Source organism: Prionailurus bengalensis, chromosome C1 (genome assembly GCF_016509475.1).
Source record: "Prionailurus bengalensis isolate Pbe53 chromosome C1, Fcat_Pben_1.1_paternal_pri, whole genome shotgun sequence".
NCBI lineage: Eukaryota > Metazoa > Chordata > Mammalia > Carnivora > Felidae > Prionailurus > Prionailurus bengalensis.
This window is the reverse complement of record NC_057345.1, coordinates 112188985-112332872: the sequence shown is the minus strand read 5'-3', so window position 1 is coordinate 112332872 and position 143888 is coordinate 112188985. Positions and strand designations below refer to the sequence as shown.

Below are 143888 nucleotides of genomic sequence, written 5' to 3'. Positions count from 1 at the left end.
ATAAACTTGTCACATCACTATGTTGTATGCCTGAAACTAATATAACATTGTATGTCAACTATACTTCAGTTAAAAAAAAAAAGAACAAAGTGAAGAGACTACCAAATTTCAAGATGTATATAAAACCACAGTAAAGACTGTGTAGCAGTGGCATGGGGTGAGGATATAAACCAATAGAACAGAATTTTTTTAATCCCAGAAAAAGACCCACACTTACATAGTCACTTTATTTATGGCACAGGCAGCTACCATTCAGTGGGGGAAAGAATGGTCTTTTCAATATATGATACTGGAACAATTTGATACTCATATGGGAAAAAATAAACTTCAACTCTTTTCCCTACAAAAAGGAATTTGTGAAAGATAATAGACCTAAATGTGAAAGGTAAAACACTAAGGATTCTAAAGAAAAATATAGGAGAATATCTTCACAAACTTAGGGTAGGCAAAGATTTCTTAAACAGAGCACGTTAAAAAATGAAAGTTAAAATTGATTAAAATTAAGAGCTTCTGTTCACTAGAAGACATCGTTAAAACAGTAGGAATATGAACCACAGATGAGAAGATATTTGTATTACATAAATTCAGCATAAGACTTGTATCCAGAATATGGAAAGAACTCTTACAAATGAACAGGGTTTTTTTAAGTTTATTTTTTTATTTTGAGAGAAAGTGAGGAAGAATGTGCACACTTACACGCGTGAGCAAGGGAGGAGCAGAGAGCAAGAATCCCAAGCAGGCTCTGCACTGACGGGGGCTCAGACTCCAGAACAGTGAGATCATGACCTGACCTGAAATCAAGCATCGGACGCTTAACCACTAAGCCACCCAGGTGCCCCAAATGCATTATTTTTTAAGACAGTCAGCCTCATAGAAACATAAGCGAAAGACTTGTACTTTCTAAAAAAATATATCTGAATGACCAATAGGTATATGAAAAGGTGTCAACATCTTTACTCCTCAGAAGAACTATCACAAGATACCACTATATTCCTAGAAAAGCTAAAATTCAATATACTGGCAAGGAGATGTGTTACTGAAACTCCCATACATTGCTGGTGGCAATACAATTAGACAACCACATATATGCTATCACTTGGCAATTCCACTCTTGAGTGTGTTCACTAATAAGAATATAATAGAATTTGTAATGGCATTTTATTTTTGTTGTTAATGAATAACTTTTGAGTCTACTAGAAGAGTGTAATAGTTATAGCAGATAAAAAACTGTACATTATAGGATAAAAATATTAGGTTATACAAAGTTAACCTGTACAGTTGTCATTCTGTACAGAAGTTTGTATATATGATAGCTCTTAGAAGTTAAGTTTTAATTTTTTGGTCCTTCCATTTATTGTAGTAGGCACTTACAAATGATTCTCAACATATGTTCTTAATTTTTAACTGCTGGAAGTGTAGAAAAACACAAATTAAGTTTATTGATTGTGTTTTTCTAAGCTCCAAAGTCCTGAAAATGTTAATGGACAATGATTTTAAAAGATAGTAATAGAATCTTCTTTGTGGCTTTACGAACAAATGGAAGCCACCTCAATTATCCACCAGCAGTAGACTGGACATATAATTTATAGTGTGTTCATACAATGAAATACTTCTTGGCAATGAACAAAAATAAACTACAGCCACACACAAGTGAATTATTCACATATAATGATTAGTGAAAGCAAACACAAAAGAGTATATAAAGTATAATCCCATTTATATGAAATTCAAGAAGAGGCAAAGTAATCCTTTTACATATATCAAAGGCATTTGGGGGATAATTAGGAAAATATAAATAAGTACTGGATATCTGGCAGCATTAGATATTTATTTTTTCTCAAGAATGACGAAGGTATTGTTGCCTTTCATCTGAAATAATTTCAAGTGTCATGATATTTGCAACCTGCTCTTAAATAGCTCTTGTGAGTGTGTGTGTGAGTGTGCGCAAAGCGAATACTCGGGTCGTCTATTATTTTCACTATCAGAAAAAAATAAAGCTATTTCATTTTGCAAAAAAAAAATGGGAAAGAACTACAATTTTCTCATAAAAATACAATATAAACACTTCATTTTAGAATAAATTTTTAATCAGGGCATAAAGGGAAAGATTGATATATTTGACTGTATTAGAGTTAAGAACTTCTTTCATCAAAAGACATTGCAAAGAAAGAGAAAGGATGAAAGAAAGCCACAAAATGGGAGAAGATATCCAAGAGTGCTTGTTTTGTAATAACTCATTTGCCTGCATATTTATATTTTTATGTACTTCTACTTATGGTTTTTGTATTCCACAAAAGCAAATAAGGTAAGAAAAGAAATTGGGCTGTAGAGGACCAGGTGGGTTTGACTCGTCAGTAGTGTCCCTAAGGGGGTTTTTATCATGATTGTTAAATGGGTCATTTAGCTGCAAGGAGGGGTAGCATTGTGGTCTGTGGAGGCATTGAAAATAAATAAATAATAAAACAAACAAGCAATCTTCTCCAAAGTGCTGGGGAAGAAAGAGCCCGAGGCTCCAGGCTCAGAAGAGGTGGGAGCCAAGCCTGGGGAGCCCCACCTGGAAAATTTGACACATCATGAAGCCAATTAATTTTCCCTGATTGGCATGAAAATTAATTTGCCTAGAATTATTCACGCTAGAGGGTTCTAATTATTCATCTCCATCAAGATGCAAATTGAGTTTTGTGCAAAAAGAGAACAAGAGGGAGGCCAGAGGGAAATGGTGGGGTGTGGTGGGCAGGCCTCCTTTGAGGGAAAAGCTGGGACCTGGTGGTGCTGGAGCCATAGGACTTCTGAGCTACAGCTTTGGTAGGGGAGACTCAGGGCCAACTATCTTGCCTTCTACCAGAAATCTTCTCCCCTGGGAGGAGAAACAGACCCAAACTGCACATTGTGCGCCAGCCCTATTACATCATGCTCCTTATGCTGGGAACAGAGAGATGCCCGGTGCTGGGGAGACCCTAGAGATGCTCTCTCAGCTGGTGCTGGTGCTGGAGACAGTTACATAACAAAACAAAAGGGATGTGCTTTCTATGCACCGTGGCCTGATATGGTGTCCAATAAGTGTTTGATTACTCACTGCTACATTATTAATCTTTTGGCAGACCGCTAAAAAAAGTCACCCTTTGTGTGAATAATAAAATGTATTAAATTATGCAAGAAATATTTGTTACACAGCTACTCCAGGCCAGCCTGTGTTAGGTGCCAGGGATGCAGAGGGGGGAAGTCAGCATCTACACCCTCAGGGAACCCACTGTCTGGTACTGAGACCTCAAAGGACACGTCAAGTGCCTGGGGATGCCCTTAGGGAGGAAAGGTGTGCAAGACCTCTTACTTCTGGTGAAAAACAAAGCACTGTTGAGGAAAAATGAAGAAGGCCTACATTTATGGAAATTCAAAGGACCCAGATTAACCAGGGCATCCTTTAAAAGAAAATAATAAATAAAAGTTTACAACCGAACATGACTCAGACAAAGAAATGAGATGTTGCCATTTGTAGCAACATGGATGGGTCTAGAGGGTATTATGCTAAGTGAAATAAGTCAGAGGAAGACAAACACCATGTAATTTCACTTACGTGTGGAATTTAAAAAACAAATGAACAAAGCAAAAAGAGACAAACAAAAAACAGACTCTTAAATACAGAGAACAAACTGGTGGTTGCCAGAGGACAGGTGGGTGGGGGGATGGATAAATAGGTAAAGGGGATTAAAGGGATTAAGAGTACACTTATTTTGGTGAGCTCTGAGAAATGTGTAGAACTGTGGATTCATTAAATTTTACACCTGAAACTAATATAACACCATATGTTAATTACACGTCAATTTAAAAAAAAAAAGAATTTAAAAAGTGGGTCAACTTCCTCTACTGGTTATCAAAACATTATATGATGGTGTATTAGTCAGATTTCTTAAGACAGAATCAACAGGATGTGTACTTGTACAGACTTGTTTTAAGGAATTGCCCCACATGATTATGAATTTGGTAAGTCCTCAATCTACAGGGTAAACTGGCAGACTGGAGACCCAGAGAAGAGTTGTAGTTTGAATCCAAAGATGGTTTGTTGTCATGATGTATGAAAGTGTTGAATCACTATATTGTACACCTGAAACTAATATAACACTGTATTTTAATTATACTGGAGCTAAAGTTTTTTTTAAAAAGTCTGACGGCAGAATTCCTTCTTGCTTAGAGAAGGCCAGTCTTTGCTCTATTAAAACCTTAACTTATTGGATAAGATTCACCCACATTATGGAGGGCAATCTGCTTTATTCAAAGTCCCTCAATTTAAATGTCAATCTCATCCCAAAAGCATCTTCATAGAAACACCCAGAATAATGTTTGAGCAAATATTTGGGCACCATGACTCAGCCAAGTTAAATCAGCCATCACATGGGAATTAAGAAAGCATAGTATGGCACAAGGACAGACTAATAGGCCAATGGAAAATATTAGAAATTCCAAGAAAAAATCCATAAATATATAAACACTTGATTTATCACAAATGTGATACTGCAGAGCATTAAAGACAGGTTGGCTTTGCATCAAATGGTGCTAGGACAATTGGAAATCCATATGAAAAAAATAAACTTGGATCTTTACATAGCCCATTCCCAAAAATCAGGTAGATCATAGATATAAAGTGAAAAGTGAAACAATATATATTTGAGAAGAAAATCCAGGACAATATCTTCCATGACTTCAAGGCAGAGAAAGACATCTTAAATAGGACACAGTAAGCCTTAGACAGTAGAAAGATTCATAAGTTTACATTAAAATTAAAAACATTCTTGGGGCTCCTGGGTGGCGCAGTCGGTTAAGCGTCCGACTTCAGCCAGGTCACGATCTCGCGTTCCGTGAGTTCGAGCCCCGCGTCAGGCTCTGGGCTGATGGCTCGGAGCCTGGAGCCTGTTTCCGATTCTGTGTCTCCCTCTCTCTCTGCCCCTCTCCAGTTCATGCTCTGTCTCTCTCTGTCCCAAAAATAAATAAAAAACGTTGAAAAAAAAATTTTAAATTAAAAACATTCTTTTATAAAAAGACAGTATAATAGTGTCAAAAGCAAGCCACTCAGTGAAAGTGATGAATGACAAAAAGCCTGTTACTTAGCAAATGTAAAGAATTACCCCAAACCATATGGTATTGGTCTTTCTCTAACTGGCTTATTTCATTTAGCATTACGCTCCCTAGATCTACCCATGTCTTTGCAAAAACCAAGAAAGAGACCCTTAACCATAGAGAACAAATTGATGGTTACCACAGGGGAGGGGAGAGGGAAATGGGTGAGGGATATTGTGGCTGCTGACTGCCAGAGCCTGGCAAAGCTTTATTTTCTCCCTTGGTGCAATTACACAGGTGTTTGCCACAGTTAACTAAGCTGTTATGTTTGTGTTTTACAGACTTTTCTGTGTTTATTATTATTAAACAATATAAAATGTAAACACATTTAAACTTTTATATTGTGCCATAAAAAACAAAACACTCACTGGATGGGTTCAACAGCATATCATACACAACTGGAAAATTGATACACTAGAAGAAAGATTTGAAAAATAAATAAATAAATAAATAAATTAGAACACAATTCTGAAAGCCCAAGTCAAGGTCAATCAGAGAACAGAGGTTAAGATTGAGATTAGTGTGGAAGGGACTGGCTTACACATAATCCCGTTTCCAGAGTGAGACAATAGAGAAAAAGTTTAAGAAAGGATATTCAAAAAGATAATAGCATAGAGTTTTTTTCCAGAATTGATGAAAGGCACACATCCTCAGATTCAGCAGTCAAATAAATCCCAAACAAAATAAATGTAACAAAATCCAAACCCAGGCATTTCATAGTAAAAGTGCAGGTAGCTGGAGACAAAGAAGACCTTAAAACGAATGAAGAAGAAAAGAGAGATTGGTTACAAAGGAACAACAGATCAACAGTGAACTTCAAACAAAGGCAATCAGAAAGACTAGAATAACATTCTTCTTAGGTTCAGAACAAAATAGCTGTTGACATGGACTTGTATACTCAGCGCACTCATTTCCTAGGGCTGCTAGACAAATTAGTACAAACTGGGTTGTTGAATATAACAGAAACCCATTCTTCTCACAGTTCTGGAGGTCGAAAGTCAAGGTGTCAACAGGGCCATGTTCCCTCTAAGGCTCTAGGGAGGAATCCTTCTTTGCCTTGTCCTAGCTTCTAGCAGTTGCCAGCAGCCCTTGGCATTCCTTAGCGGAGCCTACTTGAGATTCTCTCTCTCTCCCTCTCCCTCTGGCCCTCCCTGACTCATGTTCTCTCTCTAAAATAAATAAACTTTAAAAAAAAAAAGGAATGAAGTACTGACACATGCTACAACATGGATAAACTTTGTAAACATTATGTTAAGTGAAACAAACCAGTCACAAAGATCGCACATGTGATTCCATTTACATGAAATGTCCCTAATAGGCAGTGAATGATTGCCAGGAACTAGGAGAACGGAAAACAAGGAGTGACAGCTAATGGGTATGGGGTTTCTTTGGGAGTTGATAGAAACATTGTAAAATTCGATTGCATTGATGGTTGCACAACTATAAATACATAAAGGCCGAGGAAATAGACATTTTAAATGAGCGAACTTTACAGAATGCAAATTTCATCCCGATACAGCTGTTTTTTAAAGGGCAAGAGAGATCAAGATACTGCCAAGCAACCGCAGCTAGCAGCTAGAGCTTCAGCCATCACATATGTGTTCCCAAAAGCAAGACAGAGCAAAGGGAAGAAAACAAGCATGGCCACACTTTTAGAGATTTCCTGAGAGGACCGCAAAACGTCCCTGTACGTCTCATCATCCAGAACTTTCCCCACACTTATAGAGAGATTTCTTGAAAGGACAACAAAATGTCCTTGTATGTCTCATCATCCAGAACTTTCCCAAGATGTCACACAGTGAGCAAGGAAAATTGAGAAATTTAGTTTATAACTGGGCACCTCCTGGTGCCTAAAATTTAGTTTATAACTGGGCAAACTCCTCTGTTACAAAAGAGAAAGGGTAGAATGGATGTCAGGGAAGATGAACAGCAGCGCGTTCACATCCTCTTACCTTTGAAGCCACCCAACAGACAGCTCTCAGAGGGAGCTGCCTCTAATCTGCTTTGACTGAGTGCTCAGAATCTGAGCTGTGGGAGAAAGTCTGGGGCCCACGGTCCACGGTCTGCTAAGGCTGCCACTCACAGCCATGTCTGTTTGAAGCTTTCAACCTTGCAACGCTCCAACTCACAGGACACTTAGCCAATTTACCCTTCAGGCTGCAAGCAGAGAACGTTCTCTCAGTACAACACAGTCCCTCACATCTGCTTGCAGCCTGGCTCCCTCCAGTCTGTTTATCCTTTTTCCAGTCATTACTGAAAGCCTCATACACCAACATTTCATAGGCGGTGCATGCAGCCTGCACGTGAAGGCTGTAACAGACAGTCTGCTCCCGTGCTCCCACTGCTGCGGAAAGGGCAGTCCGCTCTCCCGCCCGCCACGTCTGTGCACCCAGTGACAGAAGACAGACCTCCTCCACTCTTTGATTCTGTTTCTTACAGCCTTCACAGTCAGTGAAGAATAGATTTGGAAGGTCATTTCAAAATATTTCGCCCTAGGAGATAACAACTTTACTTAACAACATAGCTAAATCATACAAAGCAAAAGTTGGCAGAATTACGATAACAAAATGAAGAGTCACAGTCCTAATGGGAGGCTACCTACCTTGGGTAAGTCAAGCTAATGCGGGGAGAGAAAGGAAGGATATGAAATCATTAACAATATAATAACGATTTTAACTTAGTGAATATAGTCATATAAATCCTGTTACTCAGAAATTACAGAATACATATTCTTTTCAAAACCTGATCATTGAAGAGACTGAAAAAAAAAAAAATAGAAAAATCCCTGACAAGAACGACTAAGGGAGAAAAAGAGCAAGTGCAGAATAAACAATACTGGGTTGGAAAGGGGGAAGGGACCTAATTACAAGTATGATAAAAACAATCTTTAAATCCTAAGAGATTACATGCAATTTTATATCAAAAATTTGAAATTTAGGTGTAGGGGGCAGTTCTCCAGAAATAATATAAATCACCAAACGTGGCTCAAGAAGAAAATTAAAACCTTGAACGTGTTCTAGCAATCCTACTTCTGGGTATATACCCAAAGGACACGAAAATAGGATATCAAAGAGATAAGTGCACACCCACATTCACTGCAGCATTAATCACCATAGCCAAGATATGGAAACAACCTAAGTGGCTGTGAATGAATAGATAAGGAAGATATGGTACACACACACACTGGAATATTATTCCACCACAAGGAAAAAGGAAGTCCCACCATTTGCAACATGGATGGACCTTGAGGACAGTCTACTAAGTGAGCTAAGTCTGAGAGAGATCTAATACATAGTATAGTGAACATAGACAACAATATTGTATTATAATCATCAAACTTGTTAAGAAAATAGATCTTCATTATTCCCACCACAAAAAAGAAACAATAGTTATGTGCCATGACAGAGGGGTCTGTCATCACTATAATGGCTATCATATTATACCAATATATTAATTCAACATGTTGTACACCTTAGATTTACACACTATTATGTGTCAAATACATTTCAATTAAAAAAAATGAATGAGTTTCTCATTGTTAAAGACATTGAATTTGTGGGGTGCCTGGGTGGCTCAGTCAGTTGAGCGTCCAACTTCATCTCAGCTCTTGATATCATGAGTTTGAGTTTGATTACAGCATCAGGAGTTTGAGTTCGTGAGTTTGAGCCCAGCATCTGGCTCACTGCTGTCACCCTGTCAGCGCAGAGCCTGCTTCGGATCCCCTGTCCCCCTCTCTCTCTCTGCCCTTCACGTACTCATGCTCTCTCTCTCAAAAAATAAATAAAACATTTTTTAAATAGATGTTGAATTTGTGTTTAAAATTTAATTCACAAACTAAACTAAGTTCAGAAAGTTTTTACTAGTGAGTTCTGTCCAATTCATTTTACAGACTAGTAAAATCTTCAATACAAGATAGGAAAATAACAGTATAAGGAAGGAAAATTATAGCCAATCTTACCTTTGAATATACAGAGAAAAATACAAAAAAAAACGGATCCAGGAATAAATATTATATATATTCAAATTCAGACACACACGTGTGTGCACATACATGATAAAGGAGAAAAGCAGCAAAATAATATCAGTAAGTACAGAAGAATCATTTTATAAAATTTGACACTCTTGTGATTTAAGAAAAAAATGTATAGGAAACTAGAAATAAAAACAAACTTCTTTGACATGAAAAAGTGCGTTTCAAAAACCTACTGCAGCGAATGTTGTCAATAGTGCAGCAGGGGGGTCATCCCTTTGGAAACCTAGAACAAGACCAGGGTGGCTGGCTATCCTATCTGTGGGCTCAAGGCCACCATCGCTTCCATTTACCCTCGTCCTGGAGTTCCTGACTATCGAAATAACATAAGGATAAATGTAAGGATTACAAAAGAAGTTTTTAAAAAATCACCATTGCCAATGATGATTTGCAAACGTCTCAGGGATCGACAGAAAGAATATATAACAAATGACAGCACTCAGCAGGTTGCCAGAGCAACCCTCCCCAACAGCATCGATGCATTACAACACCAAATCCTTAAAAGGACAGATTTCACCTTAGCAACACAACAGTCAGGTACCTGGGAGTTCATCTAACAAAACATGTGCAAGGCCTTTACCGGTAAGAATTTCAAAAACTTTATTAAAAGGGAAAGATTTAAATGAATGGAGAGAGAAAGGACATTCGTGTATGGCAAGACTCAAAATCAAAAAGATGGTAAATCTCTAAATTAGTCTATCACTTCCCTGCAGTCCCAGCTAAAATTCCAAATGATTATAGATGTGCGGTGTAATGTCATTTATTTAATTATCCTGTCCTTTCACATTTCTTTTCCATTTTGCAAGTTGCGGGCCCCTGTCCTCTCTTTCCCTCCTCTGTGCTAAACAAAGAGTTCCAGTACTTAGCCTTAGAATGATGGCATCTTATAAAATGCTGGTAAAAAAAATCTCAATGAGATAAGAAGCAAATTTTGCCTCTTTCCCAACAGGTGCAGAAAAGTGTCATTAAATACCCTTACTTTTTCTTCTTTTTAGCATAGTATAACTGGACTTCAGAAATTATCACTATGGTCTATGAAACTAACTTTGCCTCCCAAATATGTGATTATGATCCCTTGTCTTTTTTAATAATTTATTTTCCCTTGTAATAATATTTAAATATTCAAAATTTTTATTTCTAAAAGATAAATATTTGGGTTTTTTTTAATTAAGGCAGAAAATGACCATTTTTCTACTTTCTCCTTCCTTTGCTTACATAATTTTTTTAAATAAAATCTTTAAGTCCACAGAATTTCTTATCTATACATAAAAAATGTGAAAGTTTTGCCTCGTTTAAACTAGTGGAGCGAGTCATGGAATCTGACACAAAAAGCCCTAAAATTCACACGGAAAAGTAAGGGAACAACATAGCCAAAACAAGTGTAAATAAGAAGAAAGGCGTGGTCTCTGCCTATCACCCATGAAGGCTTCCTAAGCCACACAAATTATGACGACGGGGTATTTGGATGGTACGACAGGCTAGAAACAGAGCAGGCTGTATCTGCCCAGATGCTTCCATACCTGAGAACACCCTGAATTGATGCCTTCCTTTCCCTACCTCTCCATCTCCCTATTCTGCTTCAAGGTACAATCTCACCTCACTTATTAAATACTTACATGTTTATATAGGGTTATTTTTATATCTTTCCGTTGGGTATAAGAATTACCAGAAATAAAGATTATTCATAATAATAAAAGAGACAACTTATCAAGAAAGCATAATAATCATAAACTTGTCTACACTTAGTAACAGAGCATCAAAATACAGGACGCAAAAATGGACAGAATAAATGGAGAAATAGACGAATCTACAATGGTAGTTGTAGATCTTAACACTTCTCACAATTGATAAAACTATTATTAGACAAAATAGCAAAAAAAAGCATGTAGAGATTTAAACAGTACTTCAACAATGTAACCCAGAGATTCTCAACCTCAGCACTATTAACATTGTGGACCAGGTAATTCTTTGTTGTGGGGACTGTCCTGTACATGGTAGGACGTTTAGTAACATTCCTGGCTTCTACCCACTAAATACCAGCAGGACTCTTTCTCAGGTATGACACCAAAAATGTCTCCTGACATCACCAAATGTCCCCTGCTGAGAATGACTTTCTTACCTAGTTGACATTTATTGAACACTACAACCAACACACTACATTGTCAAGTATACTTGGAACTTCTGCCAGAATAGACCATATGTCCCAAGAGATTTCAAAAAGATCGAAATCATACAAAGTATGTATGCTGACAGAAATTTTGTTCCTCTTTTCCAAGATTGTTTTGGCTATTCATGGTACCTTGAGGTTCCATTTGAATTTTATTTTTTTTTATTTTTTATATTTTCTGGAAAATCTCTAATTAAATAAGCCAATTAATAATAAAAATATGAAATATCAATATTTATGGAACACAGCTTATGACCTTATCCTAGAAAAGAAAAAATACTTAAAATCAAGGAGCTAAGATTCCACTCTTAAAACTAAAAAGGAAGTATAAATTAAACTCAGAATAAGTGGACACAACAAAATAACAAATGTAAACATAAAACCAATAGGAACAGAAAAATGAACAACCAAAAGAGAAAATAAATACAACTATAAGTTGATTCTTTGAAAAGATTAAGAAAATCAGTAAGCCCTTGGCTAGGCTAATCAAGATGAAGAAAGGAAAGAAAACACAATATATGGACATCAGTAATAGAAGAGTAGATACCACTACTGATGCTACAGACACAGAAAGGATAGTAAAGAAATACTATAGTGGCACCTGGATGACTCAGGTTAAGTGTCCAACTATTGGTTTCAGCTCAGGTCACGATCTCACAGTTTGTGAGTCCAAGCTCTGCGTCAGGCCCTGCACTGACATCGTGGAGTCTGCTTGGGATTCTCTGTCTCCCCCTCTCTCTCTGCCCCTCCCACGCTCACTCTCTATCTCTCTCAAAAAATAAATAAATAAGCTTTAACAAAATATTTAAAAAAAAGAAATACTAAAAAAACCTCCATGACAATAAATTTGACAACTTAGATTAAGTGTCGAATTCCTAGAAAGATACAAACCATCATAACCAACTAAGAAAGAAAAAAAAAAGAAAATCTGAATAGATTTATTTCTGTTTTTAACAATGTTTTGTCATTAAAAACCTTTCCAAAAAGAAATCTCCAGACCTAGATGGCTTCCCTGGTGAATTCTATCAAATCTTACAAAAGAAAGCTATTTCAGAAAAGAGAAGAAATACTTTCCAACCCATTTCACAAAGTCAGCATAATTCACAGACATATTTTAACAACCACAAACAAGTACAGTTTAGCACAGGAATACAAATTTGGGGTAACATTAAAAAATAAATCACCATAGGGGTTCCTGGGCGGCTCAGTCGGTTAAGTTTCCAACTTCGGCTCAGGTCATGATCTCATGGTTTATGAGTTTGAGCCCCGCGTTGGGCTCTGTGCTGGCAGCTTGGAGACTGGAGCCTGCTTCAGATTCTATGTCTCCCTCTCTCTCTGCCCCTCCCACGCTCATGCTCTGTCTCTCTCTCTCAATAATAAATAAACGTTAAGAATTTTTTTAAAAATAAATCACCATATTAACACAACAAAGGAGGAAAAAACTGTCAAAAATCATTTGATCATATGCAAGGATTTATTTCTGGGCTCTCTATTCTATTCCATTGGTCTGTATATATCTGTCTTTTATGTCAGTACTGCACAGTTTTGATTATTGTAGCTTTGTAATAGGTTTTGAAATCAAAAAGTGTGAGTATTCCAAATTTGTTCCTCTTTTTCAAGATTGTTTTCACTATTCATGGTACCCTGAGATGCCACTGGAATTTTTTTAAAATTTTTTAGAAAGAGAGCCCATGAGCTGGGGAGAGGGGCAGAGGGAAAGAGAGAGAGAGAGGGAGAGAGAGAGAAAAGAGAGAGAGAGAGAGAGAGAGAGAGAGAGAGAATCTTAAGTGGACGCCATGCTCAGCATGGAACCAATGTAGGGCTTGACCCCACAACCCTGGGATCATGACCTGAGCCAAAATCAAAGAGTCAGATGCTCACATGACTGAACCACCCAGATGCCCCCCATTTGAATTCTAAGATGCATTTTTTTATTTCCGCCAAAAACATCATTGAGAATTTGATAGAGATTACATTGAGTCTATATATCACTTTGGAAAGTATTGACACCTTAGCAATATTAAGTCTTCCAATCCATGAACATATGATGTTTTTCCATTTATTCAAGCCTTCTTTAATTTCTGTCAGCAATATTTTCTGATGCATATTGTACAAGTTTTTCACTTCCTTGAGTATTTTATTATTTTTGATGCTATTGTAAATGGAACTGACTTAATTTTCTTTTAAAATTGTTCATGTCAGTGTATAACAATGCCACTGATTTTTGCATGTTCATTTTGTACCTCTTACTTTGTTGGATTTGTATGTTTGTTCTAATAGTTTTTTGTAAGGTCTTTGGAGTTTTCCACTACCTAATTACATACTCTGGAGACAGAAATAATTTTATTTCTTCCTTTCCATGTGGATGTCCTTTAGTTCTTCTTCTTGCCTAATTTCTCTGGCTAGAACTTTCAGTACTATGTTGAATAAAAGTGGTAATAGTGGACTTCCTTGTCTTGACTCCTGATCTTAGAGGAAAAGCTTTCTGTCTTTCGCCATTGAATATGATGTTAGCGAAGGGGTTTTCATATATGGATTTTATTATGTTCAGATAGTTTCTTTCTATTCCTGGTTTTTTGAGTGTTTTATCATGAAAGAATGTTGGATTTCGTCAAGTGCTTTTTCTGATTCAGTTGAGGTGGTCATGTGTTTCTCTTTGCTTCATTCTGTTAATGTAGCATATTATATTGATCAAGCTAATCCGCTAAAGCATCCTTGCATAAATCCCATTTAATCATGGTGTGTATTCCTTTCAATATGCAACTAAATTCAATTTGCTAGTATTTTGTTGAGGATTTTTGCATCAGTGCTCATAGGGATATTGGTCTGTAGTTTTCTTTCTCGTGGTGTCTTTGTCAACTTTGTCATCAGCAAAATTCTGGCCTAGAATAAGTTAGGAAGTGTTTTCTCCTTTACAATTTGTTGAGAAATTGGAGAAGTGTTGCTACTATTTATTCTTTAAATGTTTGGTAGAATTTGCCAATAAAGCCATCAGATCCAAGACTTTTCTTTGCTAGGAAGCTTTTGATTACTAATATAATGTTCTTATGAGTTATAGGTTTATTCAGATATTCTGTTTCTTCATGATTCCATCTAGGTAGGTTCTGTGTTTCTAGGAATCTGTCTATTTCATCTAGGTGATCCAATATTTTGGCTTACCATTGTTCATAACACACTCTCACAATCCTTTTTATATCTATAGAATTGGCAATAGTAGTCCCATTTTCATTTCTGAGTTTAGTAATTTGAGTCCTCTATCTTTTTTCTTATTTAATAAGCTTATTTAATAAGCTTATAAGCTTATTTTCAAAGTGTCAGTTTGCTTAAATTCAGCTCCAACAGTAGGTGAGCGAATGTATCACATAATTCCCCTCTTAATGTCCCAGTGCCCCCCACCCACCATGTATGGACATTGAAAAAAAGGAATGAGGCTCAGAAAAGAATAAGGTTCTGAATAAGGTTCTGAAAGCCAGTTTTTCTTAGAGACTCATTCAGAAAATCCACACCAAGCTCTGGACCTAGACTGTTCTCGGCCTTATCATCTTCTTTCTAGCTCTTTGAAAAGTTGCTCACAATTCTGAGCCAGTTTCCCATGGGTAGTGGAAAAGCAAGCACCTCCAATTCAGCACAGACTGGACGCTGACTTGAGAAGAAAGTAACTTGCCTCCACACCCCTGGGGCTCATTCTTGCCTCAGCATGGCCAGGGTCCTTTTCTACCTGGTGCAGCCTCACACTGTAGTCTTCCCTTCTCTCTTCCAAGCATAAGTTTCTGTGTCCCAGGCTGGGGTACTGCTTCAGGGACTGACTAATCCAATGAAGTTATCCAGGCTAAGACTCTAATGAGCCATAACAGCTTAATGGACTCTGTCTTCCATAAAACACTTGAATTTTAATTCAGTCTGAGTGCATTAAACCAAAGGAGGAAATAATCGAGTTTCATTTGCCATGGCAGGTCAGAGGAAGGAGAGGCTTGGGATGTAGGAAACACCTTCTGAGTAATGGCCATGATATTGAGCAACAGCTAAGAAACTGGGAGCATTGGAAAATCTAAGGGACATCAGTGGCCAGCAAGGGGCAGGGCTGGAAAGTGGGAAGGCAGAGGGATGATGAAAGCAAACTTTGGGAGCAATCCAGACAAATCACAAAATATTTCCAAAACTGCCTCATCTATCTTTTCAGAAGAGCATCTCCAAAGATTTCAGAAGAGGGTCTCAACACATATCATGCTGGGTACATTGCCCCCACCTGAGAGTCACTGAAATCAGTTCTGACTTATAGGATGACCAACCTTCCTGGTCTGCTTAGGACCTTTGTAATTTTAGCACTGAAAGTCTCATTTCCCAGAAAACCACTCAGTTCCAGGCAAATGGGGATTGGTGGTCACCCTAGATTTGAGAGAAACCTTTAGAATGCCCATCAAGACACTCCTGTTTTCCAGAGGTCCACCTGTCTTCCTTGCCCCTTCCCATCCTCATAGGTGGCACCCCAGCACAGGCTTTTGCACAGCCGATTGGACCAATTATACCAAATATACAGGCCAACATAAGTTGGACCAGTCAAAGTCTGGTTCCCAGAAACTCTCACTGGAATTCAGAGAGAGCAACAATGGCAAGAGGTGGAAGAAGATTCATTAACACTACTCAAATACTTGCCATGTGCCAGGTTCTAAGTGTTCTGAATGGAGTAACTTGTTTACTCCTCACACTGACCCTGTGAGTGAATGCTACCATCTTCATCATTTTGTCAGAGAAGTGACATAACATGCTCAAGTGGTACAGCTAGTAAATGGTAGCCCTGAGTTTGAAATCCAAGTAAAGTGGTTCCAGAATTCTCTAACTCAAATATTTTATTTAGTACACAGCTTAACCTCTCTACTCGGTTTCCACGAGGAGCATTCCTAGGAGAAGAGTCAAATTTGGGCTCAGCAGCCATGTTTTTCTGTGTCTGGAGGAGTAGAGAAGGCCAAGGGGCGGGGGGGCACGAGGTGGGGGTAGAGGGAGGAAAGCCATGTGCTGCTCCAGGGTTGGCAGGTGGGACCCTGGTGCCTGACTACATCCAGACTCAGTTCCAGGTGTACTGAGGCTTGGGTACACTTCCTGCCCCATAGCTCTGTGGAGCATCCCTGAACCCTTACATTTGTGGGGAAGTTGGTTGAACTTGGTTTCTGGTTCGAAAAAACAACAGCCCCAATCCAATGAGACTAGGAGTTGGTGAGGCATGGTAATTGAGAGCAGGCTGAAAAAAAACACTGTCTGTGCTCACATCCCAGCTTCCCACTGCCTAGCTGAATGTCCCTGGACAAGTATTGTGACTGCTTGAAACTTCACTTTACCCCTCTGTAAAGAGAAGCCCAATTCCACCCTCACACTGGTCCTTAAGAAGACTGAATGAGATAAAGTCTGCAGAAGAGATATTTGCCTCTTTATGAGCCCACTCCTTTCTCCCCTCAGGAGTGGGGAGTTGTCCCTCTCTATCCTGCATGGGGGACAGCGGGGAGAGCCCAAGCTTTTCCATGCAGCACTCTCTGAATAAGGGATTCACGTGGGGTTGGTCATCATCTCTGCCAGACATCTCTTAGGAAAGCAGTTGCCCAGGGGCAGCACAGGACCAGAGTTCTCTAATTTGAAGCCTGCAGGACTGTAAAAGATGAATTCTTTGTCTCAGGTGGAAATGGAGAAAGGCTTATTCACACGAGACAAAGGAGAAAGGCTTATTCGCAGGAGACAAAGCTGGGGCAAAGACCATCCTGTGCGCTGCCCCTTGGTGCACCCCCAATGAGCATTTCCAGCCAGATCACAGGAACTTTCACTGCAAAGTTGTCTCTGGGATGCAGCAGTGGAGTACAGGACACACACACACACACACACACACACACACAAAACCTAGAGACCACGACGAAGGTACAAGCCTTTAAAGTTAGATCCAACTTGGTTCTCAAAGTATGTCCCTGGACCATCAGCATCAGCAGCTCTAAGAAATTCTCATGTTCCTACTCCAGACCTACTGGATCTGAAACCTGTGTTCTAATAAACCCTCCAGACAACTGTGATACAGGCTCAAGTCTAAAAAGCTCTGGTCCAAGGACAATGGCTTGTCATGAGGAGGCAGAAACTGCCAGACTCAAAGATTATAACCAGACAAGATCTCTGACTGTGAGAACAGCCCAAAGCAAATAGATGAGAGACTGCACCTGGCTGACCACAACCTGTGACCACTTATGCCCCATGTAATCTCCAAGCCAGCAGGAAGTGGGCAGCATTGCAGCCTGCTGATGGAGTCCCACAGAGCCTGGACCCCAGACTTCACAGAAGTTAGTGGCCACAGAGACCCTCAGGGGGCACTGAACAGGAGCCTTACCATCCCTCTCCAGTCCTGTGTGCACTGTGGACCCGTGACAGCTGTGAGCACATTCCTATGCTCCCCTTCACCAACAGGTGGTTTTTGTTCTTAACAGACATCCTGTCCTTACTCTGCCATTGCACACCGGGTGTTCCAGGGCTGGAAGACATAGTGGCTGCACCAGAAGGCATTCCATTTAAACCCAGTGGATGAGTGTCCAGATACTGAAGTTCTGGCACAGGGTGCCGGAGGTGACATCTCAGCCTTGACTCCCTTTGGGGAGTCTCCCCTGGGTATGAATGTATTTGAAGGCATAGGTGTGAGGGGTGTTGGTAGCAGGGAAACAGATCCCGGTGGACACTAACAGCTCCCTCCTCTGTATCCATCTTACCCTTCTTGACTGACTTTCATTCAGATAGCCAGCATCCAACCCCCATGATTCAAGGGAAGCTGACCTGCTCCCTGGTTCCAGGAGTGGAGCCTCAGGTGGTGTAAAGGTACCCCAACCACCCTCTTCAATAACTGGCTCAGGAATATGGTCCTAACCAAATATAGCCTCCACACCACAAGGCATAGACATATGGCCCAACTGTGAGAGAGGGGCTACTAGAGCTTTCTGGGCTAGTTTTCTTATTCTTAAGAAAGAGCCACCATAATTCTTTCTCTCTTACACCAAAAATTTCCCTCTTCTGGATTAATCCCATCAGCTAAGAATCTCTCATCCCAGCTCTCTCTTTTCCCCTCCCTCTTACACCCATTCATTAGGGTTTCTGAGCCCACCACCCCACTCACGCTGCCTTTGTCAATGTCACAACACCTGATGTGCTAAATCTGACCTCCATCCTCCTCCTCCCTGTCTGCTGGGCAGCACCAGACACGTCAGCTAATTCCTCCTTTGAATTTTCTCTTCACTGGCTTCCAGAACATCCCTCTTCCTTCTGAAAACTTCTCAATGAAGCCTAATTACCCTGCAGAGTCCCACACCCTGTCATCCCTTTCTCTTGTCTTCTTCTTATCACTTTCTGACACCCACATAATAGATTGACTTACCCCAGTTACTGCCATCTGCCCCACCCCTGCCAGCTAGAATAAGAGCTTCATGGGCAAGCTTTCCTTACCTGTTTTGTTCACTGATTTAACTCCAATACCTAGAATAGTATAGTTCATGCAGTAGGTACCCAATAAATATCTGTTGGAGGAAGGAAGGAAGGAAGGAAGGAAGGAAGGAAGGAAGGAAGGAAAATGGTCTTTCTTCCTCTAGACACTGTGAGCACAGACACAAAGGCTGAAATGTGCTCCCAGCCTGAGGGCGGTCCCCACACGAAGAAGTCAGAGCTGAGAGAATAGCACAGGATGGATGTGGGGCTGAGGATCTGAGCCTATGCCTGAGCCAATCAGCCCCCCATGCTAGGTAAGCTTCTTGACCAGACATTTTTGCTACTAGCAGCAAAACACCTTCCTCCACAGAGGGTTTAAGCAGTTGTTCATGAAGACCTCAAGAAGTCACTCCACCCTGGTAGAATATTAAAGCTGGGATGGACAGCTTCTCCAGGGTTGGGGGGCGGGCTCAGGGTTGTTGGGGCTCGGATTTGCCCACCACATCAACCTGTGGACCCCCAAACTTTGTTATCCTTTCAGCTGATTCCTCCTCTGGGCCACACTGCAAGCCCCGTGTGGGATTTATTCTAATATCATCCCATGTAAACAGTGGCCTGTCTAGCATTCATCGCAGTTAACAACTAGGCAGGCAGCTGAAAGTAAACCCATGCTTGCAGTTCAGAAGTACCGGCTGTCAGAGGACTCAGCTCCCTCATGAGAAAGGGCACAGGCGGGCAGGCACTTGGGGACTAACTGGCATGTTTGCGGGACGCTATGAAAACATTAGGGTCTTTGTGAAAGCCCTCATTAGAGCCTCTCTCCTCTTCGTCCCATGTTCTGAGCAGTGCTTTCAGCATGCCTGTCCACCTTCAGCCTCTACAGTGCCTCTGCTCTGCCCTGATAGGCCTCCTGGGCTTCCTCCGGTTCTCTGGCTCTCTCCTGACCGTGCACCCTGCCACAAGGCGGGTCTTCCCACACTCACACAGGGACTTGGGAGGCAGCTCACATAGCAGTTAAGGCACAGCTCTGTGCCCAGAGATCTGACCCCCAGTTTGGGCTCCTTCATCTCCTCCTGGATGACCTGAGGTGAACCCAAGCATTTCTCTGAGCTTCAGTTTCTCCCCTGGGAAATGGGCATAAACCAAGACTTTTGTCTGCAATCTATAAGCCCCTTATCTGAGCAGAGCAGCCCCCAGGAATGGTTGGACTGTTCCACTGTCCTGCTCTGCAGCTTTCTGTGGCCTTCTACAGCTCATGCTTCTGGTCTAAGCCCCTCCACCACCTTCAGGCCACCACTGACCTGGTCCTCCCTGGCACCCATGTGATTCTTTACTTACCCCAGGCTGGCCCTCTTCCAGAATGCTCATCCCATACTCTCTTCCTATCCAAACACCAACCACCTTTCCCCTTCCAGGGTTCTCCTCATGTTCTGCTTCCTCCAGGAAGCCCTCTCTGATAACCAGCTCAGCCTGAGCTCTTCTTTCTCTTGGCCCCTGTAAGGCTTGGGTCTATCTCCTCATATTTAGAACACTGTGTATGACAGAGTAACCCTCCACTTATGCTCCTTAGACTGTTGACCAGTCTCATGCCTGTAGCTTGCAGAAGTTTGCCAGTAAGACCAATCAGTGATGTGACCAGAATATAGACTGCATAACCATGTGGCCTTAGGGAAGCTACTCAATGTCTCTCTGAGTCTCAGATTGGTTGTCAAGCAAAACGGAAATAAAAAAAAAAAAAAACAGTGCTTATGTACAATGGAATATTACTATCCCATGAAAAAGAATGAAATTGTGCCACTTGCAACAATGTGGATGGACCTACAGGTTATTATGCTAAGTGAAATAAGTCAGACAAAGACAAATACCATATGATTCCACTTTTATGTGGAATCTAAAAAACAAAACAAACAAAAGGCAGAAATAGACCCATAAATAGAACAAACTGATGGTTGCCAGAGGGGAAAGAGGTAGGGAGATGGACAAAATGGGTGAGGGGGAGTGGAAGGCACAGGCTTCCAGTTATGGAATGAATGTCACAGGAATAAAAGGCACAGCATTGGGAATACAGTCAATGTATTGTAATAGTGTTGTATGGTGACAGGTGATAGCTATACTTGTAGGGAGCACAGCATGACATATAGACTTGTCCAATCACTATATTGCACACCTGAAATGGATAAACATTGTGTGCCAACTATAATTTAATTTTTAAAAAAAGATGTTTACAGGGACACTATGAGGATTAAATGAGAGAACACATATAAGGCACCTATCCGTTTCTGGAACCTAAAAGGCACTTAAAAGATGGAAATCAACATTGTTGTCACCATTGAAAAGGGCTTCTCTCCTCTCTGTTGCAAAACTCTACATCCAAGTGTTTCCTCCAGTCTGTATTAACCAACTATTTAGACAAATTATAAAGTATTCCAGTGTCTACAAAACTGCCTCTCTTTCTGAAAACGCTAACTATGCAGGGATGTCAAAGAGAGGATATAAGTGCTCCCACTGTCTTCATCCACCGTGACACTCTCCTCTACTGAACCTGAATCTAACCTCAGGATCTTTCTTAACACAATTCTCAGAGCAGTCACCACCAACAAATCAGAATTGGCATATGTTGAATAATAAAGAATTTGACTGGTCTTTGTCTTTGGTTCTTGGGAGGTAACCTCTAAATCCTTGGGATTTCCTGAGCACTAGTTGTATCTTGACTATTCGTGGTAGGCCCTGAGAGTTTATGCTGACAAGTTAACTCCTGGTGGCCACAAGATAGTTTTGGGATGGGGGCTAGCCACCCCGAAAGACCAATCATGATCAGAGAGATGGATGCTTTGAGCCACATGATATCATGTCTTTGAAGGTATGGTACTAAGTGAAATAAGTCAGAAAGAAAGACAAAAACTATGATTTCACTCATATGTGGACTCTAATGACACAAATGAACAAACTAAACAATATGAAAACAAACTCATAGATACAGAGAACAGATGGACAGTTACCAGAAGGGAAAAGGATTGGAGATGAGCAGAATGAGTGAAGGGGGTGATGAAAATGAGTGAAGTATGGTGACAGACGGTAACTGGACTTTTGGTGGCAATCACTTAGTAATGTATACAGATGGATGTCAAATTATGTCGTATACTTGAAACATATAATTTTTATACCAGTTTTACTTCAATTAAAAGAGAAAAGAAAAAGTGAGCAGGAGCCACTCTGTGTCTGTCCACCTTTGCAAAAATCCATTATTAATGCCCCTGGGGACCCCAACCAGTGGGGGACAGAAGTAGCAAATGTCCTTTCCAGCTCCTGATCTTCCAGTGGATAATCCTTAGAAGGGACCCAATTACATCCAATGGCAACCTCCAGATCCTACCTGATATTAGTTTTGTCTCTTTCCCTGTCTCAATCTGCCCTATCCCCTCTCTCCTGCTTCCCTTTGGGACCTATTCCCAAATAAACGTCCTGTACCTGCGTACCTCCTCAGAGTCTGTTTCCAGTGGAACAGGAGCTACAGCTGAAGGCTGGGCTCTGCAGTGCTGTGCTCTGTAGTATGGCTGGGGAGGTCCAGAGTTCTCTGCTGGCCTCCAGGTATGAGAGTCTGGAGGGAAAGACAATGGTGGGGTGGCCTTCCCAGGGACAACAAAGGAACTCTGAGGACCTGTGGGGACAGAGTCTTTGAGTGGGTCACAAGCACAGGGGAAGCTGCCTCAGTCCCTCCCAGCACAAAGCCAGGGCCAGACAAGAGGACCCCATAGGAGCAGACCCCACTTAGACTCAGGGCAGGCTGCTCTGTCCTGAGCCCATTGGACACCACTCCCGACTGTACCGACCTACTGACCTGGGGACCTTTGTCAACCCATCTGCAGGCAGTCTCCAACCCATGTCAGGGCCGTTTTCCTGTGTGTGCAGATCACACTCTGTCCAAAAGTGGTTTCCAAGGTGTGAGGGGTGGGTACCCGCCCTGCTTAACATCAGCCACAGTGATAGGGGGCTCTCCCGAGCCCTCCACCTGAGGACTTCCTGTCGTAATTCACAGACCCACCCTGCACATGCCAGCAAAGGCTCTATTTATCCGAGAGGGCTCCAGAGGGAAAGACCCCCAGAAGAGGCCTCCGGGAGCAAGCACGCCACCATCGACTTCATTCTCTGTGCCCTCTCCAGGGTTCGCTGCCAGTCTCAGACAGGAAGAAAATCCCAGCAGAGATTTTAGTGGTTGAGGGAGAGTGTGGGAGAGGACAGCTCTCTAGCCTCCCAAAAGAGGGCTGTGGAGTGGATGCTTCCCCAGACCCTACCTCCCCAGCTACCTTGTGGGCTCCTGATAGACCAGAGGGTCCTGTCCTCTGGCTGCAGGGCCCCCAGGGGGCTTGGCACAGAGCAGGTGCTCCCAAAACGATGACAGCCGAACACCTCGAGACATTCACTCTCCACTGTCACGAAGTGAAAGCCAAGTTTGTCCACACATGGTCTGCACCTCTCAGCCCTGAGCAAGTGCCGAGCACCACCCACCCCCAACACACACACGGGGAGGATGCCCACCTTCAGCTCCCCTTCTCACCTCCCATCTTTAAAGGCCAGGCTTCTCTTGCCTCCACCACCCCAGCAGCCCTTGTGTCTTGACCTTGTTCTCCCTCTGCCCTTGTAGTGTGAAATGCATGGTTTATTCTGGGATCCAGCTCTTTTACCGAAACACATCCAATAGTAATGGGATGGAAGTCCTCATGGAATTTCAGCTCTAGCTCCTCCCTGTGGCAGATTTAATGCAAAAAAGAAAAAAACACAAAAATCATGATAGACAAAATACCAAAATTTTCATTAGAAACAACAGATCAATAATACTGATTTTTTTTTTTTTTTTTTTGCCTTAGAGGCCAATATGATTCGGCCCCAATCCTGTCTTTATTTAAAATTTATTATTTAAAATTATTTAAAATGATATTTTGCTCATGATGGATTTTGCCCCTGTTTTCTTTTTTTAAATATTGCATTAAAATATTCTGTATCTTGATTCCTCAGGGTTTTTTGGCCTTCTAAATTTTGCAGCCAAGGCAATGCCCTCACTCCCCTCACCCTAGTGCCAGATAAGCATTTCCTGCTGAGTTGTATTGTGCAAATCAACCGGAACCCAAAGAAATTAAGTCAGCCTTGGGAGAGCAGATAGGAAGGGAGAGAAAGGGAGAAAAGAGACAATGACTTAAAAGCTGAGAGAGAGAAGTAGAAAACACAAAGGATTAAAGATAAGAGAAAGGACCAGTCCAAGCCAGTGACTGTGGGATTTATGCAAATGACCCCACCCACTGGTCCAGGCTTCCTCCCAGCTCGAAGCTTTTCCCTTCAAAGAGCTAGTATTTGTAATCGGCCAGACACAGTAGCAGGACTAACGTGTGTAATTTAGTGGCTTCCTAAAACAAATCTACTTTCATTTTGAACTCTCTAAGGAGTGGATATAATTTCTACAGGGACCTAATACACGTATTAATTTACAAACCCACGTCTCCCTCCAGCCCCCACATGGCACAGCCCTGCCCACCTTGGCTCTTCCCTGCTGGGTTATCTGTAAGAGCAAAAGCCACAGTGTAGAGGAAGATGTCCCCCTACACGCAGAGGGGCCAGGCATCCCAGCTTGCTCCTGTTGTCCCTCTGTAATTATGAATGGCACACAAAAGGAGGCAACTTCGCAGCTAAAATGAGCCAGTTTGGTTTCTCAAAACCCACTGTTCCCACTAATGGCAGATGCCCTGTTTCCAAGCTGTAGATTTGAGATAATCAACAGGACAGACTCTCTTTTGAGGTCTATGCTCCACAAGGCTGGTACCAAACAACCCATTCTTGGCCAAGCCCATTTTCCTCAGTGGAACTAGAGTCAGAGCAGAGAGTGGGACAAGAGAAGGCAGGAGAGGTGGGTAAAGGTTAGACGTGATTGGTCCTGAAGGCCCTATTACTGAATATGGTTTTTAATCCCAAGGGCAACGGACAGTTACTGCAGAATTGTAAGTGGAGGCATGCTATCAGGACATCCGTGTCTTTGAAAGATTTCAGGGGACTGAAATTGTCACCTGCTAGACCCCAAGTCCCAAAATTTATGGCCCACCTGCTTGTACTCACCGATCTTTGTCTCACATTTTCCTTTTCCACCTTATCTCTTAACTCAGGCCACTGGAAAGTAAAACCAGCCTTCCAGTGATAGCAACTGCCCTGACAAGAACTCCCTCCAGCCCAGACCACCCAAATCAGTTCTAGTATAACCCCCCCGATTCACACCTGCGCAGATGGACTATAGAGTGACCTCTAGAATGACCCACAACTGCTTTACCACAACACCTGCTTTCTTTATCTCTGCCCAAGGAGGACATGAACCCCATTTACATAACATGCAATGTATATATAGGCGTGTTTCCTTAAGGGGCATGCATGACCTTGTGCCCCTCTTTACATACCATGACAAGGATCTCCTTTTCAAATATTCATCCTGATGGTACATAAAAGGAACCTATCCACCCTTGCCCAGGGAGTCGTGGCTTCGGAAATTATTCCCTGTGATCTTATTTGCTGCAAATAAAATTTCCTTTGTGTGCCCACTCACCTGGTATAGTTTCTATGACTCACCAAGGAGTGAGCTCATGTTAGCTCCCGTTACAAAATTGGGCGAGTGTATGCCATCTGGCAATAGAGGTGAAACTGATCAGGCTTGGTTAGGATCAGCTCTGAGAGGGAAAAAGAGGAGGAGGAAGGAGGTCCAAACAACTCCCAGCTTCTGGGTGGAAAAGGATGCTTCTCGTTGAAGGAGAAGCAGGTTTGGGGGGCGGAGGGGGGCCTCAAGCCAGGCATTTTGTCTTATGTGGTGGGTCAGATCCAGGGTGCCTTTGAGGAATCTGATAACAGCCAGGTAAGCAACTGGGTATTCCTAGTCAAAGCTGAGGAGCGGGTCAAGTTAGAGATTGAAAGAAATGTGAAATCTGCATATATACACGGTAACTACACCAAATAGCTCCCGAGCAGTGGGTTGACTGGAGCCTCCAGTGGAGGCTGGAGTAAGGCGACAATTGGTTCGTTCCTTTGCCCAAAATACAGCTGGCCCAAGGCCTTGCAGCCAATAAATTGCTTGGAAGTTAAACTATTCACTCACCAAAACAGCCTCTTCAAACTCACATGCCATCCTCTTTGCTCAGACCATTTAGTCATTCTGGGCTATGCTGACCACCGCTTTGGCCGCTCCCGGAGCCATCCAGAATCCTCCAGCCCCTTAATCTCCTCTTGTGCATTCCTTCAGTGGGCTTCGTTTCCAAAGCGCTCCCAGCGAATTGGGGGGATGCAGGAAGCTTTGGAGACACCGCAGGCACACCCAGTATTTCTCCTGCTCCAGGGCCTCTCAAATACAGCCTCGCCTGCTTTGGGGTCCACAACTTCAGCTGCCTTACTCCTGACCACCTCCTGGGAGACCTGGGAGCCCCGTATGACAGACAGGAAGTCCCGGAACCCCGCGCACTGCACAGCGGTAGGGAGATCAGCCTGGAACCCGGCATCTCCAGAAGAGAGGGCACGTGTGAGGCCTGGAGGAAATGGCCTGGATCGGCCAGCTGGCAGTGACTAAGAAATGCCCAAATTTAGACCTTCAGCTCTGGCTTTGATTTCAAATGAATTCTTCCACTTTCATTTTCAAAGGGACATTTTTTTTTTTTTTAGAATTCTTATAAAGGTTGTGAGCAACTTCATCCAGGTTACCAAAGATACTGGCAGGAAAAAAAAAAAAAAAAAAAAGTCCACTGAAGGTAAATCTGCTTAAAGCAGAAACTAAAATTCATAGGAAATAATAGGGAGAAAAGCTTATATTTAGAAGTTATTTTAAAAAAATAAACTAAAAATTATCAAAACAATACTATTTCACCATATCTTTAAAAAAAAAACAAAACTGGTTTATAAGTATAATGGCCCCTTACTTCTGTGGATTATTTTTACTTTATATTATAAAAAATTTCAAGCAAAGCAGGAAAGAGAATGGTGTAACAAAACTCGATATATCCATTGCCTAGATTTAATAATTAACTCTCTCTCTCTATGTGTGTGTGTGTGTGTGTGTGTGTGTGTGTGTGTTGGCTAAAGTATTTTAACAGGTATTGTGACATTTCAACGTGAATCTTTTTTAAATGACATTAACCTATATAGACACAATGTTATTATCACACCTAAGAAAATCAACAAAAATTTCCTTATGTTATAAGAGACTCTTAAATACTGAGAACAAACTGAGGGTTGACAGGGGGTGGGGGAGAGGGGAAAGTGGGTGATGGTCATTGAGCAGGGCACCTGTTGGGATGAGCACTGGGTGTTGTATGGAAACCAATTTGACAATAAATTATATTTAATATAAAAATAAATAAACATTAAAAAATTTTCCTAATGTTATCTAATACCCAGAACACATTTAAATTTCCCCTCAAATATCCCCCCAAAACTGTTTTATGGTTGGTTTGTTCAAATAAATATCCAATCATATATCCAATCATATATACAATTAGTCATAGAAAAAGAATGAGATTTTGTTATTTGTGACAATATGGATGGACCTGGAAGGCATTAGCTAAGTGAAATAAGTCAGTCAGAGAAAAACAAATATCATGTAATTTCACTTACATGTGGAACCAAATCAAACAAAAACAAAAACAGAATCATAAATACAAAGAACAAAATGGCAGTTGCCAGGCCGGGGGCAGAGGGGACTGTGATGGGCAAAAGAGGTGAAAAGGATTAAGAGGCATAAACTTTCAGTTATAAAATAAATAAGTCACGGGGCGCCTGGGTGGCTCAGTCTTTTAAGGGCTCAGTCATGATCTCACAGTTCTTGAGGTTGAGCCCCAAATCAGGCTCTGCGGTCAGTGCAGAGTTTGCTTCGAATTTTCTACCCATCCCCTCTCTCTGCCCCTCCCCTGCTTGCATGTGCTCTCTCTCTCTCTCTCAAAAATAAATAAACATTAAAAAAAAAAATAAGCCACAGAGATGAAAACTACAGCACAGGAAATATAGTCAATAATATTGTAATAACATTGGATGGTGACAGATGGTGACTACACTTATGGTGGTGAGCATTGCATGGTGCACAGAATTGTCAAGTCACTATGTTGTACACCTGAAACTAATATAACATTTATGTCAACTACACTTTAATAATAAAAAAGAAAAGATCCAGGGTGCCTGGGTGGCTGGGTTGGTTAGGCGTCCAACTTTGGCTCAGGTCATGATCTCACAGTTCATGGGTTCCAGCCTCATGTTGGGCTCTGTGCTGAGAGCTCAGAGCCTGGAGCCTGCTTCACCCCTGCTTGAGCTCTGTATCTCTCTCTCTCTCTCACTCACTCTCTCTCTCTCTCAAAAATTAATAAATGTTAAAAAAATTTAAAAAAAATAAAAGATCCAATCAAGAAGCACTCCTTGCATGCAGCTGCTATGACTTCAAGGTATCTTTTACTCTGGATATTGCACTGTCCAAAATAGTGGACACTGGCCACGTGAAGCTATCTAGAATATCAAAAATAAATAAGTAATAAAGATGAGGTAATATGAAAAACGCAGCTCCTCAGTCTCAGCAGCCAAACTTGTGGTGCCCAATGATCACACCTATGTGATAGAACATGTTCATCATCACAGAAAATTCTACTTCACAGGGCTAATTGAGAACATTCCCCTTGCTCTTGGTACCCTGTGTCTTCTTTTGATCTACAATATTGACCTGTTGAGGATATCCAGCCGGTTGTTATGTAGACCGTCCCACCTTCTGGACTTATCTGATTGTTTCTTTGTGCTATCATTTCATTTGTTTCTTTATCCCTTATATTGCCTATAAACTCCAACTTAGAGCTAAAGACTTGATTAATTTTAATCATCAGAGCAGAGAAAGTAGCAAGTATTGTTTGGGGTGGAGGGGTGGTTTTTCCTTAAAAAAAAAAAAAATGTGTCCTGGCAGTATTGTGGGATGGTCAGGAGCTCTGCCTTCACACTGAACTTGTCCAGTACAATCACACCCCATCCTGGCCTTATGGTTTTAACATTCAAGTTGCTTACTCTGTTGCACATAGCATTTTGCCAGTCAAGTTTGACTGCTTCATAAAACTTTGTGCCTTCTACAAGTCCCTAATTTGGCTCAGCAGTATGTTTTCACTGTATCCATCCAGCAGTGGAAGGCAGGATAGTAAAAGACTCCACCACCAGGAGACAGGCTCCCCATAGCAGTGAGAGATGCTTGCATGAGGGCTAGGGTCACACGTGACAACCCCAGCAGGGGCATTCTCCTGTGATGGCAATAGGAAATGCCTCGTGCACCCTCAGAGTCTTTTAAATATTGCATTTAAGGAACTCTGACAAATGAAAATCGAAAATTTTAAGATACTCATTTGTTTTGTCTCTTAAACTCCACATAACAGTGAAGTCATATGGTGTTTGTCTTTCTCGGACTGACTTATTTCACTTAGCATAATACCCTCTAGCTCCATCCATGTTGTTGCAAATGGCAAGATTTCATTCTTTTTATGGCTGAATAATATTCCATTGTATGTGTGATATAATATACTATATATTATATGTGTTATATAATATATATTATATACATACACACCACATCTTCTTTATCCTTTCATTAGTCAACGGACACTTGGGCTATTTCCATAATTTGGTGCTGTAAACATCAGGGTACATGTATCCCTTTGAATTAGTATTTTTGTATTCTTTGGGTCAATACCTAGTAGCATAATTGCTGGATCGTAGAATAGTAAACAAACAAAACAAACGAATGTAGGGGGGAAAAAAGAGAGAGAGACAAACCAAGAAACAGACTCTTGACTGTAGAGAATAAACCCATGGTTATCAGAGGGGAGGTGGGTGGGGCATGGGTGAAATAGGTGATTCAGATTAAGGAACTCACTTGTGATGAGCACTGGGTGTTGTATGGAAATGTTGAATCACTATACTGTACACCGGAAACTAATATTACACTATATGTGAACTAACTGGAATTTAAATAAAATTTTTAAAAAAAAAGACTTTAAGGTAAACCATGGGGGAGTGTTTTTTATTTGAATTCTTCACTTCAAAAAAATTATTAAAACAGCTTGAAAGGTAGAAATTATAAGGGAAAAATCACTGTTAAGTCTTAAACCAGTGCAGGGATCTGGCTGAATAAACTGTTTCAGCCACACAATGGAGGACTGAGCCCCTAGAATTAGCAATGAGAAATCTATGTGCCAATATGGAGAAGAAATAAGGTGAAGGTAGTAAGCGAGAGGGTAACGGTTATAATACAATACCTTTTATGTAACAAAAGGGGGAAACTGGATAGAGAGACACATAGATAGATCATTTATTTATAGTACCATAAGACACAATGGAAGGATAAACCAAAAACCAATATTTTTAAATGGTTATTGAAAGAAAAAAGAAAGAGTGATCGCTATAAAAACCAGACTTCTGTGGATGTAACTTGTTAAATGCTTTTTATTTTGGACTGTAAATGTCTTACATAAACTTTTAAAGTTTAGTCACAAAAGAAAAACAAACAATCCCTTAAAATGTGAAAGCACACCTAAATGAAGGAGCCTTAACTGCGTATAAAGCATGTGGCATAACCACATAAAGAAAACAATTACTTGAAGTGGCTTTAAAACACAGTGCTTTGACTCTACTTCCCAAGGAGGAGATATTCTATGGACAATAAAAAAGGAAAGAAATCATAAACTGCATTCAGTAGTTATGTTATTAGTATTGATATTTTTATTAAATGACTGTGTTGCCATCATTAGGTACCATAATTTTCAGCACAAAAATGATAACAGTATAAAATCAAGGAAGTTAAGTAAAAATCCTGCAATCTTGAAAATGAATCAGAAATAGCAGTTTGAACTCATGTGGTATTTTTCTCTTTAAAAATACATGGATCCTGGCTCTGTCCACTGAAAGGCCTAGAAGCAATGACCATCAAGTAACGAGTAACACTAAAAGTCAGGCTGTGCTCTCTAGATACCCTTTACTAGGGAAATGGGCTAATTCCAGGTCTAGGGCTAAAAATGTACAAAATGAGACTGGGTCGTCTTGCACCGGAAAGCAAGGGAGCCATCAAAGACTGATGAGACCACATTAAGGTGATATAGGACAACACAGGGCACACACTCAGCAGCTGCTGCTCAGTGATGAGGGGGTCCGTTACTCCATGGTTGCAAGACTCATCAGAGAGAGGGGTGAGGACTGCAGGGCAGAGATGAGAGGAGAGTCCCAGCACCAGCAGGGATGGGGGGTTTAAACCCAGCCCTAATGGGCAGCTCCTCTGAGGGAGGAACAGAACAAGAATGAAGATACAAGAACCTGAGTATCTCAGGGGCCCCCATCAACCCCAGGTCCTGGGCAAGGAAAAGCAGCAGGCACTGGAGACATTTTGAAAAAGAGAGCTCCCTTAGCCCAGGAGGAGCTGGGGTGGGGGTGGAGGGATCCTGGGCACCAGATCAACCAGCAGGAACACCAAGAGCAGGTTTCGCAGGACCAAATGCTCTTAAAAGCAGAGGCCGTCAGGACAGCCAGGCCAGTAGCCTGGAACCCAGGGGTGCACACACATTGTCTGAGTGCCTGCCTCTGCAGACCCCTATTCCCCAGGGTCCTACGTGTCTGCAGGACCCCCCACCACCACCACCTCGTCCCCTTCCTTTCCACTTCAGGGCCAGCCCTTCGGGAATCTTCCCAGCAGCAGACCCCACTGCCTCCAGGCCCACCTTGGACTCAGAACCCCTCTTCCTGTACCCATGCCAGACTCACTGTCATTCCTTGACCTGGTGGGCTCCTCCAACCCAAGACCCCTTGGGCGCGGTGGGGGGGGCTCCTTGTCCCCAGGTTATCTGGATACTTTGGGGAAGCTGGCTTGGTGGATGGAAGGATTCCCCCGCAGGAGGGTTACTAAATTTCTGGGGGAGTCTCCTTGCACCGCCCTGCAGCTGCCCAGGGGACCCGGGGCGCGCCCCCTGCGAGCTGTGCAGGGAGGGGTGGGGGGGTGGTTGAAGCTGTAGCTGCTGGTCGTCCCCGTTCTCACTCTTGTACAGGTGAAAGCACCTCCCTTTATCCGTTGGACCTGCGGGAGGGGAGCTTTGCTTGTGTGCACTAGGCAGCCTAAATGGGCGCTGCCGGACGCATCCCACCTAGTCACGTGGGGTTATGTGGGTCTCGCAGGAGCGTTCGCGTGGGCGCCCAGGACTACCGTTCTGGGGCGATCGATGGGAGCGTGCGGACATTTAGATGCCCGGAGTGGGGGGGTGCTCTCCCCGCCGCGGGGTTTTCGGAGGGTGCCTGCCACCACCCCCACCCGAGCTCCTCTAGGGTTGTGGGACTTTTCAGCGTTTGCTGATCTGCTGACGGGGCCCTCCTGGTGATTTTAGCGTTCATGTCCCTGAAGACCGAGAGGCTGACCGGTTCTCACGTGTCGATGTGGCATGAGAAATCCTCACGTAAAGTGTTCACGGTTTTCTGCCCACCTTTGTTGATTTATATGAATTGATTCCTATAGCCTCTTCGCACCTGATGTGTTGTAACCATTTTTTCCATCTACAAGTCCTTTCCCGTTAGTGAAATTTCTTGATTTCTTGATTTTCGTGTTACATATTTCAGTGCTTTCAAATGGTCTGTGGTGATAGATCAGTTGCTGTTTCTTGTTTTTATTTTCAACAGCGGCAGACCAATAAAAAATAAAATAATACAGTTAATACAAATTTTAAAATGACATCCAGTCCAAGATAGAGAGGGAGGTCTAGCTACGAAGTCAATAAAATGAGACAAAATAGAATCACCTAAAATATGAAAATATTTTAAGAGAAAATAGAAATAAATTTTTAATTATAGATTATGCAGATATAAAATACACTGTGAAAATAACATAAATGTTTCTAAAAGCAGACTTGCAATGTGTCAACTTACCCAGTCACAAACTAGAACCAGAATTTACAGATGCCAGCAGTATGAAGCTTTCCACCTACTACGTTGAAAATAGCACAGTTTATCTTATTTTTCCCCTCTAGCATTAATGCTTCTTTCTTATTTAAGAAATCTTTCACAATCTCAAGGTCATGAAGATATTCTACTTGAGTTTCTAAAATTTTTATAGTTTTACCCTCCATCTAGAAGAGACTGTGTATTGTACAAGATAGAGACTCCATTTTATTTTATTTTTTCCTCATGGATTTCCATTTGTCACTGTATTAAAAAGCTTGTAATTTATATTATCATAAATCAAAGGTCTATTAGTGTATAGGTCTGTACCTAAAGCCTATATTTTAGATCAACGGCCTATATGTCTCTCTTTGCACCAATAACATGCTGCCTCAATTACTATAGCTAATTACTATTATATTACTAATTAGATTAGGTCTTGGTATTGGATAGCTGAAGTCCTTCTACCCTGTTCTTTTTAAATAGTGTCTTTGGCCATTGTATTTCCATATATATTTTTTAATTAATTTGACCAATTCTCCAAAGAAGCTTATTGGAATTTTAATTAAAATTGCATTAAATCTGTAAATGTACTTGAAGAAAATGACACATTTAACACTACTGAGTCTTCCAATCCATGAACATGGTTTATCTCTTCATTCATTTAGGTCTTTTGAATGTTTTGACACAAGATGTTATATTCTGAAAAAAAGCAGGGTGGCGGAGGGGGGAAGATACAGGATTCAATCTGAAAAGTCTACACTGGCTGAAGATGGGACCATTTGAGCCAGAAAAATGGAATGATTGAAATGAAATGAAACATGACAAATATATAAAAGTTCATGAATTCATTAAACAGTTTTTTTTAAATCTTCAGTCATAATGGGAATTTGTTAGGACATCAACTCATTACTCTGAGAATTGATAAATTGATAAAGGGACAAAATCAAGCATTCATTCCACCTTTCCCTTATAAACTATATTTCAGAGGAACCAAAGAATCTATTAGGTGAAATTTTGCTGGAGAGCTTTATAACAGAGGAAACAGGTTGACCCAACTTGAACCTATGATCAATCTTATCTTCATTAAAAGTCCGAAAGATATGATGAGTCTCCCCCCAACACCACCACAGTGGGCTGCAATAGGAAGCCACTGCACCATCTATGAAGGGTTTTTGCCTTAAAAAGGAAACCTGAATTTAATCAAATCGCTGGGATCCAACCACCACTTTATAAGAAATATAGGAGACAGAAGAAGAAGTTAAAGAGGCCCTCTGTGCAACAATCAGCCAAATTTAGGGTACAGGACATTCTAGAAATCCGATGAGCTAGCTTCTGTGAGCAACCAATGGCATTTTCCATAGTAATAGTAATAATAATGATAAAATAATAATAATAAGTGAAAAGAACAAAGGATATTTAAGATATATCCCAAAAGGATGTGCCAGTCTTCTTTGCATCCTGATCCAGACAAATAAACTTTAAGAGACAATTTTGGGGAATTTGACCATGAACTATGTACTGCATGATATTAAGGAACTATGGTTTATTTAATTTGGTGGGTGAGATAATACGCGGTGTTTGTGTTTTTTAAATGTTCCTGTTAGTCCCAGATGCATAGTGTAGTATTTATAGGTAAAATTACATGCTGTCTGGGATTTGCTTTAAAGGACTCCAGCTTTGAAAAATAATGTGAGAGAAGTTGTAGCTCAAATAGAGATGGTAAAATACTGACAATTATTGAAATTGAGGAATGGATACATAAGAACACTTCATTACATCCTCTTTAACTTTTGTATATGTTTAAAATTTCCAAGTAAGCATCTATGGTTTGTGTAAGTTAAAGACGGTCAATAAATTCAAAAGGCGGATAAGAAACCAGGGCAAATATTTGCAATTTATATGATAGTCAAAAGCTTAATATACATTCTAGGTAAACAGTTCTTATAACATGTTAAAATAAAAGTGAGCACTCTAACAAAAGGATAGGTTGAGGACAATGAAAAGGTAACTTACTTAATTACAAATGGCTAGTAAACTTACAAAAATTAAAGAAAGTCACTAATTACCAAAGGAATCAAATTAAAAGTTATTAAAATTATTTTTAAATATTTTTTAAAAATTTTAATGTTTATTTTTGAGAGAGAGAGAGAAAGACAGAATGTGAGCTGCGGGGGTGGGGGGCAGAGAGAGAGAGGGAGACACAAAATCTGAAGCAGGGTCTAGGCTCTGAGCTGTCAGCACAGAGACCAATGCAGGGATGGAACTCATGAGCTGTGAGATCACGACCTGAACCAAAGTCAGCCACCCAACCGACTGAGTCACCTAGACACCCCTGTTTTTAAGTATTTTTTTTTTAATCATTGCAGTGTGATGAGAAATAGACACACATATACTGATGGCTAGATTATAAATTGTGTAAACTTTCTGGCAGGTAATTTAGCAACTTGTATTACAGACCCTTAAAAACGAGTTCCCTGGGCATCTTGGAAAAATGGCTGCTTCTTGGACTGGGAAGGGAAAAATTCAAGATGAGCCTGGAGCATCTTGTAGTGCCAGAAAGTAATGAAGGAAAAAACAAAAGAACACACAATAATGGGGTTATGTCAAAGGGACCCAGGAGTCAATTGAAAGAGCTCCAAATGACCAAAACTGGAACCATTTGAGCAGACAAAATAAAGTAGCATTGGATAATAACCCAAGGTATAAAATCAATAGCCATGAGTCCATTCTGATATAAATGAACAATTGAATGAATAAGTAATTCAATAAATGAGGAGAATAGGCAAATCACCCATGCATTCCAAATAATTTGTGTAACACTCCTCCCTCAAGGAAGTAGAGCATAATTTCTCATCTCTTAAGTGTAGGTAGATTGTGCATAATGACTTCCTTCCAGGGACATGAAAAGAAGGGGGAAAAGAGAGCAACTTTACAGTGGAGAAACCTAACAAACACCACCTTACCTCGGCCAAGTGATCAAGGTCAATCCCTACAGTGAAGGTATATCAATAATATGTGCCCCTGATACAGCATAATTAAAATGGCACCTTACCTCTGTGGTCTTCAACCCCAAAACACATAACCCCAATCTAATCATGAGGAAAGCATCAGACATACCCCAACTGAGGGACATTCTACAAAACACTTGAACACTTCAACACTGTCATGGTCCTCAAAACCAAGGAAAACCTGACTACCTGTCACAGCCAAGAGGAGGCTAAGGAGACATGACAAATATAACGTGGGATCCTACATGGGATTCTGGAACAGAAAAGGGACATTAGGGAAAAATTGAGGAAATGTGAATAAAGTATGAATATCAGTTAATAATAATGGGCTCATGCATCATAACAAATGCATCACACTCAAGTAAGATGTTAATAAGGGGAAACTGGGTGCAGGTTAGATAGGAAATCTATACTATCTTTACAACTTCTCTGTAAATCTATAACTGCTAAAATAAAGAGTGGTTTTTTTTTTAATGCATGACCTTTGACCCAGAAATTCCATTTAGGGAAATGTATCCTGAGGAAATAAATAAGGATGTAAACAGAGAACAAGTTATGGATGTGAAGTCTGTAATACTAACATTAGAAATAGCATAAGAATTCAGCAGAAGACATTGGTCAACAGTATATCCACATGGCCTACAGACAGTTATCAGACTTACAAAGGGTGTTTCAGATATAGCCAATTTTCTCCATATTTCATTTTAATTGCAAAATAGCAGATAGTGTTAATCCATATTTGAAAGTAGAGATGTAGTGAAACACAGATAAATAGAAAACCTCAAAATATAAGCACAAAATATTAATTGAGGCTGTATTCCTTTAGAGCATTTTCCAATTTTTCTGGGATGAGCAAGCTGAAATTTCCAGGAAGGAACAGATGACCAAAATGAACTAGTGTGTCTGCAGCCCACATCCATTCTCATTGGTCAGTGTGGGGACTTTATTGTCACTGTCTGTACCATTTTGGTTGTTAAAAACTTTTTAAGTCACTTCTGTAATAAGAAAAATGTTGTATTTATTTTTTAACTATTATACTGTTCACTTCTGTGTAAATTCCAGTGCATTCAAAATAAATGTTTGTTTGTGAAGAATGTGCAACTTTCCAGAGAAACTGGGGGAATAGGGAAACAACTTTATGTTCCCACAGGAAGCCAGCAAACCCACGTCCTTAGCAGGTGTCTCCCTATTTGACCCTACCCTCAGGAGTTCTCTTTCTCTCCCCTATTTGACCCTACCCTCAGGAGTTCTTCTCTTTCCCAGGAAAACAGAAGTCAACTCAGAGAAGTCAGGGCATGAGCCAGGTCTGGACAATGCCCTGGAGCTATGGTTCCTTCCTGCCTGAAAAAATTGTTGACCACCTGATGACTGCTAGTCACTGGACTCGACCAAGCGGTTGCCATTTGCCTGGGCTATCCTCTGTGATAGGTGAACTTGGGTAAAAAGATTACAGGGTATCCTTTCAGCAGAATTCTGGCCAGCAGACCTTCCAGGAACTATCTGATTTTATGAGGACGTGGGTCTTTGGTTGTTTTTAGTTGGGTTATTTGGCAAGCCTGGAGAGAGAGAAGTTTTCAGAAGGCTGGTGGTGATAAAGATTTTTTTTTGTCCTTAGCAATGCAAATGGATTGTATCCAGTGGAGAATACAATCTCAGTAAGCCCAATTGTCATCTGAACTGGCCCCCTTGTTCACTAGTAGTTAAATACACTCTTCAAAGTATTTACATTTGTATGAGAGTCATAATTAAAATTAAACCTCTTTGAAAATGATTCTTTAGTAGTTTCCAAGGTCCCATGAGATACCCAGTAGACTCACTGGCCAGACCCGGGTAAATGAGCTGCCGGAGAGGGCACTTCCTGGGTTGCTGAGCTCAGACCTAGCCCTTCTAGGCCCCCAGAGTGAGTCCTAACCAGCAACAGAACTTTGCTTTTGCTCACCCTCTGTTTCTCTGGTTCTGTTTTTCTAACCTTTACTGAATTTGTGTTTGTGTTTTTCTTCTGGTTCTTGCATGACAGCTAATGTAATCTCCATTCTTGCCAATAGTGGTTGGAAATTTGGTTTTCAGTCTGACCATTTGATGATCACTGTAGACAGATGATAGTGATCTAGCCACTTTTGGGTGAGAAACAACAGAAAATCCAGCTTGTTAGTCTTTGTTTGTCTGTTTGGGGCTCAAGTCCATTAAGAATTTCATGCCCCCTGAGAAGAATATCTCTTTGAGATCTAGGATTGGTCAAATTTTGTGTTCATTTTTGGCCTGTGGCTGAAACTATGGAACAAAAGCCAAAATCTCTTGATGAGTCTGTCCATCCACGTGTCTAGGAGCCTACTGTGAAAAAGGCCTTGACCTCGTGGTGTACAAGTGTAAAATACATTAGGTTCTTATGTTTCTTAAGTCAAAGGAGCCCTATTCTGATTCATTTATAGGAAAAAAGTAAGCGCTTATTAAATCTTAATATTCCTGACTTAACAATACTTTTGAGTGTTAATCTTTGAAAAATATCCTTCATAAAGAAATTGCTAACTTAGAAATGTTTTGTAAATCCATATTCACATAAAGTAAATCACATTAGCTTAACAACTTTGGTTTTAAAGGAAAAGGCATGTCTTTTCTTCGATTTATTATTGTTAAGTATAATGCAAGTACCTGTTTGCTTTCCATTGCTTTATCATGAAGAGAATAGTTCATCTGAACTTCCTAAATATTTACTGGTGAATGATCAAAAAGTTGGCCTTCTTTTACACGATACAATGATGAAAACCGTAAATTGATGATCCTCTAAATGGAATCATTCTTTACACAAATTTATCATATATTTTCTGGTATATCCGATTAAGTAAATTTCCAATATCTTCAGATAACTTAAAACCCTAAACTGATATTCAGTGGAGCTAATTAATGGATGATCATTAGCTACCTAGGTAATTTCTAAGATACGATACTAAAACATAATTATTAAACATAATTTTGTTTATATTACTTTGCTTCTTATTTTAATATGCTACACAAAGACTATATATTTAGTTACATTGATAAATGTATTCATGTTTCCCACTTTAAGAAGTAAGATGGGGGCACCTGAGTGGCTCGGTCAGTTAAGCATCTGACTTCGGCTCAGGTCATGATCTCGCAATTTGTGAGTTCGAGCCCCACATCGGGCTCTGAGCTGACAGCTCAGAGCCTGGAGCCTCCTTCGAATTCTCTGTCTCCCTTTCTCTGCCCCTCCCCGGCTCAAACTGTCTCTCTGTCTCTCAAAAAGAATAGACGTTAAAAAATTAAAAAAAAAAAAAAGAAGTAAAATGGATGCACGCGGCTGCAGAAATATGTGCATGTGTGTTCACGCACACTGCACATCTGCTCACAGACTGACCAGAGGTAGTTCTCAATTTTCCCCCACCTCCAGGGTTTTTTCCGTAAAACTGAAGTTGGTTACTTTGGATAAAAGTCATCATTAGTGTGGATGGTTGATGCTATACACAAGCAATACCAACAAAGAAGTACAATTGTGTATGAGCTTTTGTTTTGTGAGGCCATAGAGAGCGATTTCATTCAGGAATAGGGAAGAGAGCAGTGAAGGACAAAAGTGAAAAAGTACATTGTGTTTGCCTGTGTTTATAGCACATGAGTCTGAAATAAAACAATGAAGTACGTTTAAAAATTTGGCAAAACTCAGCCACTGTTGATGGGTTTGCTGCCTTGGTTTATTGGTAAGTGCCTTTGTCTACAATGCAGAAGGTGATTTTTTACCTGTGTGTAATCTGCCCAAATAGCAGAGAGCTTGAGTGCTACCATAAAAACAGATGTCCTTTATGTTGACTTTATTATGTCCCTGGTTATTAAAAAACGAAATACATACAAAACCTCACTTGTGAAATAGATGTAGGTCTTCAAAATGACATCACCTAGTTGTATGTTCACTTTACAATACAATCCTTTCTTTCTTTCTTTCTTTCTTTCTTTCTTTCTTTCTTTCTGTTTTTATTTAAATTTCAGTTAGTTGACATACAGTGTAATATTAGTTGCAGGTGTATAATATAGTGATTCATCACTACCATACATCACTCTGTGCTCATCACAGCAAGTGCACTCCTAAATCCCCATCACCTATTTCACCCATCCCCCCCCCACTCACCTCCCCTCTGATAACCATCAGTTTGTTCACTGTAGTTAAGAGTCTGTTTCTGGGGTGCCTGGGTGGCTCGGTCAGTTAAGTGCTTGACTTCATCTCAGGTTATGATCTCACAGCTTGTGGGTTCAAGCCCCACATCCTGCTCTGTGCTGACAGCTCAGAGCCGAGAGCCTACTTCAGATTCTGTGTCTCCCTCTCTCTCTACCTGTGCCCCCACTCACACTCTCTCTCTCTCTCTCTCTCTCTCAAAAATAAAAGTAAACATTAAAAAGAGTCTGTTTCTTGGTTTCCCTCTCTCTTTTTTTCCCCTTTGTTCATTTGTTTTCTTAAACTCTGCATATAAGTGAAATCATATGGTATTTGTCCTTTCCTGACTGACTTATTTCACTTAGTATTATTCTCTCTAGCTCCATCCATCCATTTTGTTGCAAATGACAAGACTTCATTCTTTTTTATGCCTGAATAATATTCCATTGTGTGTGTGTGTGTGTGTGTGTGTGTGTGTGTGTATGTATATACCATATATACATGTATACCACATCTTCTTTATCCATTCATCAGTCAGTGTACACTTGGGCTGTTTCCATAATTTTGCTATTGTCAGTAATGCTGGTATAACCTTGGGGAATGTGTATCCCTTTGAATTAGTGCTCTTGTATTCTTTGGGTAAATATCCAGTAGTACAATTGCTAGATTGTAGAGTAGTTCTATTTTTAACTTTTTGAGGAGCCTTTATACTTACTTCCAGAGCGGCTGCACCAGTTTGCTTTCCCATCAACAGTGCACAAGGGTTCCTTTTTCTCCACATCCTTGCCAACACTCATTTCTTGTGTTGTTGATTTTGGCCATTCTGACAGGTGTGAGGTGGTATCTCATTGTTTTGATTTGCATTTCCCTGATGATGAGTGATGTTGAGCATCTTCTCATGTGTCTGTTGGCCATCTGCATACCTTTTTTGGATAAATGTCTGTTCATGTCTTCTGCCCATTTTTAACTGGATTATTTGGGTTTTGGGTGTTGAGTTTTATAAGTTCTTTATATATTTTGAATACTAACCCTTTATCAGATATGTCATTTGTAAATATCTCCTCCCATTCCATAGGTTGCCTTTTAGTTTTGTTGATTGTTTCCTTCACTGTGCAGAAGCTTTCTATTTTGATGCAATCCCAATAGTTAATTTTTGGCTTTATTTCTCTTGTCTCAGGAACATACCTAGAAAAGAAGTTGTTGTGGCTGATGTTAAAGAGGTTACTGCCTATGTCCTCCTCTAGAACTTTTATGGTTTCAGGTCTGACATTTAAGTCTTTCATCCATTTTGAGTTTACTTTTGTGGCTGGTGTAAGAAAATGGTCCAGTTTTATTCTTTTGCATGTTGCTGTCCAGTTTTCCCAACACGCTTTTTGAAAAGACTGTCTTTTTCCCATTGGATATTCTTTACTGCTTTGTCAAAGATTAATTGGCCATATAAATGTGGGTTTGTTTCTGGGTGTTCTATTCTGTTTTATGGATCTATGTGTCTATTCTTGTGCCAGTACCATACTGTTTTGATGACTACAGCTTTGTAACATAACTTGAAGTCCAGAATTTTGATGCCTCTGGCTTTGCTTTGCTTTTTCTTTTTGCCTACCACTTTGCCTTGGCAGGGCACCTGGGTGGCTCAGTCAGTTAAGCATCTAACTCTTGATCTCAGCTCAGATATTGATCTCAGGTTGTGACTTCAAGTCCCTCATTGGATTCTGTGCTGAGTGTGGAGTCTTCCTAAAAAAAAATATATATATATATATGTATATATATATATATATATATATATATATATATATATTGCTTTGTCTTTGGTGGTTGCATACAAATTTTAGGATTGTTTTATCTAGCTCTGTGAAAAATGCTGTTTGTGTTTTGATAGGGATTGCATTGAATGTGTAGATTGCTTTGGGTAGTGTTGACATTTTAACAATCTTTGTTCTTCTAGTCCACTAGAATGGAATGTCTTTCCATTTGTTTGTGTCATCTTCAGTTTCTTTCATCAGTGTTTTATAGTTTTCAGAGTATAAGTCTTTTACTCTTTGATTAGGTTTATTCCTAGGTATCTTATTATTTTTGGTGAATTTGTAAATGGGATTGTTTTCTTAGTTTCTCTTTCTGTTACTTTATTATTACTGTATAGAAATGCAACAGATTTCTCTACATTGATTTTGTATCCTGCAACTTTACTGAATTTATCAGTTCAGGCAGTTTTTCGGTGGATTCTTTCAGGTTTCCTACAGACAGTAACGTGTAATCTGCAAATAGTGAAAGTTTCACTTCTACCTTACCAGTTTGGATGCCTTTTTTTTCTTTTTGTTGTCTGATTACTGTGGCTAAGCCTTCCAATACTATGTTAAATATAAGTGGTAAGAATGAACATCCTCGTCTTGTTCCTGACCTTCAGGGAAAAGCTCTCAGTTTTTCCCCATTGAGAATGATGTTTTCTGTGTGTTTGTCATATATGGGTTTCATTATGTGGAGGTATGTTCCCTCTTGACCTACCCTGTTGAGGGCTTTTATCATGAATGGATGTTGTACTCGGTCAAATGATTTTTCTGCATCTACTGAGAGAATCATACGGTTCTTATCCTTTCTTTTATTAATGTAATGTATCACATTGATTGATTTGTAAATATTGAACGACCCTGGCACCCCACAGTTTTCTATTAATACTAAATAGATGAGCAAGGATTCTTTCTGGGTGCCCATGGTACTCTTTTAATCAAGCACCCAAATATTCCCTGACAACTCTTTTGGTTCCTCCTTCTTAAGACCAAATCCTAAATACAGAAACAGTAAAACAAAACTTTCAGATATCTTCAGTGAAAACGTTCTTTGAAACGTCCCAGAAATCCCCTGGAAACTCACAAAGATTTGTTCCTTCATCTTATGAGATGAGGACAAGAGATGCTAAGTAATTATGTTTGTTTAATGGGTTCCATATTCCCGTATCAGAGCTGCATTGGAAGGGTTATCACATCAGAAGAGACCCTCAGCCTTCTCTAGGTTAAGTTTGTCTCCGTAAATGTCATCAGTATGAATATTCCAGATGTCGCCTGCTTTACAGGCAGGCCCTGAAGCCTTGCCAGTGCCCTTGCTGTCCATCATTCTTTTATTCTCAGGGAAACACTCATCAGAACTCTTGTGAGATAGTTACTTCCAATATAGTATTTTACTCTCTTCTGTCTTTGTGTTACTAGCTACTGTACAAAATTAACCACAGTTTTCCCGCCAGTCGCTCTTAGTTTACTCTGCTGTTTGTCTGGGAGCTCTGCTATCCTCCGCTGGCTATGTCCAGCACAGAAGGCAGCCTGAGGTCTTCATGAAGGGACTGTACCAGTGGCTCCGACTGCCGACACCTGATGAGTCACCTCTGGGGACAGGCTGCTCAGCTGACCTTGCCTGCACAAACTTCAGCCCACACCAACAGATGGATCAGGAGTTCTAGGACTCGGTTCAGAGCAGAAGCTTTCAGCAGGGCGCCTGGGTGGCTCAGCTGGTTAAGCATCCAACTTCAGCTCAGGTCATGATCTTGCCTCAAGTCGTGATCTCACAGTTGGTGAGTTCGAGCCCCCACACTGGGCTCTCTGCTGTCGGCTTAGAGCCCCAGCTTTGGGTCCTCTATATCCACTCTCTCTCAGCCCCTCCCACTCTCTCTCTCTCTCAAAAGTAAAAAATAAACATTTGAAAAAAAAAGAAGCTTTCTGAAAGCCAATAGCAAACAAGAATTATTTTTTATTGAATGAGGCTATTTTACTGTGATTATTTTTTGGAGCATTGTTGATGTTGCTTTAGTTATCTTCATTTACAGATCTGTCAGGAAGCCCTTTCTCTTCCTTCTTAACCTACAATTTAATAGACTTTGCTTTTGTAAATTGAAAAGAAACATTTTTTTTCCCCTAGAAATGGCCAAAGTCCCTGGGTGCCTTTTCTCCCATGTACCTCCCTCCTCAGAAGCTGCTATTCATCTGAATTGAATATATATTCTCCCCATGTATTTTTAAACACTTTGTTATGTATAGATATCCATCAGTGATATATAGCACAGTTTTCAAGCTTTTAATCTTCATAAAATCGGGAGCAGATTGTACCTGTCCATCTGCAGCTTTCTCTTTTGGGGAAAAGGTGATGAACACTGACTTTTGAGATGTGTCCACGTTGATATATACACTTCCTGCTCATTCATTTCCCCCTCGCATGACCATACTTTATCCATTCCCTGTTGGTGGACATTTAGGCCCCTGCCATTGTTGGTCAGTGCCAGTGGTGCTCACTAGACATTTTGTACAGGTCTCATGACCTGCTTACTGAGTAGAAGCACCTCCCATGGAAAACGGACACTGTGTTTAGCTGTTAAAACAGCTCACAGCTGAGCATGAAAAGAAACATTTTCCTCTGATTCTCACTGACACCCCCCTTCCCCCCAGAATTCAGAAGCTCTTACTTCATTCTTTCAACTTTTCATGGAAGTGTAGTTAATGTCATACGTTCAATGAGAAACTGTCCTCCTTTTTACCAAAGTATAATTGGATTGTGCATTTGGGATGCCATACCTGGGGATAACTCTCATTTATCCAGGTACAATGAGCCATTTTACGTACAGAATCAATGCCACAAGGCCCTCCCAGGAGAGCGTGGCAGGGCCAGCCTCACAGGTGGGAAATAAGGTGGTTTCCTGCAGGCCAGGAGCATTCCCCAGTCTCAGGAACTTTGAACAGAGAGGAAATCATCCAATTATGTGATGTCGACGGTTCCTTGGGCTCCATTTCCTGGGAAATAATAGAAGCTTCTAGATATCAAGGCTGAGAATGAAAACTTCTAGACACACAGGAATTCCAGGGCCTTTGCCGTCGCACGATGTACGGCTCCCTGGATTTGAAAGCCCAGTCAAGGAGGCCTGTAACTTAATGAACATTTTTACTGCACCTGTGTAAATAATCAGGCCAAGCCTGATGAGACCCATTGTTTTAGGATCAAGAATAATTTTCTGAGATTATTATGACCCTGGGGAAGAAGGAGGAAGACTTTTTTAAAAATATGAAACACTTTAAATAGGCAAAAGAATTACTGTGTGTCTCTTCCCTGGAAATCTGGGCATGACCTAGTAGGCCTTGGGGTTGTCTGACTCTATGGGGCGCACAGCGTTGAGTGTCTGGGGCTGGGCTGTTTTGCAGCTCTGTAGAGATAGAGTTTGTTAATGCAGGCTGACTGAGATGCACATAAGTGCATTTATGCGGGAGAAACTATAAATCTCTGTAAATCCAGTTCTCATGTAAACTGCCTATAGCAGGTCACTGGCTCCTCATTAGTTAAATAAAATGTGTTGCATTTCTATTTGCTTAAGACATGTACATATAAATGCATGGTTTTACTTTTTAAAATTATTCTGTAATGCTTCTTTATTCTAAGTTTATTTATTTATTTTGAGAAAGAGAGAGAGAACATGAGCAAGGGAGGGGCAGAGAGAGAGAAAGAATTCCAAGCAGGCTCCATGCCACCAGCAGAGTCCAATGCAGGGCTAGAACTCATGAACTGCGAGATCATGTCCTGAGTCGAAATCAAGAGTCAGACACTCAACTGACTGAGCCACCCAGGCACCCCTGCAAAGCTTCTTAATTCCCACTACCTCTATGTGAATTAAGTGTTGACACCACTATTTGATAGGAAACAGAGATCCAAGGTGGGGTCACACCATCAAGCCTACATGCCTCCAGTGCCAGAACCCAGTTCTCAAGCACCCTTACACCTGCTTGCAGGGGCCTGGATATAACCCACACATCAGCCTTTTTAGTGCCTTGAGCCCTGTTCCCTCTGGAATCACCCTTCCCTGTGTTCCTGAGTCAAACAGCTCACTGTCCTTTCCCTTTGTATTTTGAAAATTTCAGTTCCTGCCCCACCATCTCCTAGGGCTTCCTCCTCAAGGCAGAGGGCTGGGGGGATGTGGCTTTTTTCCCAAGCACTGCTCTGTCCCCCCTCTGCTCCCACACAACCTCCGTCCCCGGCAGCTCCCCTCTCTGCCATGGGTCAGCTTCTGCACGCAACTGGGTCCTGCTCCTTGGTTTCCTCAAAGCAACATTGACACACTAAAGGTGTAGGATCAAAAGGTGGGGTTTTCAACCCAGCACAGAATTAGAAGCAAGTTAAATTGAATGTTAGTCTCCACTGTCTCACGAACACCAGGTGTTTGCCACCAAAGATATTTCTTGCCCTTGGTCCTTCCTCAGGCCTGGCTCACTGCCACTTCCTCAGGCTCCTGTCTTCTTCCAGACTCTTCCTTTCCCTCCACCCTTCCCCTTGTGGGGTCCTCACCTCCCTCATCCCCCACGGGCACAAGTAAAATCACTTTATCATGAAGAACAACTCACCTTTTGGCTTCTGCTACTCAGGCCATGTGGGAGAGTGTAGAGGAATCATGTTTCAGAACTAAATACGATCTTAAGCTTCCCCCCCACCCCCCCGCCCAACAAATGACCTTTTGACTCTGTTAGAGGAATTTTTTTGTTTCTTGCTAGCCCAATCCATTTCAACTTCAAACTCTAGGCAACTTTTCTAATAGAAATTGTTTTCTTCCTATGACACAAAAAAAAACGAATTCCCCGGCAGAAGGTGATAATCTGTCAGCATGGAATGCATCCAAACAGCGTTGCCGCTAGCCTGAAGACGCTTCCCAGAGAGGAAATTCTAGAATGTGCTGAACAACTGCAGTCTTTTGTTCAAAAAAGGACACATACACACAGCATACTATTTTGGAAGATCATGTTCATTTGCATGAATTGATGGCTCAAGAAATTACCGACACTCATCTTGCCTGTGGTCTCTCGGAAAATTTTTTGAGCAAAAAAGAGAAAGATTCACGGCTCACAGGACAGTGGGGCAGGAGGGCGGGTGTCAAACTGGGGAAACCAACATTTCAAAAGAGAATCTGAGCAAGTGTGAGTCTGTAGTGGTGTGCCTCAGGGCTCTGCAGGGGGTGACTCTGTGGAGTTCAGCGATTTTGTTACACCTGATCTTGTCATCAACCTCCTTACATACGGAGAAGCTGGGTTCAAGGCCTCTAACCAGACTGCTGCAGGTCCCGCAGAGGGCTCTGAGCAGAGCCAGGACTGGTTTTCTTGTCCATCCTGGGTGCCGGGCTTCACCCACATTAGGACACAGGCTGAGCCAGAAGTCAGCTGTGGCAGACTCAGAGCCCACAGAGGGCTAAGACTATCATTGGGTCAAATGAACCAGGTGAAAGGCAGCCAGGAGAAGCACCAGTCTGCCCTCGAGTATTTAAAAACCCCACTCCAGGGCACCTGGGTGGCTCAGGCAGTTAAACGTCAGACTTCAGCCCAAGTCATGATCTCATGGTTCCATGGTTCGTGAGTTTGAGTCCCACGTCAGGCTATCAGCACAGAGTCTGCTTCAGATCCTCTGTCCCCCTCTCTCTGGGCCCCTTCTTTGCTTGTTCTCTCTCTAAATAAATAAATAAATAAACTTTAAAAAAAAACTAACGATTAAAAATTTTTTAAATAAAAACTACACTCCAAAACAGGCAAAAATGAAATAGGTCACTGGATTGCGGTGATGGGATTGGCACTCACCTCTTCTCGTTTTTAGTAGATGATGCCCTGTGGCTTCTGCAATACTCTGGTGGCCATGGGGCAGGGTCTGAGCAGAGAGCATGGTGGAGCACCACACTCTGAGCACCTGGAGCCAAGGGCCACAGAGGGCTCCTGCAGGTAGGGGGAGGGAGTAGCAGCTAAGCTCAGCCCACTACATGCAGCATGACAAATGCCGGGACAGACAGACAGACTCATGAGGGTGACTCCGGAGGAAATGGCTGACCCCGGGGCTGGACACCCAGGTCTAAAGGGGAGTGGGTTTCAGAAGGAGAGGAGAAGGCCTGTCTCTGAGGGCACTGGGCCACAGCATGGCAGCCAAAAGTGGGACGGTGGGAAGAGGCCATGTGGTTCAGCCATGTCAAGGCAGGGAATAGAGGAAGACAGAGTCGAGAGATGGTCAGGGGCCAGATCCTGAAGGGTCTTGGTGAGGGACCTGGACTTGTGTGGGAAAACACAGAGCCATGTGGTCAGGAATGAGTCTCTGAAAAATTGTCCCGGCAGCCATGGTGTGCTCCTGGGATGGGCCAGAGGGAGAGGCTGAGGTGGCAGTGAGACCACCAGAACAGTGTCACATTAGTGCAGGAGGAGGTGACAAGCCTCAACCAGGAGGAAAGGGAGATGGACAGAGAGAAACTGGTTTCAAAACTCTTTAAGAGACCAGTCAGAGGACCCGGTGACAGACACAGGAGCATGGCACTGTCAGGAACACTTCAAGTAACAAAAACCCCCACAAATGTGAGGGGCTTGTTTGTTTCACACTCAAAGTCAGAAGATGGAAGGCGGGTTGGAATGAGCACAGCCCTGGGATGCCATCCCTCCACCTGGAAATCCTCACTGAGTGGGTCTTTGTCCTCAGGCGTGTGGCCTCTGGGTCACAAGATGGCTGCTGTACCTCCAGCCTTCATTCTAGGCAGGGAAGGAAGCAAGGACCTTTGTCTTGAGGAAGCTTTGGCTTTTTATTTGGGAAGGGATGTCCTCCTTTATCTTATTGGCCAGGACTGTATCATAAGGCCCCCACATAGCTGCAAGGAAGGCCCAGTGACCTTAGTGGAGTTCTTCAGTAACCTGAAAACAAATCTGTTTGGTTAGAGAAGAGAAACAGTTGAGTATTGGCTGAGTACCCAGCAGTGTCTTCCCCTGGGGGATGTGGGACACAGGAGATGTCTAGGGGATACCCCAGATTTGACAAGCCCGGCTTAGAGGCACATACACAGGTGCCCATGCACATCCAGAGAACATGGGCAATAGATGCACCCACCCAAAGCTTGAGTGAGCACACTCATCTGAAGCCATAGATTTGGAGTCGCCGGCTCCTAATGAGGATAACCATACAGAAGTTCCAGGCCATTCGTGATTCCACCCTACAGAAGCTACCCACCCTCCAGAACTGCCAAAGTAAGAATGGCAGTGTTGCACGAGGCTTCCAGAGGAAAGAATCCCTTTTTCCTAAGTTCTGGGTGGTTCTGTGTATGAGCCCTGGCCTACCCTCAGCTTCTCATCTCCCTGGGAAGGGAGCTGTGCCTCCTTCCTGGTGGCCACCTGCAGTTCACACAGAGCAAGCTAGCTCGGAGACGTGAGATGAACACTGGGGGTTGACAGGCTGCGGGGCTAGGGATGGGCTGCCCTGGGACTCCAACAAAGCCTTTCCTTTAGCAAGACTCAATGTCCCTCTTTGCCACTGTGCGTTAACCTTGGCTGAGTGGGAGAGAGGATCGTCTCCCCATCTCCCGCCTCAGCCAGGGTCCTCATCTGTAATCAGGGGCTGTCAGGAAGGCATTCCTTGCTTGTTAATTATCCTTTTTAATTACGCTGAGAAACACTTTTCCTCAGCGATTTGCTCTTCCGCAGCCAGAGCGGGGCCTGGGATGCCACTGGTGGTAGTTTGCCGTGTCCACCAGGCCCACAGCAACCCCTCCTGGGAGCCCCAGCCAGGCAGGTTGTCTTGACTGCCTTCCCCTGCCCAGCCTCACAGACCGTAAGTGGCTGCTGAAAAAGGAGCTTCTCTTTAAAAATTTTTTAAATGTTTTTATTTATTTTTGAGACATAGAGAGACAGAGCGCAAGCAAGGGAGGGGCAGAGAGAGAGGGAGACACAGAATCCGAAGCAGCCTCCAGGCTCTGAGCTGTCAGCACAGAGCCCAAAGAGGGGCTCAAACCCACGAACTGTGAGATCATGACCTGAGCTGAAGTCAGAAGCCCAACCGACTGAGTCACCCAGGCACCCCAGGAGCTTTTCTTACAGGAGAGCATTTCTCAGCTCCTCAGCAGTCCCGCCTGGAAACCTCTTCCTCCCTCCTGACATTGGTGATCAGCCCCCCACCCCAGCCCCACCCCTGCCGGGGCCCTCTACCTGCCTCCTCTACACACATACTCCCCCTACCCCTGCCTACACCCTAGTGCTCTCATCTCTTCCCTGGCCCCAGTCTCCACCTCAATGCCCCTCAGTCTTGACCTCTCTCCTGAGCTCCTGGCCCTCCAGTGAGAGCCTGGACCCCCACACGCCTCTGCAACCACCCCCCTCCTCTTGCCCAGACTTGCCTCCTCTTCTACTTGCTTCTCCCTGCCTGAGAAGAGCCTCGCTCACCTCAGCTCCTGGGGACACCCATCACCTTGACAGGCTCAGGGGAGACTCCTCCTCCCATGTGCCTCCAGGGCACTAGCTCCTTTTTGTCTCCAGAGCCTTGAACTCACAACCATGACAGCCCCTGCTGTGGTCCTACCTGTCCTTGCCTGCTTCCCCCCCCTACCCCGCCCCCACTCCCCAACTGCTGTGAACTGTGAGGGCATCAGGGTGGGAATAACACTTGAATCTTCTCTGTAATCTCAGTGACTGTGTGGGAACTGGCTGAGTGAATGAATGAATGAATGAATGAGCAAGTGAATGAATGTTCAGGAGACTGGATCTGTACACCTCTCTCCCGTATAGATACAACCACATATGCTGAAGAATGTTGCACACTGTCTACACCATCTCCCATGGCAAGACAAGTTCTGGGCTGGGGGTGAGATGACTTCCTCCTGGAACATGGAAGAACATCCCCACATGGGTTATGTTCCTTGGTCACACCTGACCCTTTTGAGGTCAGCCCTAGTTAGGCTGCATGGAGTGAGTAAAGTAAGGGTCTCCCAAGTCTCACACACACACACACACACACACTCACACTCACAAACACACACATGTAGCCTCTATCTAGTCACATTCCCTGATCTCGTGGTCTTTTCTGGAAGACACCATGCAGTGCACATTCACTGGTTTGGGCTCTTACAACTCATCCCCCTTCTCCTTGGAAGCCACGCCCCAAATTTGCGTTCAGGTGTCCACCCTCCTCCACTCAGCCCAGTCCCACCTCCCACCTGTAATTTTGAGGCCAATTAGAGGCCTGCCCCCAGCCACAGAAACTGGCTCAGCACTGGGGACCCAGGCCAATGAGACAAAGGAGATTGGCTGAGGGGCTCCTGGGAAGGAAGACTCGTGCCTCTCTATGGAAGTCTCTTCTGCACACTGCAGTGCACAGACATCACACCTGGAACTGTTGGGGAACCTGTCCAAAGATAAGCCAGCACCCAGGGAACAGGGGACCCCAAAGCTTCGTGGACGGCTGAGCTGTAGCCTAGGTACCCACCTACTTTGGATGCTAAGAACGCCCGGCCGAGGCTTTCTGAGCAAATGAACCCAATGTTCTGTCACAGTGTCCCAGTTCAGACCTGGTGTTTGGGACTGAGTGACACTAGGGGAGCGAATACTTAAATTCCCAGAGGCAGAACCAAGGGTGTCAGGGCGAGTGGACCAAGAAAAGCAATGCCAGTGTGGTTACCAAACCCAACCAAGAATGAAAAGCAAGAGACCAGCCAGAGCTGGCCAGTGTCTGAGTCACTGGGAAGGGCTTGGGAGCTGGCAGAAGGGAGGGGAATCCAGGAGGGTTTCCCTGAGATGGGCCGGGGCCTTCCGAGACAGCCTGGTGACTGTGTGTGCACAGTCTGTGGCCTTGGGCATAGAAAGGGAGGGACCATTAGCACCGACAAAGTGTGCGCTGCTCGGCTCTGAATTTCCAATTTCTCTCAGGTGGACATAAACCTGGTAGTGTCCCAGCTCCCACTTAGCCCCGCTCAGTCTTCAGGCCAACTGCCCACCCACTTGGACAGGGGCACTGCACCCAGGCTCCCGGACTCTGGGAGCTCTCTCTGCAGGTTCAGCTTCCTCCCACTGCCCGCAGGGAGCTCCCTGCAGACCCCACCCCTGTGATACAGAGGAGGGCTTTTCCTGACAAATTTAGCCCAGGTGCAGGGGGCAGGACCCCCTTGAGGGTCAGGGGGTGTTGCTTAAAGCCACCATTTGAGACATCCATGAATCTCATGTTGTGATAAACCTAAGACAAACGCTTTCTCCTGCATAATGTTTCAGTGTTTCATCATGAAATAAAAATGAAGACTCTCGTGGCACACCCCCAGGCCCCAGGGCACATACCCCAGGTTCTCAAGCACAGTGGAGCTGACCAAGTCTGGGCTTCAGGCCTGGTTCCACCAGCAATTGCTGTCAATGTGGAAGGGATGAACAAATGAAAAGCTAAAGCTTTTGAAGCGGGGGTAACTGACAGGAAATGAGCCTCCCTGTGCTCATAGAAACTATGGTTGGCAGGGCCCACACTGCGAACCACAGACGGGGCAGGGCCACAGCAGCGACGATGCCACCACCTGAAGCAGAGCTCAAGGGTGTTACCCAAAAATAAATCTAAGACTCTGACGTTCGTCTCCTTCACTGGCTTTTTACCACCATACAGATTTCTGCAGAGACAAGTTCCTTGCAGCTGGTCCCTAGGCCCATGAGCACAGCTCCGGTGGCTGCTGGGAGGGACCCAGGCCACCACAGGCATGTGTCACAGGCTTCTCAGGGCAGCCCAAGTCTACCGAGGAGCTGAAGAACAGGGCTGCATGCAATGGGGACCTTCCTGTTGGAAAGGGAGGCAGGTGGCACGAAGAAGCAGTTGGGTGGGCTGACTTGTCTTTAACGCCACCAGGCTCAGACCTTCCCACGCACCCGGGGCCAAATGTTCGGGGTCAGAACCTAGTCCCACTGCTGATCAGCAAGCAACTGAACCTCCCTGGGCCTCAGTTTCCTCATCTGGGAAATGGAGTCTCTGGCACCTGACCTCCGAGTTCTCACATGTATTAAATTAATAAATAAGGCGGCAGGCAACTGAGTCTTCAAGCCCCCGATCTCCTGTATCCCAACCAACCACCACTAAAAACGCTAGGGGGCAGGGGCTGAAGCGCTCCGCAGGGTCCAGACCCAGAAGAGCTCTAAAGGAAGTGTTGTCAGGCACACCGTAGCTGCTGGGCCCACAGCCAGAATGCAGCCTCCGGCCCAGCAGCACCTGCCCTGGCAGCAGGTTAAGGGGGGTGGACTGTCCCAGTAGAAAAAGCCACCGATAATCACGGTTCCATTGCACTGCAGACAGAAACAGAGGGAGAACAAATACAACGAACACACATTTTCTGAGGGTTTTTGTTCAGTTTGTTTCATTTCGTTTTGAACACTAAGGTTTATTTTCAAACAGCACACAGACGGTCTGCGGGGCAGGGCCAGGCCAGCCTGATGTCTGGGCCCCCAGGTCTCTGGAGAGACCCGACCCCACCCACAGCAGCTGCCAGGAGAAAGAGGACACTTGCCCAGACTGCTTGGCCTGAAGCTTCAGGCAAGCGAGGCGGCTCAGCGGCCCCCAGGCCCTGGCCCTGTGGCCAGGCACACATGCGGGCGCGGTGGGAGGTGGGGGCGGCCAGGAACTCAACTAGGGGACACGGCAGCTTCAAGAACACTGGTGATGCCACTGGACTCGCCGAAACCAGACTCTTTGGAACACAACCTAATCCCTGGGAGAACACCTCTTGGCTTAGGTCTCTCTCTCGATTTCCCTTCGCTTTTCAAAAGTTCAAAAACAAAATCAGGAAAAAAAAAAGAGAGAGAAGAAAGAAAGAAAGAAAGAAAGAAAGAAAGAAAGAAAGAAAGAAAGGGAAAGAAAGAAAGAAAGAAAGAAAGAAAGAAAGAAAGAAAGAAAGAAAGACACACACATTTTTTGGGAAAAGGTGTTCTCCACACGCCCAGACAGCTGCAGCAGCTGCTGCCCTCACTGAACCCGCTCGGTGAAGTTCTCGGGGAAGACGCCCCGACATTTCTCCAGCTCTAGGTGCTGGTTCCAGTCACTCTCCTTCACGCCCATGAGCCAGCCTTCATCCTGAGAGCAAAACAGGGCACCCAGGTCACACAGGGATGGGGACGGAGGGCACTCAAACCCTACAGGACATGGGGCTCACTTAGGATCTGCTGGGAGGATGTCCCCTCCTCTGCCTGATCGTTTCCTCTAGCCTGTCACACCCAACCTGAAAGAATGCCTCCTCCAGGCAGCATTCCTTGCCATCCCAGACCCAAACCTGCCCAAGCCAGGAGACATCCGCCCTTCAGCATGTGGATTTAACTGTCATTGGGGTGAGTTCTCCTCTCTCTACAAAGGCAACCTAACTGCTGTGCTGGTCTGAATGTGTCTAAAATCCCTCAATCCCAGGCCAAGGAGTTTCTCACTGTCTGGTGCTCACAGAGCACATTGGCTGTCCTTCCAGACTTCTACAAACAATACCAGAAGTTTCTGGTGAGCACTGACCAGTTAAACGCACCTCAAGTGACCCAAGGCCACCCCATCAAGCCCTCAGACTCAAACCTGGCCTTTGCTTTCATACTGACCCCTCACAGGGACCATCTACCCAAGTCCTGGCAGTGTTCCCAGCCCCAGACCCCGATCCCTAGGTCCACAGGGGCCATACACCTCTGGCCGTGGCAGATGCCATCACTGACCTTGCTCTGCCTGGGACCTCCCTAGGCCTTTGTTACGTCATTACCTGCCTGTCACAGAGCCTATGTATGTCCTTTTTGAGCCTCATCCACCCACCCACATGACCCCCACTGTGGGCTGGGGGCCAGGACTCCACTTAAAATCCCGCCTAGCCCAGGGCTGGCCCCCAGAAGACCAGTGGAGACCCAAGGGTTGAAGGAAGCTGTTAGATTTAGCACTGGGTCCAGGAAACCCTCGGCACTCAAACCTCCTGGCCCGAACCCGAGCAGCCTGTCAGAATGTACAGGGCAGTCCCCGCTCTGCACCAGCCCCAGTCTCGGCTGGAGCTCACTGTGACATTAACTAACCAGGAGAAGCCACAGCAGAGGGAGGATCTGGGAGGTATCTGGCCTGGGAAACAGCTGGGGACACAGTTGAGGGTGTTCAGGGGGGCCTGCTGGAACCCACACACTGTGCCTGTGGGCAGAGGGCAAGGCCAGCCTGGAGGAGGCGGCCCAATGTGACGCTGCAGAGTGGGCACCTCGCCAGCTCACTGCCGAGCAGGAGGGCTCACAGAGGGGTGGCCAGGGATCCTGTCCCAGGAGAGAGGAGGCCGTGGAGGACAGGGGCAGGGGAGGGAGGAGGGGAGAAAGAAAGCCACTTGGATGCAAAAAACTGAGAGAAAGGCAGAGCCCAATTAGAAGGAGAGCTGACCGAGGAAACAGAGAGAGAAGACCGGGGTAGGGGATGTGATGGCCCAGGAAAGGGGCCAAAGGGAAGGGAGAGAGAGTGGGGGAGGTGAAGGGAGGGGAAAACGAGTCAGGGGAGAAGGGCACAGAGACAGAGAGAAGGAGCTAGCAGGAGGAGGGAAGAGCAGCCGGCGCTGTGCCTGCAGGTCTGTAGCTGGCAGGTCTCTGCTGCCCCCTGCTGGCCACTCCCGCTTCAGCCAGCCAGGGCCCTCACCTGCTCCTCAGGGTTCTGGAAGGGGATCACCAGTACCACATCACCAGCCTTGAGCTGCAGCTCATCCGTGTCGGTGGCCACGTAGTCGTGCTGGGCCTGTACCTGCAGAGGTTGGGGAACAGCTCAACACCCCTTCCCGCAGACACCTTTGGTCCCCCCCTGCAACCTAGCACAGTGCACCAGGCCTTGTGGGGGCTTCAGTGTGCTGACAGGAGATCCTGAAAGCTCAAGACGCCACCCCGCCCACTGGGTAGCAGGGGGAGTGGGGGCAGGGGAACTCTGGGCAAACCCACATAGCCTCCCAGCTCAGGGTCTTCATCTGTAAAAGGGGGTGACCACACCGCCAGGGCACCGTCGGCTCAGATGGCAGCAGAGGCTGTGGGGTCAAGCTGGCCCGGGCGTACCTTGAACATGAACCCCGGGGGCAGATCCAAGCGTCCTGCCCCACCGCTGCCCTCCACGGTGCCATTCACGGTCGCTGAGAAGGTCTCTACCACCACAGCAGGGAGAGAGCTCTGAGGGGAGGAAGCACAGTCAGCGTGGTAGGGGAGTGGGTCCCAGAAGGCAGGGGCCACAGGGGCAAGGGAAGGGGAGGGTCTCTGTGACTGATGCCAGATTGGTCTGCCTCCGGGTTCCTCGACGGGAACTATGACCTGGACCAGCACAGAGCAAGGAGCACAGGAAACACACAGGGCTAGGGAGCCACAAGCGGGAGGGCGGGCAGACAGCAGGAAAGAAAAGACAGGGTCTTGGTCCCTGTCGTCTTACGGAGGCTGCTTCACTTGCTGCTGTCTCCCCGGGCTCCTGGGCTCCAGCCGCAGGTCGGGTCCCACCCGCCACCTCGGAGGCCTCTGCTGGCTGCAACACAAATGCCGGCATGGGGTCAGACACGGGACGGATGCTGTGACCAGGACAAGGAAAGGGCCATGGACAGCAGCAGTGTCTAGAGATGGGCAGTACAGGGAGCTCCTGGAGGAGAGGCTGGGTGCCTGTCATGGGAAGCTGCTGGAGAAGGTGCTGGCAGCACAGAGATGCCAAGTGACGTGCCACACGGGCCCCTGGATGCCGCCCCGACCTTCCCTCACAGGCCCTGTCCTCTAAGGCCAAGGCCTGGCCAGGCCTCAGCTTCTTCCCACCTGCCTGGCCTGCTGGCTGAGCCATGAGACCCCCACGATCGGGGACAGCAACAAGTGCCTGTCCCTGGCCAAACAACTCAGGGCAGGCTGGAGCAGCCTTTGCCCAGCCCTGGACACCTGCTCCCCAAGGAGGGGGCAGCACAGTGTTGGGCACCATGGGGGGAGGGGCCTGGCCAAGGCAGAGTGGACACTGTCCAGCCTCAGTCAGGCTGACCTGGGCCAACACTCACACTCGGCCACTTCCGAGCTCTGGGCACAATCAATCACTCAAGCTTTCTAGCCCCCACTTCCTCATCTGTAAAAGGAGGAAATGTCTAGGTTAGGGTGAAAGTTAAATGAGAAAATTCTGGAAAGTACCTGCCACAAACAGAGAGATGCTCTGAACGCTCCTCCCTCCCACTGCAGGAGGCCTAAGCTGGGAGGCTGGGGTGGGGCTGGCAAGGGGGAGAGGGGCCAATCTGGCCTAAATCACAGCGAGCAGGAGTGGTAAGCCCCATCCTAGGGGCCTCCTGGTTCACCGCCCGGACCTCACCCTCAGGCCCACAGTGGCCTTGTCCATCCTGTGCCTCCTCCTCCAGGCTCTTCCTCACTGCTACACCCCCAGGGACTGGGGACAACTGGGAGCTGGCAGATGGGCACTTACTTGGGCAGGCCCCGGCTCGGCCGTCTGGCTGGGCCAGGCCACAGCAAAGGTGCCCTCGGCAGCACTGGGCTCCCCGGAAGGCAGGCTGCCAGCTGGACTCTCTGTGGGCTAGTGATGGGCCACCAGGGAGAGCAGGGCGGGAGGGGTGGGAGACCAGGGAGGAGGGGGTGTTGGGCAAGGGCACAAGACAAGAGAAGAGAGTCATGAGCGGCCCAGCGTTGGCAGAGGGGAGACTGGGTGCCTGTGGCGGGCAGCCTGGCCCATCAAGGGACACACGTGGACCCTCTGAAGGGAAAACCACTCCCACCTCCTTGCTCCTACTCCTGACAAAGGGACGAGCAGGCGCAAACGAGCCACACGCAGCTCAGCACCCACCAAAGACCCCTCGCTAAAACGGCTGCCCGTGCCAGGCTTTCCTCTGGCCTCCTCCACAGCAAGGCTATTCGGAGCCTTCAAGCTCCTGGGAGAAGTGCTTCCAGCACTCGCACACAGCGGCTCCTGCTCCTTCAGAAGCTGCATAGTGGTAGTGCGGCCCCATGCCCTCCCTGAGCCTCGTGCCTGAGCCCCCAGGTGATGAGGACACCTGCCCAGCAGGCCTGCTCACATAAGAGCACCTGGCCTCACCCTGCTTCTCCTGTCCCTCGAGCCACCCTCCTCCTGTCCTCTATCCCAACGTCTCCCCGACGCCACTGCCCTGTAGGATCCCCACAAACACAAACCTTCTCAAGGACGAAGACCCTCCACCCCAAGGCTGCCCTGCCTCGCAGGCCGCAGCCCAGCAGGAGGACACCACATCCATCCTACGGGGCCACTCACAGACCCCACGACTGAGCCAAACCACAGAGGACCTTCTCTGGCTAAACCGAAGAGCCCCTTCCCCGCAGGGCCTGGCAGAGGGGAAGCAGTGGGACACCTGGAGACAGGCAGTGACGGCTAGCTCTTGCGCACATGAGCACCAGCCCGGGCGTGCGTGTGTGTGCACCTGTGAGCAGGCCAGGTGCAGGACCAGGCAAGGTGGGCCAGGGAGGAGCAGCTCCCCCTCGGGGTGGGCACAGAGCAAACACAGCTTACCTCCCAGAGGTCCCATGGAATTGACTAGGCGCAGCAGAAGGGGAGAAGGACAGAGTTAGTGCAAAGGTTAGTGACAGGGGGCAGACGAGCAGTCCCCAGGGACCCCCACCCCAAGGCCCTGGAGCCCAACAGGCTCAGGGCAGCACGGAGCCAGGCTCCAGGGTCTCCAGGGGGCCAAGTCCTGGACACCTGCCAGGGAGTGCCCAGACACAGAGCCGCTGCCAGGAGAGGGGCAGGAGGCTGACCGAGGCCGCAAGTTACCAAGTGAGTGTTCAGCTGACCTTCCTCCCGAGGGCCCTCTCCCTGACACGTGTCTGCTCTTCCCCTCCTCTTGCGCAGGGCCAGGGGGCGATAGGGGGCCAGGGCACCAGGGGAAGGGCAGTGAGTGGGAGGAAAGTTTGTTGACCCCAGGACCCTAAAGGCCTGGTGGCTTCGATGGGCACCCATGGCCAGACATGAGCCCACGGCCCAGCGCCCCAGAGACCCGCAGGTTCGCAGGTGGTGGTGGTGGCGGCGGGCTCAGACCAACCTGACCAGAGGGTGTGGGCGCCTTCACAGGGCTCGCCACAGGCGGGAGGGGGTCAAAGTCCAGGTCCAGCAGACTGGCCTGCTCCGAGAAAGGCCCCGGGGCCTCAAACTTGGCAGCAGTGGCAGAGGAGGAAGGCAGTTAGTGACAGGCTGGGAGCACTCCACGGGGAGCTCACGGCAGGCACACACGCTCACGTCCGCCTCACACGTGGGAGCACTGCCCCCACCACGACTCTGGCACGAGCTCCACGCACACAGGACCGTACCCGCCACCCCCCTCAGACATCAGCAGCAGGCCCACTGGGGTAGCCACCCACCAGCCCAGCCCAGCCAGAGGTCTGTCTTGTCCTGCAGACCACGGTGGGCTCCCGGTGCATGCTCCTCTCTGCTCCCCGCACCCACAGGCTCTCCCAGCCTCACCCTGGCCCCCCCAGAAGCAGCACAGTCCACCGCCCTCCCTAGGACAGGCCCCCCTCGCTGCCCCACACAGCTCACCTGTGGTGACACCCACCCACCCGCCAGCTCCACAGAGTGAGGACAGGGCTGAGCCAACACACACCGCCTGGGAGCCAAATCTTAGGTGTGGGTTCCCCAACACTGGGGGCATCTGTACTCAAACCGCAGGTCTCACCCCCAGAGACTCCCATTCAGCAGACCTGAGTGCAGCCCAGGTATGTGCTGGTAACAGGCATGGCCCCAGGAGACTGCCCACGTCCACCTAAAGCCTTGCGTCTAGAAGGACCCAAGACCTGGGTCCTGGGGAAACGGGTTCCCCAGACGGGACTTCACAGCGGAGCTGCGGCCTGTCAGCAGAGACCTGAGACTCTCAGTTCTGAGAACACTAGGTGCCAGCTGTCCCACAGCTCAGGGGACAAGGCACAGACCTCGGAGAGCCCGGGCTGAGTGGTCTCACTTCCTGGACACGGGGCCCCAAGTCCCAAGCCCCTGCCCCAAGCCCACCCCCAGCTAGTGACTTTCCCTAGGTTGATCCCTGTCTAATGAGGCTGGGGTTGGGGCCACTGCTCTGTCCCCATGACCCTGCCCTCTCTAAGTGAGTGAGTGCTCAAGACACCGTGGGTGCATGGCCTGTAGGTGCCCCACCACCCCTGCCAGCTGGTAGCAGTGTTTCTCTCCCCCAAGTAGCCCTGCCACCAGCTCCTTCTCAGAGGTCACTCAAGCCCAGACAGCTGCCCTCTTGTGCTCCAAGGGGACAGAGGCACCAAAGGGCAGACCACATCCTCCCTCCCTGTCTCCCAGCGAGCCAGCTACCCACCATGCAGGACCACAACTGTCCTCCGGTGCAGGGATGCAGGCTATTCACCTCAGCCCTGTCCAGCAGCCCTGTGAGCACAGCATCACAGACAGCCTGCCCCAGCCCCCAGCAACAGCACCCATGGTGTAGGCTTCCCACCTCCAGGCAGAGACCTGGCTCCCTGGAGTGGGCAGAGGGGGTAGCAAGGAGGCATGCGGTAAGCACAGAGAGGCCAACACGCTCAATGAGGGCGGTGTGGCTGCTGGGCAGGCCTACAGGGTCCTCGCCTGCTGAACGGGAGCAACAACCCCCTCCCAAGAGCTCAGGTGAAAACCCAACAAGGTCGTGTCAATAAGGGGCTGGCACCATCCCCTACTGAGCGTTTCTTAGCGCTCTGTGTGACCCCATGTCCCTCATGTGCACCTCTAGGGTGGAGGCCTACTCAGGCTGGTGAGCGCTCCAGCAGCGAGCTGTCCCGGAGGTCATGCCACCCGGTGTCCTCTCCTCTCAGGAGCCCCTGAACCGGCCTTGGTCACCTTCTAGACAGGGGCTTCCAGGCCTGCCAAGCCCGAGCCAGCAAATCACCCACCTGCCCACCCAGCCACCCCATACCGGAAGTTCCTATTTCTAACTCAGAGAACTCTGTCCCGGCTTGAAGCCCACTCAGCCTTAGGCCACTCTTAGCAGAGATCACCATCCTCGGTTCCCAACCGCCTCTCCTTCCACACTCACCCTCTTCCCTGCACCGCCTCCCCCGCCCCCCAACCCCAGGCCTCTGAGCTTGTGCAAAGGAGCGGGCAGGAGGCAGCAACCAGAGGCCCTGGGCAGAGTAGTTCTAGGGCAGCCCTCCAGCACGGGCCAGCCACAGCCTGGGATCAGCAAGCCTGCACCACAGGCGAGGCCGTAGTGGGAAGGGCCATGGCTTCAAGGCCTGGAGGGCAGGCTTGGAGGGCTGAGCACACGGTGGCCTCTGCGAGCCCATCTGACCTTGTACAGCCCACGTCCGTGCCCCCACAGTAACCTTCCTGTTCAGCCCTCCTTCTGTCCACCTATGGATGAGCATTACATGCCTTCTCAGGACACTTCCGAGCAGCAGCCCTGCTCCGTGGCCCAAGCACTGTCCCACTCCTAAGGCCAGTCGGCATGTCTGGGAGCTACAGTCTATGTGCCTTGGCTAGACTTTCCAGGGCCTTCCCAACTGTGTTCCCCCCTGCCTCCTCTCACTGCCCCACTGCTGCACTCTGCACGCACTGAACTCTGACCTCCTGAGCCCATGTCCTACCCCTCCTGACGTACACACACACTGTTGACTCTGGCTAAAGCAATGTGTCTACTTGCAGCCACCTGGCAAATGTCACCTGCTCCAGGAGGCCTTTCCTGGACTGGCCGGGATCCTCCCTGCTGATGCCTCTTCAGCCATCGCACCAGTGGAAGCATGAGGCCACTACCAAGCTGACCGGCTGCCCGAGGACCACCCGCCAGTGTCCCTGCATCTAGCCACAGTCCATGCTCAGAAATGGATGGGGGAGGATGAACGGAGGGGTGGATGAATGAGCAAGGGGGAGGCTCTGGGCCAACCTCTCAGGCCAGATTCTGGCTCTTGAGGCAGAGGCGCAAGGCGTGGGATGAAGGAAGAAGGCCATGCATGTCCCGAGAGAGTAAGAGAGAGCTGGGCCGCGGTGGCCGCGGCTGACCTGGGAGGGGGTGGTCACGCTGATCTCAGGGACAAACGTGTCATCAAACAGGCTGAGGATCTGCTCCTGCTTGACCTCCTTGGATGGGGTGTGTTTGGGAGGTGGAGGGACTGGTGGCCCTTTCCGGAGCTGTGGGTCGGCAGCAGGTGAGGGGCCGCACAGCGAGGCACAGCAGAGCATGGGGGTGGGGGAGGGGGGACAGACAGAGACAAAGCCACGGTTAGTCACACCCCAGGCCCTGGCCCCACCCAGGCAACTGAGGAAGACAAGAAGAGTCATGGCTGCCTGAGGCGCAGGACCACAGGGCCACCCCTAGAGGGAGACTGAGGCAGGAGGTCCAGAAATGCTGTGCAGAGACAGAGTGGATGACAGAGAAGGGGACAGGAGGGGGAAGAAGTGAAAGGAGAGAGACAGGGAGGGAACAGAAAAGAAGAGGAGAAAGAAGGGAGAGCCCGGGCAGGGCGGGGAGGGGGCTGCAGGTCTGGGCTGTCACCCACCTGGGTGAGACACTGAGGAGAGAAGCTGTCGCTGAGAAATAGCTATGACCTGGGCTCTCTGTCCTTTCAGGACCCTCTCTGCATCTCCTGCGGGAGGGGCCCATGCTCTCTTGTCTGTCACCCGTGGAGGTCAGCACGGAGCAGGAGCCAGGGCCCAGCAGAGGGCCAGGCAGGATGGCCACACACCTGCCCATGGAGGGCCTCCAGCAAGTCAGGAACCATGCCCCACCCCCCAGCCTTGGTTTCCTCACTTGTTGAGGTGGGGTGGGCATCTGCCTCACAGGGTGGCTGTGACGGTTTAATGAATGAAAATGTGGGAAGTGGTGGTATAGTGCTGGGCCCAGAGCAAGTGCTATTCAAGTGTGGGCTCTTGTCACACTCTTCACGTCTAATCAGCTGTGGGGCAGGTCATGGCCAACCACCAAGAGGGCTGCTGCCAGGAGCTGACAGCTGGGAAAGCCTATCAGTTCAGACGGGGCCACAGGCCAGTTCCTGGGGACATGGCAGAAAGCTGGAGGAACCTGGTGAGGGTAGGAGTGGGGGCCAAGCTTCTTGGGGGAGGCTTCTGGAAGCCCAGGGCCTGTGCCCCTTGGCTACCTCATGCTCCCCTCCCCAAGCCCTTTCCCTCGCTGACCCTGTGAAGGTCCTGCATGGCCTCATGCCAAGAGAGAAGGTGAGGAGGACAGAAAGCAATGGCCTCTGCAGATCTGGATGCCCTGGGGCTGAGGGCCCCAAACCCCTTGTAGGGGGGGGAAGGAAGATGAGGAGGTCAGCAGCCCCAAGGGTCAGGGAAAGAGGGAAGGAGAGGGTGCTGTGGGGGAGCAGAGGGAGACACATGGTCACAGGCATTCCCAGGAAAAGGCAGGGCCGCTGAGGGGAGCCCAGGCCGGTGTTGGGGAGAGGACTGGGAAGGAGAGAGAAGCAGGAAGAAGGGGGAGCAGGGGAGGGGGCACGGCGCCTACCTGAGACGGGGACTTGGGGAGGGTGGCCCCTGCTGCTGCTGAGCTAGGCGGCTCAGGCTCATGGTTGACTCTGATCTCCGGGGCGGCCGGGGAGCCATCTGGAGGAGGCGAAGGGCTCTTGTCCCCTTTTGCAGGGGCGTTGTCACTGTGGAGGCGAGACGGGGAGAAAGCTCAATGGAGGGAAGTCACTGCGTACAAAAGGGAATGTGCAAATGCACAGGTGTGCCTGTGATGGGATGTGTGCACGGATCCGTGTGGAAATGCATGTGCATGCGCGCATGAGCATGTGTCTGTTAACATGTGAATTGGAGAGCGTGTATGTGTGTGTGTTCACATAGATTCACCATGAAAATGCGATGTCCACGTGTGTACGAGTGTGTGTCCCCGTGCTTACAAGTGAGAAGTTCATGTACGTGTGATTCAGAATGGGTGGAAACGAAGGGGTGTGGGCACAGGGCCTGCCTTGGAGACAGTGACAGCCCGGGAGGAACTCCAAGCTGGAGGTCTTCAGTCCTCGGGGAAGCCACCCACAGGCCACCGCTGGGCTCCACCAGGGAGCCGAGCTCCACAGCACGAGAAAGCCAAACATCCTAGAGGTGAATGAGTCTCATCCCACACGTCCTGCAGCAGCCCCTGTGCCCAGCTGGGCCCCCCTCCTCAGCCAGCCCCCAAAGGCCCCGGCCAGCCTCCCCGCCAGTCCACCCACTCACACTGGGACACCGACCACTGCCCAACTCACAGGGCCCATGCTCCCACCCACACCGCCGTCACCATCCACACCTTTGCGCCTACAGGCCCTTTAGGGCAGAGGGCCACAGAGTGGCATCCGGGGGTGAGAGGCTGCGGTCTCTCACATGAGCACCACTTGGGGGCAAGGGGGCAGAAAATGAAAATGTACGTTTGTTCTTGCATAAGGAAACCATGGGACGGTACCGATAAAGACCAGCCACCGGCCGCAGATGGCTGTTGAAGGTTATATTTACATTAAGGGAAACTAAAAGTTCAACTGCTCAGTCACACTGGCCACATTTCAAGTGCTCACCAGCCTCCCAGGGCAAGTGTTGGACAAGGCAGTTCTAGAAGGATCCAAAGAAGCTACTGACCACATCGCCTGGGGGGTGGGGTGGGGCTGGAGGATGGTGTTGAGATGATGGGACAGACATCGTGGTCCCTTCTCATCTCTACTGAATTTGTGTTTCGTGGGAATGTATTTGCCTCCTTAAAGCATACATATAAACATAGTATACACACACACACACACACACATACACACACACACACACACACAGATTTTAAAACCCACCACTGTGCTACAAGACCCCTTTCCCCTTCCCCTCTCGCCGAGGCTCCTTTCTGGCTACATTCCTCCCGTTAACCTCCTGGTCTGGGCCACAGCCAGGTGGACGTGCTGTGGCACACAGAGGAACCCACTCAACTGAGTTCAGGCTGTCTGCCCTCCTCATTCCCACCAGATAGCCCCTGAGCCCTCCGACCCCACGACACACACACACAGGCCACAGCACAGCCCTGCTGCCCCGCCGGCTCCCTCCCACAGCAGCCCTGCCGGCAGCACCAAACAGGGGACACAGGTTAGGGGTTAGTGGCACCCTCGGAGCAGGATGCTAGGCGCATGCACAGGGGTCGGCCGGCCAGGTGCCGGCCCCAGACACCCCCACAATGCAGCACTCGGTGCCGGTACCTGTTCTTCTTTCTGAGCAGCCGGGAGAGCAGTTTAGTTTTCTTTCTGTGGGAACGGACGGGACGCAGAGGCCTTCATTTTGGGGAAACGCCCAATTTGAGGCTGGCCTGCTCCCTTTCCTCATCAGCAACCCCTCTGCTCAGAGGGGTGCCAAGGGGCAAAGCCTCCCCTAAAGCTCAAAGGCCATGAAGAGGGCCTGACCCTGCCCTAACCCTAACCCCCATCGCCCAGTCCCGGGAACCCCACTGACCCTGGCATGCGGCCAGGCACCTTGGAACAGAGCTGACAAAGTGAGAGGGTGCAGCCCCGAACCAGGGCTGACCAGCTGAGGGAGACTGCTGGCCACCCACCCTGCCTGTGGTTCAGCACACGGGGGCTCTGGGGGCCCACAGTACCTGGAGGGGGGTGCAGCTGGCCGCTGGGAGGCCTCTGAGAGGAGGCAACCAGGCTGCAAAATGGGCCACCTTGCAGTGAAGGAGGTTCACAGAGCTCCACTCCCCCCATCTCCTCCATTCCCCTCCCCATCCGCTCACAACAACCTTCTCCCACAGGAAGACTGGGTCCGGCCGCTGCACTGCCCAGGTGGCCTCCATTCACCACCCTCCCATCTTACCTGTAGGCCCAGCACAGGGAGAGACCCTTCCTCCCTGCAGGGACCTGGCCTTGATTCCCCACCCCTACCCTGCCCCCTGCTCACCCCTTGGCCTCAGGGCCTCCTGTGGGCTCCTTTCTCTCAGTCACACACATTCTGGTTCATTTTCAGAGAGAAGAGGAAGAGCAACATTCCCTGAATAACTCCTTAGTCCTCCATGGCCCCCCAGTTGCCCCAAGACACAGATAAATGTTCCCCGTTTCACAGAGAGGAAGCTGAGGTCCCTGTGGGCTGTGCTGTCACAGGTGCAAGCCAAAACGGAAGGGAAATCCCAGACGGGCTATCATTTCCCTTGACCCGCAGCCAGAGGGCAAGGCACTTCCCTCCTCCCTCACGGTTTCCCCTCAGGAGGCAGGAATCTCCTCGCAGCTGGAGGGGACCCTGAGAGTCCAGACCAGGCCAAGGACAGGAACAAGGATGATTTTGTGTGTGCCCAGGATGCCACCATCTAGGGACTTGGGCTTTCCCAGGAGCAAGGAAAGGAAAAGGTGGCACTACGCCCCTGCTGGGGGAGGAAGGCTCCCCTTCCAGGTGGCTCCGCACCAGCACGGAAGCTTGGAGTCCCCGGGCCCCACCTCCAAGGCTTCGCAGGCACCCTGGCTGCTGGGCTCCACAGGAAGGGAAGCCAGGCCCAGGCCCAGGTGTCAGGTGACGCTCAGACTGTCCAGGAGTGCTCCTTCTCTGATGCCACACACCAGAGGAATGTGGGGTGCCCTAACCTGTCCCCCTGAGCACAGAGAGGCCAAACCCCCAGGGCGGGGCAGACACAGCCCTGCCCTGGTCTTCCAGGAATGAGCAAGCTCTGCCCCAGGACCCTGCCCCAGACCACACCTCCCTCCACCCCACCCTCAGCCAGACGGCCAGACAGTGCTGGGCTACACGCACCTGGGCTGGGCCTTGACTGTGAACGTGTTGCTCCCGTGCTGCTTCTCCAGGCTAACCAGCACATCGTTGAGGTTCTGGTTGAGCTGCAGGGGGACAGCAAGCAGGTGGGGAGAGCCTCTGGGGCCACCAAACACCTCTGTCTCTCCAGTAACATCCCTGCTCCTCCCCATACCTAACCCCTTCTTGCACCCCGTCCCTTACCAGGAGTAGGGAGCTGGGAATTGCACACCAAACCCAGAAAAACGAAGGGGAAGAATGGAGAGAGTGGGCTACATTACTAATCGTTACTGCTTCTGAGGACCATCCTCTCTCTTCTTTCTACTTGTAGCAATTTCCTAAAATGCCTCATGCAGCTTGTACAGTTTTTAAATGTTTTTAAATTGTTTTTGCAAACTAACTGTTGATTCTAATTGTTAAGGTCATTGTGCCAAGATGTTTTCAGGCCACCCTACAACTGCCAAAGATTTCACTAAAAGCACAGACAGGATAGAAGAGGTTTATCCCGTGTACACAGTGATTCTCACTCCTGAAAAAAATTTCCCTCTTTCGCTTTGACCACTAGGAAGCTCAGAACTGAATTTTCCTCCTACTTTACATAAATGTTTTCTTCCTCCAAACACCTCTTCCCTTTTTAAACTTTTCATAAGTTGTCTCAAATGTTTAAAGGCAGGAAGGAAAAGAATGGGAAGACCTAAAAGGCAGGAAATCATAGTAAGGGTGGTGGCTCAGGAAGAGGCCCCAAGCTGCTGCTTCTCCTCCTGCCCTGGGCCTGGACTCCACCACCATCACTTGGTTCTTTTGGGCTCAAGAGACAGAGTCAGTGACCCCTCGAGTGCACGGAGGGAGGGGCTGCCAACACTGGGTCTCTCCAACTCTGCTTTGTAGTTTAACTGCCAGTTAAAATGAAAATAATACAACATAGGAATTCAAGCTAATCAGACCCCTCCTTACCCCGGATTCTGGCAGATAAAACAGACGCGTTTCAATGTCTTAAGAAACATGAGAAAAAAATTGAGAAATTCTAGGAACTTATTGACTATTTGCCTACGAACGGGGAAAGGGCCAGCATTCTCAGAGCTCCCTGAGCCAGTGTTGCCTGAGAACACACTGAAACCTCAGGAGGGGCTGGTTCCATCCAGGCAGGGAGGATAGGACGGGGCGAGGAGGGGGCAAGGGCCAGGCATGTGGGCCCTTCTCACAGCCTCCCCAGCACTCCCACTGGGCCTGGACGCTCTAGAGCGGCAAGCTCCTGGAGGCCAGGACCAGGCGGCTCTCCCCAAGGCCCAGAGGCAGCACTGTGGTTACTAGTGTGCACCAAGCCCCAGCAGGAAAAGAGGGAGCTTGGCCGGCCCCGTCCTTGCCTCTGACCCTGGCCCTTGGCAGCAGAGCATGACCCAAAGGGGTCACCGGGACCTACCTTACTCATCTCCTTATGGAAGTTCTCCTCCAGGCCCGCAATGCTCTGGAACGTGTTGACATAGAAGCCTACACGGCTGCGGGAGAGAGGGAGGGAGGGGCAAAGAGAACACACAGATCAGCGGGCGGCCCAGAAAACACACACACACCGACACACCTCCAACTTCACCAGAGACACCAACCGTGGGAGGGCACAGGGCACAGCGGACAGACATCCTCAGGAGGGAGGCCAAGGCTCAGCGCCACCACCTCTGGGGACTCACCCCTGGGGACTCACCTATTCCACAGGGACGGCAGCTCTTCCTGTAGGTCCACGTTCATCTCCTCAAACACCTTCTGGGCTTTGATGAGCTCCTCCTCTGCCTGAGGGGCAGGACCCGTCACTCCCCGCCCCTCCGCCAGGCCTCTGTCCCAGCCAGCTGGGACCGGGCCAGGCCCACCCGCCCCCCAAGACCTGCTTCTCCCAACCTCCCACCCCCGAGATCTGCTCCCCCAACCTCCTACCCACTCGCTCAGATCTGTTCCCCCAACCTCCCACCTCCCGAGACCTGCTCCCCCTAACCTCCCAGCCCCAAGATCTGCTCCCCCTAACCTCCCACCCCCATGGTAAAAGGGACACCCCTGCCCCACCCACCCCCACCCCCACCCCCATCAGGCCAAGGTGGGCCAGGAGGGAGAGGAGGAATGAGCAGGGCACAACAAGAAGGCTCCAGACAAGGGGCCCAGAGGCTGGGGCACAGGAAGGTCACAGACCCAGCCCAGCAGGGACCCTGACCACTTACACGTGAACCCTTCTCAGACTAAGTGTCAGCCTGCTGCCCAGCTCCCTTGGCCTTGTCCTTGCTGTCCCTGCCTGAGTACCCCTTTCTCAGGGTAGGCTCCTACTCAGCCCCAGCCCCCAGCCTGCATTTCACCTCCCTGTAGGAGGTGGTAGCAGCATTTCCTCTGTGACCTGTCCCACCACACAGAGTCCAGAGGCAGCTGCTCAGGCATCCAAGAAGGACAGGGGAAAGATGGGGGTGAGGGCAGGGCCAGGGGAGGAGGGAGCTAGGTTGCCGGGCAGGATGCCAGGGCTGACCCCCAAAGCCCTCACCCTGGCAGGGCCAGCCCAGCGCCCTCCAGACCCGCTCACACCCACCAGGTGGCGCTAAGGCCCCATCCCAGAGCCGAAGGCGGAGACTGGTGAGAGTGGCAGTGAGTCACAGACCCCAGGCAGAGAAGGGGCTCTGCTAGCTCATTGGGAGGACACTGCTGGAAACAGTGACTCAGGGGGGTGACTTGGATTCAGAGTCTGAGTCACATCCCAGGAACGCAGCAGGCCCCTCCCCGGGGAACACTCCCCACCAGCAGCCTTACATTCTCAGGCCTCTGGCAAAGGCAGCCACCTGACCAGAGCGACAGACCAGAGCCACAAAGCACACGATTTCTGATTTCCGCAGCCCACCCAGCTGTCCCATCCAGCTCCAGGCCCACTATCCCTGCTGTTCCCTGACAGCCCAGCCTTGGGGATGGGCGTGAGGCTGGAGGAGTGAGGGACCACCCTGCTCCTGATGACAATTATCTTCAGGTTGCTGGAGCTTGCTAGAATAAGCTCCTTGCCTAACTGTTTAAAATCTAACTTAAAAATTAAAGGTGGAATAGGGAAAGAGAGAAAGAAAGAAAGAAAGAAAGAAAGAAAGAAAGAAAGAAAGAAAGACAAAAGAAAGACAAAAAGAGACAGAAAGATGAAAGAAAGAAAGAAAGAAAGAAAGAAAGAAAGAAAGAAAGGCAAAAGAAAGACAGACAGAAAGAAACACGAAAGAAAGAAAGAAAGAAAGAAAGAAAGAAAGAGAAAGAAAGAAAGATGAAAGAAAGACAGAAAGACAAAAGAAAGACAGACCGAAAGAGACAGAAAGACAGAAAAACAAAAGACAGAAAAGAAAGAAAGAAAGAAAGAAAGATGAAAGAAAGACAGAAAGACAAAACAAAGACAGAAAGACAAAAGAAAGAAAGAAAAACAGAAAGAAAGAAAGAAAGAAAGAAAGAAAGAAAGAAAGAAAGAAAGAAAGAGAGAGAGGGAGGGAGGGAGAGAGAGAGAAAGAAAGAAAGAAACAAAGAAAGAAAAGAAAAGAAAAGAAAAGAAAAGAAAAGAAAAGAAAAGAAACAGAAAGAAAGAAAGACAAAAGACAGAAAGATGAAAGAAAGAAAGAAAGAGAAAGAAAGAAAGACAGAAAGACAAAAGACAGAAAGATGAAAGAAAAGACAGAAAGAGACAGAAAAACAAAAGACAGAAAGAAAGAAAGAAAGAAAGAAAGAAAGAAAGAAAGAAAGAAAGAAAAAGAGAAAGACAGAAAGAAAGGAAGTAAAGAAATGTCTGAGCATGCACGCCTCCAGCAGCTCTTGGAGAGGACCAGACCCAGCAGGCCCACCCTGCCATACTCCACTGTCGGCCACTCAGGTAGGTACTGTGGGTCTGTAGAACCCAAAGAATGAGTTCTGGCACTGTCACACACCCCTGCCACCCAACTGCCACGGGTCTGGCTGAAGACCCATGTTCCCCAGGAGCTCTGGCACAGCTCCCGTACCCCCAGAGACCACCTCTCCATGGCGATTCGGCCACTACCCCACGACACTGGTCCTGACTCCCCAGACGAACAGTGGTGACAATGACACTGAGGATGGCCTAGCAGCTCATTGCTGTAGGCCAAACTCTGTTCGCATGCCCAGCAATCCTGTGAAGAACAGGGTGGCTCCGTTTTAGCGTTCCTGGAAGTCAGGGCCTGTGTCTGTCATTCCCTTTGGGTCACATTCTTCATATTCTGGCTGTTTCTGAGGCACTGGAGGGGGCAGGGGGCCGGGGGAGAGCTTTCCATTGCTGGAGAGATCTTGAAGCCCCGGTGGCTTGGCTACACACCAATGGACACGTGGAACAGATGGAAACAGGCCCGCTCACCATGCCACAGGGCACTGGGGTCCCGCAGGCAGGTTTTAGGGGACTGTGGCCAGTGCGGAGAGCAGCTCAGAACTGGCCCAGGGAATATGTGGCACTGGTCAGCTTGAGAGAACACAGCCTCACCAGGTCACACTATCTCCCCAAAGTCAAGTCAGCCAGCAGGGCAGCCCCGGGACCACAGTACCCCAGCTCACAGCCAGACAGCTGCCCGTGGGAACTCAGAAGACTCCCCAGCTTCCAGCCAGGCATGAGGCAGGGTGGGGGCAGAAAGAGGATCTGCTCAAATAAAAATTGGGTCCAAATGGGAAAGCCAATTGGGCTGAAAGGCCAAACATCTGCAGTCCAACATCCAAAGATGAGATCATATGCCTTAGCCTCCCTAGTGGCTCCCCTGAGGCGGGGGGATGGGGCCCTCCCAGCAGGATCCCCTACCCACACCCCACCCGGGAGCTCAAAAGCAGCCACAGGCACCACCCCAAGCTCCACAGTCTCCCAGAGGCAACAAAAATCTTCACCTGGTCTCCTGCCAAACCCATCTCAGGGAAAATTAGGCAGAAAGCCTGGGTCTGGGTCAGTGGCCCCAACCCCTCCAGCCAGAAGTCCTGAACTCTACAGGCAGGGATGGTGCCCCAGCCTCTAGCTCCTCCTTCACCTCCTGAGGGCCATCTCCCCCAGACTTTGGAGATCCAGGGTCAAGCTACCCTCAGGGTAGGGCTGTCAACAACTCAGTGCCTCCAAAGTCACCCCATAACTCTAGTCTAAAAGAAATCAGGCAGCAGGTCAGATAAGAAATTGGGCCGCAAGCCCATGCTGAGCCCAGAGCCCTCCACATCACAAGCGTTCAACATGTGCAGGTTGAAGATGATGAAATCAGGAGGCGGCCCAGAAAAAATGGGGCCACTGCCCAAAGAGAAACCCAACCTGCTGGGTCAGGGCTCTGTTGCCCACCCCCACCTCAGGACCACGAAGGGGTGCTGGAGTCCTGCCAGTTTCCCTGGAGAGAAACCATGAGGCCACCTCTCCCAGGGTGTATCTAGCCGTCCCTGGCCACACTGCGCTCACCAGGCACCCAGTCCATCCCAAGGGCAGAGGTCTGCAAAGAGCGAAGTGTTACCAGGGTATTAAGATCAGTCAGGAGTTCTGTACAAAGGCCTCCTCCGAGAAGCCCTCCAGAACCACTGTGGTGCACAGTTTGCCCTTCGAGAAACTCCCAAAGAGCCAACCCTCCAGGCCCCCGGTCTCAGATCCCAAACACACTTGCAGAGCCTTCCCAAGGTTTCCCCTCTAGGGGCACCATGAGGGCCCACAGTTCCCAAGGGTCCCTTCGAGCTGGAGATTTTGCCTCTCTGGGCAGGTGTGTCTCCTCAGTAAATTCTGGACAACCTCACAACTTTTACTAGGCTTGAAGGACAACACATGTCCGGACAGGAGCCCTCAGAGAGGGCAAATGGCTCGGAGGCTTTCCTGCATTCCCAGAGGCTAGGATTTCATAGATTCTCAGGACTACCAGAGACCCAGGCATGAAGCAACAGACTGGGGTCCACCCCAGGTTAACCGGAGCCCCAGGCCCCTCTGAGTCGCCCACATTTGACCTCAGGTCTCCTCTGAAGCAGGAGCTCTCCCAGCAGAGGCATTTGAAAACAGCCCTGCCCCTCACCAACCCAGGAAAGAGACTGAGCCCTCCCCCGCGCCGGGCAGTGCAAGACGGGCGCCCAGCGCCAAGGACAGGACAACAGACCAGAAGGCGCCAGCACGTGCAAGGTTAGAAGCCAGTGTCACCTGATTTCGGAGCAGGTTAGTTTGAGCTACGAGATGAGCCTGCAGTTTGCCTTGGCACCACTGGGGGGCGGCTTTCTCAAGCAGCGAGACAGGCTGGGGGTGGGGAAGGGAGGTCAAGGCGAAGGAGAGTGGAGAAACAGGAGGGAGATGGGGAAGAGAGAAACAGAGACACAGATATTAAACACCAGTCCAAACGTCCCAAACACAGTGACAGACAAGCTGGCCGCCCCTCCAGGGGACCAGCCCCCCAGCAGGTAAAGGCCCCTCGAGGTCAAGAGAATTAAGGGGAGCCCCAGGCAAGGGGCAGACAAGGGGGTACAAAGCAAACTGTGCAAGCAAACTTGCACTCCAACTGCAAAGCAAAATGTGAGAATCGTTAGCAGGGGCAGAGGGGCTCAGCAAGGTTGGTCCTGCTCCAGGGTCGGGGTGGGCTGGGGAGGGGAGGGGGACCCACCCTCGGCCCCTCACTTGTGGACAGTGTGGCCAGCCCAAGCCCTGTGCCCCCAGGCTTGTTCCAGCTGAGATAGGGTCACATCAGATCCCATGACAGAATTCCACTCAGAGCACGCCAGGTCGGGCAGGGCCATTCCAGTGAAACCCAAGCCAGGCCTGTTCTCATCCTGGAAAGTGGCCTCGGAGTAGGGTGGAGGAACCAAGGGCCAGAGCAAGCACCAGAGGATGGGCAGGAAGTGGGCCCTCACCCAAGTGCCCACAAGGGCCTTTCACTTGCCGCCGTGGGTCCAGCACCATCCTCCACCCGCCTCTGCTACCTGGGACTAGTCACCTGCTATAAAGCCATCTGCAAGTGGGGTTGATGGTTCCTGCCCCTGGGGAGCAGAGACAGTCAACAGTGCAAAGGGGTGCAGGGAGGGCAGCACAAAGGAAGGCCCCTCCAAGGGACGTGGGTACCCAGCCTAAAAACTCTCCCCCGCAGCCCTGCCCTCCAGCCCTTACCTTGGCAATTTTGGTTTCATCCTTCTTTTTGGCGGTTTGGAGGGACTCGTAATGGTGCCGGGCGCTGTCATAGTCCACCAATTTCCGCCCTCGCTTGGCAATGCGTGACTGGAGGACAGACGGGGTGGGGGAGCGGTGCTGAACAGGGCCTCACCCATGCTGAGATGCTGACCAGGCTGGGCCCAAAGAAACTGGGGGAAGACGAAGGGCCCAGGGCAGTCGACCCCGGGCTCAAGAAGGGCATCTCATACATGCTTGAAACACGTACTCCAACATTTCTGGTGGCAAAGAGCTCACACCTTCGAGACAGTCCCTGCCCTCGGGGGTCCTTTCTCATACAGAGGCCAAACCATGTCCTTCAATATCCACCTGTTGTTGTCAGTACGCTCCAGCCAGTACTGTGGGACAAGCCTCCACCCTGGCCTGGCCCTCAGCTCCTTAAAGACGCCTCCTGGACCCCAGGCTTCTCTTCTCCCAGGCCACCACCATTAGCCTCCCTTCCATACTCTTCATAAGGCCTCTTCAGGAGCCTGAGCCATCTGCATTGGGCGGCCATGGGGGCCAGCATGGAGCCTGACCCCCCGGGTATCAGCAGTCAGCATCTGGGCTCAACATCTCTGCTTCCACGTCTGAAGCATCTGGGGCCCACTGGCCTCAGTGGGGACCCTGGCACACTGACAGTTCCCAGTACCTGGGGGCTGGCTCTCGGAACACACCCAATAACACATATACACCCAGATAAGAGGGAATACACACAACAATACATACATTCCCTTCTAAGCACACATAGGCTAATGCAGGACACCTATAGGCACACAGGCCCAGGCCTTACATGCCCTCAATACACCTTATACAACCCTATAGTCGTTCCACAGTGACATGGCCACACACGCATACATGCACCACGGGGTCTCTTCCCCTAGTCCGGAGACCCAAAGGTTCAGGGCCCAAAAGCTGTCAGCTCTGAAAGGCCCAGGGCTGGGGGCTGGTGGGCTGGCCTCAGAGGGAGCAGCCCTGGAGGGATGAATTGCTGGGTGAGGGAGATGCCTGCCTTCGGGGCATAGCCACCTCAGTGCCTGAGCGGGGCTGGAGGCTGACCCTTCCCCCCACCCCTCTGTCTCCTCTCCCGCTCCCCTGCACAGGCCACCAGGCCAGAGCAGGACCGATCTATAGAGAGTGCCTCTCACCTTGATGTCAGGGAACTGGCCCAGGTATGTGTCCATGGTCAGCAGTGCCTGGTCCACCAGCTTCTGGTGATAATCCAGCCAGAGGAGGTCATTGTTCTGAAGGACGTAAGAGTCCCTGAGTATACGGCTGGGCGAGCTGGGCCGCACCCAGTCCCCTACCCTCTCCTCCCAGCAACCTGGGGTCAGCTTCAGCCCCATCACTTCACAGCTCAGAGGCTTCTCAGAAGCTTGGGTTCCTTGGGTGTGGAATGGGTGTACTATAAAATCACTCCTGCCCTATGGCCTCTCATGGGGCAACTCTAAGGGAACGGATAAGCCCAGGGTCAGGGAGTCGAGGTGATTTGCCCAAGGGCACACGGCATGTGGATGCCTGAAAACCAGAAGGGCTTGTCCCCGTGGGTGAGGAATGGGCCGGGACCTGAGACGAGGAGGGCCTTCCGGGAAGGACTGAGGCCACCTGCCTCACGCGCTCACCTCAGCTATCTTGTTTGCTTCATCCCTGCCAGGCCAGTCGGGCTCGTACACCTCCTGCAGACATTCGTTCAGTTTCTTGGAGGCCTCGTGCATGGCTGTGGGGCAGAAGGGCCATGCTGCAGCCAGGGCCACGGTCACCCTTGCCCCCACCTCCAAAGGCCCTGGAGGTGTGTGGGTCCCCACTACCAGCCCTTACCACTCCACCACAAACCCTGCTCCCCTTCCCAGCTCTGCACCCATCAGCAGCACGTGGCAAAGGTCCTTCAGTGTCCCATGAAGCCCCCCTCCCCAGGCCGGGTGTGCCCCAGGAGACCCACCTGCCCCTTACCTTTGACGGAGGCCAGGTAGGTCCGGAGATCCTTCTGCAGTCGAGTGCCCTCAGTCTGCAAAGAGAATGACAAGGACAGCATAAGGGCCCGGGGCACACCCCATACCTGTCCCCATCCTTCCTGCACCCTAGCGTGGACAAATGCAGGCTGCTCCTGACAGCTGCCACAGATCAGCTGTCCTCATCAGGACACCAGCGGGATGAGAGGAGACGAAACATGCGGAACAGCCCCCGAGCACAACCCAGCCTGGAGCACCACTCGGAGCACAGCAGCTATTGCCTCTCTGGCGACAGAATGTACTGGGCCTCCAGCGTTCCTCAGCACCACCCCTGCCTCAGGGGCCCTGACCCCAAAGGATATCTGTCCTGAGCCCATCAGCACCTGCCTCTTGCAGGGACTCTTCAGATTCCTGTAAGGAAGGCAGGAAAATGGAGACCCCTCCACCCTGAATAAGACAGGGGGCACAGGCTGAATGGCACACACATACAATGGGGTCGGCGGCCCCCAGGCATGCTCTCACACGACCGGGGACCAGGTGACCAATGAGCACAGAACACAGGAGTGGAACACCCAGCACCTTGTCCTGAAAGCTCAGGCCAGCAGGCTCCCACTGCATCGTGCCAGAGACAGAGGATGGCACTGGAAGGGGTGGGCAGGTGGGCTGCGGAGGTGAAAGGGAATGGCTTAGCGAGGCTTCAGAGAAGTGCGGGGTCGTGCCCGGGACTCTCAGGACACTGGCCCAGCCAAGAGGGAGGAGGCAGGAGGTAGGAAAAGGCTGGCCAGGGGACTGGGCCAGGCAGGAAAGACCCTGAGCTGGGGAGGCAGCCCCAGCAGCTTCCTGAGGCAGCAGGACCGGCACAGAGGATGGCCCCCTGGGCAAAGCCTCCAGTCCCTCTGGATTATCAATACCACACAAGGCAGGAGCAGGAAAGCGGAGTCCCAGGGGAGAAAAGGGGCCAACAGGCTGAGGCAACAGGTGACGTATGAGACCACCAACAGTGAGATGCTGAAGTGTCCAGAGGCCATGTGTAAAGTGGGAGAGCGCACACACAGGCTTTAGAGTTATGAAGGCCCAAGTCAGGCCCTTACTAGACATGTAGCCTCAAGCAAGTTACCGAACCTCTCTGAGCCTCGGTCTCCTCATCTGCCAGCTGGGGTGACCGAGCCCCGCCTGGCAGACCACAAGCTCACATGTGCTCAGGGAACAGCGTAAGTGAGCCAGGCCAGGCCCCTAGCTTCAGGAGATGGGCTTTATGCGGACGATGGTGATGCGGGGCAGGGGGGAAGCTTGAGGAGGGCAGGGCCTCTGGAGAGCCAAAGGTGGCAGTGCCAGAAGCTGACTTCTGCAGGGGAGGAGCACCGTCCTGGCGCCTCCCTGCCCTCCCTGCTCACGTGTCAGCAACACCCCTGGATCCCCCTGCCCTGGTGGAGAGCAAGATAGACATGGACCCGGCAAGCAGCCACAGCCCTACTCCTGGCCTGCCTGGCGCTTCTGCAGATGACAGGTGGTCTCTACTCCAGCTGAGGGCAAGCAGGGACACAACCAACCTCCTAGGCTCACCCAGGCACCCTCAAACCTCATCTGTCCCCACCCCCCAAACAGGCCCTCCCTCCTCACAGCCAGGGCCTCCTCTTCCTCCCACAGTGTCCCCAGAGCATCATGCACCAGCTGGTTCTTTCCCTGCACCGTCTTCATGGTATCATTTGCCCCCACCTGACCGACGAGGAAGCTGAGTGGTTCAGTGTCTTGCCCGGTGTTCACGGACTGGAAGACCCGGTGAGGACCCCCACAGCCTGGACACTCGGGCCCCACCCGCAGCTGCCTACTTATTACAATTAATGCTTCCAGAAAACAGCAGAGGCGTCATGCAGGAAGGGTTTCAGGGCAGTGCATAAGATGCACAGTTAGGGAAGAAAAAAAAACCCTCTCCAAAATTCCTTCCGTCCCCCCAGAGTAGCCTATAGAACCGTGGCCACACCTAATTCTGAGAACTTTAGAGTTTGAGGCTTGTTAATTAGAGATCAAAGGAAGAAATTAGAGATCAAAGGAAGCCAGGCCACAGCATCCAAAGCTCTCTGGAATTCTATCTCGGGCCAGATGTGAACCGCGCGGGACCGGGAATGAAGAAGGGCCATTCCCACTCTTGACGCTTTGGTGGCTGAGGTGAGGATTCAAGTGTGTTCATGATGTGATGCCATTGCATTCATCTGAGCTGGCAGAATCTTCCAGACTCAGCTTTTCTTCCTGCCAAGCTCCGTCATCCCACTCCCCTCCCCAGCATCATACACATCACCCCGAGGAAGGGGTCTCCATGGGGTGGCTTGCCGTGCTTGCCCAGGCCTCAGGCCGTACCAGGGCTCCTTGTGTTTCCCAAACAAGGCCTCGCTGTGAGCAGGCACACTGGGCACAGATGTGCGAGGGGCCGCCCAGAGCTCTGCCTCACATGTGCCAGCCGCAGCTGGGCCCCTAAGCCACACTCCCCAGTCAGTCCCCGGGACCAGACACAGCCCTCCCCCATGCAGGCCAGCGCTCAGGCCAACACAGAACCTGTGTGTTTGCTCCCAAACTGGTTCCCTCACCCCCCCACCCCCCAATAGAGCATCCAAGAAACAACTCTCTGGAGGTTCCCAGGGCTCTAACACCCCTTGCAGAGCAGCTGGGGGAAGAATAAAGCTCAAAAGCACAGTCCCTCCAGCCTGGCTCTGTGGGCTCCGGACTCAGAGGATTCTGGAAGGACACAACTACCCAGTACCAAAACCCAGGGCAGTTGCATGGGGGGTGGCTTGGCCAGCATCCCATATCCCTGCTAGATCTCCCTTCAAAGGGTGCTCCCTGCCTTCCCTGACATCAGCCCCGACCGGTGGTCTGAAGACCTAAGCTCCTATCTTCCCAGGGAGTGCGGGGGGCTCCCACATAGACCCTCTCTGGCTCTGGCTGACTCTTGCTGCTTGCAGTCAGTTTCAGAGGATCATAACTCAATAGCCAGAGATGCCCTCTCTGAGCCGAGCAGGCCCTAAGAACGAGAAGGAATCAGGCCTGTGCCCCCTCGGGGAGAAAAGCAAACAGCAGCAATGAGCCCTGCGGTGCAAGCTACAGGTGGCCCCAGGACAAAGAGCATGGCCCACCCGGAGGACCCAGGATGGCTTCCAGAAAGGCCTGAGCTGGACCTGAGCTGCGGGGAGGTAGTGGAGGAGGTGAATGGGCCCTTTGGGGTTCCCCAGTGCAGGGACAGAGGGCAGAAGGGCTAGACTGGCACTAAGTGGGGCCAGGAAGGGCTCTGATGTGCCCCTGTGAGAGCCAGCGACAGCCAGGTGACCTACACCCTCACCTAGGGCACCCAGAGGGAGGGGTAGGAGATTTGCTGCCTTGAAACCCATATTGCCAGCCATCCTAGTCCCCAACTAGCACTGGGCCCATTCTGCTTGGTATTCCCAGATAAAGAGCAGGAGAACACTCAGCTTCCAGACTTTCCATACTCAGACTCCACCCCACCTTTCCTGGGGTCACCCAAGCCCAGGGCCCCAGTTACCCCCACACACCAATCAAATCCAGAACTGCATGGCTGCCTTAAACCCCAAGAGAGGGTCACCCCAAGCTTCAAATGAGACCTCAAATCCACCCCCTCCTGCTCGGCCCCTGAAAAGCCAGCCACCCTCCCCAATCTGAGGACAGACAGAGCCCCAGCTCAAGTGACCACTCCATGCCTGCCACCCTCACTGGCTATCTTTAACTCTGGCCTCACTGCCTGGTCCCTGAGCCCAAGGATCACTGAGTGACTCCCTGTCCAGAGCTGGGGCCCAGAGAGGGTGACTGTGAGGGACGAAAGTGGAAAGCAACGCTGTGGTCATAACACTGGGGCCAGACCACAGGGAACCTCAGATCCCAAACCTGTGCTTTTTCTCCTTCCACCAGACAGCCCAGCCTGCTCTGAGGCAGCCCCATCACCCCCTGCCCAGCTCAGGAGCCCTAACCCTTCTCTCCAGCCCAGCCAGCTGTCCTCAGGCCTGGGACTCAGCTCCAGAAGGGGTGCCTGAGAGTGGACAGATCTGGACACCACACCACTGTGTGCCCTTGGAAGAGTCGCTTAACCCCTCTGAGCTTCAAGTACCCATCTGTAAAATGGAGGATATCAGCATCTGCCTCAAGAATGCAAGGTTAGTGTCTGTAAAATACAAGCAGTACCTAGTCTATAGTCAAGAATGCAAGGTTAATGTCTAGTGCCTAGTCTATAGTAGGTACTCTAGCAACACTGATTCCCCCAAGGGCTTTCAGAGCATCCCACAACCTGAGGAAGCCAGCTGAGTAGGGGACAGACCCCTGGAGCTTTCAGGTGACAGAATCAGAAGCAAAGACTTCAGGGTTCTTAGCCAAGCCTCCATTTTGCAGGTGAGAGAGCTGAGGCCCAAGGAGCAGGGGCTCACCCAGGGTCACACGGCTCTGTCATGGCACCTACTGGGGCCTTGAAACACTTCCCATTAGTGGCCTGGGGGACAATCAGCCATGAGGGCTTCTACCCCTGCCCTAAGGAACCCTTCAACAGAGCTCCTCTGGCAGGCAAGGATAAACTTGGTCCTGGGGACTTTTCAAGCTGCTCTCTGCATCCCCCTCTCCCACCATGCCCCCAGCCCTCTCCCAGCATCCTCCCTGGGACTCTCCCAGCATGTCCCCAGCCCTCTCCCAGCATGCCCCCGGCCCTCTCCCAGCATGCTCCCTGGGACTCTCTTAGCATGCCCCCAACTCTGACCCAGCATGCCTCCAGACCCTCTCCCAACATGTTCCCCAACCTCTCCCAGCTGCTTTCTGACCTTCTCCTTAGCTGCTCTTTAACTCTCCCAATATGCTCCCTGACCCTCCCCTGTCACCCCAGCCATCTCCCAGCATGGTCCTCAGCCCCCAGCCAGTGAATTGTCAAAGTTCTCCAAAGAGGACCCCCTCCCCCAGGTTGCATTCCAGCTGCAGAGGCATTGGTGGGCACCTTCAGTGCTTTCAGTGGCCTCAGACATGAACAAGGAGGAGGAAGAAGACTGGTTTGGGCCTATTTGGCCCCTTTCCCAGGACAGCTTAGGCCCTAACCCCACCCCCATGCCGATTCTCACTCCTTGTGGCCTCTCCTGGCCTCCACCCCCATCTGTCACTCACTGAGCCTGGCCTGCAGAAGCCATGGGGCCACGGCCCAGTTCTCCCTCACTTCCTACTACCTCAGCCCTTCCTCAGGAGGGGAGAGTCACCAAGGTCATCTCATTCCCCACTTCTGTGTCCTCAGACACAGTCACAGAAGTGGCTTATTCTAGACTCAGCAGATTCATGTGAGGAAAAAGTTTCAGGGACGTCCCAGTTGAGGCATTCAGGGTCCTTCAGTCAAGAAGATACAAGAAGTCCTCTCTTGTATCGAACCACTGCCCCCAGGCTGCCAATGTGATTAAGCCCCTTCTGTCACTGGTCTCTGACCTATGCAAAGGGACCTGATAACAGTGCCACTGTAGTCTTTGGGACCAAACAAGTATGGATCTAAATCCACTCCCAAAACAAGATGGCCTTGGACAAATTACCCAGCTTCTCTGAGCCTTTCTGCTTCATCTATAAAAAGGTGACACCGGATACCTTACAGGGATGTTGGGAGGCACACCGGGCCATGCTTAGCAGCTGCTCACACCAGATCCTGTCTGCCCTGCTCCCACAGTACACTCTGCAAATGCCACTCTCCTCCCAAGAAGCTTCTTCAGCTCCCACTTGCCTCGACGTTCAAGGTTTTCTAGAGTGTGGCCAAAACCCCTTGCCTGCTCCCACCTGAACGCCACCCCCCTCCCCCAGGCCTCCTTCTTCTTTCCCGTGGACTACGTCCAGAACCACTGCTCCCTCCTCGAGGAAGTCCTCTGTAACCTCATCAGCCCGCACGGGCCCCTGCTCCATGCTCTCTTACTCCATAAATTCAGCTCTTGACATTTTCTACCTGGAAGCCACAATTCCATTTTGCACAAGCTCCCTAAGGCCAAAGGCCACCCACACTTACCAGCTGTTTGTTGAAATTCTGGACACACTGTTCAAACTGCTCATCCTTTGTCTCGTCCGCCTTCCCTAGTTTCTGGAGGACCTGCCAAGGCAGACAGAGAAGGGAGTGTTACCATGAGAAAGTGAGTGAGAAACCAAGAGTGCCCGATCGCCAATACCACAGACAGCCCCCCCACCCCGACCAGGGTTTTGGAGGCCCGCCGCCAGTATCACCCAGCCCAGGGCACTAGGACCATCAGAAGGTCTCGTGGCTGCTGGGATCCCCAGAGGCAACCCTGAGTCCATCAAGTCTTGAGACCTCCCCATCCTCTATCCAGGGCTCTCCCATTGGCCAAGAGGATGAACTTAGGTCAGGTTTGCTGTAGTGACTGAAACCAGGCGGAGGGGAGCTCCAAAGGCAGCTTATGGGGTCAGGGCCCCCTCTTTGCTGATCTCACACTGCGACCCTGGGGGCTCCGCCCCAACCCTGGCAGCTAAAATGTGAGCTGAACACAAAGAGGGGCCAGGTAAGGGCAGCCCCACTTCCCCCACATGACTCCATTTCCTGGGCTGAGAGTTTGTGAATACCAGAGGGAGGAGCAGAACAGCCCCAGGACAAGGAAGGCAGCAAAGGGTGGCTAGGGGTCAGGCTCTTTGTGTCCCAATCTGACTAGACTTTCAGATGTGACCTGCCCCAGCCACCCTGCTCCCTTCTCTAGAGCCCAGCAGGCCGTGCCAGGCCCACTGCTGGCACCCACACTCACACTCACACACATGCATTCACACACACACACACACACACACACACACACAGGCTTGCAGCCACCCGCTCTACTCCCAGCTAGACATCTCAGAGGTGGACTCTCCCTGTGGTGAGTCACACTGTGCTTTCTCAGCTGTGTGGGGGGAGCCGAGATGGATGGGTTAGGGCAGAGAGACCCAAGGCCAAAAGGGGGGGAAAGACCTAAAGAGGGAGGAGCAGGAGCCAGAGAGGAAGTATGATGAGAGAGATAGGGAGGTGGAAGCTAGGAAGGGTGAAGGCAACAGGGGAGGAGAGGGCCGGGAAAGAGACGGATGAAAGATGGGTGCCGAAAGGGGAAGCTATGGCAGAGACAAGGTGGGTTTATGGGAAGACAGGGAAGGCAGAGAACCCCCCTCCGCCACTTACAGCACCCCCACAGGAAACAGGAGGACCCCGCTGAGACATTCAGCAGAGGCAGTGGCCACAACCCCACAAGAATGAGAAAGAAAGGTAGCAGTGGGTGAGGGTGGCAGGTAGAGGGAGAAAAGGTGGCCTGAACCAAGGGAGGCCCTGTCCCAGAACAGAGTCCGGACCTTCCCAGCCCTGACTGGACCTGGGATGGCCCGTGCTGTCCTGCTGTACCCTGTCCAGCTGGCTCGGGGACCACGGCAAGGTCTGTCAGCTCTCAGACCCACTCTCCGCGTGGAGAATGTTTAGCCATCTCGTCAAGTGCCTGCTATGTACAACAGCCATGGGCATCTCTGCTGGGGCAGCACACATCAATCAGACATGGATCCAGCCAGACAGAGGGAAGCACATGGGACTATGGGAGCCCGGGGTAGGGATCCCACGCAGCCTCAGCAATCAGGGAAGACTTCCTGGGGGAAGTGGCAGCTCAGGCGGCCGGGGAGAGCGTGCAGCAAAGCAAGGAGACCAGAGAGATGAGGAACATTACCAGGAAATTCAGAATAGCTCAAGGTGACCAGAAGTCACAGAGGATGCTGGGGGAGGACGTGGGCAGTGGGAGGAGCAGGGTGGGCATGGGAGGGTGGCCCACAAACAACTTTGTGCTATAATGGTCACAACACGGTTTATCAGGCCAGGGCAGCTGCAGGCTGATATTGAGGTGAGAGGAAAAGAGCAAAACTAAACCCCCATGAGCAAGAAACTCAGCACTTCCCGCCATCCACGGGCTCCCCCACTCCTCCCTTGGCAGCAATACCCAGCTGGTCCTGGGGAAACAGGGCGGAGCTGTGGAGGCACCTGGCCTGCTCTGCACTGAGCCTGAGTAGGTGACTCACCCCCTATCAGACACCGGCCCCTTGGCCCCACCACCTCCAAAGACAGAAATGGAACACCAGGTGGGAAAGAACTTCCAGAAGTCAAGAGAGGCCACAAGAGACAGTAAGAGGCTCCCAGGGAACAGGGTCCAGGCCTGGTTGGCCCTCGAGACAGGAAGACTGGGAAGGTGGCCCTGTCCACCCCCCTGTCTCCCTTCTCCCCAAGGAGATGTACTCTGTCAGCAAAAGGTCCCCAGTGCCCATCCTGCCACCAGAGCTCCTGAGGGCTCCAAGCCCCCAGATCTGCACAGACACGCACACGCGGCCCCACTTCCCCAACTGGCAATGCACTCCACCCAGACGGCTCCCCACCAAGGACACCTGCAGGCCTGAGGACAGCCAGCCACAGTGAGCAATGCCAGGCAGTGAGAAGACCGTTTAGAAAAGGCACTTCCTCTCTGAACTTCAAGTGCGTTGTCTGATGAATAAACAGAACACCAGCACCCACCTTAAGGCTCATATCTATAAAACATGTGTCTGTACCTGGCATACTCGAGTAACAACAATCTCCTAAAAGGCCTTCAGAGCAACCTTCACACAATTGGGGGCCAAGCCTAACACCTAACAACCCCCACACTGGGCCCAGACTGATAGCATCCCAAGACACGAGACATAATTCAGGCGCACACACACTGAACATACATGCATGCGCACACAGTAAACTCCTATCCACCCTTCAAAACTTTGCTCGTATGATACCTCTGCAAAGCTGCCACTGCCCTCAATCTCCCCAACAACACTCTGTACCACTGAAGGCCTGGGACCCACCCTCCTCACTGCTGTGGGATGTGCCCAAGTGTCTGCCTCTGGCTCTCTGCCCCAGCCATGCAAACAGTCTGAGGTCAGAGACAGTGTCCAGCCTTTTACATGTTCCCAGTTCCTGCAAAGGGCTGGGCACAGGGCAGACGCACAACTTGTTCTTGGTGCCTGCTGGCTAATCTAAGCCATGACCTTCAACAAAACATCCCATCTCCCAGGCTAAGTATCCTCTTATGCAAAATGGGAGGGTTGCATACAGAAAGTACTCAGCCAGACACACAGACAGAAAGCTGACCGTGAAAGGTCAACATTAGGATGAGGGTTAGGATTGGCACTCACATGACCTGAGAACCGGTCTTGGATAACCCAGGTCCACTCCAGCAGGTCCCAAGCCTGAAGGGGCCGTGTGCAGGGGAGTGACCAGCTCGGGAAGGTGGGGTAGGCTCCTGGCTCCACGTGACCTCAGGCTAACTGCTTAACCTGTCCACACCACGAACGGTAATCACAACCTGTCCACACTGTGAACGGTAACCACGGCATGGCTGCAGGGCTGTTTCAGGAAAACGCCCAGTGAGTGAATGCTGGCCTTGGCCTCGTTAATCCCCCCCTGCACCTACCCCATTTTATAGGTGACAGAAGGTCACACAGCGTGGGTTCCCGCTCTCAAGGTGCTGCTGGTGTGGCTACTAGAGGGAAAAGCAAGCCGAGCACTGCCTGCCTCGGAGCAAGGACAAAGACAAAATTCGGTCCGGTAAAAATCCCACAGCTTCCCGCTACCAGCTTCCTTTTTTCCAACCTCTGTAACTGGAACTCCTGCCATGGCCCAGCCACTGGCTAACAGACCTTTATGACCGGCTGCTGGGGAGCCCAGACCACGACCCACCCCCTCCCTGCCACCTGAAGCTGTTCTGCCATGCTGAGATCTGTCCCCGTCCCCAGGGGAGGCCTCAGGGCTGCTCTCTCCAGCCCCCTTCATTAGGGCCTTCATTAGGACACACATGCACACACTCAGCCCCCTTCATCCAGTGCCTTCATTAGGACACACCTGCACACACTCAGCCCTCTGCTCACCAGGAGGCAAGCGTGGCCAAGGCCACAGGCCTTAGGGACACAGGTGCTCCGCCCATTCAATACGCGGTTAGTGGGGCCTCCCTGTGCCCAGCTCACACACAGACTACTGAGAGTGGCTGGGGGACTCTGGGCATCCAGAGGGGCCTGGCCCCCAGGGGTCCAGAGAATGCAGGACAATGAAGATGGCCTTATAGGATGAGCAGGAGGTGGGGACAGAGGCAGGATTCCCATGGTCTGTCCAGGGTTATGTAGGGGGAGAGCCCCAGACACACCAGTGTCACACTTACGCTCTTGTCACGTGTGTCTCCCTTTGTAATAAACACAGAGAGCCTTTCTCATGATGGGGCAGAGGAGAGGTGCCACACCTTGGTGTTAGCCCGGGGGAGGGAGGAAGGGCAGTTCAGCAGCCCGGAAAGCCTCATCAGTGCCCCTGTTTCTTCTCAACACATCCTCAGCCCAGCCCGAGAGCAGTGGAGCTGACGTCCTCAGAAGGGACAGTCCAGGGCAGGGTGGAGAGGAGCAACTGGTGGCAGAAACAAACCTCCTTGCGACAACATCCACACACAGTTCGGCCTCACTGATCCTGCGCTGTGAACCGGGGCCAGCAGCCCCTCCCTGTGCAGGGCAGGAGGCTCACCAGGGCTCAGGGGGAGCTTCGAAGGAGGGAGGGGCCCCTTCCCAGCCTCTCTGCTGTGGCCTTTCTCACAGCCCAGAGCACCCTGCTCCCACTGCCCGGTATGGGGAGTCCTGCCAAACCTTCACCTCTCCTCCTGGGGCCTCCTGGGGACAGGCACATGTGCCTCTACACAGCCATACTTGCGTGACCACCAAACCCAGAGGAACAGGAAGGTCCCCCCAGGGCCAGTCTTGTTTGAACTAGGAGCAGTTCATCACTGACTGTTCACCAGGCACTGAGCAAAGCACTTTACAGACACCAAATGCTCCCTCCTGTAGGTAAGAGTCTTCACTGCCATGTGACAAAGTGGCAGGTGAGCGTGGATAAATCAGGCCCTGTAGCCTAAGGTCTGATAGCCAGGAGCAAGCTCTGAGCTGCTCTGCCATTCCTAACCTCCGAAACTGGAGGAGGGGAACCCAGTAGACCCCACCCAGCACATGACACTCCAGCCCCGCAGATACAGTGTGGATAAGAGGTCTGCAGGCACTCACCCACTGGGCTACAGCGGGTGGCCCTGCTTGGAGCCCTGAATCCGGGACAACACCCTATGGGGAGGAGGGGGGGACTCTAATGTCTCCTTCCTCCAGAGAGGGGCTTGCTTCCCCTGCACTGTGGGGACACATGCTCACATCTGAATGGCATGGCAGATGGCAGGAATAAGTGCTTTCTAGAACCCAAGGCTGGGGAGAAGAGCCAAGTCCAGGGTCCCAGGAGGGAAGCCCAAAGGGAGGCAAGGTCCATGTTCCCAATCAGCCCTGGTCCCCAGGCTCTGGGCCAAGCAGGAAAGCCGGGGGCTCCTCCAGCAGCTACGGCACCCCTTGTCATGGCTACTGCAAAGGCGTCTCACACAGCCAGCTGAGATGGGGACCCACCCACACTTCACCCAGAGCGTCCCCCAAACCCCAACCCCCCCACACACACTCACAACACGAGAGGTAGTGGAGAGACTCATCCTGCAAGAACCCACCCTGCAAGAACCCACCACCCAGCTGAGACCCTGCTCCCCTGCAAGAACCCACCACCCAGCTGAGACCCTGTCAGGCCTTCACCTTCCTCATCATCTCCTCCCGGCACCTGCCCGGTCGCTGCCTCTGTCAGGGTCGGCGGAGAAGTGAGCTGCACCAGGGGGGCTGAGCACTGCCACCTCAGAGCTTCCTCCCAGGAGAGCTTGCGGTCAGGGGACCACAGCGACAGGATGCACGTCTTTGCACCTCACACACAGGTTCCCAAACAGGCAGGACAGGCAGACAGACAGACAGATGGGCAGGCAGAAAGAAGGCCAGGTTTTCCCACAGGTCGCTCAGCACACACAACTGGGCTCTGTTCTGAGGGAGACACCTCAAGGGGGGAAAGGCCAGAGCTGCCCCCTCCCTCAGGGTAGACATGCCAATCTGGCATATTCTGCCCACTCTGCCCATGCGCCTCCGGGTTTCTGGCTCACCGCCCCCCCACCCCCAACACCTTGGGGCTTTCTTTCTGTGATGGGGCCTGGATGCCTCCTTCTCCACCCTCTCTCCCACACACAGCTGGGGTGGGCCAGGCTAGGGAGCTGCACAGCTGGCCTTCCGGTCCCCCGCGCTGATGCTGCGAGCCCTTAGACCCGTGTGATGGGCTCTGACACTAGTGGCCTGAACCTGTCCCCATGCTTGTCTCAGACCCTCCAGCAACCCAGGAGCTGGGTGGGACCCCAGCAGCACCCACAAGAGAGCAAGGAAGGAGAGGACAGAGGTAGACCCCCAATCCCAGCACTCACTGCCACCTGCACATGCCCCTAAAGCCCACCATTTCTCCAAGGAGCCTAGCTGTCTTCAGGGGGAGGTGTGTTCATTGCTATTGAGTATCCTTCCTCCCGAGTATCTCACTTAATCTTTAGGCCATGTCCTGAGCTGCACACTCGTACCCAATTTAGAGATAAGAAAAGTAAGGCTGAGACATTAAGTAATTTGGCTGGCCACCCAGGACTCTGTGGCTTTGCTGTGGCTGTAAACAAGCATGGCTCAGATCTCATCTGCTGTGGCAAATGAACTAGACCTCTGGGCCCATCACTGCGCTCCAGCCAAGGCCACACCACCCATGGGCCTACTCTAGCCAGTGACTGAGTGTGCTGGGGTTGCAGAGACAGTGGGCCCCTCCAACAGGTGAGTCTGGCCCAGGGATGCCCCACCAGCCTTGCTGAACCCTTCCCAGCGCTGTGCTGCAGGCTGAGCTCCTTCTTTGGCCTCTTCTTCTAACATGGCCATAAGGCACTCCCACTTAACGAGAAAGAAGACAGAAGGACAAGTGCTGAGGTGGCCTGTGGCCTGGCCAAGGCTAGACCCAAGGGCTCCTGACTCCTGGGTCCTTTCCATGGGGTGCCACCCCTGAAGTGTGGCTCTTGACCCTGGGCACAAGGAAATAGCTCCATCTTCTCATGTAGCATCCAGCCCCAGCAAAGTCTGCCCCTCCCTCCAGGGAGCCTCACGAGCTCCCTGAGGAGCAGTCAGGTGGCTCTGCCTTCAGAGCAAGCAGCAACACTTCCCCCAGAGGATGGTGGTCTCCCAGTGACTAGTCTGACATGGTTAGCAGCCTCAGAGCTCCTGCTGTGCCTTAGGGTTGGGCAGGGACCAAGAGGAAAGGGATAGAAGGAGGGGCCTGACCTCTCTTGGAAGGAGTTGGGCCCCACTCCAGCCCAGCTGTGGCCAGCAGGAGGGAGAAGCCACTCAGGCCCCTGCCTGGGAGCAGAGCCCAAGGTCCCACAAAGCAAGTCCGGAACACGCGGCAGAGTTGCCCTGGCCAGTGAAACTCCTAGGCCCTCCTGCAGAGCCAGGCTGGCCGCACATCAGGCTTTCCCTTACAACTTCCTGGAGGCTCCAAGACTTTTTAAGAAAGATAAATGTGGAAACACTGGCCTTGGGCAAGAGCCAAGAACAGCATTCCATCCCCAGGAGGCAAGAATGCTCCCTGGCACTCAGGCCCCCCACGCAGCACCCGTGTGCACACTCACAGGCTCCCATGCACAGGCGGCAGGCACACCCAGCACCCACACGTTCACCTGCTGATGCTCACCCCCATGTCTGTGCATACACACTCGCACACACTTCCTGATGGGGCTCCCTCCCACGGCCCTTTGGTCGCCCCCCTGCATGGTGGGAAGGCAGCGGGAACCACAAGGAGGCCACAGAGCCAGACAAGAAGCAGAGCTGAGGCCAGGAGACACTGTGCAAGGAGAACCCAGAATGAGGAAGGGGAAATGGAGAGAAAACTAGAGAAAGGGAAACCGACAGTAGCTGAGGGTGGCAAGATGGGCTCCAGGCCAGGAACGGGCCCAGCAGCCCCAGGCAGGTGGGTCTCAGGGACCAGAAGGAGCCTCTAGACTCCAGCTCCCTCTCTCTACCCCCAAACACACACACACACACACACATACACACACACACACACACACGCATGCATGCACACACGCACACACACATATATACACGTTGCAGCCCCCAAAAGACAAGCCCAGCCAGGGGCCTGCGTCCCTTCTCTTGGTCTCTCTACACCGCTGTCCTAGGACCTCCATTTCCCCAGGCTGGCTGCAAGGTGGTAGCAGGAGAGACTGGCTCTGAGGACAGGCGTCTCACATCCTGCCTTCCTCCTAGGGGGAAAAATGCTGTCGGCTCACCTCACATTCTGAAGGGCTCCCCTCCCCAGCCGGGCTCCTGGCAGGCTCCAGCCGAGGGCACCACAACCACCCCTCCTTCTAAGCTCCACAAAGATCACATTGCAAAGCATGACCCCAGGGTGCAGGGTCCAAGGACCCCCCCTTGAGAGAAGCCCACCACCCTAACCCCCACTTTCAGCTGGGCTCAGATCAGCAGGACATCCTGAGGTGGGGGCTATTGTCCCATTTTATAGATGAAGAAACTGAGGTTCAGAGAGATTCCCCCCAAACCTGATGGTTTTCCAAAGCCCAGACTGCACTTGTCATTCTCAAGTGGGAGGCACCCAGATGCCCAGCAGTAACAGGCAGCACGTGCAGGGTTTACTGCAAAAGATTCATCCTGCTGCTGCATCCTTGCCGCCTTCCGGAGATGTAACTGGTAACGGAAGCACTTTTGTGACATAACCAACATAGACAGATTGCGTAGCAGAATGCAAAGCTGTCGAGACTTTTGCAAGGAAATACAACACTAGAAAAACGTTTCCAGGTTCCTCCTGGCCAACCTGACCGAGGCTGGACTGCACCCGCCCACCCCTCCCCCATCCCAGAAAGCTCCTTGCCTCACGCCCACAGGTCCTGGTGTTTTGGAAGTCACTGGCCCCTGACACCAGGCCACAAAGACTCATCATCCTTTTCTGTGGGCCCCTGGCTGAGGAAGTCAACTGGCCTTGCTTGGGAGACGGTCAGTCTAAAATCATCTCCTTCCTCTTTCAGCAATTTTCCCTTTCCCTTACGAAACACTGGTGAGAGTAAAGAGTGATGTTTGGTTTTCTTTTTTACGTCCTTAACTGGATACATAAAAAACTCGGCCCGCTAACTCCATCGGCCCCACCACACTGCCTTGAGATCTGATTGGTTGGTCAAAAGCCAGAATGCACAGAGTCCTGAGGATGTGGTCCATCCTGGGGCTGGAGGCCTAACCCCTGAGATGGCAGGGAGCCTGGAGGGGGTGTCTCCTACTCCTCCACACCCATCTGTCCAGGTGGACCGGAAGGCCCTCACCCCAGGCAACTGTGGGCCAGAATGCCCCTCCCCCTCTCCCTTCTCCCCTCCCCTCCCAGGGGACCTGAAATTCCAGCCTGTTCAGCAGATAAGCCTGTGGCCAGCGGCCAGGGCAGGGCCACCCAGAGCCCAGAGGAAGCTAGGGTGGGCTGGGGTAGGGAGATGGGAACAGCCCAGAACAGAGCACAGGGGAGCAGAGGCAGCAGGAGCCCACGTCCGGAGGGGGAAGAAGTCGGCTAGAGCCCGGAAGGGCCCAGCTGAGCTTGCCAGAGTGGAGGTGGAAACCACAAATCAGCAGCAGTCACTCAGCCAAAGGCATCCAAGAGGCTTACAAGTGTTCTCTGAATCCTGTGAGAAGAGGGAGGTGTTCCACAGGGGAGGAAACTGAGGCTCAAAGCCCGTGATCTCAGGGCTAAGATAGAAAAGTCAGCCAAGAGGAGGTCTAGGCCAAAAGAAGCACTACAGCCCCAAGGGGGCCAGAGGGGCCCAGGCTTGGGACGACTCCCCTCCCCTCAGGGGTCACCCACCAGGCGGAGCCCATCCCTAGTCAACAGCAGAAGGAGGCTTCCACAGTGGGTCGGAGGGCTTCTGGAAGGGCTAGAACCACCCAGACCAAGGCTGGCCACCCCCTTCCACAATCAGAAGCCACCCAACTATCCAGACCTCCCCACACAGCACTCCACCTCACCCAGGCCACATTCCCATGGGAGAAAGGAACTTTTCACCAACTTTTCCAGGACAGCCCAAGCTGCTCCCTCCTCAAGGGCTCTCACTTGATTTTGACCCTCCCAGACTTTCCACAGTGAGGAGTCCCTACCCCATGGACTCTGGGACTTGGCCCCCTGGGTTGGGGCTCATCTTGGACACCCTCCCCCAGCCTGCCTGGCTCTGTTCTGCAGGGGGCAAAGCAAAGTCCCTGAGCCAACACTCCAAAGAGGAGGCATGTCTGGTGGTAATACAAGAGTCTCTGAGCAAAAACACAGCAATGCACAGAAAGAGTGAGGCCAGAGAAGTGCTGTTCTTAGGAAGCAGCTCAGGGAAGTGACACCTGAGACCTGATGAAGGGGAGAGAACTTGCCAAGCAGGGGGCAAGCAAGTGCAAAGGCCCTGAGGTGGGAAGAGCAAGGCCAGAGCAAGAAACCAAGGCACTGCTTTAAAATCTCTCCAGGGTCACACAGCCAGCCAGCAGAGTGGCTGGGATCCAAACCCCAAGCCTGCCTCCAGAGGCCATTGCTCTAACCACTGCACACACGACCTTAGCAGCCAGGGCCAGACCACAGGGCCTTAGCTGCAGGCTCCTGGAAGATTCTGGCTTTGATGCTCTCCATGGAATAGGAAGCCCGGGGAGCTGTGATCTGACTCACAGAGCAGGGAGCCCATCTCAAAGGTGTCTGCAGTGACCCAGGTAGAGCCAAAGCTGGTTTGGCAAGAGCAGGAAATGGTGAGAAGTGGCCGAATGTGGGGTGACTAAGAGAAGTGAAGAAGACTCCAGGGCTTGAGTGACAAGAGGGAAGGAGCTATCATCACTGGAGATGGTGAGTCTGAGATGCCCAGAGATGTCAAGGAGGGAGGTGGGGACACAACAGCCAGGAAGCCCAGGGCAGCCAGGGCAGACCCCGCATCAGGCTTCTGCACTCATTCCCTGCCCACCTCTCCGCTCTGTCACTCCTACTCCGGAGGGCCAGCTCAGAGTGCCTGTCTGGTCTGGAGAGCTGCCAAGGGGAGGGAGAGAGGGAGGAGCATCTCCGGCTAAGGACCTCTTCCATGGGGAGAGGACTCAGGGCAGAAGGTTCAGGGAGCAGGCCCAGGCTGTGAAACCCTACGTAGGGAGTACACCTTTCTAAGCCCTGAGCCCCATCAGTAAAATGGAGCCAAGACCTCTCCCTCATGGGAAGATTAAGGATGCGGTGTGGTTGAGTAGGTGACTTCCTTTCTGTCCCCTTCCCCTCATCTTAACCTGGGACTCCTCACACCCAGGCCAGAAAGTTCAGGCGGCCTCTCCCACCTCGGCCCCGCCCCACCCTCCCACCCTCAGCCCACACATGACTTTCCCGGTGCCTGCCGCCCAGCGCACCTGTTCCCCATGACTCACGCAGGCTTACGCACGACGCTCCTGGTGGACAGCAAATACCAATCCACCCCACCTCCCCCCAGCAGCACCCTCCGCCCCCCAGCTCTGCTAGGATCCTGCAAGCCACCCCCTTACCCTGTCCCCCTCTGGTGGTAAGAGGGTAAAATGGTAAAGGCCCCAAGGAAACCGAACAGCAGCTAAGAGTACTGGCCTCTTGTGACCAGCGGCAGCCCCCATGAGCAGCCCTGATGCACCTTGACTCTGCTGGCCCCGAGCCTGGGATGCAGCCCACCCCAGGAAGAGGTCCAGAGAAGGCTCACAGCCAGGGCATGTGAGTGACACAGGGCCACCTGCTGGCCTCCTGTCATTCTGGGTGGGGCCTACAGAGGACAGGAACGACCCCACCCTTGGCCCAGCACCACACACCACCTGTTCAGAGATGTCAGCACAACCACCCCCAGAGCCACCACCCGGCCCCACCTGTCCCCTCCATGCAAGTGTGGGTGCTATTCTCAGCCCCAGGCTCTAGGACACTGGCCACCAACAGAGGGGGTGGAATCTGTCCCTCCAGTGCACGGCCTCCCACAAACCCCTCATCAGCTGCTTGTTTAGCTCGGTGGGGGAACAGCCTGTGCAAAAAAAGCTCACAGCTCAGCACAGCATGAAGCCAGGGCTGGGGGAAGGGAGGATGAAGTCCCTGCCAGCACCCACCTGCATCAGGGCCAAGCAAAGGCCAGCCCTGGGGCCCCCAAATCTCCATCAGGAAACCCTACTTCCTTACTGATACCAGCCCATGCTGCTATTTCACATCACGTCCTCCAGGCAGCCTTCCCTGACTCCACCTCCGCCACAGAGGCTCACTTGCCCCACTGGATGTCCTTAGCCCTTTACTTACATCTATTCCTATCAGAGAAGTTCAACCTAAATACGCAAACAGGTCATTCATTTATTTCACCAGTTGGAATGCTCTGTGTCCACATCTGTGAAACTGTAACTATTAAATAGTACCTACCAGTGCCTGGGGGGCTCAGTTGGTTGAGTGTCCGACTTCAGCTCAGGTCATGATCTCATGGTTCATGAGTTCAAGCCCCCTATCAGTCTCTCTGCTGTGAGCACAGAGCCTGCTTTGGATCCTCTGCCCCTTCTCTCCCTGCACCTCCCCCACTCATCCCCTCTCTCTCTCTCTCTCACTCAAAAATAAATACTTAAAAAATAAATAAATAGCACCTAAAGGAGACAAGATAGTGGTATTTTTTTTCAAACATATTATTGCTACTATTTTGGCTACTGTTGTTATTTTTGTTATTCAAGGGAGTGAATGCCTGGAATCACCTTTAAATAGCTCCCACCCAGTCCAGCCACCAAAGTGCTGACAAGCACCCCTGGCCCAGTAGTCAGGGGAAGGGGGGCCCTCACCCCAGCCCCTGTGCTTACTCCCAGGCCCTCATCTGCCTGGAAGCTCCCCTGCCACAGCCCTGAACCGTCCACAAGTCCCCGGTACCCATGAGGGCACCACACGGACCCCCAACTTCACAGTTGGGAATCAAGGGGTGGGGACTGGCTGGTTCATGGTTCCCCAGAGGAGCAAGTCTAGTTCGGCTGCATTCCACCAGTGGAGGCAGGAGAAGTGGGAACGGACTAGAGGGGAGGGAGGGGCTGACCACCAGGTAATCCGGTCAAGGGTGAAGCCTGGGGTGGGGGAAGAAAGTGGGACCACCGACAGACCAGGGGGTGCCACATGGCCGCCCCTGCCCCTGGCAGGCAGAATGAATGTTCAGGGGCCAGGGCAGGCTTTTCTAGGCTTCCTTCTCTGTTTTTTTTTTTTAAGTTTATTTACTTATTTTGAGAGTGAGAGTGTGTGTGTGCACATAGGGGAGGGGCAGAGAGAGGGGGAGAGAGAGAATCCCAAGCGAGCTCCATGCACGAACAGCAGAATCATGACCTGGGCCAAAATCAAGAGTCAGACACTCACCCGACTGAGCCATCCAGGTGCCCCTTCAGACTTCCTTCTGACAACCTTGCACCTGCTTTTCTGTGCTTCTGTGGGGGAGGGGAGGCTAGAGAGATAGGGTGGGCAAGGGGCATACCGAAGGGGAAGGTGCTATCTTCCCCAGCCCCAGCCCCAGCAGACGCAGTGGGCAGGAACAGGGGCCTAGAGGCCTCACTGGCTCAGTGGGCAGCTTAGGGGGATCATTCAGGGGCCGCCAGAGGCCTGGACAGGTCGTCACGCTCCAGGTCTCGGTGTCCCACCTCTATAGTCAAAGGAGGGAGGTGAGGACCAGGTGACCATGAGAGGCCCATCCATTTCGGCTTCCCAGGGCTTATTCAGACCATCAGCACAGGAGTCCCTGTCTCACCGAGTACGGAGGGACCCTAGGGATCTGACCCACATCCCTTCACTCAACACATCCGGGCTCCCAGTCAAGTCTCCAAGAAGGCTGATGCAGTGAGGACAGGGAGGGGTGGCAGAGACCCCCAGAAATCATAGAAAACACCAGCACACCCTCTATGCCTGCTGGGTTCATGCCTACCGCCCCTTCCTCCCCTGGGGCCCTCTTTGCCAGGAGAAACACAATTCAACACCAAGGGGAAGTTGAACAGTGAGGCAGAGTTACCAATTCTCAAAAAAAAAAAAAAAAATCACAGGAATGTGCCAAAGGAGGCAACTTTGTGTACTGAAGGGGAAGGTTGTCCAGAGAGGGGCAAGTTGGACGGACGCCCAACCCCAGATTCTGAAGGTCGGTCCCTGACCATCCCTTGCTACAGCTCTGGACACTTGTAGATCTTCTAAAAGCTGGAAGGGATTCTGTTGCCTACAAGGAGAAGGAGTCAGGGTGGGAGGGATGAAAGTCACCTGGCCCCCATGAGGTCCTCTCCAAGCACTGCCTCCTTCCATCCTCCCCAGAGCCCTCAGGCCCACCATCTGGATTCCAAGCTGGGCTTGGACTCCTGCACTACTGGTGGGCCAAGCATGCCCTGGACTCAGCCAGGATAGCCCAACAGGACACACACAGAGTGCCAAGACACAGTCGAACACCCCACACCCACCTAAGGTGCCTCAGCCACCCCCGCCCCAGTGTAGAGCTGAGCCCGTAAGCTGGCACGCCAACTTCCAGTACCCTTGGTGTGAAATGGAGACACTATTCTCCATTTAATCCTCACAAACAGGAAAACTGAGGCTCTCAGGGGTAAGTAACTTGCCCAAAGTCTAGGGCTTGAGAGGAGGACAGCTAGAATTTGAACCCAAGCCTGCCACCTTGCCACACTAGAGAAGGTGCTTTGCAAAACCTTTCCCGTTGCTTCTGCACTGGAGCCTTACACTCCAACTCACTTAGCATTAAGTGTCTACTAGGTGCAGATGCCAGGATCACACACTCACCGCGGGACCAGCCTTCACCCCCCAAGACTCTGGGTGAAACAGGGAAGATGGTTACCACATTCTATGAAGGAGCAAACCATAGCGGAAGGGGTTAAGTGCCTGGCCCAAGGCCCAGGTAAGGGGAAGGAGAGGCACCTGGGTGGCTCAGTGGGTTGAGCTTTCGGCTCAGGTCATGATCTCACAGTTCGTGAGTTCAAGCCCCATGTCAGGCTGTGTGCAGTGAGGAGCCTGCCTGGGATTCTCTCTCTTTCTCTCTGCCCCTCCCCGGCTTGTGCTACATAAGTAGATAAATTCTTTTTCTTAAAAAAGCAGGGGAGAGAGAGCACAAGCTAGAATCCCAGGTCTCAGGGTGTGCTGAGAGCACGTGGCTGTGCAGAGGCCTCTCTCCCCACCGCGTGGCTCGGGGGTAGCACTGCACCAGCTGGAGAACATGGTGGCAGCCTCCCTAGGTGTCCTGGGGTGCATACCGGACAGGGTGACCTGTGAGTGCAGTGACACCGGTGGGGGTGCAGCCGCCGGGTCCCGTCCTGCTGCTGCCCGTGGGTTTCCCACAGTGCTGACTCAGCCCTCCCGCCCCGCCCTCCAGGTAGTTTCTGCAGTGTGCTAGGCCAGCAGTGCCAGGACCAGACACGAGGAGGAAGCCCCCACTGGTCCACCAGATCCAGAGCAGGCCCCCCTCAAATCCACAGCCTGGGCCCCAGGCCCCCCCCTTGGTTGTGGCCTCCTCCAGACCCACAGTCCACCCAGCCAGGACGGGGAGGCAGTCAACTTGGGGAGGGCAGTGACATTCTAGCTGAGCCAAGCCCACTGCCAGGACAGACTGTTAGACTGAATCCTTGAGGGGTGGAGAGAGGATACAAATAAATAAACCCCTGGCTTGGTTTACTATTTCAGAAAAACAACAGTATTTGGGTCCTGTCCCAGGTTCAGCAAATGCATCCAATGAATTGTGGATTTTGTCTCTCATTTTAGATCAGGACTTACTCAGCTCACACTTGCAGCAATTAGCTCATCCTCAAGTCTCCCCTGCCCCAGGGCCCCCCAGCTCTTTCTTCATGGGAGGTGGGAGCGATGGTGCCTGTGCTCAGCTCCCCCTCTACCTTTGGGCTCCCCAGGGAGTGCAGATCAGACCCGCTCTCTCCAAACCTGACCCTCTGAGGTCCCTTGGTTCCTGGGAACAGCCACACTCCCACCTCTTGTAAAGTTGGTTGGCGAATGCCAGGCAATGAGGAAACCCCCCAACTCAGGGAAGGGCCAGTTCTGCAGCTTTACCTTCTCCTCTGGTGTGCCAGCCTCCTGGGGCGACCAGGGGCCGCCTTCCCCACCACACACACACACACACACACACACACACACACACGCATGCGCGTGCACCCCATGCCTAGACATGCACCTGTGCACTTCAGCAGTCTCTCCCTGGCCCTGGATTTAGGGAGGGGGGTGGCAGCACCTGGGAAAGACCAACCTGGGGCCAAGTCTGATGAACGGAAGGGAGGAAATCCCAGGGTTTCCCTAAGCATCAGTGTTCTCACCTGCCAAATGGAACCATAATCCAGTCCTGCCTACCTCACGGGTCAGCAAGACAATGCATAAAATGAAAAATGGCGGGTATAAGTGTTCTTCATAAATCACAAAATTCCACAGAGACAGGAAGACTGTGCTCCCTCCTAAACTCTCCAGAGCCAGCTGGAGCCAGCAGGGACACAGCTCTGCCACTAGCACTTACAGGAGTCCCCGGGTTCACCTTGTCTCATGGAGAGGAGAGTCTCATGCTTCCCAAATCCTAGATGGGCACACTGAGGCTTGGAGGCCGAGCTAGGGTTCAGCCCAAGTCTCTCAAGCCTGGAGTCTTCTGTTGCACATCAGGCTCCTCGAATGAACGAATGATGGGCGACCCCTCACCTCTGACCCCAGCTTTGTGCCCCTCACCCAGTCCCTGAAAGCACAGCCCACCTGAACCAGTTGCCTCCCCCCACTACCACCTCCTTCAATCGGGCTCTGGCTCGGGGGCTCTGACTTCCCTCCTCCAGGAGGTGATACCACCACCTCCCAAATTAGCTTTTTCAGCCAATACAGGAAAAAAAAGAAGGGGAAAAAAGTACACCACAGTTCAATGTCAAGAATCCTGTCATAAGCAAAACAGCTCAAAACACCAAAGCCAGAATGGTCCATACGTGTGGGTTCTCAGGTGCTTCCCCAAGATGCTCCCTGGGAAAAAACCCATGTGTCAGCTCCCACCAGGGACCAGGCATTGATTGCATTCACTTCCTCCTGGACCCTCTACACAAGCTTGTGGGGCAGGAACTGTTGTTCCCATTTACAGAGGAGGAAACGGGGCTGCAGAGAGGCCCAGGCCCGCAGAGTAGGCGAGCGGTCACTGGGGCCACACTCCATCCTCTCTTTTAGGGTCTGTCTTCCTCCCCGCACACACCTCTTAACCCCAGTTCAATCTCTGCCCTTGCTCCGCTGCCAGTGCCCGGGGCCCCAGGTTAGCACCTGCATCACCCCCACCTGTATCTGACCCCCAAGATAGTTATCATGTCCTGGCAGAGTGATGATGCCCCCTCAGAGCAGAGAAATAGGGGCTCTATAGTGGATGGGGGTAGGGAGTGGGGGGCCCCTTGCAGGGTTTCTTCCAGCCCAGATTGCCTGCGCCAGGTCTGTCCCTGGTGCCCAATGGTGGGCCCAGGCTCGTCCAGGGCTCAGGCATGTTGGCCACAGTCCTGGGGAGAGGCTGAGCTGAGCAGAGGGTCCAAAGAAAGTAGCAGCAGCTGTTGGAAAAGCAGCCAGTCTGACAAAGGCTCTCCCGTTACCCAATCTGCCTTCCGGCCTCACAGCCTCTGAGAGCCCCTCAAGCCACAGGCGGGAGCAGAAGGCCAACCGCCTCGCCAGCCAGAGCCGCCCCTGGGCCTCCATCCGTACAACAGTACTGTTCCTTTGTCCACTCCTCTCCCTGCAGACTGCGCTGACAGCCAGAGACCCCACCCGCTGGCACGACCCCTCCTCCCTTGAGGACCCCCCCTGCTCCAACCCAGGAACTAGGGGACCCCCACGTGGCCATCTGACCAGTGGCCTGGCCACGAAGGGCGGAGCCCACAGGGCTGCCTGGAGAGGGTGAATTGATGCCATGATGGCCCCTCCGGGCTGTTAAGCTCTCCAAACCTAGAGGTGTCACTCACCCTCAGTGTCACCTTGGGGACCCAAAACCCAGAAGCAGGGACACATGTGAGGCAGGGAGTATAAGACGTTGTGCGGTTTCCAGCAAGCTTGGGGAGCAGACATCACCTGACAGGGTGGACTCCAGGATGGCAGCCCTACCCCAGGCCCCCTTCCCAGGCACACCTGGATCCCAGACTTACCCTGGGGCTCCTTTTCCTCAAAGCCAGGGGCTCCCTGGGCCCTGGCCAGTGAGACACTGGGTCCTCAGCTAAGCCCAGACTGGACGACAGACCCATGGCTCAGGCAACACGTGAGGAAGAAAGATAAGCAGGTTGAGGTGCATAGGGGTCTGGGGTCCCTCCCAGCCCTCCAGGGCCTGCTCCCCCCCCCCCACTATCCTTTCAGTCTCGGGCCCCACCCCCCACCACCACCCTTACTCACACACATTCCAGCCACCCTCAACAGGCTGCCAGAAACATCCTTGCACACCCCACAACCCACCTTCTCTGCCTTTCAAACCCAGCTCAAGTGCCACCTCCTCTGAGGAGACTTCCTTGATTGCCCCAGGTGGATGAGAGGCTCTCATGTCCAGGGCACCAGTGCCCTTGCCCTCAGTCTCCCCCGAGTGCCATGATGGGCACTGGGAGCCCCTTGAGGGCAGGGCAGGTTCTCTCTCAGCACCCGCCGCACCTCAGCATCCTGGCCCGCAGTGGGCAAGCCACAGACAGGGGAAGGACAGCCGGAAAAATAAGCTGAGGGAGCTAGTTCAGTGTGGGTAGAGGCATCTAAAACACGGAGCCAGCAGGGACGTCCCTACGAAGGTGCCCTGGGAGCCAGGAACAGGGAGCCTTCAGGGGCCCAGAAGGCCTCGGAGTGCTGGCCCAGCACCAGCCGCAAGGAGTCCCTCCCTACGGCCCTGTGGCGCTGTGGCTGGCAGCCGCCCACTCACTCCCAGCCTGTGGGGCGCAACCCAGAGACACTGCGGCCCTGGTGCTGCAGAGGTGGAGGCGGCCGTGGCTCACTGCCCTTGGGGGGGGCGGGGGGGGGGGCAGCGCATCGCCTCAGGCTTGGACACAGCATGGGGGGGCACAAATGCCCACCCGCAGGGCACCAAGAGGCTCTCAGTGCCCTGAGGCCATCCCTGCAGCCAGGCTCCAACCCCCCCCCCCTCCACCCATGCTGGGCCCCCAATCCCACCCCATCCGCACTGCAGTGTGGTTGAAGGTGAGTCCAGGAAGCAGAGGGAGGAGGTCCAGCAAAGAGTACAGCGGGGCTGGGGCTGAGGACAGCAGTTCGCCGGCCCTAACAGCGAGGTCGCGGGTTCAGCAAACCACACAGACCCCCAGGTCAGCGATCCCCAGCGCCTGTGTCACCTAAAAGCTTTCTCAGGTTGGAAGAAGACTCTGGCAGGAGGCCCAGGCCACGTCCTCTCTGGCATCTGGCCTAAAGCCAGGCAGGGCTCCCGAGCAGGGCGCCAGCCCACTCCCGGTTTCTGGGCCCAAGCTCTGCAGCCTCTGGCTCAGGTTCGCCCCGCCATGGTCCTGGGCCATTTTACTGGGGGAGACGGTACTGTGATGCCTGGGTCCCTCGGAATGGCCTGCACGGCACGGGAGGTGCCCCTCCATCTGACTCCAAGCCCTGAGCTCTAACTCTGGCCTTCTCTGCTCTCTGAAGGCCTGAAATCCTGCAGTCCTGGCTTTCCTACCCCACCCACCCTGCACCCTGAACACTGAGGGCATCTCCGAGGCCTTGGCCAGCCCTGCCTGAGGAATCCACGCACCCGTACGGAAGTTATGCACTGAGCACGTGCCATGTGCTGAGCTGGAGGTGCCACAGCTACCATAGGAGGCGGGACCCACCCTTGTGGAGCAGATATTCTAGGGAGCTTGCCCCAGGCTGCCCTGGGCCAGCCTCAAGCCTGCACCCAGGAGACCTGCCTCCCCACCAGAGCAATTGTGTGGGGCTGGGCAGCAAGGTCCCCCTCCCCCCTCCCACCCCCAGGGGTGGGTAGTAGGTCCCAGACTTTCAGATTCCACTCCAGGAAAAGACTTCAGCATGTGTGTGTGGTCAATTGCATGACTATATCCTCCTCTATAACATTATAAAACAACTCTATTAACATCATTTCATAAAAGAAACACTGTTACAATAATACAAACAAAAGTAGACAGAATCTCAGAATAGAGTGTCTCTTCATACTGAATGAACTGGATACAGCTTTTATATTTGGGAAAATACACACGCTTGCATAAATACACACCACATTGCCTCGTTAGTCCTTGCAAATATGCATGCAGAAACCCTTGCTTTGGGCTACATCAGGAAACCTCCGTCAGTTTCCACACCCCAGAGCCCACCACACATCCCATAAGAGTGAAGGTCACACCCCAAGTGTACGGCTAGACAGAGGGGACAAGAGCCCCCAAAACTCATTTAATGGGGGAGGAAGAAGGTCTTGGGGATCCAAATCTGTCAGATGATCCACCTGATAGACAAGGCCTTCCTGGTCAGGAGGGGTCAGCAGGGGTCACTAGAGATTCACATCTCATTTCACATCTCTGCCAGAGACCTGGTAACCCAGATAGTTGACCAGGAGAGCCCGTGGGCAAGTCATACGACTGCTGGGCCTCAGTGTTTTGATCTGCTGAATGGGAATCATAATGACCTCACCTGGTTGCAGTGGAGATGAGAGTTTTCACCAAGCACCTGGCACTCAGCAGGTACACAGTAAACCATGGCTGTTATTATCAAGTTAATATTTGACCAACTCTTCCCTCGGAACAAGAAGAGGCCTGCCTTTCCCTTTTCAACTGCCCAGCCCTGACCCCTGTCAGCCCTTAGCATGGAGTCTGTTCTGCCTGAAGTGAGTGACCTCTTTGGGAGGTGACAGCCCCTTTGGGGAGGCACCACCCCCAGATGCCAGCCAGTTCCCACGAGGGTGTCCCATCCACAGCACAAGACCAGCTCCTTTGGGAAATGGTGAGCCCCGTGCATTTAATCTGCACAGCACCCTGCAAGGCACACACCCCGATACCAAGGGAGGGAACGGACTCTGAGAGGTCAATGAGTCTTGCCCACGGGCAGTAACACTAGGGAGAGATTCAGACTCAGCTTCCTAAAAAGTCTTACAAGCATCCACCCCCAAGTCTGGGTCATCTTTGGTGCCTCCCTCCTCCTCTTTCAGTGGCCCCTCTGACCCCCTCATTCTACATTCCAAATCCAGAGCCCCTGCCCCGCTTCCAAGCTGCCCAGGCCTGTCCTCCGTCAGTGCCCTGCTGAGCAGTTTTAGCATGGACATCCTTTCCTTTGTACTTTTAGTCCCAAAAAGAAACTCTTCCCAAAAAGTCTTTAGAGAAACACAACATCCAAGGGTGACATCTAACAGAAAGCCTTCCTCCTCCAGGTGCCCTCTTACCTGGAGCCCAGAAGCTTCCAGTCAGCCTCTCCCTGGCCAATCCCTTGCACTGTGTGAGAGCCCATGTTCACATCCACACCTGAGTCCTCAGCAGTGGTAACTAAGGGATGCTCGGGAAACGCTGAGCCCAGTTCTCAGAACCCACTCCACCTGCCAGCACATGTTTGTTTCTTTACCGTCTCCCCAAGCTAGAATGTCAGCTCCCTGAGGGTGGGGCTTGGTTTTGCTCAGCCCTCTACCCCGTGTCCCTAGAACAGTGCCCAACACATAGTGGGTGCTCAATGTTCCTTCCATGAATTAAAGAACGGATGAGCAACCCCCCTCACTTTACTGATGGCCAAAGTGAAGAAGCCCAGAGAGGGGGAATAACTTACCCAGGGCCACAGAGTTTATCTGTAGGAAAGTTGATATTCACTCCAGAGCTGTCTGATTCCCTCCCCTGCCTCCGGCTGCCCCTCTAAACACACACACACACACACACACACACACACACACACACACACACACAGGCATGCACACACACGCACACCATCATAAGCCCTGATCAGCTAAGGGCTCAGCAGGGATTAGCTGTCTGTAGAGGCCTGTAATGGACACTCACAGGGAGAAGGTTGGGAAGCAGGCCTAGGCAGGGACGGCAGGCTCCAGGGTGGCCTCACTGTACTGCCCTGCCCCACAGAGCTGGCATTTAGTGAGCACTTGCTATGTGCCGGGCACCGTCCAAGGCTTTACTCTCCAACACAAATAAGCACAGAGGAACCATTATTACCACACTTTATAGATGAAGGTCCTGCCGCTTGCCCAAGGTCCTATAGGGAAACCAAGGACTGCCTGCCTGCCAAGCCCATGCAGGCTGCCTTTTTGACATGCTCCTGTAGTCTCTTCTCCTGTAGTAAGAAAGAGGCCTAACACTGAGGGGAGGACCCAGGGATTCTAGAAACTCATGGAAAAAGAACAATGCAAGGCCTGGCCTTAGGTTCCGGCAGGAAGGAGGGACAGAAACATTCTCTTCACATCGTGAAAGTCACACAGCTTGTAAGGGAGAAGCTGAATCCAAAATGCCTGGCCCAGGGAGAGGGTTGTGGTCAGCGAGCTGCTGGCCTCCTGTGCTCACTCTCGCCCCATACCTCAGCCCACAAGGACCCTCCCAGAACACCCTCCGTGCCCCACGTAGCCCAGTGAGCACATCCTGGTCTGCAGGCCCCTGGGCAAAACGGCCTTTGCCTCATTCTGAGTCCTGCCATGAGCCAGCAGGGCTCTGCTGAGTGGGGACCCAGCTCACCCCCAGGCCCCAGCCCAGCCAGGACCCCCAGAGCTCAGGGAAGTCTGGAGGCCATGCTTCCAATCGTTCTGTGCCCACGTTCCCTAGCCAAATGTCCTGAGCCCCTATAGACATGCTCCCAGAGATGATGCCCGTTTCAGGAGCCTTCCGTCCAGTGGGTGAACCATCTCCATTAATAATTCAGGTTCAGGGACAAGCTGCTCCAAGGGTAGGCAGGTACAAAAGCCTTGTGCAAACTCAGAGGAAAGAGACACAGAGCAGGAAGATAGGGAGAGGCCAAGGAACAGGCGACATGGGGCAGGGTGTGGGCACAGACAAAAGAGAGGGGAGGAAGAGTCCTCAGACACCCAGGGACAGAGAGATGGACACCAAGATGAGGAAACAGAAATGCAGAATGTGGGGGGAGGGGAGCAATGGGTGGCTGGGGCCTGGGGAAGGGGGGAGGTGAGAGGAAGCTGGGAGGCACCCGGGTGGGCCCCACTCCCAGGGCACCTGCTCCTCCCTATGGCATGGCTCTTCTTACGGCTGCCGTGAGGATAAAGACTGGTCATACAGGCCTGGCTCCAGCTGAGGCTAACACAGCCACTTTGTTGGGAGACCTTGACCACCAGGCAAATGTGGTGCCATCGGGGCCATGTGTCAGGGTCCTATAAATAACTGCCGTACCTTCCACTCTGACTTGCCAGCCCTGGGCCCTGCCCTCTCCCAGCTGGGCCTCCCCATTCCCAGCAGGCTCTAGGCGGCCTAGGGGGACAGAGTGCATACTCCCACCCCCTGCCGGAGCCTCCTTCCTTGTGCTCATCAGCAGCCCCAGCTCTGCCAGCACACAGCCTCCCTCAAGCACACTGCTCTGCTCTGTGAGGACGCCTGAGCAGTGGGCCTCAGGGGCAAGCAGGCCAGGTTCCACCCCCACCCCAGCTGTCCCTTCTCCCCCACCATCCCCTCCCCCAAGGGGCCCAGCCCGCCAACCTCTAATCCTCTGTCATCTGACCCGGGCTCCACCCTACCTTTGGCTCTGTCCAGCCACCCTACTGAGGCCCAAAAATGGACGCAATGGGAAGGTGACCTCATGACGCCCCCGGGCCGAGCTCCAGGCACACGCTCTGCACCCCAGCACTCTGGGGGCAGCTGGCGGCTGGGAGGTGAGCAGTGTTACTGCCAAGCTCAGACCCTGCTGGCCCCTCCGATATACGCTTACGCCGTCCTCATGACCAAAGGCCACAGGACCTTACAACAGTAAGCTCCACGGCAGTCAAAGCCAGCACAGCCCGATCCCCACGGCACCCTCGGCGGGGCCCAGGGCCAGGCACACAGCACATGCCCAAGGCAGAATTTGCTGAACGAGGAGCACACAGCACAAGTCAGCCCACCCACAAGCCTGCATCAGGACTCCCAGGCCAAGCCCTCAAATGCCCTTGTTTGTTCATACATAGTCACTGTACCTCCGCCAGGGCCAGGTGAACATTTGGGTGCACACGCAGGTCTGCTCTCCCCTCAGGGACAGCACCCAGACCAGCGATACAGGGATGGGGGAGGGTGAGATGGGTAACGCCAAGCCAAGACCCATGCAGAGACCCACTAGGCTGGGGACACAGGAGAGCTGGCTCCGTAGGCACCAGAGGGCAAGCAAGGAAAATTGAGCACACTGTCACCCTCGGAGTCCTGCTGGATGTTTGGGCTGGGAGTGGATGTGGGGAAATCGGGAAAGAAGAAAAGGAGAGATGGGGCCCTTGAACCTATGCGGATACTATCTAGGCCCTCCACTCCAGCTACTGCTTGTCCCTGACCAGAAGATGCCCTCCTAGGGCAACCGGACCACTGGAACTGTCCCCATCATTCACTGATCTGGCAGAGGCCAGGTGGGGGAAGGGCAGGGGGGGGGGTGGTGCCTGTGAGACCACTGACACTGTGATTTAGACATGGTCCTGAAGACCACCAGCAGATGACACACTCTGAACCACAGGAGGGCAAAGGGGAGATGCATCAGGCTTCTGGGAAGGGGGTACCGCGGCAGGGCCCACAACCGAGGAGACTGAAGGAAGGCTACTCTCTGGCTTCCGATGGGGGGAGGGTCTCCTCACCAGTGCCTGAAGGCCAGAACACAGGCAGCACTCAACAACTCCGGTCTCTTAGAGCCCAGGCTTGGGCAGTGCCAGCCCTTGGCCAAGGCCAGCACCCATGGCTGACCAGCTGTCAGCCAACTGCCCATGCCACAGAACAGGAGCTGAAGAGGGAGGGGTGGCAGCTCAGTGGGGTCAGTAATGACATACTGCCACTTACAAGGAGGGGACACAGGCCATGCCTGCTGTCCCTGAAGTTACTGAAAGAGTTGCTGCAGAGACAAGGCAAACCAGGACAATGGGGACACCAAAAGAGCCAAGGGGAGCTAGGGAGGAATAGGACGTCAGTGGAGTGGGGGCGGGGACCTGGTCTCAGCTACCTTCTGCTTCCCATTCATCTTTCCCAGCCCCTCAGCAGCAGGAAGTAGGCTTAGCCCAGAGCTGCCGGCTCCAGGCACCTAGATGGATTACCCAGTCCAGGGCGAGGGAGGGGGGAGGGGGAGGAAGCAAGGGCAGAAGCATCTGCCCCTCCACCCCCACCGACGCTCATAGAAGCCTTCCCAGCCTCCCCCCCCCCCCCCGCCCCACACACACACCAGCTATCTGCGGTGCTCTAATCCCTCCCCCCGCCCGGGGCCCGGAGGGGGGGTGGTACAGTTGCTGGGGCCAGGCCAGATCTGGAGACTGGCTGAGGGCCCTAACCTCCACACACACCCACCTATCTCCTTAGCCTGGGACCTTAAGGATGAGCGACGGGACTTAGGGAGGCGCCCGGGAAGCTCTAGCCGCCGTCCCCCGCCCCCCCCCCCCCGCCCCAATCACGTGACCGCATCCTTAGGGAGCCCCGCAGGTCTTAGCTGCAAAAGTCATTGTTTATAAACAGCCACAGCCAGGCAGGGGAAGGCCGACCGGTCCCCAGATTCCTCCTCTCGGCTGAGCGTCGGGCGGGAGAGAGGGCTGACTCCGCTGGGGGGCCCTGGGGGACCACCCCGGCTGGAGCACGGATTCTACAATCCTAGATTTCAGAGTCCGAGGCGGCAGGGGAAGTGGCGTCAGCAGCTGGCGTGATCCAATTCAATGAACCAGAGGTGGCTTGGGAGGGAAAAGTGAGCGCGCGCGGACCCCCGCCCCCGGGTCCCGCACGTCCGGCACCGTCAGGGAGCCGCTGGAAGCCCCAGCTGCGTCCCCCCTCGCCTGCTGCCAGCTGCCCTGGGCGCCGAGGGGTCGGGTTTCCTGAGGCGCCCCTCCACGCCACCCGGCTTAGCCCCAGCTTCTTCGAGCCAGCTCCCCACCCAGGTGGTGGGCTCCCAAAACCGGAGCCACCACCCCCTCCCCAGCCGCCGGAAACGCCAAGCCGGGGCTGGAGCGGGAGCACCTCCCCGAGGGGCGCGCAGCGCCGTGCTCCCTGAGGGCCGGGCGGGAGCGGCCAGGCCGCGGGCACCTCTCGGCAAAGGAAACTCGATCCCTCCTGCGGCCGGCGGGGACAGAAGGTGGAGAGGCGGGCGGGGAGGAGGGAACGGAGGGCGTAGGAAGCGCCCAGAGGCCTGGAGAGCGAGTGCTCCAGCACCCGCGGGCCTCGGGGCAGCCTCGGGATTCCCGGAGCACGGCGGCCCTGGGGGACGGGTAACAGGCTCCCTCCTTCCCCCTGGAGCCGGCACCGCCCGCGTGGCTCGCGTGGGGCTGAAGGGCTAGGGGCGCCACCCGGCCTCCCAGCCTCCCGGCCCTCGGTCTCCAACGTTGGGTTTACTGGACCTCGCGCCCCGAGAAGAGCGTGGGCCGCCTCTTCTCTGCAGACAGGCGGAGGAGATACAAAGCGGGTTGGGGGGGAGGGGGAGGGAAACGAGGGCGGGGGGGGGGGGGGTGAGGGGACAGCTGCGCCCTCTCCTGCCCCTGCCGGGGGTGGGGAGACAAGACGCGGACCGGAGGGGGCGCCCAGAACGCTGGGGGCTGCAGCCCGTGGACCCCCGAAGGCTCCCAGCAGCGGTCGTCCGGAGGTGACAGGGCCTGATCCCGGGTGAGGACCAGCCCCTGGGGGTGAGGGGTTAGGGGGAGGGAGGGGACAGGTGGCCCGGACCGCGCGGAGGCCGGGGATCTGGCTCCCTCACCTTCTCCTGCGCGCGCGTGAGCTTCTTCTGCACATTGCTGGCGATCTTCCCTGCGGTCACCCCCTTGCTGCCCATCTCGGCCATCGTGGCTCAGGCCTCGCCAGGCGGCGGGCGCCGATCTCCCAGCCCCCAGCCCCCGGCCGCGCGTCCGGCCCCGGCTCCGGCTCCACGCCGCTCTCTCGACAGCCGAGCCGACTGACGGAGGCGGAGCGTTCGCCCGGCGAGCGAGCGAGCGAGCGAGCGACGCGGGGACCCAGGGAGGGACGGACCAAGGGAGGGGCGGGGAGGAGGGGCCGGGCCTCGGGCGGCGGTCAGTGCCCCCCGCCCGCCCCCTGCGGACCAGACTCTGCCTTTTAAAGGGCCTCCGCGGGCGCCGGAACCCTCCGCGGACCCGGAGCGAGGGGAGGTGCGCGAGGGCGCCCGGCGCTGCGGCAAGAGGGTCTCCCGGAGCGCTCCGAAGACACCGCCCCGGGGCGGAGACGAAGACGCGGTCCTCCCGGGACAAGAGACCAGCCTGAGAAAGGGTGCGTTCCAAAACCAGAGGTTAAGGGCGGCGATCGGGGTTAGGGTTAGGGTTAGGGCCTGGAGCGCGCGGCGGGAACCCGCTCTCCAGCCCTGGGTTTGGCTCTGGCCTCACGCGGGACGCTCGGCCTCGTCCTGGCCTGTAGACTCACCAGTTTTCACCTGGGTTCGGGGCGGGGGGGAGGGGGGGGGGCTCTAGGACATCTTCACATCTCTGTCCTTGGCACCTAGTCCCATGCCTACAAAGCGCTCTGTCTTCCCATTTGCCGATAATTATTACGGTAATAACAACTGACCATTAACTGAGCACTTACTGTGTGCCTGGCACTCTGCTGTCTCCTGAACAGGCGGTATAGCTTCCAGTCTCCACAACAGCCCTATGAGGTAGGTGCTGTTATCATTCCCATTTGACAAATGGGCGCAGAGAGGCCTGGAACCAAATCTCTGATTCTGCCTTCCAGGCTCTCTACCACTGTATACTGGGCTGCCTTCTCTTCTGCGAGGCGGGGAGGGGGATGATTAATGATCGTTATTCAAAGAGAAGATAAGGTTATTGCTAACTAGCTTTGCCAACAAATCAATGACACTTGTTCGAGATTTATAAATATGTGTTGAATCTACAGATCCCACTCACACCGCTTCCCCAAATTATGTCAGAGGCTATAAAAGATGCCACAGCCCTATGCTGCCCTGGAGGCCAGGGCACCGCCCTGCAAGGTTTCTCAGGCACCGAAGGCTGAGCTGAGTGGAGAGAGGAGTCCTGGACGCCCTGTTGAGGTGGGTGGACAGGTGCCAAGGCAGGGGTCCCTGGGAGGCTCCCAGAAGCAGGAAAGGCTTTGGAGACCATACACCAAGCCCCGCCCCCATATAAATGGAGAAACTGAGGCCCAGGAATAAAAGGTTTTCACTTCCCTCTGCGTGGAAGGCCTCCTGTACTCTGGCCACTCCTCCTCCTTCTTCTTCCCATTACTGCTCAGTGCCCATAAGGGATGATCTTAACCAGTCCTCCCTCCTGGCTTATTACCACTCGTATTTTGCAGAAAGACAGACTGGGGGTTGCAGCAGCTGAAGATCACAAGAGAGAAGCAGATATCCGAACCCTGGTCTTCCTGCACTAAAGCCCTCAGCTGATACACTGAACTGCGTCCCAGAAAAAGCACCAAGCACTGCACAAATGGAAAGCATTTTGTCAAAATTATGATTATAAACTCATGCCCGATTCGTGAGTTACAAAAACAAAACGTAAACAGCACAGCCTGAGTTGTTAAAGCGACTTTTTTCTAAAAGCTCAACGTGCTTTCACTTCATAGTCTCTCTTCTCCTAATTTTATGATTGTCGTTTTTCTAACTGTTCTCTAAGAGCGCTGTCTCCCAACACTCCTCGGAGGAAAGGAGGAAATAAGCAGAAGTCAAACCGTATTACAGTCAGTTCCCAGGGAACAGTGGGAGATTGTGCTTCGCTGGGCTTTGGTGTTGCAAAATATCACTTGACAAAAAAATTGGAAGCAACTTAGATGGTTATCAGCAGGATGGAGTCAGCTAGGGGATCATTCTAAACAACCATCCAGAGATGTAGCAACATGAAAATAATGCTTACAGTATAGTTGTGAGCAAAAAGGAGAAGACAAAAAACACTGTGCATGCACTCTGTCCTTGCAACCACTAAAAATAAATATAAGTGCTCGTGATCCAAGACTCAAAAGGACCATGCACAAAGGAAACAGGCTTTGTTTAAGGTCGAGAGATTATGGCTGATTTTTTCCTCTTAATTTCCTAAATATTCTACAATATACTATATGGCCTTAATAACTAAACACACGCATAGCTCTATCTTTAAACGTGGTAATTCTTTTTTTTTTTTTTGATGTCTATTTATTTTTGAGAGACAGAGACAGAGTGTGAGTGGGAGAGGGGCAGAGACAAAGGAAGACACAGAATCGGAAGCAGGCTCCAGGCTCTGAGCTGTCAGCCCAGAGCCCCACGTGGGGCTAGAACTCACCAACTGTGAGATTGTGACCTGAGCCGAAGTTGGAAGCTTAGCGGACAGTGCCACGGAGGCACTGAGACACCCCTAAACATGGCAACTCTTAATGTGATATCTACGTTGGAAAAACTTTTTTAAACACAAAAGCATTGGAAGATCTATTGAAATAAACAATGCTAGTTTGAGAGTACATAGAAATTTAAATGTTTTAAACTTCAAAAACTACTATTAACACATAAGGTTAAAAGTTTGGAAGGACATACTCCAAAAATGTTAGTCACAAGTCCAAGGGGTAGGAATGTAGGAGATTTTTACTTTCTTCTTTATGATTTGCTATAATGTCTGATTTTCTTTACCACGATAGCCCATTGTTTTCACGATCACACACAAAACACTAAGATCCAGTATAACTGGGCAAATGGCACAGATGGACAATTCACAAAATCGGAGTTTCAAATGATCAATTAACAGGTTTCTTAAAAAAAAAAAAAGCGTTTATTAAATCAACGAATTATATCATTCCTGCCTCTACTTTCATCAAATCGGCGAATCATTTTTTAAACTACATTACCTACAGCCAGAGAGACAGGCACTCACACTTACTGCTTCTGAGATTATGACAGATATTGGAATTTCCAGAAAGCAGTCTTGTAATATGTATTAAGAACCATCAAAATGTCTATATTCTGTAGGGCGTCTGGGTGGCTCAGTCAGTTCAGCATCAGACTTTTTTTTTAACTTTTTTTAATGTTTATTTATTTTTGAGACAGAGAGAAACAGAACGTGAACAGGGGAGGGGGAGAGAGAGAGGGAGACACAGAGTCCAAAGCAGACTCCAGGCTCTGAGCTGTCAGCACAGAGCCCGATGTGGGGCTCGAACTCACGGAGTGTGAGATCATGACCTGAGCTTAAGTCGGACGCTTAACTGACTGAGCCACCCAGGCACCCCAAGCATCAGACTCTTGATCTCTGCTCAGGTCACGATCTCATGGTTAGGTGCCTGAGATCAAGACTCACAGTTTGTGAGGTCGAGGCCCACAAGTCGGGCTCTGCGCTGGCTCCTGGCGCCCCAGAGATTGCTTGGGATTCTCTCTGCCTGTATGTCTGCCCCTCCCCCAGTTGCTCTCACTGTCGCTCTCAAAATAAATAAATAAACTTTAAAAAATGCCTGCATCCTTCAATTTCGAATTTCAAGTCTAGGAAATAACTTGAAATTTTAGCAAAGCTTTAATCATGCAGATGTTCATCACCTTAATTGTAATAATGCAAAATTACTATTTTGGCATGTTCACTGTTTATTGTTTGCTCCCTCTCTCACTCTCCAAACGTTGTCAGCACCTACTATATGCCAGTGCTGGGCTGGGCTCTGCAGAAACAGTGGTGGGTGCAATGGAGCCCCTCTTCCAGGAGTGTGCCACACCAGGGACAGGAGGGGTTCTGGGAACGGCCTGGGAGGCTCTTTGAGGGAGGGATGTTACAGACCTGAAGTGGGCATTGGCCGAGAACTAGGAGGGCACCTGATGCCTAGCGGAGCCCTCAAACATCCAGGCAGGAACAAATCAACAGACAAGCAAATATGCAACATATTATGGGCTGCCTTTCCCTCTGCCCCTTCAGAGCCCAGGTCTCCCGCCCCCTGTGTCTCCCCAGCTCTGTGCAGAAGACCCTGGGGGCCCAGCTGTCCAGCTCATTCCCAGACCTCTGTGCAAAGGCCTATTACCAGCTGCAATGAACTAAACTCTGGTGTAGCCATGCATGCAATGTCTGCGGAAACAGTGATTCCCAAGTTTTTTTTGTGATGGGGAAATGCTGCTAATGTGTTGTTAACAGAGTAACGAGGGATATTACATTGTATAACAGCAACGGCTAACTGCTGGGTGTTGATATCTCTGGTTGGAGCGATTTCGGGGTGAGGATTTCTCCCTTTTTTATTTTCCCAATTTTGTGCACGTACTATTTTTGTCATCAGAAAGAAAAGCTATGGAAGATACAAATTGAAACGAGGAAGCTGTCCCTGGGGCACTGGTTGGGAAACCACAATATGGCAGAGTAGAAAGACTAAACACAAACGCAGACCGTGTGTCCTGTGCCTGCACCTCTGAACCGTAAGGTCTGGGGAAGTGATTTTGCGAATTAGGAAGGACGCAGGCAAGCAAAGTGCCTTCTCTCCCTTCTCTTGGAGAGAAAATAACACCGCCCTCATGTTTTCCTTCTGTTCTTCAAGAATTGAATAGGGGGCCCTGCTCTAGCACCATGACAACTATCATCATCCATCATCATTATCATCCTATCTTACGAAGCAAGATTTTTTGCTTATATTCTTATGACTGTCAGAAGAATCCTGTGTTCTACAGCAGTAGGACATTTTTGCCCTTGTTATATAACAATCAGGACTCAGAGAAGACAGGATGCATTTACCCAAAGGCCCGGGGCACAGTGTAGGTCCTATGCTGAGATCAGTCAGCACCTGGCCATCCAGGTGGCCAGGATGGAATGGACCAGCTTCCTACCTCTCTCCTGGGACAGCAGGCTTCATCTCCTAGAGAGACAGGGAGAATCCAGAAGAATCTACAGGCATAACCAGAAGAGGATTTGTCTGTCCAGAAACATTATTTCAGGCAGCACATGTGTGATGCACATCCAAGAAAGGCTCCTTGACAGATTATCCTCACTCCCTCTCACATGTAAAACGCCACCAGGACATTGTGGGAGGGGCAGATAGTTCTGGAGTCAGAGGTCAGGTTCTCCATTGACCACTTTTCCATCCTTGGCTATAGTATTTAAACTATTCAAGCCGCCTGTGTAATACAGGGATAAATTATACTCTTTAAGTAATTGTGAAAATGATGAACATTATCCATAAAGCCCCTGGGACATCAGAAGTGACAACATAGACAGTGGCTGTATACAGTGGATGGCAGATGCAGTCAGTGTGGTCTGCTCAGATAATTGACCTACTTCTTTAGGGATTCCATCCTTGTTTGGTGTGAACTGATGCAACCTTGCCCCTTGCACCATGATGTGTACATAGCCCAGGTGAGTTACCTATTCACCCCAAACCATAGCAATTGGCTCAAGGATGTGCACATGACCCAAACAGAGCCACTCAGACTTCCCTGGACATGAAGGGATATATGCCCATAGGAAAGGAAAGTTCCTCTTTCCGGGAGAGTTGTTAAGATGGGGGAGTGTGAGTCTAGAGTCTCCAGGGGCCAGCTTGCCCATCAGATGGACGATCCTGCCTACAAGGTGAAATCAACAGGAGTTGAGAGTTGGAGAGATGGGGACAGAGGAACAGAGACAGAGGGACAGAAGTAACAAAATTGTTTGAGAACTTGGTTCCAGTCAGGCTTGAGCCCTCCAGCTGTCTAGCTATGCCAACCAATACATCTTTTTCTTATTAAAGTCAATTTGAGGTCATTTACAATCAAGAGTCATGGCTAGTGTATGTTATCATAATAATGCCCTTCTGAGAGGCAACTCTAATGACTCCCTGATGTGTATTCAAGTAAGAGTTTCTCTGAAGTGCCTCTAACTGGTCTGTCTGAATTAATATAGACCAAAGGGGGTTGGAGAGGCAGATTACATTGACAGTAGACATAAACCAGGGCTGTCCTGGGCAAATCGGGACATATGAGTACTAGTGATGGGATAGGAATCAAGAATAAAGGTGGAAAAGGAGATTAAACACATATAGTTCACAATCTGTGCTCAAGCTGGTGCTGAACACTGATATCTATCCACTGTCCAGGCCTATGAGCCATAATTGAAAAGATCCTTGCAGAAATGGGAGAGTGATATTCCAGAGGACCTTCTGAGAGAAGACCTGTCCCAGGCTTTGCCTCTTGGCCCCCAAACCTACCACCTTAGATGTTGAGCTCCATTCTTGATCGTATTTAATCAGGCCCTGCAGGAAGGAGTCCGGAGAGTAGGCCTGTCACTGGGCCACCAACTGGCTGCAGGATATTGCCAAGGCTTCTGGAAACAAGAAAGAATGAGCAAGAACCAGCTACTCCCTTTTGCCACCAACAAATGAAGTCTCCAAAAGCAAAACAAAACTTTTAAGATAATCAACTTGCTTGGGGCACCTGGGTAGTTCAGTCAGTTAAGTTTCCAACTGTTGATTTCAGCTCAGGTCATGATCTCTAGGTTCATGGGTTCAAGCCCTGGGTAGGGCTCTACACTGACAGTGGGGAGCCTGCCTGGGATCTATGCCCCTCCCGCACACGTGTGCATGCACTCTCTCTCTCTCTCTTTCTCAAAAATAAATAAACACAGGGGCGCCTGGGTGGCGTAGTCGGTTAAGCGTCCGACTTCAGCCAGGTCACGATCTCGCGGTCCATGAGTTCGAGCCCTGCGTCAGGCTCTGGGCTGATGGCTCGGAGCCTGGAGCCTGTTTCCGATTCTGTGTCTCCCTCTCTCTCTGCCCCTCCCCCGTTCATGCTCTGTCTCTCTCTGTCCCAAAAATAAGTAAAAAACGTTGAAAAAAAAATTAAAAAAATAAATAAATAAATATTTAAACAACACATATAAATAATAACACAATAAATAAATAAACACATATTTAAACAACAAAAAGATAATCGCCTGTGTTTCACCTCCGTATCTTTAAACCTTTTTTTGTCCTGTGTGCTGTCTATGGTGTGGCCCAAATGCAGTAGAGCAAGAAAATGACACCATCGTAGGCTCAGAGCCAGAAGGCCAGGCTCTGCCACCATTAGTCATGTGACCTTGAGCCAGTCACTGCCTGCAGCTTCTAAGTGGGGTGATAATACACGCCAAGCAAGGCTGTTGTTGAGAATTAGAGGTAACAGGCCCCCTGGCCCAGGGCTCAGTGTCCTCGATAAATGGCAGTTACTATTATGACATGTCGGCTCACAGGCTAGGGACAGTGCCTCTCAGTTCATCTGGTCTGTGGCCCTCCCCGTGGTGAGAAGCAGCAGGCTGACCTTTGCCAGCTTTACAGCCGGGCAAATAGAGGCGCCAAAAAGCAAACAGCCCTTTGCCCAGCCTTCCTTCAATAAATCACTGCTGACTTCCTTTAGGAATAAGATTCCAGCCTTTGGAAATGCTCACTGGAAATTTACTAGCATTGCCTTTGTATTATCTGTGGAAAAAATGGTTTCCCCCACAAAGTGCAGGGACGAAATAGCATATGTATGTTTCCAGGCGTATCTATGATATAGCAAACTAACAAGCTAGGGGACTCTTAGGAGGACTGGACGGTCCCTTGAAACCAGGCTTCCCATACACATCACCAGGTGACCTTTGAGACAAGCCTTTTCACAGCATGTACAAAAGCCTTGCAAGTGTTGGCATCCTGAAATGCTTGTGAAACTATCCTCAGAACACGGTTTTCAGTACAGTGATGTTCCTCAAGATAGGGGAAACAGTGAAAAGTGGGAAGCCGCCTGAATGTCCAAGCATGGCTTGGTTAAATAAGTACCTATCTAAATTTTGGCACCTCAATATTTTGAATATTAAACTCCCATTAAAAATTAATAAATGGGACTTCCTCACAATTAAAAAAAATCCGCTTTTCCAAAGATACTATTATGAAAGTGAAGAAGTCACCCACTCGGATAAAAACTCCTCGTGACACATACGAGCAAAGGACTCGTACTGCAAATATATAAGCAACTGCTGTAGCTCAGTGACAAGAGGGTGAACAGCCCATCTTAACAAATAACAAGAAAGAGCCAGGCAAATGATTTGAAAAGACTCTTCACCAAAGATGGCAAAACACACATGAGAAAATGCTACACTTCATTGGTTTTTAGGGAAATGCAAATTAGAAAACCACATACACGCACACACTCACATACACACACACACACAAATGGCTAAAATGGAAATGACTGACAATGCCAAATGTTGGTGAAGAAGCAGAGCAACTAGAACGCCATTGGCCACTTCGCCCCATATGCCAGATTCCTCCTTTCTTGATGACGAATTTTCCCCTATCATCTTTTGCTCCTGCCCACTCTACTCAAGTTCATCATGTGTACCTGAAACCTAACTGTGCTCTGCTGAGTGTTTTGCCCCCTGAGCATCCCTGTGGCTGTGAGCAGACACCTGGGTGGGGCAGAGCTTCCCGACTGGTGTCACCCTTGTCCAGACAGGCCGTCATGTGTGCCAGGGCCTTGAATGTACTCTTCCCGAAGACACACATGCACATGCCACCAGACCAGCTCTTCTCCCCTGTGTCTTCACCTGACCACCTGGCTGCCCCTCATCACTCTTCAGACCCAGCTCACAGGTCATCTCCTCCAGAGAGGCATCCTTGACTCATCTGACTCAGGCAGGGATCAGTGACACTCCTCTGTGCCTCCCTGCACCTGCCTTTCTCCACACCCAGCACCTCCCAAACATCATTCTGTTATTGTGGGGGGAAGCCACATTAGGACCCAATTCTTGACTCTGACAGTGAGTAGGGATGCACCCACTGTGTCCCTCCTGGCCTGGTGGTGGAGGAGGTTATGCTTGTTTGTGAGGAAGAATCATTTTTTTCTCAGACTGTAAGTCAAGAAATGACAACCTCCTGCACAGAACTGGGGTTGCCTTTGAGTGGAGGCTATGCTCTGTTTGAGAACCACAACCCTCAACAGGTGCCCTGGGGGGGCAAGGACCAGGTCTAGGTAACTCTGACCTCTGCTACTCTCCGTGAAGCACAGACAAGACGCTCAGCACATAGCTGCTAGAATGTTGCCACTGCTCCTGGCTCTGGACATGGTCCACCCAAGGCATGATCAGCAAAGGCATTTGGAACCAATGGGTGGAGACCTACCTGCAGCTAGTGTCTTGTAAGTGAGCAAGCGGCATTCAGTCAAAGTCACCGCCTTTCTGCCTTCACATATGTCCCACCCATGTCACTTCCTTTCTCTCTTTTACTGACATTTGCTGCATTAAGTATGCTCCATTTGCCTATGGTTTTATAAGTCACTGGTCATGCTTAATTCACTTATTTCCTGCTGACCTGCATTGCTTCTAAAGCCAGCTTCTACCAGCCCAGCCTAGTTCCTGGCCCCAGGAGCTGGTAGCAGAACCAAGGGCATGGCCGAGCCCTGATTGGTGGCCCTGCGGGTGACGGGTGCCACAGGGCAGACAGTGATGCACATTCACAGAGTGCAGGTGGCCAACATCACTCCTGCCATGAAATCATGTTTCTTGCATTTTATATTTTACGGAGTGGAACACAGAACATAATAATAGTTTTTTGTTCATTCTAAGTAAACATCTGACAATGTCCAATTCAATGGCTCCTGCTCCCAAAACACAATGCTTTCTTAAATCAAAAATGACTGAGGGGAGTCTGGGTGGCTCAGTTGTTAAGCATCTCATTTGATTTCGACTAATCATGATCTCCCAGTTTGTGAGATCGAGCCCCACATGGGGCTCCGTGCTCAGCATGGATTCTCTCTCTCTCTCTCTCTCTCTCTCTCTCTCTCTCTCTCTCTCTCCTCTCTCTCTCTCTGTCTCTCTCCCTGTCCCCTGCTCATGCTCTCTCATGCTCTCTCACTCTCTGTCTCAATAAATAAACTTTTAAAAAATGGCTAAATGTATGGGCATTCATAGCCAGTAGGGACAGAGCTCAATCCACAGTCCTGACTGTACATGAACTAATTGACTTCCTTTACGCTTCTCTCTCAAAGCCTTATTTCGCCAGAAGGTCATTCCTACCCCTTTCCCATTTCTCCAGACTTAGAATGCTCCGGTCCTCACACCTACCTTCTGACCACTTCTACACCATAGTGTGCCTTTCCCTTTTTTCTCCAGCCTGGGGTCTGCCATATCAGCCACACAGCTGCATCCCAGGTCTGGGCCGGGTCTTGGGAGGAACATCCCACATCCCTCACAACTGCAGGTTTAGGATACCTAACATCGTGGGGACCTCTCAGACAGGGGGACAAATGTAAGAAATCTCTTTTGCTTCTCCCTGCATGTTGAGGCCATGGGTAACCTTCTGAGGCTTCCTTAGTCCACCGCCCAGATACGACAGCAGAGTTTCTCCTACCTTGTGCATGGCTGCTCAGGGAACTCTGGGAAAAATATACTCTGCTCTCAGATTCTTCCAGACCGGGCTAGGGTTTCTGTCTCCACCCCCACCCCCTGACCTTGTCCCCAAGGATTGGTCTGGAGAGCAAAGCCAGGGCCTCTATGAGAACCTAGCACATCCAAGCTGTGTTCACTTCTTCTCTGACTCTCCACAATCCCACCCTAAGGGTAGCTTTCTGATCTGAAAGAAGGAAGACTTGATCTAGGCTAACTTGCAAGGCACTGCCCCTAGTCTGCTGGCTTATGAATAGGTCTCTGCTTTCCAAAGTCAGAAGCCAAGAATTTGACCCATTCCCTGAAGCAATGAAAGCAGAGAGCTCATCTGTCTGAACAAGGGAAGTTTGTGGGCGACAGAAATGCCGAGGGACAAAGCAGTCCCTCGCAAAGCAGTGGTTAGCGTTCCCAATACTATCCTGTGTATGTCATATATAGTTCATGTACATATAGAGTTTATGCAAACTATGTATATAGTATATATAGTTTATGTAAACCCCACCATCCACATGAAGCAAGGAGGTGTTTTTTACAGTCTAATTAGACCCACATCACATCTGCCTGTAAATACAGAAACAAGACTGGCCCCCGAGGAGGCAGTGAAATCTCCAGATCAGTGATCAGTGAGTGCTGAGCTGGCTGGCCCAGACACTGCAGACACACACAGAGGAGAATAAAGCAGGTCCCTGCCCACAAGGAGTCCTCAGTCTGGAAGCATACGGACAATACTCTATAAACCACCCTTGGTAGATAATAACTGGTAACATACTAAATTGTTGCCTGTTGCCTGTTGCCCAAAATTCCACGAGTGGGGAAAAAACCTGAACAAGGTAGATATTTTGAAGTGATTCACTTTTACAGACACCCAAACATATACACCATTGGAGGAAACCTTCGGCCTCGTGTAGGACCCATGCCTAAAGTCTTCACCAACCACAGCTGCAGCTCCCTGGCAAGCGGGAGGCCCCTGCAATGAACACCTTGACATAGTCATTCTAAAATTCTGACACTGGTGCAAGCCATCTACAGAAACGAAGACATTCCCAAGCCATGACCAGGCTCCTGGCTCAGCATCTCAGAGAATGCTATGAGGTAGCCTGGAGCTGGACCCACCCTACCCCTGGGTCCAGGCGGGGACAGTTTGGCCACCAGAAGGAAGCTGTGTTCCAGGGATTCTTGGAGGGGGCCTGGCCTGGGCTCTGAAACCCTTATAGCCTCATTATGTCCACACAGCCCTGGTTAACTGCCCCCACCCCCAGACTGCTTCCTCTGTGCCCGTAGCCTCCCACCTCTCATCTGCCTTGCCCTCCCACTTGCCCTCTCCACGGCCCAGGGAGACCTTTCTAAAATGTTATTATGGGGGCCCCTGGGGGATTCAGTCAGTTAAGTATCCGTTGATCTTGACTCAGGTCTTGATCTTGAGGTTCATGAGTTCGAGCCCTGTGACAGGCTCTGGGCTGACAGTACGGAGCCTGCTTAGGATTCTGTCTCTCTCTCTCTCTGCCTCACCCCCTGCATAAAAAATAAATAAGTAAACATTTAAAATAAAATAAAACTGGGACACCTGGGGGACTCAGCTGTTTAAGCATCTGGCTCTTGATTTCAGCTCAAGTCATGATCTCATGGTTTGTGAGTTGGAGCCCTGCACTGGGCTCTGTGCTGACAGTGTGGAGCCTGCTTGGGATTATGTCTCCCTCTCTCTCTCTGCCCCTCCCCTGCTTGCTCTCTATCTCTCTCTCAAAATAAATTTAAAAATAAACGTATAAAAAATAAAATAAAATAAAATATTATTCTGACCATGCCACTCTCCTGCCCTTCACTGCCTCCTGAGATTCTAGAGTAAATTCCAAATGCAATAAAACCTTGGTTAGCAAGCATAATTTGCTCCAGAAACATGCTTGTAATCCGAAGCACTTGTATATCAAAGCAAATTTCCCTTAATAATGGAAACTCAGATGATTCGTTACACAACTTAAAAATATTCATATAAAAATGATAACAATACTGGAATATAATACAAAATAATAAAGAAAATACAAAATATAAGAAAAATAAGCAAATTAACCTGCACTTACCTTTGTGGCTGGTGTGAGGGAGACAAGAGAGGAGGGTGATTGTGTAGGACGACTTTCACTATCATTAACATAATCACTGCTACCTATTGGCTCAGTGGAATCTTTATTTTCGTGCAACTTTAACAAGGAACCTGTCCAATGACACCTGCTTTTGCCTCCTTTTGAGGATTGTGGAAATGTGACATTGCATTGTCGTTAAACAGATTCACACTCGCACTGCTACAGCCTTATTCGGTAGTGCTTCTCTACAAAATTCTGCTCTGTTTCCCACATTTTACACATCTCCCCTATCTCATATGAAGTGAGGGATTCCGCCGCCTTTTTCTCCTCCTCCTCTGCAGACGAGATGAGGACATAGACTTCTCACAGAATCTCGGAATTCTAACCACTCCCATACCTTGTTTGTACTTCTCGATGATTTCCTTCCTAACTTCCGCTGTAATCATCTCCTTCTTTTCAGCCTTTTTCTGCATGGGGGCCATTGTATACACTCGCACGGATGTTGACTATAGTACAGTATTAATAAACTCTTGTCATATATGTATTTAATGTAACTGGCAATACGGCAACAGAGGAAAGGGTCTATATCTGCAGGCTGCCAGACCTAGAATGAAGCAAAGCGTTCCTAAGCTTAGTCTTGGATGGAAGAGCAAAGGACTGTCCGTAGGTGCTTTGAAGTGACAAAAAATACAGTAGTGCCAGTTGTGGGCATCTTCCAATGTTCTGAAAAATCACTGATTTCTGCCAAACACCACAGCCTGAGACCAAGCATCCAAGTATGGGAGATGATCACTCACAATCCTGCAGTGAGAGAGAGAGAGAGAGAGAGAGGAGAGAGAGAAAAGAACCATGGGCTCAGTTGGGATCACGGGACATTTGACATCATGTACTACTCGTATTGCAAGACATCACTCATTTATCAAGTTAAAATTTACTAGAAATGTTTGCCCATCTTGCAGAACACTTGCAGAACAGGTTACTTGCAATCCAAGGTTTTACTGTACTTTATATTAATGTGGCTCTAGGCACTGGTGGCTCTAGGCACTCCCATCTGCCTCCGTACCTTCCTCTCCCCGAATTCCTAGGCTCAAGCCCAGCCCAGGCCCTCCTGCCAGCTTCCCTCCAAGCTTGGCAGAAGCTGTTCTACATCTCACCAGCCTCTTCCACTTTGCCTCACTGTTTTCAGCTCACCTCTAGACCCAATTCAAGAATCCCTCCCCCATCTGGAAAGCTTCCCCAGGTCTGCCAGGCAACCCCAGTGCCTTTGCTTTGAGATCTCACAGCATTAGGGAAACATTTGGTCTTTCACCATTAAGTATGATGTTGGTTTTAGGGTTTTTTTTAAGATGTTCTTTATCAAATTGAGAAAGCTCTCTCTATTCCTAGTTATCTGAGTTTATCATAATGGGTATTGAATTTTGTCAAATGATTTTTCTTCATCATATAATTTTTATTCTTTAGATTCTGATAGATTACATTGATTTTTTTGTTTATTTATTTATTTTTGAGAGAGAGAGAAAGAGAGAGTAGGGGAGGGGCAGAGAGAGAAGGAGAGAGAGAATCCCAAGGAGACTCTGTGCTGATAGCACAGGGCTCAACCAGGGGCTCAACGTGGGACTCAATCTCATGAGCCATCATATCATGACCTGAGCCAAATCAAGAGTCAAATGTTTAACCTACTAAGCCACTCAGGTGCCCCTACATTGATTGATTTCTGAATATAGAGCCAGCATTGCATCCCTGGAATAAATCCCACTTGGTCATGGTGTTTAATTGTTTTTATATATTGCTAAATTCTATTTGCCAATATTTTGTTAAGAATTTTTGCATCTAGGGGCACCTGGGTGGCTCAGGCAGTTAAGCGTTCAACTTCAGCTCAGGTCACGATCCCGCAGTTTGTGGGTTCAGGCCCTGCATCAGGCTCTGTGCTGACAGCTCAGAGCCTGGAGTGTGCTTCAGATTCTGTGACTCCCTCTCCTCTATTACTCTCTGTCTCTCTGTCTCTCTGTCTCTCTCTCTCTCTCTCTCTCAGGCGCGTGCACACTCTGCCCCTCCCCCACTCGCTCATGCTCTCTCTCTCTCTTAAAATAAATAAACATTTTTTAAAAACTACAGTGTTTGACAATAAATTTCATATTAAAAAAAACTTGAATTCAAATAAATAAATTTTTAAGAGTTAAAAAAAAACCCACCGTGAGATATCACCTCACACCTGTCAGAATGGCTAGTATCAAAAAGACAAGAAATAACAAGTGTTGGTGAGGATGTGCAGAAACGGAACCCTCATGTAGTGTTGATGGGAATGTAACTTGGTGCAACCTCTATGGAAAACAGGATGGAGATTCCTCAAAAAATTACAACTAGTAATTCCACTGCTGGGTACTTACCCAAAGAAAAGGAAAACACTAATTTGAAAAGATGTATGCACTCCTATGTTTACAGCAGTGTTTATAAAAGCCAAGATATGAAAGGAACCTAAATGTCCATTGATGATGATGAATGGATAAAGATGTCGCATACATACACAATGGGATATTACTCAGGCATAAAAAATAATGGACTCTTGTCATTCAAAACAACATGGACAGACCTTGAGGGTATTATGCTAAGTGAAATAAATCAGCCAGGGAAAGACAGATACCATATGATTCCACTTACAGGTGGAATCTAAAAAATACATCAAACACACACACACACACACACACACACACACACACACACACAGAAACAGCCCCGTAAATACAGAGAACAAACTGGTGATTGCCAGAGGGAGGGAGTAGGGGGAAGGGCAAAATAGATACAGGGGACTAAGAGGTACAAACTTCCAGTTTTAAAATAAATAAGTCACAGGGGGAAAAATACAGCATAGAGAATATTGTAATAACTTTTACAGTGCCAGATGGTGATTACACTTATCATGGTGAGTACTGCATAATGTATACAGTTGTCAATCACTATGTTGTACACCTGAAACTAATACAACTTATCTCAATTATACTTCAATCTTAAATGTGTTTCATTAGCATTAATCTCACATTTTTTAAATATTTTTAATATTTATTTATTTTTGAGAGAGAGACAGAGTGTGAGCAGGGGAGGGGCAGGGAGAGAGGGAGACACAGAATCTGAAGCAGGCTCCAGGCTCCCAGCTGTCAGCACAGAGCCCGACTCGGGGCTCTAACACAAAAGCTGTGAGATCATGACCTGAGCCGAAGTCTGACACTTAACCAGCTTAATTAATCTTACGCATTAATCTTACATTTATCAATAAATACTAGAATTTCTTTTGGAAAAAATAACACAACAGTCATATAGCCATCACTTCAATGCAACAGTTGTGAAACTTGGCCATATATTATACATGTGGTAAAACATTACATATACAAGATATACATATAATATATTATATATAAAATTTATATGCAATATATGTAACATACACATAATTTGTATATTATATATAATGTATATACAATTTATATATTATGTATTTTTAAATATGTATATATAATATATATGACCCATTTGAAATTTAGCTGCAGGTACCATGACACTTCTTTATTCATGGAGACATCAGTGCGCATCTCATAAATTACACTGTCATTATCACACCTAAGAAATTTAACAATAGTGTATCTATACCATCTAATATCCATTCCATATGAAATTAAATTTTACCAGTTTTACCAGTTTAATTTTACTCTTATAGGGTTTTCTTTTCTTTTCTTTCCTTTTTTGAAACAGGTTAAGGTTCACATGTTTCATTTGTTGCTGGGACATTTTAGTCCACCTTGAACAGCCCTCCACCTTTTGGTTGGGGAGGCAGGGGTATTACATCCATTTGAAGAATCCAGGTCAGTTGTCCTATAGAATGTCCCATATTCTGAATTGTGTTTCCTCGAAGTTTGGTTTGACTTGTTCCCCTGGACTTGCTACCATCTGGAAGCTGAGTCTAACCACCAGTCAGCCGGCTTACTTGACCCCTAAGGCCCTGTACCTCACACTGCATCACAACAGAGAGATGACCTGAGATGAAATCATGATCTGAGCTGAAGTCAGACGCTTAACTGACTGAGCCACCAGGGCACTGCTTGTTTAAGACTTTTTTCAATTTTTTGAATTGAAGTATAGATGTACTGAATGAAGAAAAAAACAAAAAAACAAAAAAGAAGTAAAGCATTATGCCTTCCAGACATACGTTAAGTCATTCATTTTCAGTAAAACATGAACATCCCTCATGTTAAATTAATATTATTTGGAAGCTTAGTGGTCTTGTCATGTTGGTTATATATGGTTTCTAAATTTGCTTTGGTTTAACAGTAATGTAAGAGCCATCAGCATAAGAAGTTTATGCTTAATTTTCTATTTGTATATGTATGAGAAATGTCATAGTTTCAAGTAAAGATCTCACAAGGAAGCCAGCATACGCCCTTCTTTCTTGAGCAGCAAAAAATATGTACAAAGTTAGTAAACAAGAAAAAAACAACAAAAATACACAAATTGAGTTTTTGTTTTTTTCTGTGGTGAGTGACTTCTTTATAATAAGCCTAGATCATTCTCACAAACTAAAAAATAATGATTAAAAAAACAAAACTACTTTTAAAATGGAATTTAAACCCACAGACGCAGACACTAGCTTTTAGAAAAAGTGGGGGGCGGTGCGGGCAGGGCGCCTAGTGGCTCAGTCCATTAAGCGTCTGACTCTTGGTTTCAGCTCAGGTCATGGTCTTGCAGTTTGTGAGTTGGAGTCCCACTGGGGATTCCGTGCTGGTAGTGTGGAGCCTGCTTGGGATGCTCTCTCTCCCTCTCTCTCTGCCCCTTCCTTGCTCACGCACTCTAAGTAAATAAATAAACTTTAGAAAAAGTGGAAAACACAGACAAGCTCAAGGAAGAGTAGATACCCTGACTGCTGTTGGAGCTGGTGGCAATAAATAGGCACCTGCTAGGAAGAGGAGGCAGGAGAAAGGAGTCCAAGATTTGACTCATTCTTTTATGACAAGGGCCCATGCTGCCCTCTGTTCCTCACCAGCCTGGGTCTGGGTGGCTGGAACTGTCTCGGAGGCCTGGAGCTGCACACGGGGTTGACCCTGTCACATGCAACAGCTTTCTCACTCTTGCCTCAGTTGACAGGGTGTGGGGGATGCTTTAATCTAGCATTTTTGCTACTATTGCCTACAAATGTATCTATAGCCATGTGCACATAATCATATATGTTGCTTTTAACTCTTTGCCTTCTGTCCTACCCTTTCCTCTTTTCTGGCCTTCACATAGTGGTTCCATGAAGCTAGCACGACAGCGGTTTTGTCCAGTTAGGCTCATTCAGGAGCCTAGAAGCCAAAGTACAGAAGCAGGGATGGACTAGCTGATGGACACACATCTAGTGATACAAACCTCTGCCCCTCTCCCAGTCCCGAATCCTACACTTGACTTTCTCTCTCGTGTACTCTAAGCACAATCCTGATAAGCTCACAAAAGCCATATCCCACAATTCCCTCAGAAAGGGGTGGGTACAGGCACCTCGATCTGGGGCAGACTGCAGTTGGCTACACGGATGGGATTTCTCCCTTGTCCCTTGCCACTTCCCTTAAAGAGCTTGGGGAAGTTAAATACTTTGCCAGCCTCCCCTGAAACTGGGTGGACATTTGACATAGCTCTGGGAAATGAAACTTGAGTGAACATTTTCTAGGATTGGAGGAGGTTTCTGGTTTTCTTGATTAAAAGGAAATTGCAGTCCTCCCTCCTTCATGGTGCCTTGAACACAAATAAACTGTCTGCAGCCTTAGCAGCTATTTTGTGATCACAAGGCAACAAACAAAAAATTCGCACATAAGCTTGCACTGATGCCATGAGTTTCTGAACCAATGCGAGCAACATGACTTGGAGAATCTTGTTGTATGACTAGGCCTCTGTAAAGAAGAGTTTCTGTTTCTTGTAGCAAAAACATTCTTGTGTGTGTGTGTGTGTGTGTGTGTGTGTTTGAATATTTTATGCAGAAATCCCAAGTTACAGTGATACTTATGTGAATCAAAATTGGTAGATACATTTAAATATTATTATTTCAATCAATACCTTTTTATGTTTTATTTTTATTTACTTTTTAAATTTTATTGAAGTGTATTGACATACAATCTTATATTAGTTTCAGGTGTGCAACATAATGATTCAACATTTATATACATTGTGAAGTGATTACCATGATAAATCTAGCCACCATCTGTCACCATACAAAGTCTTTACATGTTATTAATTATATTCCCTATGCTATACTTTGAATCCCCAAGTCTTATTTCTATTATAACCAAGGGGCACCTGGGTGGCTCAGTCAGTTAAGCGTCTGACTTCAGCTCAGGTCATGATCTCACAGTTCATGAGTTTGAGCCCCACATCAGGCTCTGTGCTGACAGCTTGGAGCCTGGAGCCTGCTTCGGATTCTCTGTCTCCCTCTCGCTCTGCCCCTTCCCCACTCACGCTCTGTCTCTCTCTGTCTCTCAAAAATAAATAAATGTTAAAAAAAAAACAACTTTATTTCTATTATAACTGAAAGTTTGTATCTTTTAATCCCCTTCTCCTATTTTGCCCATTCCCCAACCCACCAAGTATTCTTAACTGATACATACATACACCATTTAGAAACAAGTTGACTCAATAGACATGTATTCAACACTTACCATGAACCTGAATCTAAGGATCCATACATAAATAATACATTGTCCCTGACCTCAAGGAATTCCTGGCACTTGGATTATATTTGTGTTCTTCACACAATTCTGTAAGATGAATATTATTGCCCATTTGTAGATGGGGTAAATGGAAGCTCAGAGAAGTGAAGGAATTTGCTTAATGTCACACAGTACTTAGAATTGACACTTGACTTATGTAGCGAAATCAGTCCGTGAGCAGGCCAGCAACAAAAGACAGGAACCTACTCAACCAGAAACTTCCTCAGACCCCACCCTCCCATGGTGTCTTTTTCTTTAAATTGGGAACATAGGGAAGATCATGTTGGGCTGGTCAGTGAGGGGTGCCAAAGAGAGAGAGAGAGAGGGAAGAGAAGAGGAAGGATGAAGGAAGGTGGGGAGAGGAGGGAGGTGGGGAGAGGGAAAGAAAGGAGAGGGCAGGGGAGAGAGGGAGGGGGAGAGGGGAGCATACTAATAGGAGCAAGATCAGTGCCAAGGACCCAGGCATGCCCAGGTTCCACCCCTGCCCACTGGCCCCAGCGAGAGGGAGTTGGAACTCCACCTACAGCTGTCTCAGGAGAGGCAGAAGCTGAAGCAACACCACAGGAAGCAAGAAGAGCCCCTGGGGTGCCCAGCCCCACCCCCAGGAGAGCTGCTGGGGACCTACAGTGAGCCCCTCCTCAGTCCATAAGAATGGTGACCAGCCACTGCTCCCTGGAACCAAAACCTCTCGTCTGGGATTCAAATAGCAGAAACTGAGCTCAACTCAAGCAACCAGGAAGATGGTTGACGTGGACACGGATGGAAATCAAGGACCTTCTGCCTCTGTGCTCACTATGCATCGGGGGACAGCCCTTGCCTCCTCACCGCAGCCCCTCTTCCCCACAACACTCGCTGAGCAGATGCCTGGAGGAGGAAAAGCTTTCTGGCACCCCCGGCTCTGACCTCCATGAAGATTACCTCTTTCTATTCCCTGCACTTACCCCGTGAGCTATGCTGACTTTTCTGGGAACTGGGATTTCAAATAAGCTTAAAAAGCAAGCAAACAAACAACAACAACAACAACAAAAACCTCTTCTGCTTTTCAAAAATGCCTTTTTCCCCTTTTCATTTTCAGCAGAAGTAACCAAAGAAACCTGGGGGCAGATGCCAAGAGAAGGTGGAAGGAGAGAAGGGGAAGTCTAGGTACTGACTGGGAGGCCCCCCCATCCTTGTCCTCATCCTTGGGGCTTGCTGGGGGCCAGCCCCACTGAAGTCAGCACCTCCAGGCCTGCGAGGGTCCTCACTGCCCACGCCTGCCACCGTGCCAGGCCCAGAGCAGACAATGCTATTGATAACAACAGCTCCCATGTAAGCATGTGTTCTAAGTAGGCACTGTGTGCAGAGCGTTTCATGCGTTATCCACTTTAGCCCTCACATCAACCCTGTGAGGTGGGTAGATGTTACCCCATCTTACAGAAGAGGAAACTGAGGTCCACAGTGGTTGAATTACTTGCCCCACATCTCTCAGCTGCTCTAGATCTAACTGCAAAGGCTGTGTTTTGGATCCCATGCCAGAGGGGGTCCCAGCGCTGACTCCAGCCCATACACATATTTTGCTTGACTTGCACAACTGGAGCCTGCCCGGTGTTTTAGATTTGATTAGTTGTTGACATTTAACAATTGAGAGAGTTTACATAAAAGCTCACATTTCAGGATATCAGGCCCCATTAGGCCCACATTTCCTCTTGGCAATAATTGGCTGAGCTGACCCTTTGTATGAGACCCTTCTCCCTACTTTCTTCCCAGACCTCACTGTTCCCTGTTGCACTTCCAGCATCAAAAGCCAGTGTAAAATGCTCTGATCATCTTCCTCCTTGTCTGCTCCACTCAGTCATGGTACCCACATGGCCCTGTACACAACAGAGTTTGAAAACCTGCACTAAGTTACAACACTTTATGGATGGATGGATGGACGGACGGATGGACAGACAGATGGATGGATGGATGGATGGATGGATGGATGGATGAATGGATGGGTGGATGGATGGATGGATGGATGGGTGGACAGACGGGTGGATGGGTGGATGGATGGACGGATGGGTGGATGAATGGAAGGATAGGAAGGGCTCAGAAGATATCAACTGCCTGTCCAGGAACTATCTGTGGAAAATGGCCCAGCATCCTGTCAGCCAACTTACAAACTCCAGGGTATCTATCCTAACATGTCAGCCTGGCTACGCATCCCCTTTGGCCCTGAGGCCCAAGCCCTGAGTCCCTAGTACTAGGAGATGACTCAGCCCTACTCTCAGAGCATCACTCTGTGAAAGCCTGGGGCAGGCAGGCCCTGGAGAAGCCCTCACCTATAAGAAGAACAGACATTCATGTGCTCACCCCCACTGTGCAGGCCCACAGTGGTGCTTCATCATGGGTCAGCTGTGAGAAGGCAGTAAGGTGAGGGGGGCAAGGCCTGGCCCCTACCAGTGTCCACTACTAATCAGCCATAATAAGAGGTGGGAAGTCAGGGAATGGTGGGGCTGTTTAGAAGGGCCATGGGAGCATGTGCCCCATCCGCCCCAATGCTGGCAGGAGCTGAAATGGGAGGGACAGGGCATCAGTGAAAGGATGGGAGTTTACACAAAGTTTATGGTGTAGGTACATCTTAGGACAGGAACCCCAGGTGGCGGGAGGGAGAAGGAACGGGATGGGCAGACTGGTCCCTCACAGGGCTGCACATTGCTCAGGCAGTACGGATGGGGGGGTGGGGGGGTGGGAGGCAGAGGGTTGAGAGATCTCTCCAGCAGGTACTGGCCATAACTAACTTAGAGGATGAGCCTGGAAGGGTCCTGGTCCGACAGCCATGACAGTGTTTGTGGTGTCTGAAAGCCTCAGTCCTGTGTCTTCCAAATGCCACATCTCCCACAGGTCTAATTTGGAGTGGAAGTCGGTCATGAGAGTCGTGGCAATTTTCCCTTCAGTCTTTGAAGTCACTGACACGCTAATAATCTCTTCCTGGGGAATCCGACTGAAGCTGCTCTCCATCTAGAAAGACAGGAGGCAGTTTAGGGAGGGACGTGCCTCTCCATTCAATGGCCAAAGCATCCTATTTTCTCAGAGCCCCTGCAGAACTAAGGCTTGAGCCTGCAGTGATGGTGCCCAGTAGAGCTGGAAGAGACCGAGTGGCCTCTGGGAACTGGTGGACGCTGTGCTGAGGCGGTCCCAGCCAGGCAGGCTCAGAGGCCATGTGATATCGCCCAGTCCCAGGGACTAGAGGAGGAAGATCTTCTAAAACAGTTAATACTGACCCCTGACCCAAATAGCCTTAAACCATAAGGGTATTTATCATCACCTGTAACAAGATGCCTGGAAGTACAACAGACCCCAGGACACATGGATTCAGCAGCCCAGCCCTGTCGTCTGTGACCAGATTTGCCCTGTTTTTCTGCTCAACGTTTCTTGCGATTGGCTTCTTCCTCTGGCTGCTCTTCTCACACTGACACAAAGGAGACATGTATTTAGTAACATACACATAATGGAATTTACCATTAATGGCATGTAGTACATTCACAATGTTGGGCAACCATCACCACTGTCTAGTTCCAGAATATTTTCATCACCCCAGAAGGAGCCCTCACAGCCAGTAAGCAGTAACTCCCCACCTCATGCATTCATGTTGTAGTATGTATCAGTATTTCATTCCTTTTCATGACTGAATAATCTTCCAGAACTGCTAGATTTTCAAAAGCCTCCCCCACAAGACGTCTCTTCAAGTCTCATAGGGCAGAATCAGGCCACATGCCCATTTCTGAACCCCTCCCTCTCAACGCCAATGGGATCACCCATAAGTAATGGCTGTCTCGGCTGCATATTAGATCACTCAGGGGCCTTCAAAAAACCATGACCTTGGGGGCCTAACCCAAGAGATTTTTATTTAATTGGTCTGGGGCACTGGCATGGATATTGGGATTTTTTTTAATTGGTTATTCCCATCATTAATGGTGGAGATGAAGAGAAGGTCATGAAAAAATGAACTAAGTCAGGAGACAGGTGGAGAGAGAGCAGGTGATGGGGCCCCAGGACTGAGATGTCAAGGAAAGGACAAACCACACGCTTCCTAGTCTCCAACTCAAGCAGCTGGACCTGCCTGTGGGTGGATGTAGCAGGAGAGGTCCCAAACCCTGCTGGTGCCTGAGTTTGGCGACTGGGCCTCTCCACTTTGCTGCGTACTGAGCCCCTTCAGGACTCCCAGATGTCGGCTTCTGAGAGTGGGATACCATGGCACCTGCCTTCTGCTGTGCCTCCCTGCCCAGTGGTTTGGGGGGTACCAAAGGTTGAGAAGCACTGGCTTAAGCATTAACCCTTCTGTTGGAACACATCTTCCATTTCTTGGACTTTGCCTCATTCTCCGAGGCCCCTGATGAGCTCCTGCCAGGGAAGAGAGGGGGGCCCTTTCCCACTGGAGATCTGGTCCAGTGAGGCCTGTGACCACAGCTGCAGTCCCATCGGTTATTATTTAACCTCTTCCCTCTCCCTCCTCTGCCACCTTCCAGCGCTCTCACCGCTGGTCAAGTGTTCCTCTGTGCTGCCAGCTTCATCCTGCCTGAACCAGCAACCCTTCCAGGGTGAGGAGGATTCAAGGGAGCTGCCTGTATCCTTTGTCCCCACCTGTCCTCCCTGCTTCCACCCTGGGTGGACCTCTCCTCAGCTGCTCCCTCTACTCCGGAGAAGACCCATCTCATCTGGGATGTTAGGGGATTAAAGATGGCTTTTCTGGAAATTTAACTTTAAAAGGGCAGTCTGGAAGAAAACAAACCACTGATGGTGGACTGTTGCTGTTGTGGCATTTTTCAACCTGATTGTCGCTGGGGCCTAAGAAAGGGCTGCGTGCACCTGATGATACTATAACCTGACCAGCATGCTAAATTGTCATTCACTTTAACCATTGCCAAATAACGCTATTCATTAGCCATGCAGAATGTTGTACCAACCGCCAACAAGAACACTTTTGTTCTTCCTTTCCAGGACTTTCACGTTGCATTTCCTTTTTGGGTCACAGGAATGTGTATCACAAGAGACACCTAAGTGGAAGAAGGACATTCTCTCTCCTTCCCATCCCTAATCACCCAGGTCTCCTCCCTGGGAAGTAGCCAGTGTGGCCAATTTTGTGGGAGCCCTTCTAGACACAGTTCATGGGTGTGCAAGCAATGCCATGCATTCCTGCCTTCCTCCCTACAAAAGCAGTCTTCCAGGTATTTTATTTCTGGGTAATGAAACACTCCAAGCTTAGCAGCACAAAATAATGACCATTGTGTTAAGCCACAGATTCTGGGTGAGGAGTTTTTCAGGGTTCTAGGGGAATGGTTTTCCTCTGCTCTGACCACGTCTAGGATCTCAACTGGAAAGACCCAAAAGGTTGGGAGTTGGAATTGCTTGGAGGTTTCTTCCCTCGCTAGCCCCTGTGCTCACTCGGGACTCTTGACCAGGTGTTCCATGTGTGGTCTCTCCTCATAGCATGGAGGTCTCAGGTCTCCAAAAGCAGATTGAGGAAAGCAGAAGAAATTGCATGACTCTTTATGACAGAAATCACCTAAAATCACTATGGTCAAGATGGTCAAAAACTGCTGCCCTGTTTCACAAAGTGGGGCATAGATTTCACCTTCTAATGGGAGGAATGTACAAAAATCTGTAGCTATGGGTTTAAACCACCAAAGGTATAATGCTATCTCATTATTATTCACTTCATTTTTTAAATTTTTTAAATGTTTATTTATTTTTGAGAGACAGAGCATGAGTGGGGGAGGGACAGAGAGAGAGGGAGACACAGAATCTGAAGCTCCAGGCTCTGAGCTGTCAACACAGAGCCCAACCTGGGGCTCAAATCCATGAACTGTGAGATCATGACCTGAGCCGAAGTCAGACATTTAACTGACTAAGCCACTCAGACACCCCTGGGTTCTTGTTCTTACCAATATGGTAGATGAAAAAGTTCTTCATTCTCATTTATTTTTTTTATTTTCACTTGTAAGAAAATGCACATGACATACCATTTACCATCTTAACCATTTTTAATTGCACAGTTCAGTAAGTGGTAAGTACATTCATGCTGTTGTATAACAGATCTCCAGAACTCTTTTTGTTTTGCAAAATTGAAACTCTGTACCCATTAAAGAATTATTCCCCATTCACTCCTCCTCCAGCCCCTGGCAACTACCCTTCTACTTTCTGTCCCTATGAATTTGTCTACTCTAGGTACCTCATATGAGTGAAATCATACACTATTTGTCTTTTTGTAACTGGCTTATTTCACACAGAATAATGTACTCAATGTACAACATCCATGTTGTAGATTTTATCAGAATTTCCATTCTTTTTAATGTTGAATAATATTCCACTGTGTGTAGATGCCACATTTTGTTTATACATTCATCCATGGACAACTGAGTTGCTTCCAACTTTTGGCTATTGTGAATAATGCTACTCTAAACATGAGTATACAAATAACTCTTTGAGACTCTCCATTCAGTTCTTTTGGGTATATATCCAGATGTGGAATTGCTGGATGAAATGGTAAGTCTACTTTTCAAAGTTTTGGAGAAACCATTGTAGCATGGTTTCAGCTGCTGCATCGTTTCACATTCTCACCAACACTTGTTATTTTCTGTTTGCTTTTTTATATAGTAGCCATCTAATAGGTATGAGAAGGTACCTCATTGTGGTTTTGACTTGCCTTTCTCTCACCATTTAGTGACATGGAGCATCTTTACATGTGCTTATTGGCCATTTGTATATCTTCTTTGGAGAAATGTCTATGCAAGCCTTTGCCCATTTTTTAAAAATATTTATTTGTTGTAGGGAGAGCGCAAGCAGGGCAGGGGCAAAGAGGGGGTGGGCAGAAGATTCAAGCAGACTCTGCACTGGCAGTCTAACAGCAGCAAGCCTGATGTGGGGCTGGAAATCACAAACCACGAGATCATGACCTGAGCCAAAGTCAGATGCTCAACTGACTGAGCCACCCAGGTGCCCTGCCCATTTTTAAAATCAGGTTGTTTGTTTTGTTTTTGTTGAGTTGTATGAGGTCTATATATATATTCTGGATGTTAACCTCTTATCAGATATATAATTTGCAAATATTTTCTCCTGTTCTGTAGGTCACCTTTCCACTCTGTTGATTGTGAACTTTGATTCACAAAAGTTTTATTTTTAAGGTTCATGTAATCCAACTTAATCTGTTTTTGCATTTTTTGCCTGTGCTCTTGGTGTCATATTAAGAAATCATTGCCAAATCTGATGTCAAAAGGCTTTTTTCCCTAAGCTTTCTTCTAAAATATGTTATAGTTTTAGCACTTACATTTAGGTTTTTACTCATTTTGAGTTAATTTTGGTGTGTAGTATAAGTAAGGTAAGGGTCCACCATCAATTGTTTGCATGTGGATATCCAGTTTTTGCAGCACTTTTGTTAAAAAGACTGTCTTTTGCCCTATACAATAGTCTTGGCACCTTTGTCCAAATCAATTGGCCATAATGCAAGGGTTTATTTCTAGGCTTTCTATTCTATTCTATTGAGCTATATGTCTGTCTTTGTACCAGTACCACACTGTTTTTGATTACTGTAGTTTTGTAGTAAGTTTTGAAATCCAAATGTATGAGTCATCCAACTTTGTTCATTTTCAACATTGTTTTGGCTACTCAGGGTCCCTTGAGATTCCATATGAATTTTAGCATAGAATTTTCTGTTTTTGCAGAAGCCATTGTTAGGATTTTGATAGGGACTGCATTAAATCTGTAGATTCCTTTGGGTAACAGTCATTATCTTAATATTAAGTCTTCCAATCCATTACCCAGGGGTAATTTATGTGTTTGCTTGTTTGTTTGCTTATCTGTGTCTTCTTTAATTCTTTCAGCAATGTTTTGTAACTTTCAGGGTACAAGTGTTTTGTTTTATTTTTTTGGTTCTATTTTAAATGGAATTGTTTTCTTAATTTCCTCTTTGGATTACTCATTAGTGTATAGAAACACAACTGGGTTTTGTGTGTTTACTTTGTATCCTGCAACTTTGTTGAATTTATTAGTTCCAACCAGAGTTTTAATGGAATATTTTGTTTTCCACCCTAAAAACAAAACAAAACAAAAACTTGCTTCTCTTGTATGTCTCCTCTACCCTTAATCTGCTACAGCTACACTACCTCACTTCAGACACAAGATGTGTGAGTTTTCCACACACCAAGCAATCCTGTAACACCAGCTGTGTGTCCAGATTTAACTCAATTCTGACACTATCTACCTTAGCATTTCATCTCTTTTATTGCTCTTGTATGTAAAATAGTTTCTTCCATTATAACTTTTAATTGTTATAATGTTTGTTATAATGTTATAATTGTTTGTATATTTGTAGTTTATTGGGCTCCACATATTAATTTTTCACAGACCCAAACTTACTGAATTCTCTATCATGTGTTATAACTTTCCAATAAATTATCTTGAGTTTCCCCAGTAATCAACCATAATATTTACAAGTAAGAATAATATTACTTTTTTCCCATTTTTAGAGCTCTTGTTTTATTCTCCAGTTCAATTATGTTGACTGATATATCTAGAACAATGTTAAACAATACTGGTGATAAGGACCAGCCTCTCTTCTTCTTGATCTTAGCAGGAACATATCTAGTGCTTTCTCTTCTTGGTGGTGATATTATATATTTATATAATATATATTTATATAATATAAAATAATATATATTTTATATTAAGTAGGAATCCATCAACTCTTATTTCATTACATTATTCTATTAATAACACTGAATTTTGTCAAATACCTTTCCAAGAATCTACAAGAAATGTCTTATAATCTTCTGAACTTTTGATCTATTAACATATATTTATTAAATAAACCCTATTTGGATATGGCTTCTGTTTTTTTTTTTAATGTGTACTTTCTATATTTTAATGTTAGGTTGTTAGGTGAATAAAAGTTCACAATTGTTGTATCATTATGAATTTTTTCCTTATTCCTTATAACATTTGTTTTGCCCCATCTTCTACTTTTTTTCTGATGTCAAATTCATTAGCCATTCTTTCTTTTTTTATTAAATATTTTAATGTTTATTTATTTTAGAGAGAGAGAGACAGAGCACAAGTGGGGGAGGGGTAAGAGAGAGGGAGACACAGAATCTGAAGCGGGCTCCAGGTCTGAGCTGTCAGCACAGGGCCAGATGCAGGGCTCAAATCCATGAACTGTGAGATCATGACTTGAGCCAATGTCGGACACTCAACTGACTGACCCACCCAGGCACCCCAACATTCTTTTTTTATCAGCATATATTCACCATAATTTTTTCTGCTCCTTCATTTTCAATGTTTCTGTCATTGTTTTAGCTATGTCTCTTAGAAATAGCTTGTAGCTACATGTTCGAGATTTCTTTTCCTCCTGATTTGTTGTTTTTTTCACAAATCAATTTAAGCTACTCACATTTATTGTGATTACTGATATGTGAAGGTTTGTTACTGCCATCTTATCTTGTGTTTGTATTTACTACGCTTTCTTTTTTTTCCCCACTTTTTTTCCTTTTTGTGGATAGATTGGATCTTCTTGATTTAATTTCCTTTTTTTTTAATTTTTTAAATATTTATTTATTTTTGAGAGAGAGAGAGACAGATTGTGAGCAGGGGTGGGGAGGGGGGTGGAGGTGGTAGCAGAGAGAGAGGGGGGACACAGAATCTGAAGCAGGCTCCAGACTCTGAGCTGTCAGCACAGAGCCCAATGTGGGGCTCGAACCCACTGACTGTGAGATCATGACCTGAGCCAAAGCCAGACATTTAACCAACTGAGCCACCCAGGCGCCCCTTCTTGATTTAATTTATGATGTTCAAGTGCTTACTTTTAAATTTTAACTCCAATATATGATCATTATTGTTTTTCCTTTCATGGTCCATATAAGTGTAGTGCCTGTCATGATCAGCCACCGCACACCACATAGACCTTGTCCCACTCATGCTTCCTTCCTCTCCCTCTCTCCTCACCTACAATGGTTCTTTTTAGGCTTTCAGTTTCAGATGGCAAGGTTGTTGTTCTGTTCTGTTCTGTTTTGTTTTGTTTTTTCAGTTAACCCTTATTTAGACATCAACAATTTCTACTGATTTCTTTACTCATCCCTGCTTCTCTTGGATTCTTTTCATCGTATTGGAGTACCTCTTACAGGTAAAACTGAAAGTGATTTATTTTATCATCCTTGGAAGTCTGAAATTGTCTTTATATATTTTAGCCCTTATACTTGAATGATAGCTAGGCTGGTTCAAATCCTTTTTTCCTGGATCTCTGATGATATTCCAGCATGCAGTGTTGTAACTGAATCTGACATTTATCTGCTTTCCTTTATGAGTAATCTGTTTTCCTTTTCTCTATCCTTCATGTTCCAAATTTCACCATCGCATGTCTATTTGTCATGTTGATTTCTGTTCTGCTTGTCATGTGGTGGACCCCTTCAGTATGAGAACTTTGCCCTTCATCAACTTGAGAAATTTCCTTTCGTGCTTAATTTAGTCTTCCTCACTTCCCTTCTCCATTTCTCTTTCTGGAACCTCTATTTGATGGTTATTGAAACTTCTGAATCTACTCTTCACATATTCTAACTTTTATTTTATGCTTTTTTTTTGCAATGTATTGTAAAAGAATTCCTCAATTTGATCTCCCAGCCCACTTTTATGCTATTGTTCATCTCTGTCCAACCTGTTTGTAGCCCATTTACTGAGGATGCCTTAGCGAATCTTATTTTTTATTTCTGAGATCTCAGACTATTTTCTCTAATAACTTTCTGAGGATGTTTGTGCTCATTCTAAATGTTTAATATGTCTTCTCTGCTGGTTCTATTTCTTTGGGTGTCAGGGTTTCTGTTTATTGTACTCTGTGCCTATTTCATCATAGTGGTCTTTCTCAGTGTCCAATGGCTCTTGGTTGTGTGCTTATCTTGAATTTGAGAGTCTTTGTTACCCAATCTATGGATGATGTCTCCAGTCATTGTATGGGAGGGATGATAGAGGGTAAGAAACAAACTGATGGAAAAGGTGTGCCAGTCTCTAAAGCCCTTTCTTCCTGGGTATTGCCTTGCCTCTCCAGCCTGAGTGTCCACATGTGCATGACGAAGGCAGATATCTCTGCTGCTGCTGCTGCTGTTTGGCTAAGCAGGGAAGGTGGAGTGGGAGGAGTAAGTAGCTGGTTGTCTTGAATTGTTCCTACTGCAACATCCCAGCCCATTACCCCATCAGTTACTACCACCCCCACATCCACTGTCTTCAAGCTCGAAGCACCTCCAAAGCCACTCCCACTTTTCATAGAGTTATCTCCTGCACATGTTTTAGACAGTTCTTTCATTCTTCCAACTCCACCATCTTTTTTGCTTTCATCAATTCCTCACAATTTCAAGTCCACTGAGGTTGCCTCCTCTTGTTTGCCAGGACATTTATGGATTATATATATTTATCTTTTCTGATTTTTCCAAGGATTGGGGATAGGAAAAATGGCTGAGATTCAGTCTACCATTTTGAACTAATTTCTAAACACACTGTTTAAATGCTCAGACCAACCCTATGAGCTAAGTGTTAATTATCACTCTCATTTTACAGATGAGAAAACAAGCCCAGGAAAAGATATATAATTTCCTCAAGATTTCACAGCTGGCAAAGAGCAATATTGACACTGGAACCCAAGTTCGTTCAACACTAAGCCAAGAGCTCTGAACCAACTTCCCACGCTGGTGAATTGAATGTAACAGGGACCAGTCTCACTATTATTCATGGTGTGCACAAAAAGTCCCACAACCTCCAGGACTTCTGCCTCTGGACTGCATTTGAGGACTCTATGTCATGTCTCTGAAACTCTTCCAGCCACCACAGCCCCTTAGTCTTGAATCTCATATCATTCATTCATTTATTCATTAATTCCCTATTTACTGAATACAGCCTCTGTTACAAACACTTCTGGGACAAAATAGACATGGTTCCTACTCTTTCTGTCTACTAAGCAATCACTCATGTTACAGGTGAAGCTGCCAAAACCCAGAAGGAAAAGGACTTCCTTAAAATAAGTCAGAGGCAAAAAAAAAAATAATAATAAGTCAGTAGCAGAGCTGGCATCAGAACACAGAATTTCCTTATTTCCAGACCAGTATTCCCTTTTCTTCTGTCTTTTTCAAATAAGTAATACATGTGTACTTTGGAAAATTAGAAAATAGATGTGAACAATGAAGAAGAAAGTAAAGATCACCCATAATCTCACCTTGCAAAGGTCTAAGACTAACATTTTGGCATTTATACTTCTAGATATCTTTCTTCACATACATGATTTTTTTTACCTAACAATATTTGTAAGGTCTTAGAACATTTGTTTTAGCTTTCAAAAATGGAATCCCACCATATATTCCTCTTTAAAAATATACCGTGCAAACATCCCCACATCAATAAATACCACACTGTCATTCTTAATTACTATGCAATACTTCATTGTATGGGTGTATTACATGTTATGTAGTCAATACCCTATTGTTAGAAATTAAGGCTGATTTCTAATTTTTCATGGTTATACAACAACCTTTCAAATAATATTTTCACATCTCATAATACTCATCTCCAAGTCAGACAAATGGTGGCCAATATTAGCTTTGCCTCCTGTGTGAACTTGAACAAATTTCATCCTCTTTGGGTCTAGTTTCCTCATCTGCAAAATGAGATAAATGACATCCATTGCACATGATATTTCTCACTATTAAATGAGATAAGGTACATAAAAGACCTGGTATGGCTCTTAATTCGTTGTAGGTGCTAAATTAACAGCTGGTGTGATGGTGATGATTAGATTTGCCACTTTATCTCCTCAGAGCCCTGCCTAGTGTAAATGGGAACCCCAGGTCTATTTCAAGTCATCCTAAAGGAATTAGCTTATTTGAGCCTCGTGCCCAGGGATGATACAAGTTGAGCCAGCTCTAGGCTAAGGAGAATCCACTGTCACTAGCCTTCCCCTGCCACCGTCCCCTGTTCCCTCCCACAGCCAAGGAGCAACCTGGCAGATTTCCAGGAGTGGGCAGTCTGGGCATGGCAGGGAGGTGGGCAGTCAGACCCCTCCACTCCAGAATGAGTAAGGCATGTCAGGACCAGAATCTTACAAGAGCTAGTTCAAGCCTTAAGCATACTCTCCAGGTAATTCTACACAGAACACAGGAAGGCCTGTTGGCTGTCCTCAAAGAGCCCAAATCCGAGATCAGGATGGATGGGAGCCCATTGAATCAGGAGACATCTTTACCCACACACAAAATGTGCTTTTCTTATTTGTCTTCCTGTTCCTCTTTGGAGTGAAAAACAGAATGGTGGCAGATGATGTAGAGAGGGAGACACGGAGGAGAAGAGGAGGAGCAGAGGGAACAGAAGGAGTTGGCCCACCGCTGGGCGAGGCAGGGGCGGGAGGAGAGATACGTGCTCCTAGGCACCCCAGCTCACAACGTGCCCACCGGCGCCTTCTCCCATTCTTACTCTGAACTACATGTTCAAAACGTGGTTCTAAGAGATTAGCCAATAATATTAATAACTAATATTTATCGAATGCTAATCAAATGTCAGGATGCTGTCAAACTCATTTAATTCTCACTATGAGAATAGATATCATCATTATTCCTGTTGGCTATTGATTTAGCTGAACCAGTGAGGGAGAATCTGACTGAAATCGTGTAGACTTCTGAGTTGTTAGGCCACAAATCCTTAAGTTGCTTGGGCCTAAGTACTTAATAAGTGGGCCTATGATACATTTCTTTTGTCCTAGAAGGAGCTGTGAAAACATTGCTGAGACACTGAAGGCACCAAGAACCAAGACAGCTTGGGAAGCTCTGCATAAATTCCTACAATTCATGTGCTGTGTCAAGGACTGTTTTTTTAAATATATAAGCCCAATTGCCTTCAGAAGGTTCTCATTTATAATTAACCAACAGACTATGAAAGTGAAAGTTTAAATGTAACATTGATGTAGGGTCTCTACATATCTGATTTCTTCCCTCTAGGAGACTGTCTTGAACAAAGAATCCAAGGATTTTGTTGGGCTTACTATTTATGCAAATTATGTATTTTTATTTTTTTTAATTTGTGGAATTTAAGGATTTGTTAAAAAGCATTATGCCAGCAATCATTTATCTCCGGATGCTGAATTTGCAATAACTATTGCTTTCTTCTTTAGAACTTTCTGTGATATCTGAATTTTTTACAATGTTTATATCCAACTCTTTTAATAAAAAAAAAAAAAACTCTGAATATTTTGGCTTAAATTTGTACCTTAATTCCATTGACAAGAATGAAGGACGCAATACTAAAATATCTGCTGCCCGTCATCCTCCTTTTGAGAAATGAAACCCCTGGCCATAAAAATAGCCTTTGCTTGCAATTGGAAGGGAAAGAATTTTAAAAGAAAAAGAAAAGAAAAAGCAGAAGGAAAACTGTCTGTTAGCAAGTCTAAATTCAGACAAATGTCTGAGGGGCTGAAAGATAGAGATGGTCCCGTCTCAGCCCCACCCCCAGCTTCCCAAATCCTGCATGGGGCAAGGAGGGAGCTGGTGACTTTATACAAGGTGCTGATTTTAGATGTGGCTGCAGATTAATTTTAGAAGGTCTTGACATTCAAACTGAGTCATCCTGAAGTGGCCTGATTGGAACTAAACCAGCAAGCCCATTTCAAGCTGGCTGTCTTCTCAAGTGTCCCAGACCTCGGGGGCTCTGCCAGCTCCTGGAATTGGGAGGCCTTGTTCCCATCAGCAAGTGGCATGTCACAAACAAGGAGGGCCTAGATCACCAACCAAAAGTAGCAGGACCACCTCAAAATACACACGGAGAGTCCTGGAAGCTCTATTTCCATGGGAAACTCAAAGATAGCTAGTATGATCACACCTGGGAAGTTGACTCCACCCTTGCCATTACACCAACAGCTATAAAGCATGGAGGGGCAATGATATCCAAACCCAATCATCCATAATCACTAGAGAACTTATTAAAAATATAGATGCCCAGGGGCGCCTGGATGGCTCACTTGGTTGAGCGTCCAACTTCAGCTCCTGTGGTGATCTTATGGTTTGTCGGTTTGAGCCCCGCGTCGGGCTCTGTGCTGACAGCTCAGAGCCTGGAGGCTGCTTCAGATACTATGCCTCCCTCTCCCTCTGCCCCTCCTCCTCTCTTTCTTTCTCTCAAAAATAAATAAACATTTAAAAAGTTACAGTAAAACCTTGCATTGTGAGTAACCTGTTTCTGAGTGTTCTGCAAGATGAGCAAACATTTCTAATAAATTTTAACTTGATAAAAGAGCAATGTCTTGCAATATGAGTAGTAGGTGACACCGAATGTCACGTGATCGCGACTGAGTCAATGGTTCTTGAAATTTGCCTTGATATACAAGTCCTTTGGATTACAAGGATGTTTCCAAAACAAATTATGCTCACAACCCAAGGTTTTATTGCACCTCCTTCCTTGGAGGATTCGCCCCTCCCTTTATCTGTGTAGTCTGACCCATCTCCCAGCCACAGTATTTGGTTCACTGGTGAGCACCTGACTCAGCTTGGGCCAATCAGAGCCCTTCTTAGTGATTTTCTGAACTGGGAGCCAGAAAGAAAGAGAACTCCTGCCAGCTGGCAGATACGTGAGGCAGCAATGGAGGTTTCTAGGGCCATGCTTTGAAAGAACAGCAGTGTGCCATGGAAGAGAATGAAGGCAACCCTAAAAGAGAAGCAGAAATCACAAAGGAGAGTAGCACGGCACTGTAGCTACTTCTCTAGTTTGGGTTGGGTTTTTGTCACTTGCAACCAAAGAGTGATAACTAATATTCATGTCATATATCAGTTTATCGAAAAAGAGGATAAATAGGCTAAAAAAGAAATGTTGGGGCCAGAGTCCTCCCTCATAGCCCAGCAGACCTACTTTTCAAGCAGCACTGATCTATTCATCAGCCAGATTCAGGTTTCATCATTCCAGAAATTCAATTAGAGAGGTTTGGTGAAATCAAGATATGTTTCCTGGAGGAGGGGGATTTAAGGCTGGATTTTGAAGAGAAACATCACAGGGCACTCTCAAAGCAGTACTGCAGGCTGAGGATCTCTTTATTCCAGGAAAGGCTGAAACACTCATGACTCCCTGGGAAGATCTTCACAGGCACATATACTGTACTCTCACTATTCTTAGCAGCATGCCATGGTCCAGGAAGGGATCAGGATCCCTGTGGCTGCACGGCCTGAGGGAAAGATGAGCTGGCCCCTCAGCTGTGCTGCCCTGCTTAAGCTCATGAGCTTAGCAGAATGAACTTGATTCACATTGCAACTGAGGATTAAAGCCGAGGGGCTACAGGAGACATTTCTTGAGCATGCCTGAGCTGGAAATATGTCCAATGGACAGAACTCTTAAAGCCCAAAGGATGGAGCTGATCAAAGGATGGAGCATCCTGACAACTTGGAAGAAATCCTGCCCCAACGGACTACACAACGCTAGCAAGTTAATCTTTATCACAGTAACTTTGCCTGGGACCCC

At 49.0% G+C, this 143888-nt stretch overlaps 1 protein-coding gene and 1 long non-coding RNA gene across 36 annotated transcripts; one reads left to right on the top strand and one right to left on the bottom strand.

The window, feature by feature from the left end:
- Positions 1–52954: 52954 nt before the first annotated feature.
- Positions 52955–108427, bottom strand: BIN1 (bridging integrator 1). 34 transcript variants are annotated; one of them, XM_043576479.1, is made up of 20 exons: positions 108067–108344; positions 81346–81426; positions 75334–75388; positions 75006–75100; positions 74532–74627; positions 73345–73452; positions 72391–72483; positions 67957–68042; positions 67681–67756; positions 66264–66346; positions 64727–64771; positions 63028–63172; positions 61569–61697; positions 58624–58731; positions 58095–58118; positions 57024–57131; positions 56013–56102; positions 55649–55759; positions 55245–55346; positions 52955–53690 (listed from the first exon to the last, which is right to left on the bottom strand). In XM_043576479.1, exons 1-20 carry the CDS (start codon positions 108148–108150, stop codon positions 53583–53585), a joined length of 1827 nt encoding a protein of 608 aa, XP_043432414.1. In that variant the 5' UTR covers positions 108151–108344; the 3' UTR covers positions 52955–53582. The 34 variants fall into 34 exon arrangements, with proteins under 34 accessions (XP_043432414.1, XP_043432413.1, XP_043432418.1 ...); XM_043576478.1 differs by lacking the exon at positions 108067–108344 and adding an exon at positions 99405–99515; XM_043576483.1 differs by lacking the exon at positions 108067–108344 and adding an exon at positions 86961–87054.
- Positions 106849–111091, top strand: LOC122481232. Of its 2 annotated transcripts, XR_006296792.1 has the most exons (5): positions 107836–107975; positions 108426–108590; positions 108936–108972; positions 109212–109365; positions 109629–109890. It is a non-coding gene; the product is annotated as an uncharacterized LOC122481232 (long non-coding RNA). The 2 variants fall into 2 exon arrangements; XR_006296791.1 differs by lacking the exon at positions 108936–108972 and having other exon boundaries at positions 106849–107975; positions 109629–111091.
- Positions 111092–143888: the final 32797 nt, after the last annotated feature.

Excerpts from the sequence above, each read along its gene's own strand:
- BIN1 (XM_043576478.1), bottom strand. The coding sequence starts at position 99,500 with ATGGGTCTGTCGTCCAGTCTGGGCTTAGCTGAGGACCCAGTGTCTCAC. Across the intron at positions 55,760-56,012 it reads CAGCAAGTGAAGCAGCCTCC|AGCTCTCTCCCTGCTGTGGT; the intron begins GTAAGACGACAG and ends TCCTCCCCTCAG. Across the intron at positions 55,347-55,648 it reads CCCCGGGGTTCATGTTCAAG|GTACAGGCCCAGCACGACTA; the intron begins GTACGCCCGGGC and ends CAACCTCTGCAG.